The sequence below is a fragment of the Rhinolophus ferrumequinum genome, chromosome 12 (genome assembly GCF_004115265.2).
Source record: "Rhinolophus ferrumequinum isolate MPI-CBG mRhiFer1 chromosome 12, mRhiFer1_v1.p, whole genome shotgun sequence".
In the NCBI taxonomy this organism is placed as follows: domain Eukaryota; kingdom Metazoa; phylum Chordata; class Mammalia; order Chiroptera; family Rhinolophidae; genus Rhinolophus; species Rhinolophus ferrumequinum.
This window is the reverse complement of record NC_046295.1, coordinates 52,325,951-52,470,129: the sequence shown is the minus strand read 5'-3', so window position 1 is coordinate 52,470,129 and position 144,179 is coordinate 52,325,951. Positions and strand designations below refer to the sequence as shown.

The 144,179-nt window shown below is 38.9% G+C and overlaps 1 protein-coding gene across 8 annotated transcripts; it reads left to right on the top strand.

Annotated features, from left to right (window-relative positions):
* The first annotated feature begins 26,563 nt into the window (after positions 1-26,563).
* On the top strand, positions 26,564-136,788 carry RNF38 (ring finger protein 38). Of its 8 annotated transcripts, XM_033123325.1 has the most exons (13): positions 26,564-26,678; positions 75,595-75,665; positions 100,342-100,491; positions 104,832-105,025; positions 111,092-111,305; positions 118,747-118,914; positions 120,476-120,646; positions 123,356-123,517; positions 123,818-123,924; positions 125,218-125,302; positions 128,614-128,735; positions 131,844-131,943; positions 133,353-136,788. In XM_033123325.1, exons 4-13 carry the CDS (start codon positions 104,919-104,921, stop codon positions 133,413-133,415), a joined length of 1,299 nt encoding a protein of 432 aa, XP_032979216.1. In that variant the 5' UTR covers positions 26,564-26,678; positions 75,595-75,665; positions 100,342-100,491; positions 104,832-104,918; the 3' UTR covers positions 133,416-136,788. The 8 variants fall into 8 exon arrangements, with proteins under 8 accessions (XP_032979216.1, XP_032979217.1, XP_032979215.1 ...); XM_033123326.1 differs by lacking the exon at positions 100,342-100,491 and having other exon boundaries at positions 133,353-133,579; XM_033123321.1 differs by lacking the exons at positions 26,564-26,678; positions 75,595-75,665 and adding an exon at positions 92,066-92,171.
* Positions 136,789-144,179: the final 7,391 nt, after the last annotated feature.

Below are 144,179 nucleotides of genomic sequence, written 5' to 3'. Positions count from 1 at the left end.
GTTAAAAAGGGAAAGAGAGAAGGGGGGGGGGAGAGAGAGAGAGAGGGAGAGAGAGAGAGAGAGAGAGAGAGAGAGATGGAATCTGTACCTTTTCCTACCTTAGCCACAGATTTCACATAGCATCACCATGCCATATTCCACTGGTTAGGGCAGCCACAAGTTCTACCCAGACTGAAGGGGTGAGAGCATAGACTCCACCCCTCATTGGATGAGTATCAGTCACCTGCAAAAGAGCATGCGCAATGGGATAAATATATTGATCCAAAGGCATCTTTGGAAAATACAGTCTGCTATAGACTCTTTTGGATTCTTGTTACAGAAAACCCAAGACTAACGGGCTTAAATAAACAGAAATTTATTGAGTCATATATGTGAAAACTCCAGGGATCAGGCTGACTCCAGATAAGGCTTGATAAATCTTAAGCTGTGTCACCACAACCCAGTTTCTCTTTCTTCATCTCTGAGCTCAGCTTCTTCTGTGCTGGCCTGAGTCTCAGATAGATTCTCCTCTGTAGTGGCAAGATGCTGCCACAGTTCCATCCACATATTTTCTCTTGCTCAATTACTCCAGGAAAAGAGAAGTCTGTTTCTCTGATATTTCACACAAACATCCTGAAAATCTAGTTTCTTTGGCTCTAATTGTCCTGACTTGGCTCTTGTGCCCATTCCTGAACAATTCGCTGTAGTCAAGGAAATGTTATGTATGAACTGCCATAGACCTGAGTCACATATTCACCTCTGGACCTGGGACAAGGTCAGCATCACCATAGGTCACAAATCTTCTGCAACAGATTAATTCAGCCCTATCTCTGGAGTTTTCACATGTTTGACTCAATAAATTTCCTCTTTGTTGGAGTGGGTGGTTAGCTCAGTTGCTTAGAGTGCAGTGCTCTTAACAACAGGGTTGCCAGTTCGATCCCCACATGGGCCACTGTGAGCTGCACCCTCCAGAACTAGATTGAAACAACTACTTGACTTGGAGCTGATGGATCCTGGAAAAACACACTTAAAATAAATAAAAGTTTAAAAAAATTTCTCTTTGTTTAAGCCAGTTAGTCTCGAGCTTCCTGTAACTTGAAACTGAAAGAGTCTCTAGCAGATTGTATTTCTCAGAGATGGGTTCCAGAGATGGGTTTGGATCAATATATTTATCCCATTGCACATGTTCTTTTGCAATGTGACTGATACTTCTCCCACCAAGGAGTGAGGTTTACATTAGGAGTTTATATTTCTTACATCACAAAAAATCTGGAGTCATGTAGCTACTTATGTACATCCAGTGGTTCAATGATTCAGGACTGGTAGAGCTGTAATTCTCTTGATCTTTTTACTTTTTCTCACAAGATGGATGCCCCAGTTCTAGTCATCATATCTATCCAGAATTTATGTCTTCTTTGTGCCATATATCACATTGTTACTGCTTGCTGCAAAGTGATTGGGAAAGTGGGTACAGGTGTAGCAGGCAATGGAGAAGAGGGCCAGGAATGTTGTTACCTAGAGTATGTTATACAACCCACAGTCTGCCACATCAACACCTGGACCTGGAAATGGCATCTGCTTCACCTGAACCACCTAGCTGAAAATAAGAAGGGATGTCTCTTTCATAGCAAAATTAGAGTGCACTTATTATTATTTTTTTAAATGTTGTATTCCTTAATTTTTCTCTATTATAAAAGTGAGCTAACATTTTTATATTTATCTTTTTTTATTAAAGTTTATTGGGGTGACAGTTGTTAGTAAAGTTACATAGGTTTCAGGTGTACAATTCTGTAATACATCATCTATATATTGCATTGTATGTTCACCACCCAGACTCAGTTCTCCTTCCATCTCCATATATTTGATCCCTTTTACCCTCATCTACCACCCCCCTCCCTAGAGTACATAAAAGGCTAAAGAGAATGCCAGACGGCAAACATAAAAAATGACCACTACCTCAATGTTCTTTCTTTTAATTCTGCAAAAGTCTTTCCTTTCTGTGGGAAGCTCAAAAGAAGCTCTAGTGACCTCTTACTGGTAATTGCCAAATTCTGTAGAAATCTAAGGAATTTTTGTATGGAGCCTCTGTTTTGCATTTGATGCTGTTGATTATTCCATCCTTTCTGCAACTCATGACTTCATTAAAACTTTGTGTTCCCCATCTTTTGGTTGTCCTTGGACTTCTCTGGCTATATGATTTCTGTATTTGAGAGGCCCTTCTTCCTCACCCTGTCCCACTCCAGTGGACCTGATTGCAGCCAAACAACTTTCTTATTCGGTCTGCTCCCTTCTCTTTGCCATGTTTCTTTATTTCACTGTCCAGTTCAGGCATTTCCATTCTTATTATTTTTTTAAAAAGATTTTATTGGGGAAAGAGAACAGGACTTTATTGGGGAACAGTGTGTACTTCCAGGACTTTTTTTTTTTCCAAGTCAAGTTGTTGTCCTTTCAATCTTAGTTCAGCTGTGGTCCTTTCAAGTTGTGGTCCTTTCCGTCTTAGTTGTGGAGGGCGCAGCTCAGCTCCAGGTCCAGTTGCTGTTGCTAGTTGCAGGGGGCGCAGCCCACCATCCCTTGCGGGAGTTGAACCGGCAACCTTGTGGTTGAGAGGATGCGCTCCAACCAACTGAGCCATCTGGGAGCTCAGTGGCAGTTCAACTCAGGTGCCATGTTCAATTTTTAGTTGCAGGTGTGCTGCCCACCATCCTTTGCAGGACTTGAGGAATCGAACTGGCAACCTTGTGGTTGAGAGCCCACTGGCCCATGTGGGAATCGAACCAGCAGCCTTCGGAGTTAGGAGAATGGCGCTCTAACCGCCTGAGCCACTGGGCCAGCCCCTCATTCTTATTTCTATAACAAGGAAATTTAAGGTTGTTAATCTTCTTGTAAGTAGAGATTTGGCCTATTCCCAAAAGCTTTATTATGTAGTGCTCTCCCTTTGGTAAACAGCTAAATAGATTTTGTTTTCCTTGAATTTATTTTATAATATGAATAATACATATTCTCCTTTCTTTTTGTTTGCACTTGCCTGTTGTCTTTTCCTAAAGGTTGTGTTTAATGTTGCTACTCATTCATATGTTGCACACAATTGATTTAAATACACACACTTGACTTCCATCAACTACACATATGGACCCTCTTTGCTCATCATGTTTATTAGTTTAAATGCCAGTGGCTGCACACCCAGGGAAGCTTCTGGACTGCAGAATTCTGCTGAAGGTCATTTGGGCACCTCCCTCCTCCCAGAAGCCAGCGAGGGATGACTGCTCTGAGCCTGAAATTCCCACTCGTTTTTGCTGAGCTCATTACAATTGTTGGGGAGTGATGTATTCGGGAGGCAGAGGTGGAAGGGGGAAAGGCAGTATCTGGATTTCACCGATTTACATCCATTTGTGTCCCAATCTCTATATTCCTAATGTACTTTCTACATTCCTTTATTATGAGTCTTAACCCACCCTAGTCTAAATTATAAGAACTCTTTTCTGGGATATTTGACAATGAATGAAAATTTCTATAATTTCTCAGGAATCATCCTGTAAAAACTAATAATTGAGATAAGGATAAAAGAAAAGAACATTAAATATAAGTATTTACAATCACTTCTGGCTACTCTTTTTACCCTCTCACAGGAGAATAACAGAAGCTGAGAGTCAGCCAGACTACTTTTCAAGAGAAAGACTGGAATTAGGAAAGGGAGAAGAGAGAAATCGGCAGGGATTGGAGATGGGAAAAGAGGCAGGAAATGAAACGGTGCTGTCACCTGAAGAGTGTTAACATGAACTATCAACCTGAAGGGTACTCTGGGGACAGAGCTTTGTAATGAGGATTTTCATTAGATAAGGGTACGTTTTGTGATATAATTCCCCTTTTGTTTTCAAGGGCATTCGGTTAAGATTTATGTTGCTTTTCAGTGCTTTTTAAGAGTCCCATTTGTGTTTCTCTTGAATGCATCACTGACCTAATTTTGTCCTCAAAGTGACAAGATATATTCCAGTTAAGTAATAATAATTTTAATACTACTACTACGAATAGCAACTACTCTTTATTGAGTGCCTATAATAGGCCAGGTCCAGACACTTTTGTAATCTCATTCACTGCATTCAAATGTTTTCTGACTGCAAATAATTTTTGTATGATTGCTGATGCACAGACAATGGCATTTAAAATCTATTCCTGAAATCATAAACTCATTTGTCTGTGAGCATCAGGCTCTAGTGAGGTGGACTGGGATTAACAGTATAAAACTGAGGCGGACGATGGTGGGGTCAGGTGATACAAGGGAGGCATAGAGATGGGTCAACTGGAGAGTCCATGCCCCAAAGAGGCAGTTGCTACTTAGCCCCAGCCAATTTTTGCCCTGAGGAAATGTGGTTTCATTGTTACTGGACCTTCTGTAATTTTTCCCAGAGAAGTCAGACATGTCTTTCCATATATGTCTAATTTTTTTTTTTAAAGATTTTATTGGGGAAGGGGAACAGGACTTTATTGGGGAACACTGTGTACTTCCAGGCCTTTTTTCCAAGTCAAGTTGTTGTCCTTTGAATCTTAGTTGTGGAGGGTGCCGTTCAGCTTCAAGTTGTTGTCCTTTCAGTCTTAGTTGTGGAGGGTGCAGCTCAGCTCCAGGTCCAGTTGCCATTGCTAGTTGCAGGGGGCACTGCCCACCATTCCTTGCGGGACTTGAGGAACCAAACTGGCAATCTTGTGGTTGAGAGCCCACTGGCCCATGTGGGAATCGAACCGGCAGCCTTCGGAGTCAGGAGCACGGAGCTCTAACCGCCTGAGCCACCAGGCCAGCCCAACACATATGTCTAATTTTTACATTGTATTCTCTTTGGAAAAAAAATATATAAATCTTTAGGGTAACTAGCTTGTGGCCTCATTCTACTAAAATGGGCAAATGGGCCAAAGATAACAAAATAAATGTCATTTGGTCAGAACAGCTTAAGCCATTTGGTTCTTGGGTGGGTGGGGGGAAAGAGTGGGGTAGGGACAAGAACAAGGTCAGGGTTTGTTTCAGGATTTTTGTAGGAACTCGATTTCTTTATTACCCAGTTTGCACACCTTGAGATCTGTATTTCTCTAACTCAACTACTGGATTTCCCTAAAGGAAATTGGGTACTGGATGGGAATGACACAATGAAATCGAATTTAAAAGACAGGCTGTGCTCCAGCTAAGCGAGGCAACCAGATCTCTTCTGGGCTTCTCTACATTTCCAGCTGTAGTGATTTTGGGGCTGGCTTCTACTGGGGGTCCAGAGGAGAAGTCTATTTCTTACAATCCTTCCACCTATATGGTGCACTCTTACTGAGTTCTGTGTTCTAAGGCCAGAGAGAGGGGAGGGATGGAGGAAGGAATGTGAGTGGGGAAAAGAGAAGAAGGTTTAGACTCTCAGGCTCAAATAATGTAAGAGCAGGGAGGGGCCTTAGAGAGCATTCTAGTCCATTTTTTAAAAATCCTTTATTTCTTGACATTACAAAATTAAGATATACTTGTGGTACAGATTGCTATAAATAGAAAATAGACATTCCTTCCTCTCCTGCCTTCGTTTACAGATGGGGAAACATTCTCATAGAAGGAAGTGACTGTGCAATGTGATCTAGTTAGAATGCAGGGCAAGTTTTCACGGAGACAGACACTGGGATTGGACAAAATTGTTTCCCATAGAAAGGGAAGAGGCTGGAATGTTGAGGAGAAGTTTTATTCAATTATCTCTTTTTATATCTGAGAAGACACTGGGAAGAAAAACAAAAAGGCTAGAGCTGTCTTTTCAAAAATATATTGAGGGCTTATGGTAGTACTGTGCTCAGTTTCATATGCTTTTTTACTTAAGCCTTACTACCCCCCTGAGAGAGAGGTATAGTTATTCTCATATTAGAAAAGAGGAAACTGGGCATTAGAGGACTAATTAACTTGTCCACTGTCACACTGCTAGGAAAGTGGCGTGCCTGGAGCCCAGGTCTTTGACCCTCAAGTTTCAATCCCATATGTCACCTACATAAATCAAAAACAGCTGCCTCTGCCTCTGGACCCATGAAGCCCTGAACCAGGACTCATGGACATGGGGGTACATTCTGCTGTGCATTCTGCTCCCAGCTTACATCCCTTAAACACTACGCAATATGGTTTATCAAAAGAATGATGATATTTTCATTATGATAAGTCGGTACTAACTCTGCATATTCTCTTTTTCAATTTTTATTCTGAAATGAGAAAATGGGGAATGGAGATACAGTGCCTGCTGGGATATTATAAGACTCAGATAAAAGAAAAGGGAAGAGAGTCATATTGCTCAGACACAATGGCACCATATCTTGGGCAGCAGTGGAGAACCCTGGGGATCTGGGTTCTAGGGCTCTCTTCCACCATAATCTAGCTGCTTGGCTTGGGTTTTGGTTTTCTCATTTGTAGAGTAGTACAAAGAAGTGATTGGACCAAACGAATTCTGGGGTTCCTTTCAGCTCTGAAGTCTATGGTTCCGGGAATGGATAGAGGTGCCCAGTGGGGAGATGTTTTAAAATCAGTCAGAAACCTAACAAGAAAATGAGGAGGGACTCATATGAAGAGTAGAAGCCAGGCAGGCTACAGAGATCATCTAATCCAGTATCTGAAACTTTGAAAAGTGGTATCCAGTCTCTGCTGAAATGAGCCCTTGCCCCCTTGAGATAGGCCATGGCATTATTAGCCAGTTACGATGGTCAGAACTCCTTATAGTGAGTCAAGACTTGCTTTCTTAGTCCTGGCTGTGCCACAGGGACCATATAGACCTTTTCAAATACACTTCACCAATACAGTTCTTCAAATATTAGAAAACAGCCAGTATATCCCCCCAGAGTTATCTCTTTTCCAGCCTAAATGTCCTCTGAACTGCCATTCATCCCTCAAAGGACAGGCTTCAAGTCCCTTGAGCCAAGCTTATTCATTCAACCAACATATTAAACACATGACATGTGCCAGATTCTGTGGGAGTAACTGGGAATACAGAAGGTGAACAAGGCACAGTCTCAACACTCAAGGGGTTTATTATCTAATGGGGATGACAGACAAACAGAAGCTCCTAAACCATTACACCAACTCTAGCAGCAGGTGTGTAAGTCACAAAGGAGTCCAAGGCAGTCAATTTGACCCAGGAGGTCAGTAAGTCTTCTTAAAGAGGGCGAGAGTTTTTTCTCCATAGGTCCATGCATAAATCAATTTATCTTCCTTTTTATCCAAGGACTTTACCTCTTTCTGCCTTCTTTTCTTGGCATTTAACACATCCTGTTGGAGTGTTATGTTTCAGAAAAGTTTTTAAAAATATATTCATCTGCCACCTTAGAAATGTTTTTATAAGAAGAAAATCTAGCAGCTTGTGACAAGAATGACTATTTCAGCACATAAAGTCGGAGATAATTTCACCAACTCCCATTCTTACAGTCCCACCAACCTGGCTTCCTCTCTTTCATCATCCTCTTCTTCCTCCTCTCTCTTGCCTCTTTCTCTCATTCTCCCTTTCAAGGCATTTTTACATTCTCATAGTTATTCCTCACAACACAGCTTTCTGATACACTCAAAGGAGTTCAGTGACCTGGCAGAGGGCATAAGCTGGAAAGTGGCAGAGTCAGAATTTGAATCTAGCTCTTCTGATAAATATTCACATTCGATTACAGGAAAAGAGGTTACAGGGTTTCTTTTAGCTGACCCTTTGCTTATCCAAGAGTGCATATTTGAAAGTATAATAATTTCCACGACTTGTCAGGCCTAACTCTTCCACCTAGTTGCCCTCTATCCTTCCTGAATAAAATGTCCTCTCCGAACAACTTTCAACCTGTGTCTGCTAAATGTACGTATATCCAACTATTCCATCATCACTTTCACATTAAACAGGTATCTTCTCATAATGTCCTGAGAAGCTAAATCTGTCAAAGTCCTTTAGCTTATCTTGGAGGAATGCAGCAAGATACAATAAACTTCAGTAATTTGCATACCACTTATAAGATTTTTACTACATTCTTGTATTAGTTATACTATGTTCTAAAAATATTTTTTTTAATTAAAGTTTATTGGAGTGACAATGGTTAGTAAAGTTACGTAGGTTTCAGGTGTACAATTCTGTAATACTTCATCTATATATCACATTGTGTGTTTACCACCCAAAGTCAGTTCTCCTTCTATCACCATATATTTGATCCCGTTTACCCTCGACTTTCTAAAAATATTTTAATTTTAATTCATTCATCTTTTTCAACTTAAATTTTAAAGTAAACTTTTGATCACTATGTGATATCCCTATCCATAAAAATCAAAGTTTGATGTGTTTTTTGTATGTTTTCCTAAACATTAAAATAAATGCATAATTACTACTATCTTTTTTTATTGGGGAATATTGGCGAACAGTGTGTTTTTCCAGGGTCCATCAGCTCCAAGTTGCTGTCCTTCAGCTCCAAGTCCAGTCACCGTTTTCAATCTTAGTTGCAGGGGGCACAGCCCACCATCCCATGCAGGAATTGAACCGGCAACCTTGTTGTTAAGAGCTCACGCTCTAACCAACTGAGCCATCCGGCCGCTCCAATTACTAGTGTCTTTAAAGTTTGTCTTGCACTACTTGTAATAATCTCAGGAGCACATTTGTGAAACCAGAGCTGCTGCACGCAAAACGCTAAGGGCGCCATTTGCATCATGCTCACGTCGGAGCTGTTTAGGGCACAGCCTCTGTTTGTATACATTAGCACTGAGCAAACCCTGGGAACTTTAAGAAATAGTGGAAAATACAAAGAATACTTAGTGGGAGATTGTAAACCTGTGTCTGGGCCCTGGCACTGCCACTGACTTGCTGTGACCACAGGCAGGTCCTTCTACCTCTCTGGACCCTCGCTTCCAGACCTGAAAAATGAGGGGATTAGATTGGAAAATCTATACAGGCCCTTTCCATTGTTATAATCCTTGTTTTGAGGAGCTCTAGTTATTTTGGATATCATTCTGAGGCTTTCTCTAGCTTCTAATCTCAGAGGAAAGCCTTGTGTTATTGTAGTCCAGCCAGATACAATGGGTACTTACAGACTGAAAAAAAGAATTTTCTTTGCTCCTGTGCTCTGTCAGGAGATAAGGTCAGCCAAGTCGTCCAAGATGGGGTTCATGTGGGACAAGAGGGCAGCTCTGGGCAAAACTGTGGCTTGGATGTTATTGTACAAAGTATCACTATGATTATAGATCTTGCTATTTGTGAACATTTTTTGTCTTGACTAGAGAGTAAACTCTTTGAAGGCAGGGGCTGAAATCCTCATTGTGTATTAATACAGTAGGATATCTGTAAATGGGAACAGAAGGGAAAAGAGAAGAAGGAGAAGGGAGAAAAGGGAGGAAAGGGAAGGAAGGGAAAGAGATGGGCCTGGAGGGCTTAGCCTTCTATTCCTTAGAATAAGCTAAATCATTTTGATTCATTACAGGAATGACACCTAGATGTGAAGGGGGGTTGTTTCACTATTTCTGTCTTATTTTTCAAGAGTGCATTATTTCACAAAGTAGAAATGGCATGTAGGATGGGTTTCTAATCCTTTCACCACAGTTAAGACTATTTTGAGATTTCCTTTACGTTTCTTTGATCTATTATTCATAAATGTACCTATTTAAATGATATAAATGAAATACTAATTATTGTACATTTCCATTAATTAATTAATTTATTTATTCTAAAAATACTTTTGAGCCCCTGCTATGTGTCAGGAACCATGCTAGATAGTGTTGAAAATATAATAATAAATAGATATAGTTCATGACTTCAAAGTTTTCATGGGCTATTTTGGGAGACTGACAGGTAAATTAGAATAGACTCTTGACATTTGTGAATTACTATTAATTTTTCAGCTATTCAATTCATAGACTCAAAGATCCATGACATGAATTTAATTGTAATGAGAATAATTTTACTGATATTGTTGAGAGGATTAACTGAGATGGTGCATTTTTAAACATGTAGCATGAATTTGAATCAAGAGTACAGGAGACATTCACTCGGCTAGCCAAGCCAAACATAGAGTGAGCACCTGGGATGGGTCGCAAGGAGGAGAGATATGGGTAGAATATCCCATTCTCCAAATTTGGGGGAGGGAAAACATTTCCTGTAACCAATAAAAATATGGTAGACCATGAACAAAAGACATGAAATTAGCTGTCCGAATTGAAAAACATAAGTCACAATCCTAGTCCTTGTGTGGCACTATTTTTTTGAAAAATCACAAAATATTTATTAAGATTGAAAAGAAGAAGTGTGAGCAAACTGGTGTAAATCCAGTGACAATCACTCCTCCTGCCATCACTACCTGGATGACGTTCTGGTTCTCTGTCTGCATAAATATAGTTGTTCCTATCAATATTTGCACAGATTTGCATCACTTAGAACACAAATTTATAACTCGTCTTTAGCTGTCAATCGTTGTTAGCTGAGAACATTATTTGAAATTGTCAAAACTTTTTATGTTCTTTTTTCATTTTTACTCCCGGGCCTCCTTTCAGTGGCGATGTTCTGAGCAGCCTCTGGTCTCTGTTAGTTTGTCTCTCTTGTCAGCTCTTACTGTTTTCTCCTGCCATGGTCTCTTCCTTGCCTCAACAGAATTGTTTGGTGAGGTTGATCAGGTGGAATTAGTGGCTCAGAAACTGAAGAAAACAACTGTGTCTCGGTGTTTGAAGATTCAGAACCTTGGACAGCAACAAGGGTGCCCTCCCCATCTAAACACACTCACTATGCTACGTGTATGCAGCCAGTAGTGAACTGTAATCATAAATGTGCTTGTTGGGGACCTGCCACGAGACTCAATTTGATGTGTTATCCTAGCAGAATAAACAAAGTTCTGTAGGAGATCCAAGGAGAAGAGACTGAATCTTCCCAAAGAATCTGGGGAAGTTTCGTATAGAAGGGGACACCATGCTAGGACCTCAGGGAATAATAGTCATGGTATTCAGCTGTTTGAGTTAACAGGGACCTCAGTTGTCATTTTACACAATTTAAGTTTGAAGAATGTTTTGCTTAGTGTGTCAGGGTTAGGATTGGCTGCACATAACAGAAAACCTAAATAAATAACTTAAAAAACAAGGTAAAGGTTTGTTTCATGTAAAAGAAGCCCAGAGACATCAATATAGAGCTTATATGGTGACTTTCCAGTCATTGCAAACCCAAGATCCTTATGTCTTTCTCTTCCACTATCCTTAGAGGATTCCATTCCAAAGGGCAGCTCATGGCCCAAAGTGGCACCTCAAATTTTAGTCATTACATCTATATTCTAGGCAGAAATTTTTTTAAAAGGGGCCCTACTAGTACCTCAATTATCTAAGTCAGTCTCTTTTAAGGAGATGTCCTGGAAGTCCCACCCTGTAATTTCCATTCACATCTCACTGGGCATCCCTAGCTACAAGAGAGATTGAGCAACATAATATGTTAGCTGGATACATTACAGTCACATAACAAAATCAGAATTTTGTCAGTAAGAAAGAGGAGGAGAATAAATATTAGATAGGCAGCCTGTGGTCTCTGCTACACTTAATAAGCTCTGTAAGGGAACTTGTGGGTCTCTGTATGTCTTACGTTCTCTGCATTTTAGAGCCTAGCCGAGCAGATGAAAGCATGCGTGAATAAACTGCATTTTAGGAAAATTGCAGTGTCTCTGATTCCTTATGAAAGAGTCTCCTTATTGCACCTCTGTTTCCTACAACTTCCACTCACTGGTCCTCGTTCCTCTCTGAAGTCACCCTGAGCAAGTCTAGCTTTTTCTTACATGACAAACCTTAAGATCTCTGGAGACACATCTTGTGTGCTGTCCTCTTCCTCTTCCCCTAAATCTTTTCTTCTCTAGGGCCATGACCTCCATCCTCTTAGCCATTTCTCATAAGACACGACTTCTGGATTCTGCCTTTCAATTGGGTTTTATGACAGAAGTTTTGTCCTAGCCTGAAGCCAAGAATGAATGAATCCATTTGATCATGAGTAGAGCCTAATTTCAGGTGCTGTCTGGGCTCCCAACTGACTAAAATAAGGCCTTACAAATTATTTTATTAAATTCCCCTGCAGTTAATCCTCTTACAGAATAGAGGAGGGAAAAAGAGAGACATGTGAAAAATAAAATGCCATTCCAAATGTTGATATTCACAAAATATTACCTGCTTTGTGTTTTATATTAATAGCCCCTGGCACAGTGAGGTTTGTCTTTTAGTTGCAGCTGTATGCTCTGCTTTTGCGTTTCCCTTGGGAGTTGAAAATTCAGGTCCTGTACCCCTATTTCTCTTCTCAAAGACTTTGGTCTCTCTGATTGAAACACTATTCACACACCGTATCATGAGGTTCTTACTCTCTATCCTGCAGAATCAGTCGGAGCTTTTCTAGAAGACACAGCCGCCAGCCCAAGGCCTCAAATTTACCTGATCTCCCAGTTAGTAAGTAACCCACCCAAACTTGGGTCCAGCCTGTATTTCTGGACTCTCTGATTAACTCTGCCTTCACATATTTTATGAATATATACGCCACCCATGTAACCACCACACAGATCCAGGTATACAATATTTATATCTCCCTACAAGACTCCTTTGTACCTCCTTCTAGTCAAAACCCACCCTTCAACAATAGTCATCATTCTAGTTAGGTTTGCCTCATTGTGAACTTCAGATAAGTGAAGTTACCCTGTATGTACTCTTTTGTGAATGGCTTCTTTCCTTCTCCATTATGTCAGAGAGATTCATCCATGTTGGGTGTAGCAGTGTTTTTTCTTTTCCATTTCTATGTCCATTGTGGCGAGTGATTCTAATATCATTTCAGTTTGAGTCCAACGTGTGGCAAAGATTGAGACCCATGGCTCTAGAGTCAGAAAAAAAGCAGAGTTGGAATACTATCTTTAAAATTACTTGACCTGGATTTGTTCCTAAAATGTCCACCAGCAGGTGGTCTTTGGGCTCCACTAGACATATAGCCTCACTCAACGACCAAAGGCCTCACTTGGCATCAGATTAACTCACAAGGGTCCAAGATAAGAAACAGCATGCCGGCAGGACAGCATCTGGTACTTCTCATCAGCAGGAGTTCCTGCAGTAATCCAGTGATTAGTTTTCTTTGGCCCTTCAGGTGACAGCTCAGGTACAAGGAGACGAGATCACATCAGTGAATGTGGTGACAATCTTAGTTTAGAAATGCCCCATCCCAGACAGGAATCGATACCTTGTGTCTCTTAGGCATGGCTTTCATGTTCCCTAAGGGAGATGAGCCTAGTTACAAGAGTCACTGCACTTATGGAGGCCCAAAGCCATGGCTTCCCACCAAATATTTATGTATCCTGGCCCAGGTGAACTTTACAAATCAGGGGTTATTTTTACTATAAGCAATGCTGCCTAATACCATAGCTGACTTTGCAACTTTAGTAGACTTCCAGGGGGACAGAGCTATAAAATAACCCAAATTTGTCCTAAGAGAAGGAGAAAAGAAAACTCTTTATTCATACCTCCTTCAGCTGACACGCTGACCTTTATAAAGTCGTTAACCAACAAAATTAGGTTTGAAAATGTCCCTGTTCCTTGAGTCAAAAACAGTATTTGGCACATGAAGATGCTTAATACGTGTTTGTCAGTGAGCAAATTAATAATAAATAACAACATTAAAGGGATGCATTCAACAAAAACAAAACAAAACACAGGTGTTAAAAGAACTGTGTTACCTTGGGCAAGTCTTAATTTCTCTAAATCCCTGCTAGCGTTTTTGTGAAATGGGAATAATAAGTGTCCATCTCATGGGGATTGTTTTAAGGATAAATGACGTGATGTATGTAAAAGATATTAAATTACCCTGTTTCCCCGAAAATAAGACCTAGCCGAACAATTAGCTCTAATGCGTCTTTTGGAGCAACAATTAATAGAAGACGCGGTATAATATTTTATTATATTATATTACATTATATTATATTATACTATATTATATTATATAAGATTGGGTCTTATAGTAAAATAAGACTGGGTCTTGTATTAATTTTTGCTCCAAAAGATGCATTAGAGCTAATTGTCCGGCTAGGTCTTATTTTTGGGGAAACACGGTACAAATAGCTACACTAAAACTTTATTATTATAGATGAAAAGAGGAAGTCTAGAGAGAAAGAGATTTGTACCAGGTCATATGTGGTGGCAGAGCTGCCCAGGTCTTCTGACACCAGCCCAGTTCCTGTCCTCAATACCATATGGCTCTTTCATACAAGTTATCTTACCCAGTTAATGTTTAGGAAATCAGAAACCTCAAACCAATCAACGTTTTGGCCCAGGAAAGAAAACTTCCGTGAAGGTCCACTTTGCACCGTAGACTCCTCACCCATCCTTCACAGGACAGAGTTCATTAAGGCACACTTCTCTTAGTGTTAAGGGTGAAATCAAGATTTTTCTCAAGGGCACAGGAAAAAGAGAAAATTATGTTCTCAGCTTGCTGCTGATTAGCAGAGGAAGGGCAAACAGAACCTCTACGCATTCATTCTTGAAGGCTCTGGTTCCTTTTTCTTTTCCAATAGCCACTGCTCGGAGGGGGATGTGAAAAGCAATATGATCAGAATGTAATGAAAGAACAAATTTCACTGGAAGTCAAATACCATTGTTAAAAAACAGGCACCATGGGCAGAAGCCCAAAAATCAGAGGCTTTCCCCAGTGTTCTTTGAATCCATTTTTTTTTTTAAAGGTGTTAAAAAAACACCCTTAAAATAAACCTGCCATCTTGTGAGGACAGGAGGAAGGTTACCCATCTTTGTACCGCCATCTGCAGGGCTAGCTCAGATTTAGGCTTCCTTGAGCCACACTCCCCCGCCTCCAGCCTGTTCTTTACAACATGTCAGGGTGGGGTTGATTATAGTCTCTTAACTTAGCAAAATTCAGTTACAATTAAAATTTGAAGTGACCTGAGGAGAGATAGTAGTTTGCTTCACACTGCATTTTATTCTTTCAATTTCACATTCTCTAATAATTTCTAACATTGTGTTTGGCCCAGTTTTATTTATTGGTCTAAGTTACAATCAGGTCAGTTTATGAGTAGAGTCAGGGTTCAGCCTATACTAGGATTAGAGCTCAGTTTGCTACTGGATTCATGGCTCAGACAGTGGTTGGGATCACGGTTCACACTGTAGTTGTGATTGGGGCTGTGATTTACATTCAATTTTACATTATTTTTTTTAAATATTGCATGTGTAGATACACAAAGCAATGGTTACCATTTGATGATTGGCGTTTCACAACGATCCCGTAATTTTTTAAATTATATAAATCACAAGCATCATAATAACGTTTGAGATCAAAATCAAGATTTGAAAGCATATCAGTTTGTGTTGGGCTATGAGAATAGTCTGTGATTATGGAAGAGACCTGTCTGTGATTAGCATTAGGGCTCAGTCTGTGCTGGAATCAGGTCTCAGCGTATAGCAGAGATCAGATTTGTTTGGGGTGAGCACTAGGATTCAATCTGGGGCTGAGGTCAGAGAGCAGGATAGGGTTCTATTCCAGGAAAGAAATGAAGGAAACATTGGTCAAGAGTCCGAAGAGTCCATCGAGGGGCTGTTAGACCAGAGGACTGAACAGATGGGGAACAAGAGAACCAAGGAGGGGTCAAAACAAAGTTGGTGACCCCCATCAAAATGGCATACATTAAAAGGATTGACAATATCCAGTGTAGGTAAGGATGTGGAGCACCTGGAACTTTCTTATATTGCTGGTAGGAGGATAAATTGTATAACCACATTAGACAACTTTTTGGCAGTATATTTAAAGGTAAGTATATATACACCTTGTGGTTTAGTACTTCCACTCCAAGGAATGAACTGCTATACACGGTATGGATAAATCATGAAATAGTGTTAAGCCAAAGAAGCCAGACACCAAAGAGTAGATACTTTATGATTCCATTAATATGAAATTCAAAAACAGGCAAACTTTATGATAATAGGAGTCAGAATAGGAGTTATATTTAGGGGGTGGTATGGACTGGAGGGGCCATGAAGGAGCCTTCCAGAAAGATGGTATGGTCTATAATTTGAACTGGATGGTGGTTACACAGGTGAACATATACAAAAATTCACTGAGATGAACATTTCATATTTGTGCACTTTACCACAGGTAAGTTATATCTCATGAGAAAAACAAAGAAAGTAGGTGAAACAATATAGAAATGTGGGTGGCTAAAGATTGGTTAGGGAGTTAATTCCACAGTCAGGACTTTTCTGCTATGACAGTTGTGATGTTATTGCCATGGCTTATTGAGCCTGGGGAATGGGCCTGAGGGGTGTTGGGGGCGGGTGGGTGCAGCCATTGAAGCAACCACACTGGGCAATGATGTAGTATAAAAAGCCACAGACGTGGAGTCAGAGGTCCTGAGTTTGGATCTCAGCACTTTGCTTAGTGTTCATCCAGTGGGAAGCACTGGTATGTTGTGATTGGTCATGAAGTAAGTTACAAATTATTCATTGGTAATTATAAATCACGGAAGCTTTTAATAATTTTCTCTTAATTCGTTTGAATTCATAACACATGTGTTTGGTTAAAAACAAATCAAATTGTATAAAATGTATACAGTGAAAAGTTCCTTTTCCTCCCATCCTTGACTCCAAACCCCAGTGCCCCAGTCTCTCTTGAGAGGCAACCACTGTCATCAGCTTCTTAAATACACTTCCAGGGATAGCCTATGCATATTCATGAATGATTTTCTTGTAGAAAATCAGAGCAGATTCAAGGTATGCGTATAATAGCTGCTTGCATACTAAATGCTTTATTTCAAAAATGGAATGAAGTTTTCATTATCAAAATAATACATGCTTATTTAACAATTGTATACGTAAAAGTGAAATCTCCTTCCACCCATTCAACCACCTCTCACTGCTCAGTTCCAGAGTTAACCACTGGTAACTGTTTCCTATGTGGCCTTTCTGACAACTTTCCCCCTGTGTTAACATATTATACATAGAGTATTACTACAAATAGTAAATTTGCCATCTGATTATTTCATCAATAATGTATCAGAGATATCTTTTCACATCATTTACATATAGCCCTGTTACCCTTCTTAATGACTACATAGCATCAAGTACTTTTCAGTGGGAGAGAAAGGGATGAAGATATGGCAGGAATTACACAAGGCAGTGTGTCCACCTGAAGGCATCTTGTGTCATATGTGTCCTAGGAGAAAACAATGTTGAAAGCAGCTGATTTAACCCATCTGGGTCTCTGTTTCTCATCTATAAAATGGAGACAATAATGAAAGCCCTGACACCTCACAAGATCGTTGTGACGATTACATAGAGAGAAGGAAAATGGGTAACAGAATACTTTGAAAACTGGAAAGTGCCATGCATATGTGAGAGACTGTTATTCCTGGAGAGAAGGGAGGGGCAATAGTTCCAGGGTCTAAAGTCTAACAATCAACACTAATAATAATTGCTTTTCCTGCGCTTCTTAGCCAAATGAACTATGCATCTTTGCACAATAATTGTGAATATTTGTTGAGTTTTTACTTGGGCAGATATTCTTCTAAAATATATATATAATCTTCATTTAATCCCTCCACCAGCTCTATGAGATTATTTTCATTTGACATAAGGCAACTGAGACTGACACAATTGGCAAGTACAGGTCTTACTTCTAAACTGCACCAAACTCTATGCTATTCATTTTGGAGGTTTTCACCATGCTTGAGCTATGTGGTTGGCCCGTGACTTAAACAGACAGCTAGAGAGTAGGCATTGGAGAAAGAAGCAGCTCATTCCACTGGTACTGAAAAATAAAAAGCAACCAATGACAAAAAACACTTAGTCTCATAGGTAATCACAGGTACTCACTGCTGCCTGCTCCACGGCCCTGCATGACTCCCCTCTGCTAAATCAAAGCCAAGGACTAAGGCTTTCCTTAGAACTGTCAAATAACTTTTCCAGACCTTTAAACTATGGGAACTTCTAAAACCATCTTCCCCATCATTTCATATCTATCTGGGAGCCTGTCCTAGGTTAAGTTATGCCCCTAAAAAAAGATATGCTGACTGTTACCTGCTTGGAAATAGGGTCATTGCGGATGTAATTAGTTATGATGAAGCCATGCTGGAGTAGGGTGGACCCCTAAGCCAATATGACCGGTTTCCTTATAAGAAGATGGCCACATGAAGAGACAAACGGGGAGAACGCCATGTGATCACTAAGACAGAGATTGGGTTTTTGCAGCTGCAAGCCAAGGAAGGCCAAAGAATGCCAGCAAACCACCAGGAGCTATCAGGAGGTAAAGAAGGATTTCCCTACAGGTATTGGAGAGAGGGAGGCCCTGCTGACACCTTAATTTGGGACTTCTAGTCTCCAGAACTGTGAGACAATAAATTTCTGTTATTTTAAGCCACCTAGTTGGTAATACTTTGTTACTACAGTCCCAGGAAACTGACACAGAGCCTCAGCTATTTAATCAGTCACTACAGATCTTAGCCCAAGATGCATCAGGCCTTCTTTCGCCTGTCCCATTCCTGTTCTCTGAGCTGGCCCCAGTATCCTCACTGGTTTGCTGTTACAACACTCAGACAATCATACCCATGACATTCCCTCTCTTCTGCCAGGCAGCACACCAGTGGTCTGTTTACTTCCCTATATACCCTGCACTGGGTGGGTCAGATCTCCTGCCCCCTGCCTTTTCCTGGCTCAGGGCCAGCACAACCCCTCTGGGGAGACAGTAGATTGAAGCCCCCTTCTGGGTTGCCAAGGCAACAGTGCTGTCTGAGTGCCCTGGAGCCAGGCAGCTGTGGCTGCAGGGAAGGGAGGAACCAAGGGAAGGGGGGAGGCTGCGGGGGAGACTCGGAGAAAGACCCAAGGAGAGTCCTTAAAAGTGCAAACCCAGAAGGTGAAATTAAAACCGCAGCCTCACCACGACCACTATTACAAAGCAACATGCAAGACTTGAGATCGAGACTTTACTCAGGATTCTATATGGAACTCAGCACTGTGTGTCTTTGAGTCGGAATCCCATTCAAACCTGCTTTGAGGCCTTTTGACAGCAGGAGAGATCAAAAGATAACAAAATTCAGGCAAATGGGGACTGGCATTTTGCACACCAAGGGCAAGTCTCTTATAAACTGCCTTAAAATGCACAGTAAATGAAGAGAAAGAAGCTCATGATTTTTAGTTCACAATTAGCAATGCCTCCTGTGTGCAGGGAAACTTACAGGATACTGGGGTACTGGGGTGGGGGACGCTGAGGGTACAGAGAGGAACAAGATATTATAGTTACCCTCAAGCCGCTCAGAGTCCTTCTTTCAATCTTTGCCGCAGGAATGGACTTATGTAATAGCATGCTGGAATACTCTTAGGCAATTCTTCTCAGTCCATGGGGTTAGGGCTTCAGGGGGGCTTCAGGGGGGCATGGGACTCAGTCCTAATCAATCAGGTCACCATATAGCCCTGGCTTCAGAGGTGGGCACATCCTCAATCTTAGCCAATGAAAGTAGTGAGTCTTTTGCTAGGATTGCTGACAGGGATACATGTTTTCTCTTCTGTGATAGGAGCTGCCATTACCATCTTGCCACCACATGGAATGTCATATGAAGTCAGCACAGCTGAGAGATGAAGGAAGATCAGGAGCTGAAGATATCATTTGAGCCCCTGAATCAAGCCATGCCGGATCCACCCTAGACTTTAGGTTATAGGTGCCAATAAATTCTATGTGTCTTAAAGTGGCTTATATTACTCCCAATTCAAAAGGGTCAGTAAAAGATACACTAGAAACTCTTTTAACTGATTAACCAAAGCTTTCCATTTCCTATGTAAAATATACCGATTTATACCTTCATATACTGAACAGTCACAGCCAATAGGCTGTTTTCTGGTGCTTTGTCCCAAACTTGTTTATGTTTGTTGTATTTATTACTACAATCATGTTATTTAATTAAATATTAAGTAAACTGCAGAAACACAAGTGCAAAAGGGAAGTAGTTCCTGGTTCTATGAAAACTAAGTTAAATGCTTTCAAAAGACTTGATAAAAAGCAAGTATTTCAAATTGCTTTTGGGTTAGATATGGATATACACATAGTTAAAAATGAAGCAATAAAAAAATGGACGGGATTTACACTTAGCTTTGGAAGGGTCTTTAGGTTCTTTTTCCCCTCGAAAGAAAAGAATGCTAGAAAGAGTGGATGATGCATATTAGGTGAGAAGGAAACCATTAATTGTCTCTTGAGAAGCCTTATAGCTTCTACCTGGGACACCTGGAACATTTGCTCTGGGGGAAACCTGGCACTATGTAAGAAGTCTATTTATCCTGAGACTACCAGGCTGTTAGGAAGCTCAAGCTGGCCACATTGAGAGAAAGAGAGATGTTCTCCTAATACCCAGCTATTCCAGCCATCTCAGCTGAAGTACCAGACAAGCGAGTGGGAAGCCATCTTGGATATCCAGCCCAGTTGAGCTTTCACAGGACTCCAGCCACCACCTGACTGTAGTCTTACGAGAGATTCTGTGTGAGAACCACCCAACTGAGCCCAGTCTACCCACAGAACCATGAGAAATAATCATAAATTATTGATTTAAGACACTTAATATTAGCCTGGTTTATTATACCACAACAGAAAATCAGTCTTTTGTAGACAAAAAGAGAGTTCAAGGAAAGGGAGGTGGTCGCTAATGTCGAATACTATAGAGAGATCATGGAGGATGAGAAAAGGCTATTGTCTTTTGCACCCGAGAAGTCACCATTGTCCCCTAAGCATTGCAGTTTTAATAGAATGGTGGAAGCAGAAGGCAAATTGGAAGTGTTCATAGGGCAAGTGAGTGGTAGGGAAGAGATACAATGGTAGATTGGTCTTTTTTTCTTCCTTTTTAAATAATTTAACATTCAGTGATAATCCTTGCCTGAATCAATTATCTCATTGGAGATTGTAAAATGGTGATTTTCTATCAGTCCTACAGTTACTAGCTGACATTCTTCTGTAAAGAAAAGTTTCCCCTTATCAATGGGGGATGGACCTAATTTCTTCCTAAAATGGCAGGTTAAATGCTTCATTCTTTGTCTTTAATAACCAATTTCCTGACAAAGGAGTTAGTGTCATAATATTTCCATTGGTGGCAAATGAGATTTTTTTTTCTCCTTTTTTCTTTGAATATCATTATGGACTGGTGTGTGGACTCATGTATCACCTTTATTCAATGTGTTGCAATCAATAATAGGCTAAATTAGTCTTTAAAGATGCAATGGAGGACAGGCTAAGGATGTGATCAGATAATTCCTGGAAGAATACAATGGTTAAAGAAATACACACACGCACACAGTTATCCTTATCAGTAATCAAAAAATGAAAATCAAAACTATATAAAAGAGAAAATAACTATAAAACATCTAACTCTGCTACTGGATATATAACCCAAATTTGTCTCACTCAGGTCCCATAAGGGACTTGTTTGAAGACATTCACAGCAGTGTTGTTTTTGGTTGTGGGAGTTGGAGATAATTTGGGTGTCCAAAATTGAAGACATCCTTAGGCAAAATGTGGTGAATGAAGTACTACGCAGTAGTTAGAAGCAATAGACCAAATCTTAAAAATATGTTGTTGTAAAGAAGAAAAAAAAATTATATACCTTGCAATACTATTTACATAAGGAAAAAATACATGCATCTAAAACAATAATACACATTTTAAATGGATACCTACAAACAAGGTGACATACACTAAACACACCGAAATGATTTCCTGTGGTGAGAAAGGGGAATGAGATTGGAGAATGTGAATAAGAGAGAATAATAAGTAAACAAACAAACAAATAAATAAATAAAACCAATGCAAGAGGCTTTGTAAGTGGGGAATAGGATCAAGTCAATCCCATATATTTAAGTAAAAATAAATACATGATTAAATAAATTGCTACAATCTTTCTGGAAGTAAAACCTTTAAAAACATTGACCTAGCACTCCTACTTTTAGGAATCTAGCCTAAGGAAATAGAAACTCATGTTTATTTGCATTATAACAGTGAGAAAAATGGTCAGCATGTGTTCTTCTGCCCTCACTCACACCCTGCAATATACACCCCAGTTGTTTCAGGGAAACCTCAGAGGTGTTTCATAGGAATTTATGAAGTGCTTGTGAACAAGTGTAGTCATGTGACATTGGTGGTCAAATTCATCATCTGCTGCTCCAGCCCCTTCCATTTGGCATTGCTGTTTCCATGGCCTTTGTTGGGCAAGGTTACAGCTGTCATTAGGTTCCACTTCATCTGGAGTCCTTCAGTTGCTAAGGCTGCCGTGTTAATCGGTGGCATAGCCAAGACTACCTGCTCTTCTTTTGGTTTTACATACTATTAGAAGACTATCTTTGTTTTAAAATTTTTCAGGAAATAGCTGTTTCAGTATTTTTTTTATAATCTCTCTCCTTTACTCTCCATCACTCCCCGCCCACCCCGCCCCCCCACAAAAAAAAGTTGCAAACCAAACTGGAAGACAAAAACAAGTAATAGATATGCTGGGCTTGAAAGTGAAACAGGAAATGCAATTAAAAAACCTCAATGCAATACTACTCATACCTATCAGGATGGCTAACATTAAAAAAAAAAAAGAAAATAAGTTGATGAGGATGTGGAGATATTGGAAATCTTGTGCTTTGCTAGTGGGAATGTAAAATCATGCAGCCACTATGGAAAACTGTTTGGTGGTTCCTGTAAAACTTAAGCACAGAATTACCATATGATGCAGCAATTCCACTCGTAGGTGGAATTCAAAAGAATTGAAAGCAGGGACTCCGATACTTGCACATCACTGTTCACAGCAATGTTATATGTAATAGCCAAAAGGTGGGAGCAACATAAAAATCCACTGACAGATGAATGGGTAACCAAAATGTGGTATATACATGCAATGGAGTGTTAGTCAGATTTAAAAAGGAATGAAATTCGGATACATGCTACAACATGGTTAAACCTTGAAAACATTACGCTGAATGAAATAAGCCAGACACAAAAGGACAAACATTGTATGATTCCATTTGTATGAGGTACCTATAATAGGGAAATTCGTAGAGACAGAAAGTAGAATAAAGGTACTAGGGGCTGAAGGGTGGAAATAATGGGAGAGTCATTATTTAATAGGTACAGAGTTTTTGTTTGGGATGATGAAAAAGTTCTGGAAATGAATGGTGGTGATGACTGAATAACACTGTAAATGTAGTTGTACTGAATTGTACGCCCCCCAATTCATAGGTTGATGTCATAACTCTCAATGTAATAATATTTGGAGATGGAGCCTTTGGGGGATAATTAGGTTTTGAGGTCATGAAGGTAAGGTAAGTTCCTCAAGATGAGATTAGTGCCCTTATAAGAAGAGACACAAGAGAGTTTGCTGTCTTTCTCTCCCTATGCAGTGAGAAATCAGCCTTCTACAAGCCAGAAAGAGAGCTCGCACCAGAAACAGACTATGTTGGCACCTTGATCTTGGACTTTTTAGCCTCCAGAACTGTGAGAAAATAAATTTTTAAGACACCGCCCTATGGTATTTTGTTGTGGCAGCCTGAGCTAAGACAGTAGTTAATGTCACTGAATTATATGGTTGCAAATGGTAAAAATGATAAGATTATGTATATTTTACCACGACTGAAAAAAAGGAAACAAAATGTGAAATTGGAAATTCTGCTACCTTGTCCCCCTTTTGCAAATCGCTGGATGCCAGTCTCAGGACATTAGTAACTGTACAGTATTGACTCTAGTCCAACTCCCTCAGCCCTTCTGCCTTATATGGATAAGGAGCGTGATGATCAGAACTGAACTGATCTAACCAGGGTCATAGTTCTCTGTTCTTCATCCTGTATTCCCTATCTTCAGGAATGGCACCACTATCACCCAGCTGCCCTAGCCAAAAACGTTTGTCATCCTTGATTCTCTCTCATCTTGCTCAACAGCTATGTCTTGGTGGGAAAGGGGAATGAAATTGGCATTAGATATTTTGGGTTAGATATGGATAGAGAGTTAAAAATTAAGCACTAAAAACATGGGTATCTCTCTGTTCCTACCATCTCTGCCTCAGTTTGGGTCACTTTCATCCTTTGTATAATAGCTTTTTAGCCGGTTTTATTTCTTCTCTCCTTGTTCCCCCTCAGTCCATTTTGATTGAAATGGGGAACACAACAGCCCGAGTCTTCCAAAATCCAATCTGATCATGTCATTCGCTCACTAAATCCTTCAATGTCTCCCTATAGTGACTCCGGTTAAGTTCAAATGCCTCAACAAGGCATTCAAGATTCTTCAAGGTCTTCGGTCTCCTTTCAGCTCTCCCATTTGATCTCTTCTCTCCACTCATCACAAAGGCTGCACTCCAGCTCCAGTAAATTTGCGGTTTCCTAAACACATCATGGTCATCTCTTTTCCTGATCATTGTTGGAAGATGGAAATTTTCAGAGATAAAGGTCACAGAACCCACGGATGTGGTCTTTCTTTAGCACCCCTTAACTGGAGGCCCAGGGCTTGGCCTCTCTCTTGTTTCTTCCTGGCCTGCAAGGCAGCCTCCGTGGGCTCCTTTGGTCACTGGATTAAACTGAAGGTCTGCTCCTTTTCTTCTAGGGCTAGTGAGCAAGGCATCCCAGCAAAATTGGAGTAAGAGCTGAAACTGGTGTTTAGGCTTTGGGGTAGAACTAGAACGAATTTTGTTCAATGCTGCTGAGATCTATCAAAGGAGAAAAAAATGCCATAGCTTATGGGCATTCTACAGTGGGCACTGGGATCGAAGCCCCAGCTAGTAATATGATGTTACCTTCTTCCTTTGTGACCAGAAAGTCAAGGCTGGGTGTTGGGAAATACTAGGTCCCTTGGCCAATCATAATCTTAATGTCTTATCAATCCATTTTCCCCCAACCTGTTCTACCTGGTAAAGTCTTACTCATCCTTAAGTTCTTAACTTCTAAGAATGTAGCTCACCATCCTCCAAGGAGATTGCAAATTCTTTTAAGGACTGAACTATATGTTCGTCATTGTATCCCCTGTGCCTAGCATTGCTGATGTCTATGTGAGTGAAAGATCATGCACTTAAGAAGTGTCAGGGTGGAATTTGAAATGTCTGTCGCCAAAGATTCATCCACACTTCTCTCTCATGGGGCCAGCCTACCATGTAGCACTGTGCCTTGTCAACTTGTAGCTTCTCTCTCTCTGCTCAGTCCCCAGCTGGTGGCTGCATGTAGGGAAAGGCTGAGGATAATACTTTATTGAAATTATCTAGTCAGCAGTTTAGCTGCACCCTCACACACGTGGCTGTACTTAGGGGCACTCCTAACACATGGTTGAGCTTTTTTTTTTTTTTTTTTTTCTCCTCTAGGGCTTTGATATGAGAGTCAGAGAAACATGAAAAGGAAATGGGTTCAGTGACCAACATCACATCCAAGGAGAGGAGGGAGGCCAAGGGCGTCATGAATCTGCATAATTCTTTCATAGGAAAACTGTCAGCACAGCTCAAGAGCTTTTCCTCACCCCACAGCCTCTCCCTCATTTGAGACTAGGCCCAGCTGAGCTGGATGGTTTCCTGTAAGTCTTTTAACAAGGGCGTTTAAAGTAAGAAAGGGGAAGAGAAAGTTAGAGAAAGGGGCAAGGGGCCAGGGTTGAGCTAGGTTGGCCTCTGTCATAATTCAGGATGGGTCTCTAGACTCAGAGAAAGCAGGGCATTTTCATCCGTTGCATTCTGCCTCTGCTATCCTCTCTGGGTCCGCAGGGACTGATTTACCACTGAGACACAGCTAAGAGGGAAGAGAGTTTCTCTTCTAAGAGTCTGAAAGGGAAAAACTTTTGAGGAAACAGCTAAGAGACGGAGAGGAGACTGTAGCTATAGTGTCGGGGAGGGGAGAAAGAGGAAGGGGGGGAGGAGGAGAAGGAGGAGGAGGAGGAGGAGAAGGAGGAGGAGGAGGAGGAGGAGGAGGAAGAGGAGGAGGAGGAAGAGGAGGAAGCCGAGGCGGCGCAATCCATGGAATGGGAGGCCCGCGGGCGGGCGCGCGGCGAGCATCAACTACCCGGGCCGAGCCCCTGGCAAATCGCAGCGCGATCACTGGTGTTGGGGCAGCCGCTCAGCGGAGTCCTAGGCTCAGCCGGGCCTGGGTCGCGTGATGCGTGGCTGGGGAGGCCCGCGGCCACGACCCGGGGGACGGACCGGGGGCGGAGCAGCCCCGGGAGCCGGGCTCTCCCAGCTGGGGGCCTTCAGCCTCCCCACCTCCACAAGCGGTCGCAGCAAGGATGCCCCACGGCGCCGCCCGCCGGGCCTGGGAGACACAGCCGAGGAGCCCGCCGCCTATTGGCGGCGGCGGCGCGGCGTCCCCGCCCCCTCCGTGTCCCCGCCCCCTCCGCCGCCGCCGCCGCTTCCCGGCTCCGCCTCCTCCTCCTCCGGGAGCCGCCTCCGTCGCCGCCACCGTCGCTGCTGCCGCCGGTCCGGGCCCAGCCAGCGCCCGCCGCGCCGGAGTCGAGTCGCAGCCGGAGCCGCTGCCCGCGGCCCCGCCATGAGCGGAAGCGCCGCCGCCGCTGTCGCCGCCGCCGCTGCCTCAGCAGCCGCCGCCGCCGCGCACTTCCAGCCTCAGTCGTCGTCTCCCAGGCCGGGCCCCGCGGATCTCGGGCCCCCGCGCCGCCCGCGCCCCCCACCGCCGCCTCCCCGGCCCGAGCCCGCCGCCGCTGGCCGCCTCAGCCCTCCGGGCCACGGGCCTCTCCGGGCGGGCGCACACGGTGGCGGCGCCTGCGGCCGTGCACCGGGAGCAGGTATGGGGTCTAGGAGCGGGCCATGCGGGGAGGGGCGTGGGTTGGTCCCTGGGGTGAGGGGCTCAAAGGCGTGTGGTCCAGCCCGCCGGCTCTGCGGAGTGGGTGGAGCGTGGTCCGGGTCAGCTTTGTCCGGCCCCCGAGCCCCAGGGAGCCCTGCGTCCCTGCCGAACGGTGCAGCTCACAAAGCGTTTTCCCTCCCAGTGTGGGGCCCCCACCCCTGGGATGGCCAGGGCAGGACCTCTCTAGGTCTCCGCTTGGCGGAGGAGGAAACTGAGGCTTACAGAGGGAAGTGACTTGCCCAAGGTCACATAGCCGCTGAGAGTCGTAGCCTGGCTGAGACCCAGGGCGCGGGCCCTGAGCAGTGGGGTGGGGGTTGGGGGGAGGAAGAGCCCCCAGCTTCCAAGAACCGAGGGAGATTGATCCGGGAGGAGGGGGCGCTAGGCCCTGGTCCCAGGCACGCCCACCCAACGCTTTTTGGGTTTGCTTAGGAGAAAGGATCTCTTGCTGGGTGGGACGGAGGAGCAGGGGCCGTTTTGGGGGCTTGGTGGTGCCCTCGGGAGCCGCTTTGGGGAGCAGCAGGGGGAGAAACTTCAGCGAGGGTGTGTGCTCTCGGGGAAGAGGGCTCGTTGAGTGAGTGGGTCAGAGCTTCGGAAACTTCTTATCGCGGGGACCGTTTGGTCTTTGCCAGGCCACCTTCCCCACCACAGCACGGACTAAACCAATCCAGCTGGAATTAATAGGAGGGAGGCCTGCCTGCTTTTGTGGACATTCCCGTAAGGGGTCTTTTCCACGTAATGACCCGAGTTTCTCTCATGCCCCAAGCAGAAGTGCATATATGGCCCTAGTAAAGGCATTCGTGCCACCGAAGGCCGAATGAGTTTTTCCCCGGTGGTCTAGATCTGTCAAACTTGGAGAATCCCTTGAGAGAACAGCTATCCCAGGCCTGAAGGGGAGGAGAAAGCTGGGAGGATTGGGACAAGTCACCCTCTTGCCTGGCAGGTAACGCAGGGCCGTGCACTACAGCGGGATTCCCGTTTTTTTCCTTGGGGTGCTTGAGTTGGTTGTTTTTACTGTGGGATGCATGTTGGAAAGGGAAGGAGAGGACTTGGAGTTCTGGAGGAGAGGGAGAGAGAGCGCGCTACGTGTTATATATAGGCAATGAAGAGGGTCCTGTGGCGCTAGAAAATAGAAGCTGTGGAAGGGGGCCAAGGCAGACGATAGTTAGACATTGTGGGGGAAGGGAGATGAAAGGGTTGCTGAGGAGAGGGGACAGTGTATAGTCTAGAGAAAAAGATTGGGATGTTTCAAAGAGGCAGCCAAACGTGATGAATTTGAAAGGTGTTCTCTTCGAGGTGGATGATACCTTCCAAGGTCGAGTAATAGGTAATGGTCTGCAATCACTTCATTTTCTTTGAGTAAAGACAGTTGTAGTACTTTTTTATATAAATGTTTTGGCTGTTGCACTCCCCACCCCCATTCTCTCTCCTGATCGAAGGCCGCTGGCCCAGAGTGGTTAGTGTCTAGGAAGTAAGGCTTGACAAAAGAGGGAATGGAAGACTAATTAGCAAATGCATTAATTAGGGCCCTTTGTCCAAGATGATTCCCTGTTTAAGTCAGCTGTTTTTTTGCTGCCCTCCTGCACCTCAGCTTTCCAGCTGTGGTGGCGGTTGGCAGGGTGCTTTGGGAAGAACTGCCCCGATTTAGACAAGATGAATGAGATTTTGCTAAAAACCTGTGAGAAACACATATTTGACAGATACTTATAAAAGCATGAAAATTTACTTGTCAAAGACTTATAATCGGGGAAATGCAAATTGAAACAACAGTGAGATGCCATTTCCCAGCCATATCAGATTGGGAAAAATTAAATGCTGTGATAACCAAGTGTTAGTAAGGTTGTGGGGAAATCAACTTTTAATACTGCTTGTGGGAATGTGTCAGGTTGGTGCAAAAGTAATTTTGGTTTAAAAGGTTAAAAATAATTGCAAAAATCGCAATTACTTTTGCACCAACAAATATATACAGCTACCTTGGAGAGTAGTAGAGTAGTAGTATAGTGAAGTCTAGTTGAAGGAGGGCAAACACACTTACCCAAAATGTCCATTTCTAAAAAATCCTTGCACACTTGTCCAAGAAAATAAGTGCGAAAGAAGTACATGAATGCCCATTGTAGCTTAAATATCCACCAACAGGGGGACACATAAATTTTTAGATTGTCCCACACAGCTGAATATTATGGCACTGAAAAATAAACTATAGCCACGTGCATTAAAATGGTTGAATCTCATAAACATAATATGGGATGGGGGAGCAAGTAACAAAAGAATTCTTACATAATGTTTCCACTTGCATATAGTCTGACAACATGCAAAATAATATTGTTTGTGGCTGTGTACAAATGTAGTAAAAGTATAATAACATGCATGGTAACAACTAACACTAAATTCAGAGTAGTGCTTATTTCTGGGAAGAGAAGATGAGGAATGGAATTGGACAGGGGTACACAGAGCGCTTTAGATCTATAATATTGTATTACTAAAAAAAAATCTAAATCAGATAATTGCAAATTAAGATTTGCTTATCTTGAGTGTAGGGTACAGAAATATTTATTGTATTATTTTAAATATTTTTCAGATGTTTGAAATATTTCTCACATGCAACAAATGTTCTTATTTATAGAGCACAGGGTTTTTATCATGTAATACGGAAACTAGCTGCAGGCTCCAGCCCTGCACAGCCTATTAGGATGCAGGCAGGTGATCCTTTTCTCATCCTTTTTTGACCTGTAAAGCCTAGTTTTGCGATGGATGGCTTGTGTTTTGGAACTGCTGATAGGCGTGGAGGATTTCCCAGTGTTTCTAACCTGTCTAGTGGACATAGGTCAAGCAGTTTGAGCTTTGTCAAAATATAAGTGCTCCAGGACATTCTGACTTATCAGATGTAGGGGGAGCTGGCAGAAATCTGATTCTAAAAAAGTTCCCCAGTAGGTTCCGATGCCCACTACAGTTTGAGAGCCACTGCCTTAGGCTCCTTTTGATTCTGGGTTGTAACTCCCTCTAAGCTTTGCCCCAGCCTAGCCCCCAGGCTGCCTTCTGTTGCTCCTCCTGCAAGACTGGGACTAATTTGGACTCATGTGATACTTAGCTTTTTTTGCAGGGCATAAAAGAATGATATGGTTGGAAGCCACTGAATGTTAAACCCTGCATAATCCAGGTTGTCTGTTTCTCTTATTTTCACGCAGGTAGCCAAGGGGTCCACTGCCCATCACCCACCAGGGCTATTTAGTAGATTTTAAAAACTTTAATCACGTATGTCACAATAATGGGGTTTATAATTAGGATAGGAGCAAAAAAGGATCTAACAGAGAAGGAAAACTAGCAGATCTGGCAAAATTAAATCCCCAAAGGTACATGATCATGACTTTCTTAGCAGATGACAGTGATGGTTTGAGTGTTTTAGTTTATGACATGCATTTGAAGTTCAGCTATTTGAACCTGTAGTCAAAGATTAGGGGCTTTAGGAAACAACTGATTATCTCTCAAGATGGAAGTTTCCTTTCTCCCAAATTTGCTAGATTTGCTTCTCTGCCAGATCTTTTTTGCTCGTGTCCTAATATGTTTAGAAATTAATTTCTTTAACAAATGTGAATATTTCTGGTAATGAAATTTGTGAAATGCCTGTTTATCTTTGGTGAGGTTCTTCTTTCTGGAAAGTTACTTTGGAGGTGCAGTGTTGCTCCCGGTCCTTTTGCAGGGCTGCTGTGCGGGGTTGTGTAGACTGTGTCCAGCACGAGGGCACCTAGTTTAGGTGACAAGTGAAAGCGGAAATTCATTCTGTGCTACACTTACCAACATGAGCATCGTGTGTGGAGCTGTGTCCTCTCAGAGAGGGAGCACACACACCCTTTTCTAAATCGCACAAAGGTGCCTTCTGACCTAGCATACCCCTGCCGTTTTGGAACTGTTGGTCCAGCTGTAACAATTGTGCCTTCCTTACTCATCATGGGCTCTGTGAAGGGGGCTGGTTGGTGCTGGGCCTGAGGCTCCAAAAGAGTTTTCTCTACGTGAACTTTTCATGGGAAGGAACCCACTCCTGGCTTTGCATCACCGTGCTCAGTGGAACCAAAGAGTTCAGCTTAACTTTGTAAAATTTGTGTGGGGCTGGAAAAATATGTACAGAATAAACTGTTTAGAAAATACCATCATTTTATAGATAGAACGAGAGAAATCATTAAAAAGACAAGCGTCGGGTAAATGAAGGAAAGTAGCTATGGACCACATTTGCTCTTGCTTCTTAGTGCTCACTTTGAGGGGGAAATACAATTTTATTTTTCTTTTCCTATTTCCCCCTACACTAGCATTCCTGAATTTCTTAAGACCTGAGGCTTTTTAGCCAATTTTGAAAATATTTACCCATTAGTATTTTCCATTAAGTGGTTGTTTATGCTTCCTGCTGTTTCATTTTTTTCTTGGAGAGAGAGCAGAGGGGAGTGCTGAACCAAGGACAAGACTGGACTTCCTACTGCTTTTGCAAATAATAGCAGTGTGTTTTTTAGAATAGTTGTCATGGAAGAGTGCTGTTCTGCAGGCTTAAGGGAGAAGTGGTTTCTGTTGTCTTTTTTATTATTTTTAAATATGGTTGAGGGTGATGGATCGAGAGTTTCATTGTGCTTTTTCTTCTGTCTTGAAAGGATTTTTTTTTTTAAGAAAATATATGTAAATAAATAAAAAAAGGTTTAACAAAAATAGTCTCATGCCTACACAAGGAAAATAAACAGTTCTCACCTGCAGGCCTTCCCTAAAGCAGTTTCAGTTTCTTCTGTCTTGCTTAAATGGATATTAGCACAATTATAGGCACTGCTTAGAGTCGTTACTGGAGTGATGTGGGCAGGTGGTGGAGGAGAATGATGGGATTACACCAGGGTTTAGCAGGAGTTCACTGCAGGCATGATACGGAAAGCTACCACTGCTTTGTCTGCTTTTGTGATAAAATATGTGTAGAAATAAGGGAGAGATTGTGAGTTTTGATAAATATTAATACATATAATCATTTGATCCTGTTGAAAGAAGGGAAAAAAGAGAGGGAAGAAGTAGTGAGAGGAAGAAAATATATGAGAGGGTAGCAAGCAATTAAGTAGCAGATGTTTTGTAATGCTTTTGAGATCTTCCTTGAGTTGAAAGTTACCTGTCTGTATCCGTTCTGCTTCAGCACCTTTGATTTCAGTGTCCGCAGATGGTGCTCACTGGTCTTCAGTTGAACCCTGTTTTATTGTCACAGCTAGAAAGTGAGCAGTTTTGAAGACTAGACTAGAGTAGTAGGGTAGGCGAAGTAAAGCACGTATTCATTTCATAATTGCTTTTACAAATAGGAGTTGGGACTCATTATTAACAGAAAGCTTTTTTTTTCCATTTGGCTTTGAGGCTATCTTATTTAAAAATTTTTAAAATTGAATTGTCTTCCTATATAGATTTTTGTTGCTACCTGAACATATTTGAGTACCTACTGGATGCCAGGGATACCTGTCCAAACCACTGATTCACTGGGTTGATAGATTTCATTGTCAGGGCCTTCATTACCCGAGGTACTGAGAACAGTACAGAGGTGTGAGCGTCAGCTGTTTGCTTTCTCTCCCTTTTTTCGTGCTTCCTTCTGCTCCCTGGCTTTCTGCGTTTGATGATGATCTATCTACCCATCTGTCAGGACAGGCCCCATCCCCTTCTCCCCCAATGGGAGGAATACAGAGGTTTCAAAAAACCTTTTGACTGGGCAGCCACAAGTAAAATCCCTCAAACGATATTGAGCCAGACCTGAGGGCCACCATAAGTGGTTCCAGCTTCTCTTCCTTCGTTGCTGCCTGTGTTGCTACCACCCACCCTTTGCTGTGGAGCCTGGAAGGCGCCCCACTCACCCCCAATCATACAAAGAGGCTTTGTGTTCTGAGGATGTTCTAAAGGCGGGATCACTGTAATTATAATTCCCTAAGCACAACCGAGTAATAGGGGCAGGCAGGGTAAAGATGGTATCCAAGTACTCGTTGGTAGGGAGAAGTCAGGCGGGGATTAAAAATCATCTGGAGACAGTACCAAAGTGGATAATGGAGCGTTGTTGGGAATGCTGATGGGAATGCGTTGAAGTGAGTACATTTCAGGATTTTAAATTCCAATACTTCCTAGATACTTGGAGCTTTAAAAAGCACAAGACGACGCAAGTGTTTTTCTCTTTTCCTTTTTTTCAGTCTAAAATTGTACAGTTACTTCCAAAAGTACTTTAGAAGAAGGTATGTAGAAATCTGGGCCTACTTTGCTTTATGTTTGTGTTGCCAGAATGATTGATTACCCAAGAAAGCCACGTACAAAACTTGCTTATTATCCAGAGGTGCTCTTACTAATCCTTTTTTTTTTCAAGTTTCTAAAAGTAAGCACTAACTGACACTTGGGAGAAGCTGATTTCCCCCTGCCACCACCAAAAAGAAAAAATCAATTAATCAGAGATACGTTCTTAATGAACTCTCACATCAGTCATCCTATGTCATAATGTGTTTCCAAGCTCTGATGGCAATCTTTTTTAAGATTTTTTTTTTTTTTATTGGGGAAGGGGAACAGGACTTTATTGGGGAACAGTGTGTACTTCCAGGATTTTCTCCAAGTCAAGTTGTCCTTTCAATCGTAGTTGTGGAGGGTGCAGTTCAGCTCCAGGTCCAGTTGCTGTGGTTAGTTGCAGGGGCGCAGCCCCACCATCCCTTGCGGGAGTCGAACCGGCAACCTTGTGGTTGAGAGCCCACTGGCCCATGTGGGAATCCAACTGGCAGCCTTCGGCGTTAGGAGCACTGGAGCTCCAACCGCCTGAGCCACCGGGCCGGCCCTGATGGCAGTCTTTTAGTGAACACTTTTTGTCTTACTGTGTTAAAGTTAACTATTAGTATATTACTTTTACTAGTGTCTCAAACAAACTTTTTTTTTTTAAAGAATGCATCAAACAATTGACTGCAAAAGTTATCCTTAGATGTTAGGAGAGTGGACTTCAGTTGTCGTTACTCAAGATGAGAGGGTAAAGAGGTCCTTTTTGTTGTAATTAGCACTGACATCTGTGGTGAGTGAAGCAGCCAGGTAGATAGTATGTACTCTGGAAACCTGCAGCTACTGTGAGCTGGCCCTTCGTCTCATTACTTGTTGGAGTCAGGTCAGGAGTTGGACTTTTATTTTTACTGTCTAGCATGATTTTGAGATAATCTACCTTTTTATAGACAAATAAAATTGTATATATTTGAAGTGATGATTTGATACATGTATACATTGTGAAATGATTACCACAATCTGGTTAATACATCCATTACCTCACAATTACCTTTGTTTTGGTGAGAATGTTTAAGATCTGTTCTGTTAGCAAACTTCAAGTATACGATGCAGTATTATTAACTGTAGTCACATGTTGTACATTATTAGATCTTCGAAACTTACTCATCTTACAACTGAGGGCTTGTGTCCTTTGACCAACATCTCCCCATTTCCTCCACTCCCCAATCCCTGTTGTATTCTCTGTGTCTGTAAGTTTGACTTTAAAAAGAAAAACTTTTTTTTTTTTTTTAGATGCTACATATAAGTGAGATCATACAGTATTTATCTTTCTTTGTTTGGCTTATTTCACTTAGCATTATGTCCTCCAATTTCATCCATGTTGTCGCAAATGGCAGGATTTTCTTTCTCATGGCTGAATAATACTTCATTGTATGTATATAATACCACACCTTCATGCATTCATCTGTTAGACACTTAGGTTGTTTCCCTTTATTACCTATTATGAATAATACTGCAATGAACATGGGAGTGCAGATATCTTGAGAAAATCTACCTTAAATTTATCTTCACATAAGACTACTGGGCAGTCCATTACAAAGATATTACCCAGATAATCCTTTGAAAAGACTACCAATTTGACAGCTAATTTTTATGAGATTTCAAAATACACAAGGATCCATTTTATCTGCTTTTTATAAAAAGTAAGGTTGATCCCCACCCACCCCACCCAACCCCCCCTCACTGTTTTAGGCCAGTATATTGATCAGCAGTGACTTATATTTTAGCTGAATTATAAACTGTTATTTGGCTACTTCATTTGTTTCATTTATAATGCATATTTCCTTTGGGGATTTTCCTCTGACTGTTTACTTCACTGCTCTCTGGTGGCCATTAAAAGAAAAAACATTTATTGAGTGCCTACTATGTACCAGGCATAGTGAGGATTACAGATCTGATTCAGATATGCAACAGTTCAGTGATAGATTCTGACAGTGTGTTAGCAGAACAAATGCACCTTTGGGCCTGCTAACCCTTGTGTACAAGGGCAGAGAATGTCAAAATTGGCATTAATAGTCGTGATTAATAGTAATAATTAATAGATATGATTTAACCTTGATACTTAACATTGGTAAAGCACAGATCTAATCAGATCAAAAATTTAAGTGGCTGCCTTCTAAATAAGAGAAATATTAATATTATTTGGTCTGGCAGTTAAGGCCTGCACAATTGGGTCTTCATTATTCCAGTCCCTACTATTCTTTCTCTTGAATATTATTCTCCAGGGAAATAGAATGCCCTGTTCATCTGTGTATCACTTTTTCATCTCTGTTCCTTTGCTTGTTAATTCAGCTTGGAATGCCTATCCTTCAGTTTTTCCAAATCCTACTTATTTTTTTAATATCTCGATTAATAGTGGTCACTCATGTGCAAGGTTCTGTTCTGTGCGCTTTACCTGGATTAATTCATTTAATTTTCACCGCAGTCATCTGAGGTTAATGCTATTATTATTCTTAATGTGCCTATGAGGAAACTGGAGCACAGAGAGGTAAAATAACTTGCTAGAGATGATGCAGCTATTAAGAGTGTTATCTGGGATATGAACCCAAGCCGTCTTGTTCCAGAATCTGTATTTTTAGCCATCCTGCTTTACTGCATCTCACTATAGATAGCCTAAGCAAACTTAGCAGTTAGTTTTGGTGACAAAAGACTGAACATAAACAAAGGTGATCACTGTTTTAGCAACTAAGGAGAATTTTCATTCTTTAGTTTTACCTCTGCTCCTCCTGAGAAATATGCTCCCCCCTTTTTTAAAGTTCTGAATTATTGTGTTAGGATTATTTGATTTTTTTTTTTTAAGTCATTCATTTTTCACAAAAGGTGTAGGTGTACCTATTTGAAGTGGGTTCGCTTTAGATCAGCCATATTTAATTTGCTTCTTGGAAAATCTCCCATGTTCTGTGATTCTGAACATTAGGGTCTTAATTGAGTCCTTGTTTGGGCATTTAAATAGACAGAAAACTTTGGAAAAATTTGACCTACTCAGAGGAACTTCTGAATCCCACCTATTTGTGGATGTGGGTATCCCTGCCAGAAAAAAAAAATTTTTTTTTAATCTGCATAAGAATGGATGTGAGACTTCTTTTTAGCCTTAATTTCCATAGTAAACTCTGATTTGTCACAAGCTAAAGCATAAACATATCCCTTTATTCAGTGGCACAGAATATGAACATTTCAGGCACAGTTGGAGAGTTTCATGTTGGGCTGATGCTGTCTGAGGCAGTGGATTATTTGAGGAAGATAATGTAGCATAGTGGTTCCCAAATGAACCACGTCAAAATTGTTTGGAATGCGTGTTAAAAATTCTCTATCTTTAGGTGGCCTAAAGCTGGAATCATGAGATTGAGTAAATTTTCCCATAAGCAATTATACATGGTGTTTCTAATATTATTTCATCTATATTGTGGCCTTCATATAGGCATTGGTTGGGCCATCAATTAAGAAAATGTTTTATGGCAAAATGGGATTCTAAGGTCAAAACAGTATTTACAGACTTTTGGAACATGGCCTGTTTTTGACTTGAGCCTGCCAATTCAATCTTTTTCTCTTACTTTCCTTATGGGTGCCTAGAAAGGAAAAAAGAATTCTTCGCCTTTCAAATTACTAAACAATATGGAATTAATTCATAGGAGGTAGATATTCTTTATATTCAGGCAAAATAAAAGTTGATTAATTTAGATAATTGAGGAATTTTCTGCCCATTTACTGGTTTAAGTTTCTTTTAAGAATCTTAGCCTCAGAACATATCTAGAGTTGTAATATATTTTGGGGCTGTAATGGAAGACATTATTGTATGATATATATATTGATATATATCATTGCTGTATATCAAGAATATGAGTCATGAACTCTTATGATCTAATTATGTAATGTTTCTATTAAAAAGTGTGCACATATTGTTGAAAACAAATTATTACCATTTCATGATATTTTTGAGCTTTAACTTTAAAAAAGAGCTACCATTGTATGCTTAAAAAATTAACCCAAAAAACCAACAAAGGCAACAAATTAAAAGATTTGCCTTCTTAAAGTGAATTTGTGTGCAGCTCATAGAGTTAATTTCTATGTTAAGAAATTAACTAAACTAAATCAGAATTTGACACTAGAAGGTTTAGATAATACCGTACATATTTCGAGTCTAACTTTTGGTAGAACAAAATCTTTAAAAAAAAAAAGAACTGTCTCAACTGACAAATGATTTTAACATAAACAATTCTGTGAAGGTGGGGATGGAAATCAAACGAGCTTTTACCATACCAAAATCTTTTTATAGCACATTTGAGATGCAGACATATTTCCTTTCAAAATAAACTTTTGATAGAATAGTTTTATTATTATTTTTCCTGATGCTATGTAATTAAAAACCCAGGACACAAATTTATTTTAAGACTTGATTAAAACTCTTTGTTTCTATGGAAGAAAAGTTATCAAATTGAAAAGGGGCTTTAGAAATTTTGATTCTAAGATTGCTTTAAGAAAGGAGAAGCAAGTCAAATTGGGTATGAGCCTCACAGACCTGACTGTGCTACTTCCTGGGTCTGAAAAGCTCAGAGAGGGGGGCTGAGTTGCATTGGGGCGGGGCATAAGCCTGGTAGGAACTAGAAGTGAAACTGGAAGTGCCTTTAAAAAAGCAGATCATTGTATTAGGCTGAGTCAGGCTGGATTGAGCAGTGAGACTTATGGTTCTCAGGCAAAATTTGTATATCGTTCCAGGGATAGATTTCCTGAGAAAGTCAATCAGTTTGCCGTCGACTCAGGACAGACCTGAGACTCAGTGCAGGAACCTGAGAGAAGAGCAACAGGGAGAGGCGAGGCAGGTGCCTTAGGGTACAGGTTTTAAACGAACATTTCTGAGCCTTTGAGGGAGGGAGCAGGAAGTTAAAGGTGAAATTCTGGGGTCATTCTCCCCCCCACACACACACAAGCTGTGTGGAGGTGGAGACTGCACAGTGTGCAAGTGGAAGGTAGATACACTTGTAGATGTTGGTAAAGGTATCCTTGTTAGAACAGTAAAGGTACATCCAGGTATATCCCCGTGGTTTGTTTTCAAATGATGGGTTCTCACTACAATATAAAGGTTAACTAGTCATCGGTAATTTTATTATCCCTGGGGTTATAATTGAAATTCACTATTTTAAAAGAAAAATGAGAACTTAGGATATAACATTGACACCTAAAAGCAATACATTTCCAGGGTGGTTTAATGGTCTTTATGTGCAATCTGTCACGCACAAAAGGTGATCCTGTTAACATACTCTGCCTAACTAGGGCGTGCAGTTTTTCCCACAGGAGTGATAGATTTAAATTCAAAGAGATTAAAAACCACTGGTCTTTCTGCTGGCCTCCTCCCTTTGCAGCGCCAGAAACCACTCAGTTACTGTGTGCTGATGGGTGTGGGTAATATGGATTGGGGTTAAGTTTATGGCTCTGAGGTAGACCAGCCTGCTTACACTTTAATTTACTTATGCATCACCTGGAGAGCTTGTTAAAATGCAGATTTCTAGCTAGGGCCCTGGTGTGGGGGAGTGGCTCTCACAACAGTCAGTCTTGAGGGCTCCTTTAAAGGAAGATTACTGGGCCCCACCTCCTGAGCTTTTGGTTCACCTCACTAGGGTGAGGCCTGATATTTTGTATTTTAAACAAATTCCTAGGTGATGCTAATGCAGCTGAGGGTGGGGGCGGGGGGGCATATTTTGAGAACCACTGAAATACGATGTAAATGACCCTGAGGAGAATCAAGCCATCCGTCTTGGCTTCTTGAGCATTATTTTATAACTGAACTGAAAATGTTAAAAGTTTGCAGAAAGTAATAGAGTAATTAATGCTGTTCATGTTAAGCAAATAGCATCTCATAGACCAATTCTAGATATTATGAGTATGTGTGTCTCTGTCTAGAAAAAAATCAACAAACCCCACCAAAATGATGATAATAAAGATGATTACTTCTGGAGAAAAGATCCAGGATTATGAGGGTGGGATTTTCATTTTCTCTGTAAAGGTTTAATTTTTAATGAAGAGATTGTACTTCTATTTATGTAATTAATTTTATAGAAAGGTCAAAGAAATCTGGGTCAGATATCCTCCATTTACTTCTCTAGATCTATCCTCCAATCCTTTCCACCTGACTCTTGGCTCCCTGGAAAGTGCTCCCAGGTCCTCTGGCTTTGTGTTGTGTTCAGCCTTAAAGAGGAGATTGAAGGGAAGGCTGAGAATGAGGTCAGAATATTTATCCCTCCTCCTCACAGGGGAGCCAGCATTCTGGTAATCTGTCTCCTGTCTTTTTTTTGAGGGCTAGAGTGAGAGTTGTTCTGCTATTGCTAGTTCTAGTTTCTTTTCCATCCCCTGTGGTATCTGTAGACCTCACCTCCCAACTTCGTAATTATTTCCTTTATGAATAACCCTTCTTCAGATTATTCTAATTTGAGTTTACCATCTCTTCACTATTAGGACCCTGACTGATGGACTCCATTCTTATTCCTCTTTGTTATCCCAGAGGTAGTGACAGTTCTATTCTGGTATGGTGCGTCCTTCCAGACATTTTTTTTTTAAAGATTTTATTGGAGAAGGGAAACAGGACTTTATTGGGGAACAGTGTGTACTTCCAGGACTTTTCCAAATCAAATTGTTGTCCGTTCAATCTTAGTTGTGGAGGGTGCAGCTCAGCTCCAGGTCCACTTGCCATTGTTAATTGCAGGGGGCGCAGCCCAGCATCCCTTGCGGGAGTCAAACTGGCAACCTTGTGGTTGAGAGCCCACTGGCCCATGTGGGAATCGATCAAGCAGCCTTCGGTGTTAGGAGCACAGAGCTCCAACCGCCTGAGCCACCAGGCTGGCCTGACATTTTCTATACATAGAGTGGCTCTCAATTAAATGTATATATTTACATACAAGGGATCATATTATACTTCCTATTCTATAATTTTTGTTTTACACAATACTATATTGTGACCACCTTTCTACATCAGTATAATCTACCTTATTCTTAATAGTTGTGCTTGATGAGAAGGGGATTGTAATAGTGGCACTAAATCTTCTATTTTGACATTTGGATCTCTGGTATATTTCAGATTAGTGCAGTATTCCATTGTATTTGATGTGGATATACCACAATTTAACCAATTCCTTACATATTTAACATGGCATTTTAAATCATGTACCGAATTTCCATTAATACTTAGATCTGTTGCTGTACTCTTTTCTGTTCTATTGATCTGTCTCTATTCCGGCACCAACATAACACATTTTACTTATTGTAGTTCATTACAGGTAAATGCTTAGTAGGGCAAATCCTTGTATTTATTCTTATTTTGAAAAATACTTTAGGCTTTTATTACATACATTTTTCCCTTCTAGATATATTTTTTTAAAGTTTTTGTCAGGATTGCCAAAAAAAAAAAAAAAATCGCATTGATGCACTGATTGGAAATGCATTAAGTTTGTTAAGTTGGAAATAATTGATCGCTTCACACTGAGTCTTTTCAGGTACTAACATGATTTTTTTCTCCTTAATTCTCTTTTCATGTGCCGTAGTATGTGCCTTTGTGAAGTTTTTGTGGTTTAAATCATTTTTGTCGATTCCATAGCACTTTACATTCTCTTAATTTTGATAATGGCGTGTTTTTTTTTGTTTTTTTAAATTATACTTTCTAAGTTTTGCAGATGTTAGACAAAGCTGTTGACTTATATATTTATTTACAAACCTGCCTATTTTCTAAGCTCTTTTAGTCAATTTAATAAATTTTCATAGATTTCTTGGGTATTCTAATTAGACAGTTTTATTATAGGCAAATTTTGCTGATTTAGACTCCTTTTCAGTATTTTCTTCTGTTATTTTTCTTTTTATTTCATTGGCTAGACTGTAACATCTAGAAAAATGTCACACACTCGACTTTAGTGAGGCTGCCTCAGGTATGCTTCATTGTGCATTGTGGGGTTGACAGTGGGTCTGAAACCTAACAAGTTAAAGTATTTTATTAAGCGTTTTCTTAGAAAGAATAGGTTTGTCAAATGCCTTCCAACCTGGTTATCTATCCTTAGAGATTATGTTTCTTTTGACCTATTAGTGTGCCGAATTATATTAATCAATTTTCAGTATGGAATTATCCCTAAATTTCTGGAACAAACCTCAGAGCACTGTATTGATTTATTAGTATTTAGGGCTTTGGTACATATTCACAAGAGAGAAAGCCTGTAGTTTTACTTCTTTTTGGCATCCTTGATATCAGGAGTTTGGTAGTATGGAAAAACAATCTTTTGGGGAGGAGGTGCAGTAACCATTTCTATTTCGTTTTTTAGTTTATTCCATTTGGTTTTCTTTTTTCTTTTTTTGTGGGAAGGGGCAAGTAGTCAATTTTGGTGAATTAGATTTTTTTTTTTTTTAAATTATGTGTCTACTACTGTGTTTCCCCGAAAATAAGACCTAACTGGAAAATAAGCCCTAAGCATGATTTTTCAGGCGGACATCCCCTGAACATAAGCCCTAATGCGTCTTTTGGAGCAAAACTTAATATAAGACCCGCTCTTAGTTTTGGGGAAACACGGTACTACATAGTAAGCAATCCAATGATAGTTACTATAATTTTTTTTAAATGATTGTCTTTTATTCTTGGATTAATTATTTCTCTATTTTTGTATACTAATTCAGGAGTTTCTTTTCTCATCTTTATTCTTTCTGATGACGTCAAAGTTTTTAAAAAATGTATACAATTATTGTATTCTCGTTGCAAAAATACACATTGCAAAAAATTCGAACATTACGGAAATGTATACCAGAGAAAATAAAAGTCCCTTTATTTGAATTCGTAAGAGATCAGTGAGAACAGGTTGTTCTGTATACTCATATGTGTTTCTTTTTTACTATGCACATACATATATGTGTGTATAAATTTCATAAATTTATACACATACTATATATTGTTTTGAAACTTGCTTTTTTTCCCACTTTATCTCTGGATCTCTTTCCAATCAGTATTTACAGATCTAGTTATTCTTTTTTAAAACCTTCCTTTGACATATGATACATGTATAGAAGCATGCACGTCTTGTAAGCTTGCAGCTCAGTGAATCATCACAATGTGAACATACTTGTGTAACCGACAGTCAGGTCAGGAAATAGAATATCACAAGTGCCCCAAAACTGCCCATGGTGACCCTACCTCATTCTTTAAAAAAAATTTAACAGCTTTGTTGAGAAATAACTCAAATCTCATACACAATTCACGCATACAAAGTATACAGTTCAATGGTTTTTAGTATTTTGGTATATTCACAGTTGTGCAGCCATCACAACTATCTATTTCCAGAATCTTTAACCCCCCCCCCCAAAAGAAACCCTGTACCACTGGTAGTCACTCTTCATTTCCTCCCACCCAACCCTAGGCAACAATGATTTAGTTTATGTCACTATTGATTTGCCTATTCTGGACCATTTATGTAAGTAGAATCATATAATATACAGTCTTTTACAGCTGGCTCCTTTCACTTAGCCTAATGTTTCCAAGTTCATCCATGTTGTGATACACATTAGTACTTCATTCCTGTTTATGGTCAAATAATACTCATTGTATGGATATACTACATTTTATTTATCCATCTTTCAATTAATGGACATTTGTGTTGCATCCACTTTTGGACTATTATGAATAATGCTGCTATGAACATTTGTGTACTAGATTTTGCATGGACGTATATTTACATTTCTTTTAGACACATACACACACACACACACACACGTGGAATTATTGAGGAACTACCAAACTGTTTTCTAAGGTGGTTGCACCATTTCATTTTACATTTCCATCAATGTAGGAGAATCCTGATTTACATTTTCATTGATACTTGTTATTAAACGTCTTTTTTTTTCCTCTTTATTATTATCTGTCTTTTCTATTATAATCATCCTAATGGGGGTGCATCGGTAAATTTTTTTTTAATTAAAGTTTATTGGGGTGACAATTGTTAGTAAAGTTACACAGATTTCAGGTGTACAATTCTGTATTACATCATCTATAAATCCCATTGTGTGTGCACCACCCAGAGTCATTTCTCTTTCCATCACCATATATTTGATCCTGCAATTCATTGTGGTTTTGATGTGCATTTCCCTAGTGGCTAATGATATTGACCATCTTTTCGTGTGTTATCATTGGTCCATGTAGATATTTATTTATTTATTTATTTGATGTCTGATATTATTTATTTGTTACTCTTAGAAAAATCTCATTTTTGACTGGACTCCGGTAGAAGCTCGCAGAGAGGACAGCCCATGTCTCTTGGCAGTCTGTTCCTGGCGTTTTGCTTTGGCCTCCCTTCATTTTCTTGGCCAAAAGTTGACCATATTCCATGGCCTCTTCATTATTTTTCTTAATATGCCGTTTCTTCAGAGCAATACAGTGACGTTTGTATTGCAAGATGCGTGGAGTAAAAAGATACTGAGTCTTGGGTGCTTTGGTCTTATTAGGTTTCTTACCTTCTTTGTTTAGGGGATTTCTCACAACATACTGGTGGACATCATCATCTTTAGAGAGATTGAAAAGTTAGTTTGTGGGGCCGGCCTGTGGCTCAGGCGGTTGGAGCTCTGTACTCCTAACGCTGAAAGCTGCCTGCCTGTTCGATTCCCACATGGGCCAGAGGGCTCTCAACCACAAGGTTGCTGGTTCAATTCCTTGAGTCCCACAAGGGATGGTGGGCTGCGCCCCCTGCAACTAACAATGGCAACTGGACCTGGAGCTGAGCTGCGCCCGCCACAACTAAGATTGAAGGGACAACAACTTGACTTGGAAAAGTCCCGGAAGTACACACTGTTTCCCAGTAAAGTCCTGTTCCCCTTCCCCAATAAAATCTTTAAAAAAAAAAGAGAAAAGTTAGTTTGTGGATATAACAGGCATGCCCCTTACTCAGTAACAGGCGGACATAGCCATGGATCAAGACACTCTGCATCATGGGGAAACCTTTTTTGTCGTTCCCACAACCAACTGGAACCACATAACACTTCCATTCTTCACGCAGCGTGTCAGTAGGAACTTCTGTGGTCATACACTTCTCATAAAAGGTACAAAGTTTGCATTCATCGTCCGCTTCAATGAATTTCTGGCAGCTAGTGGCTGGGAAAGAGATATTCAGCTTTATCCTAAAGCAGCCGACCACCTCCAAGGCACCACGAAAAAGAGCAGTCCATGTAGATTTTAAAAGGACTTTTATTAAAGATTCTCTAATCGTCAGAGGCAGAGCTAAGGAGTATCTTTCGTGTCATTATAATTTTTAGACAAGCATTGGAGTACATCTATACTTCTCCATTTTCTTTACTTTTTTCTTCATAAGTATAATCTGTAGTTTTATTTATGTTATTTTTATATATTACATATTTTAAGAATGATTTTTTAAAATGTCATGCAGTTATGCAGCCAGATTTACAACAGTTATGTAGATTTATTTTTTATTTTAAATTGTTTTGCTGTTGCCTTCCATTCTTAGCTATATAGTAAATGTAAATCAATTCAGTGGATGAGTACTGCAGTTCCCAGGCTCCGTGTTTCCACAGGTTCTGTGTAGGAATACTTGAGTAGATGATCTATATGACTGATAAACCTGACTCAGACATTTCAAAGGTGTGATTAAGGTTTGCATTTCATTGACATAATCCGGAGCTCTGTTTGGTGTTAACTCATCAGGTGTTTCAAGGTAATATTTTTCAGTCAGTTACCCTTCCAGGGAGAACAGCCTGAGGTAGGGAGTTTGCAGAGAAAAATGATGTAGTCTGTTTCTTGGTGATTAGAGAGATGAATAGGAAAACCAGATAGACTGGAGAGCATGATTCCATTGTTTGGAAGAATCACGTAACCCTAGAGCATTGTACCTGCTTGCCTTTGTTCACATATTATAGGTACACGTCCTCATGTTTGCGTGAGTCATCAGTACCATGTTCCCTTAATGACTCCTCTTGAGTTATTACTAATAATTTTTGTGCAGTGTACTTTGCTTTACCTAAAGGATAAACAGTTCACGAATGGAAATACTCTCTGGGAGTCTACAGTGGATGGCCCACAGGATATTATTGTGAGTTTTCCAAGGCTAGTACTTAATTTCATGGAGCCCAGAAACTGGGCTTTTCTTGCATGTCTACAGGTGATCAGACTAACACTGTCTATAAAACAGAAGACTTGTATGCAAACTGAAAGTACCAGTTTAGTGATTTATAATATGAAAGGGCCATTTTAATGACTTAAATACAACAAATAAATATGAGTGTCTTCTGTGTACCAGGCCTGCTTACTGGACATAGAATAGTAACAATAACAGGTAGAACCTCTGCTCTTAGGAAGTTTCCATTCCGGTGATGTGAGACAGACAATATGACACAGACTATGTCATAAAGATGGTAAGTGCTAAGAAGATAAATAGAGTAGGGTAAGGAAAGAGAAGCAAAGAATGAAAGAAGTGGGTGCTATTTAAATCCATTGGCCAAAGAAGGCCTCTTTGGTGTGACATTTGAACTGTGAGACCTAACGGATGTGCAAGTACAGAAAGCCCCAAAGCTGAAATGTGCTGTATTCAAGGAGCAGGAGAAAATCTGCAGTGGCCAGCGAGGCGGAGTAGAGGCAGGAAGTAGGATGGTGACCTTCTAGGCCATTAGAAAGACTTTCTATTTGACTGTTGCTCTGAGATGAGATCACGGAGCAGAGGAGTGGTGATACCATGTGGCTTCCCTTCCCACAGCAGAATCACTGTGGCTGGTGCTGAGAATGGGCCGTAAGAGGGTACGGGGTGATGTAGGCAAAGCGGTTAGGAGGCTCTTTTGGTAGAGCAGGAGACGAGGCGAGAAGAAAAGGTCAGAAGCTAAGTCAGAAACAGGCTGCTTGGTGCACAGTCACCCATCAGCCCTGGTCAACTCGACCCTTCTACTTCCTGAGACTGCTGCTGTCAAGATCATCAGTGCTGGTGAGTTGCCAAACCAATGGACACTCAGGTCACATTTTACTGCATGTCTCACCAGAATTCTCCATAGAAATAACCCTCTATTGAATCCTTGTCTCTTGGTTTCTGGAATGTCATCATCCTGGTTGTCTTCTCACTTTTGTGTGTATGTTTCGTTTGTTGGCCCTTTCCTCCCCATCACTACAGGTTTCCATGGCTCAGGGCGTGGCCCTGTACCCATGTCTCTTCTGTGTTCTCTGTCTTCACTATATCATTTGTTCCCAAGGATTTTAAATATCATATGCTGAGAATTCCCAAATGTATATCTTACAGGAAGCTCATATTTTACATAATCAAAAACTAAAATTATCCAGCCAAAACTGGATAATGTCCAGTTTTTGGAAAAATGTCCCCCATTTTTTCCGTCAGATAATGATACCCGATTGCTTAATCTGGGAACCTGGAAGTCACCTTTGGCACCTTTGTTTTTTCTCACGGCCCCCGCCCCCCAAATCCTTCACCCAGTCCTTTCCAACTTAGCTCCAAAATTTATCTTGTATTCTCCCATTCCATTTCTTTCAATTGAAGTCATCTCATCTCTTCCCCAGAACTACCACTATAGCCTTTCTGCTGGTCCTCACACTTCTCTGGCTTCCCACCCATTTTCTCTGTGTAGCAGCAAGCAAGTTTTTAAAAGAATGGGTCACATGGCTGCTTAAAACCATTCATTGGCTTCCTGTGGCTCTTGAACTTAGGTCATTTTTCCTTTTCCTCTTGCAAGCTGTTTTCTCTGCATAGACTACTCGTTCTGCCCTTGTGTGCTCAGCTCTACTCAATTATTAGCTCTCAGCTTTCCTCGGAGGCGTTCCTTGGCTACCCCGTCTAAAGGAGTTTCTGACTCTGCTCTCTCATTGCACCCTGTTTTTTCCTTTGTAGCGCTTACCACAATTTACAGTTACTCATTCATGGATTTACATATGTGGCCCAGACACTTGTCCCTCTAGGTCTGGAAGGACATGAGTCTATCCTTTGCCAGAAAAGTTTGGTCTGATTGTAACTGATCACAAAGAAAGTGCATTCAGACGAGGCTGCAAATAATTTTTCACTTTGTCTTGGGTGAGTTCCCAGAAGCCCATTCTCTTTTGATCTTCCTTCTTCCTTTTCTTTATTCCTTCCCTTTCTATTTTGATAACCTTCCTTTTGCCCAAGACTCGAAAGATCTTTGACAGCATGTCTTCAAGCCTGGGTTGACTTGTTCCTGGCTTCATCCAGGAAGGTGGTTTTAGATCATCATATTCTTCAAAACTGAACATTTACAAGACATACCAAAACCTCTCTCTTATTTGGACATCTTTCCTAATATAACTGATATTATTCTCATGTACTTCTATTTGACCAAGAGTTTGGTGTTAGGAAGAACAGAGGGAATGAAGGGGGTTAGGGTCCCCCTGTCCTGCCACCCTTCCTTTTAAATTGTTTTCTTTACTAGACTCCAAGCATCATGAGGCAATAATCTGTTTCCTGTGTTCACCCTCAGGATTTACCCAGTGCTTATATAGTGCTTGGCACTTAGTAGCTGCTTAGTACATATGCACAGAATGGAATTGGAGCAAAAGCAGGTAGCACACCTGAGAATTTCACCTACGTGATAGTGGGGGCGGGGCTTAATGAAAAATCTTTCTTTCAGCAGTAAATACCTCTGGTATCCAGAATATTTGTGTGTCTAACCTCCCACCCTCACTCCACTGCCTCTCCTCTGGGCAGAGCTAGACATGACCAGAGTTTGGTTTCAGCACCTGTTTCTCATTGCTGATTGCCACCTTCATGTGCTGCTTTGTTTCTTTATATGTGCTCATGTCACTGATGAAGCTAGTTCCTTCTCCCAGTCCAGTGAGTGTTCCTGGGCCGAGGAAAAGCCCGTTTCCTACCACTGTGTTTAGATTTACTGCACACTCCAGGTCAACCTTCTTCTTGGGGTGGGAGGGGCTGGCGTGGGGCAGGCATTTGCACACACACACTGTTTTCACTCCATTTACTCCAATATGTATGTGTATATAATAACGTCGCTGGCCAATACAGGTAAAAGGTTTTTTTTTTACCTGTTTGGTTGCTTAAATTTTGGAATTTGTTAGTTTTTTCCTTTTTACGGTCAGCTACAAACTGAAAACAACCTATTTTTAATACTCTACTACCTTTTTTTGTTTGCTAGATACCTGTGTGGAGTTGTGAAGAAGGTGTGTGGGTCATTAACTCTGTGCTTGTATCAGACAATTATTCTGTGCCTATAAATGGGAGAATTGGAACGTCTTGTATGTTTCTTGGTCATTACTGTTTTTAATCTTCAGCATCATCTTGCAGGCGTTTGATAATGATTTTGAGAAACCACAAGAAAAATGTTTTTTTAATTATAGTTGTGGTCTTTAATTGGAAGCACTGACTTTGGCCCTGACTATAGTTTTCAGATATTAAGAGGCATGCTTTTAGTGAATGGATTTAATTCTCTGCCTTTTAAGAGAAAATCAGTTTTTTTTGTTTTTTTTTTGCATTAGGTTCAGAACATTCCCCTGAAGTGTTGGATAGCAGTAGCCTAAACGTACACAGGTGTAAAGCAGAACATTAGTACTGATGTTACTGGCCACTGTGGAGAATCTGTGTCCACAGATTTCCTGACTAAATAATCCTTTCCGTTTTCTTCTGGAAAACTCTAAAATCAGTTAAAATTCATTCTTAGTATTGTACATGATAGTAGAAGATGAATATGAATAAATATTTCTAAAACGCAAAAACCTCTGAAGTAAACAGTTAATAGTATTTAGTGCTGGTGGAAGGAAAGAGGGATTTCTCTGTAAGCAATATACAGTATCTAATGTTTTATGTGAATCCGTATGTGAAGGGGTACTCTCTCTCTCACACATACACACACACACTCTCACACACTCTCACATACTCAAATTCTCTTTCTCGCTGTCGTGCATCCAGGGTGTTTAATATAAAACTATTCTTTTTCCTCAGAAAACACTAAGGGGATTTGTGATCAGAGTGTATAAAGTCAAAATAACGGACTTATTCTCAAAATACTAAATACTTAAAGTACCAAAATGAGAGTAATACCGAATCCCTGATGTTTGACAGAGAGGTTTTCTTTTGGGGCAAATAAAAGAAGTTAATACCTTAACACAGGTTAGTAAATTTAACCTTAAGAAGCGGTAGTACTATCTGAGTTGAAGAAATTTCAGGGAGGATTTTTGCTAGTTCATGGATGCTGGAAGGCGCTTGACCTTGGGGACTACTGCCCCAACACCCCCCACGCCCCATCTTTTCAGTGTGTGGCCATGGAGAGCAGTCTTACTTTTTATGAAAAATCGTGATGCTCTCTGGTTAGGAGACCAAATGTGAAGAAACGTTGGTTGGAAGGTATAGTGGACTTGTGTCCCAGTCTTACGATCGGGGAACTTCTGGTGTCTCAGGATTTTACTACTATATTGAGGTTTTGCATTCCAGAGAGTTGGTGTGTGTGTGTGAAGAGAACACACGCGTGACCTTTGTTGTTATGCATGCTGCAGCCAGCAATGAGCTTTCTTGCCTCCACAGCTTGAAAACTGTTTTACTGAAAGCAGAGATTCTGATCTCCTCTCTGACACATGCATGTATGCATATACATGCAGAAGTTTGCGTTGTTTTAGTGAGTTCACAGACTTCCTAAAGTTCCCTGATAAACTTTCTTAGGATGTGTGGACTTCAGTTTGAGAACCCGTGCCTTACAGATTGACATCAACAAGGCTTATCATAAAATTTGTGCCTAAGGATTTTAAAGTTATTCTGAACAAAGACTTTTAAAGAAACCATTGAGATAAATATTAATGTCTGTGCCCATTTGCAGGCATTTAAAATCTCACGGTGTGAGCAGGGCTCTTTTGAAAGGACAGATGCATGTCATTCTCTTAAGACTCAGTAGAAAAGAGTTAAAAATTACTAGATCAATTGCCATTAAATGGTTTAAATTCAGTCAGAGAGAGTCTGTTTAAAGCAGGAGTGTCCAAACTGCGGCCCGCGGGCCGACTGCAGCCCGCAGTCCATTTTTAATTGGCCCGCAGCAAATTCAAAAAATATATTTAGTTTACTTAAATAAACCAGGTGAGGCAATACGTACTTCACCTCGAGTGAGTGGCCCGGCGTTTGTGTATTTTACCACAGATGGCCCTTGGTGAAAAACGAAAAAAGTTTGGAAACCCCTGGTTTAAAGCATGTCCTACTCTAAACTGTTACCTGTATGCTATGTGTGGTTCTGTAGGATAATTTTCTTATGTTTGCTATAAGCGCGATCGATTCCTATGAGTTCAGTGCCCCCATGTTCTGGAAGAAAGCAAGCAAAGCACCTGTGATAAAGCTAGTCCTACCTTCACACAAATTCATATAGCAAGAATCAGATTTGACGGTTTCATTGTCTTGTTCCTAGAAGGACCAGTGTCCATGAATTTAAAGAATTTGGGTAAAATTTGGTTTTATGAGCTTGTACCTTACTGTATGATAATCTGGCAGGATGTGAGTGTTGATGTAAGCAGTGCAAAAAGCATTTGGACTAGAAACCAGCCGTTCTGACTATTAATATCTTTTCTGCCACTAAATAACCCTATGATCCCGAATGGGTCACTTAATCTTCCTGGGCTACTCATCTATAAAACAGGGAAGTTGAACTCTCACTAAGGTTCTCATATCTTATAATTCTACAACACCCACCATTAAATGGGTCAGCCCAGTGCTGGAACCCAGGAGGTGGGGCATTCATTAAAATCAGAGTCCAGGAGGCTGAGAGCTGAATTGCAGGAACGGGCCAAGAGAAACCCTCAGCCTGGGAGGGGAGGCAATTTCACTTGCAAAGTCAGAGGCTAGGGTAGTTCATTGCAGACAAAAACCAAGAACCTGGCAGTCAGGAAAACAAATGTCTGTCTCTCCCTTGATTCTATAGCAGCAAGCGTCAGAGCTGGATATTGGATGTTAATGATGATTACCCTGAAAAATTTTAAATTACTTTGGGTTTCATGTTTCACAAAGCAGAGGAATGCATATTATATTTTGGAATAATATCAGTAACGATGGTTGAAATAAAAAGTTTGTTGGATCAGGTGTTATCAAGAAATTTCATCCAGGTGGAGCTCCTCCTTACTGATTCTAGGAAAATAAAAATTACTGTGCTGACTTTTCTGTAATCTGGTCAAGTGGGAATTTATGAGAGAAAAAAATGGGTTGAGGAAAATGAGGGCAATTTTAAACCTCCTTATTTGCTCCTTGCCTTCCTTCTATTGGAGATGCTTGAGAGTTGACTCCTTTGTATAGTTGTGCCTACTATTAAAGAAACAAAACCTTAATTGAGGTAAAGTATAATACTACATTTGCAGTTACTGTATGAATTCATTTCTACATACATGTGGGAGTTGAGTACTGATAAATTTGATTTTTCATATATGTAGCTAATGAGGTTTTGTTGGATACAGCACAACATTTTGTTAACTAGCATAAATATGTAATGTTGAAAATATAGTTACAGGATTTAAAACCAATATACAGAGGATGCCAAAAAAATGTACGAGTATACACATTTAAGAAAGGAAAAAACTGTATTAAAATTGTAATAATATATATCGATAACAAAAGATGGATACAAATCATGTGTATACATTTTTTGGCACCCCCGGTATGATACTTTTACTAGGCTTAAAATATTTTCTCAGATTTTAAAAAATACCCGAAGAAATACAGTATTTGCACAGTACTGATATATGGAATATAACATGTATATTTTGTTTTCTAGGGTTTAAAAATGTATGAAATCCATATTACAGTATTTTTAACTAAAAGCATGGGAGGGGGTGATATTGAAACCTACATACAGCTCTTCAGCTCTGGATGGCAGTGCTGAAAGGAACATCTAAAGCCCAGCAAATCTACCTGTCAGTTTACACGAACGTGAAACTGAGGTCCACAGACAGGAAGTGACTTACCGCAGGCATACAGAAAGTTAATGGCAGAACTGGGGCCGAACCCGTCTTAAGGCCAAGGCCAGTGATCTAGATTTGTAGGCACACTTTTCATATTTGTTATGGAAAAATTTCAAACATGTACAGATGCAGAGAGAGTAGTATAGTCAACTCCTGTGTCACATCACCTATGTGCACCAGTTACCAGACTGTGACAATTTTTATTTCCCCCATACCTACCTTGGATTATTTTGAAACAATTCCCAATCTTGGGTAGTCATGACACTCTCTTGCCACCTGGTGGCAGCATACCATAGTTTGAAAGTTATTAAGACCTTTAGAGAATTATAATTATAAAAAAATGAAGGATGGGGATGAATGGGAAGTTATTGCTTAATGGTTACAGGGTTTCTGTTTGGGATAATGAAAATGCTTTAGAAAATAGTCGTGATGGTTGCACAACATTGTGAATATAATTACTGCTATTGAATTATACACCTGAAATAGTTAAAATGGTAAGTTTTATGTCTTCTATATTTTACTCAAATAGTAAAATACACACACAAAAAAGGACAACCTCATGACAGTACATGAGGAGATGTAGTAGTATGGTTCTTGGGGAAAGAACTAATGTATTTGTCATACTCTTTTTTGGGGAGGGAGGTGGGAAGAAAGACCTAGACCAGCCTTTATATCAGTGAGCTTCTAAAATTATTTTGAACAACAAAACCATGATAAATAAAACATTAAATTGGAACTCCTTGGATGTAGCGAGGGGTCTAGAAAGCTTCTTCCATCTAGTCCAGCACCCTCCTCTACCTCTATGTTTTAAACCATGACAAATCTCTCAGCAATTACTTGATAAGCCAAAAGGCCGTTACTCATCAGCATTTAGAAGTAATTTTAGAGGAGATCCATGTATCAGTTGGGTGTTATAACCGGTTTATCATTCAGTTATGTTTCAACCTGAGATAACCATATACTCAGAATTTTTTGAGGGGTAATGTCAGCACTTTCTGGAGAACATTGCAAATTAATAAGAAAACATGCTTAATGTTCTAGATGCTCGGAGTTTCAGCGCTGGAAGGGCTCTTACATTATTTAGTTCAACATCTTTTCAAAAATGTGAAAACTGAGGTCCAGAGAGATTGGCTTGAATGATGCCACGTAGCTAGTCCGTCGGTGGTAGGGCTGGGCTCCCTGTACGATACCACCGCTACTTTATGGCAAAGATCTGTCAAAAAGAAAATGGCTCTCTGCGTATGTCTGTGGACAGGACGAGTCCTCATTCTTCTCCCTCTCTCGTGTCCTTTTACCTGGTAATTGTGAGGTTCAGTTATCAAAACCAACTTTTGGTAATGAGAAAATTAAGTCAAGTAGAGTACACAGTTCTTCTGAGAAATGTGCTTTAGGAAGGTTTTGCTATATTTCATGTTTTCAATTTGCATTTGTACTTGCATAGTACGTACTTGGATACAGTTTATCACAATGAACACAAATCCAGTCGCTGCCAGGAGATGGTTTGGGGTAGTAGATCACTGGCCTTGGCCTTAAGACCGGTTCGGCCCAGGTTCTGCCCAGGTTCTGCCATTAACTTTCTGTATGCCTGGGGCAAGTCACTTCCTGTCTGTGGACCTCAGTTTCACGTTCGTGTAAACTGACAGGTAGATTTGCTGGGCTTTACATGTTCCTTTCAGCACTGCCATCCAGGCCTGTGGAGCTGTATGTAGGCTTCCACGTCACCCCCTCCCATGCTTACAGTTAAAAAGAATTCACTGGGTAGAAGCTGCTGCTCTTGGTTGCCCGTGACAACAGTTATGCACATGAGTGAAAACAAACCCAATTATGAAGTTCACGTGAGTGAATTTTTATTTAGGTCTCTTAATATAGTTAATAAATTTTTTGAATGTTGAAACCTCAAGCTTCCTCTTCGCCTGGGTCCTAAGGTCATTAGATTTGAAAAGAAAATAGAAGAGAAAAGCAAATGGTAGTTGGCAAGACCATTTCCTTTCTGTGTTTATGTTACTTATTCAATAGTTTTTTTTGAATACTAAGTGTGCTAAGAGGGCTCAAGAATACAGAGTCTATAAAATAACCTGTATTTCCTTTGCTTCTTTGGGGGCTTATTCCTTTCCATCCTTTCCATCGTTACCTCTTGTAGCAGGTCATTTGTTACTAATCATTTACTAGCATCATATTATCAAATGTCCAGACATCTAGGGCTTGAGGAGTATAGCTGTTCACTGTTAATATGGAATCCTTCCGCGCTATCGGGATTTTAGTTAGAAATTTGTCTCCTAACTTCATAATGACCATCCTTGTCTTTCCATTCAGAAGTATTTATTTAACAGTTTCCATGTGCCCAGTGCTGTGTTGGGCTTAGTATTTCAAAACGTGTTAAGTCATGGCTTCTACTCTCCAGAAGCACTTGGTCTAGAAGGAGAAGCAAGAAGGCATTGTGTGCTGTGACATGTACCCAGAGGGCTGGGATCACCGAGAAGGCGTGCGTAAATCGTGCTGTTCAGTCACAATTTCTAGCCACACAAGAGCTTAATCAGTCTAACTAACTTCATGTGTATGGAAACTTAATAAACAGTTCATTTTTAGATTTCATTTTTAATACAAAGAAGTAAACAGTTGTTTCCACACCATTTCCTTATCCCAAGTTTTCTTTCCACAAAGCACAGGGGGGAAAAAAAGCATTACATGTAAACTATTGTATTGAATTCATATTGTCCTCAACTCTTAGAGATTGTCAGGGAAATCCTCACTGTCTATATGAGCCCTTTATATTAACTCCTTGCCCTTGACCTCCAGGGACAGAAAATACTTCCATGTGATAAAAATCAGTGTAACATTGCCAGAGTCTGTACATGAAGGGCCAGAAGTCCTGCCTGGAGGCTGTTAGTTAGGATTTTGACAGGGCTGTCCCTCAAACTCCCTGACGTGAGCAGAGCTCCAGTTGTGCATGTGGGCCACGCAGGGCAGTATGAGAGTTTGCAGTGCACCTCAAAGCTTGGTAGGCTTTCCCGCACAAGAGCCAAAACTTTGGGGGAAGAGGAAGAAGGAAGACGAGGACTAGACTAGAGCAGAATTCAAGTCCTACATGTTGTCCTGTGTGGGCTGGTTCTCCTGTTCCACCTCAAGGTGAAGTGTTTCATGCCTGGATCAGAGTTGAAAGGGGGAAGAATTTCAATACATCTTTTTCTAAGCTGTCATTTCAGGTGACATGTTGAAGCTGTGAATTGTTTTTGTAAAGGAAAATGTTCTCTGGCATTTTGTTTTTGACACTCCCTGAAATCGGCTGACACTCTGAAGTACTAAACTGGATTAAGGAGTTGTAGCCTGGCTTTCAGAGAGCCACGCTAGTTCAGGAGAGTCTTTCACCAGCTAGCTCTCTCTCCCTCACCCTCTCCAGGTCCTTCTGGTCCATGGTTTGACTCCTTTGTTTAGCATCGACTGTCTGCTTACACTGCTTCTCATCCCAACTCCATAATTTACTTGTAAGCATCTCTATACCAGTGTTGGAGGTTCCATTGTTTTGATACAGATGGCAACCAGTTGTCCAATCTCTAAGTGTCCTCAAGACCTGACAAAGGATTTTTTTTTTTAAAGATTTTATTGGGGAAGGGGAACAGGACTTTATTGGGGAGCAGTGTGTACTTCCAGGCCTTTTTTCCAAGTCAAGTTGTTGTCCTTTCAATCTTAGTTGTGGAGGGCGCAGCTCAGCTCCAGATCCAGTTGCCGTTTTCTAGTTGCAGGGGGCACAGCCCACCATCCTTTGCGGGAGTTGAACCGGCAACCTTGTGGTTGAGAGGACGCGTTCCAACCAACTGAGCCATCCGGGAGCTCAGTGGCAGCTCAGCTCAAGGTGCCATGTTCAATCTTAGTTGCAGAGGGCGCTGCCCACCATCCCTTGCGGGACTCGAGGAGTTGAACTGGCAACCTTGTGGTTGAGAGCCCACTGGCCCATGTGGGAATCGAACCGGCAGCCTTCGGAGTCAGGAGCACGGAGCTCTAACCGCCTGAGCCACCAGGCCGGCCCAGGATTTTTTTTAAAGAAATGATTTTTTTAAAACTATTAATATGGAAAAGAATGGAGCAAATGATAATTAAGTGTGTTTAATTATACAATTAATAAATAACCATTATTAAAAAGAAAAAAATTACATGAAAACATACTGTCTCAAAACTGGAGACACCCGGCCATTAAATCTACTTTGGATGTCTATTATCTATTTCCCTAACCATGTTCACTTTCTCTACCACGCTCAGATTTTCTCAGAAAGCATTTCATGATTAACTTCTTCCCACCAGAATTTTTTTCTGTTCTTTTTTTCTACGCAGTACTTGATGTTTCTTGTTGATAAGTTGTCTTAAGTGTTCGTTAAGTCATATCATTTGTGTGTACCCTCTTTGTCATTCTAGTGTGGAAGCATGTAATAACATGCTATCCATGGTAAGAAAGAAGGAGGTGGTCCACTCTTGTGGATGCTGAATCCTAGTGGGGCACCAAGTGTCCTGGGTCGCCTAGTGGATGCAGGATTTCCTGGGGCCTCTGATAATGGCTTACCCGGAGTGTATCATAAATGATCTCCAGAGATGGCTGTGAAGAGAAAGGAGAATGGTTCTAAAGCTGCAGTGTGAAATTATGCTAAGTTTTCTAGTTCATAAAGAGCACTAACAGCATTGGTGGGGGGGAGTATTCCTTTGTTTATTCAGATTTTACTCTTTTTTTTTTTGTCTTCTGAAAAGCTCAGCTATAGTTGTAGTATTTGTAAAGCCAGGGTCTGTTTGATTTTAACCAGGGGTATATAGATAATTTTGTTAGTTTCGCAAGATTTTCGCCAGGTTCCCTGAGTTCTCAGAAACGGCAGTGTACTTATGCGTTTTACTACAAAGAAGTTGTCTGCTTACTGTCCCTTCTAGGCCTTTATTCCATCAATGAATTTCTAGTGAATCAAATTCTTTGGGCACTTTTCAGTCTTGATTTTTAGTTAAACTTCCTGTTTATCACTGTTTTTGAAATTCTTCACCCTTGGCTTCAGTGAACTGTCCTGCCCTGATCATTCACTGTTCTGTTTTGTATTCCTTTTCAGGAATTGCTTTGCTCATGTCTCAAATCAGCAATGGCAAACTGGCAATCTGTGTGTCAAATCTGGTTTGCTGACATGTTTTCATTGGCCCTCAAAGTGTTTTGAAAATGTTTACAGTAGCTGCCAATAAAAAAAACCCAAAACCATGTTGAGAGTCTGAATGTATGGCTTTGGGGGCATTCAGGAAATGACCTGGCTGCACTGGGTGGCTGTCCCCTTGTGGCAGGGCCCCTCAGAACTGATCCTCTGGGACACACATGCCCGCTGCCATTGGCCTGGTGCCATCCAGTGCACTTCACTCATTTGTTCATCACCCAGACTCTGTAGGTTTGGGTTCGTAATCCGCGTCTTCTCCGGCTTCTCTGGGATCTCTTGTTTTCTCTGCGCGTGCTCCCTCTTTGCACCTCTGCCCTCATCAGTCGTGGACGCCAGATGGATGAGTCTGTTTGCTGTCTAAGGGATTCTTTTGCAGTTCAATAGTCATGCCTGCCTTTCAGTGTTTGAGTTCATTTCTTGTTTGCATTTTAATCACATTCTTTTTGTTGCTTTCTGCTCTGTAAGGTTTGATAGCTTGAAATAATTTTCCAGCAATGTATGTTAATTAAGACTTAATCTGCTTGTAGAGATTCCTAATTGTTATTTGAGACTTCTGTGTCTCAGCAACTGAATGGTTGTTGTATTGTGCGTTTAAGTGATAGAAGATTGAATTGCGTTGTTTTTACTTTTTAATGTAAGTGTGCAATAGCATTGGCCGTTTTCTCACTTTTGTACCTTTGCTTTATCACCTTTGTGTAAAAACTTGTCTTTGAGGTTTATGAGTAAACTATACTATCCTTTCACCTCTTTGTTTGTAGTCATCTAAAACTTACGGCACAGACATTTCTCTCCTCCTGCTCCCCTTCATTTCTGAGAGATTTTGTCATCTGGTTCATAGTGTTGCTATCCTCACTCTTAAGTCCAGCCACCACGGTGCCGGAGGACAAGCCACTTACTGTGCCACCCACCCTCTAGGAGCTGGAAATGTACTTGGAGATAACAAACATAGTAAGTGGAAACCGTAAAAGACCTCAATGAAAGGAACATTTTACGGCATCTATAGAAGAAGTGGCATGTGCCTATGTTTGATACATTGCTAATCAAATTACATAAGTAGCTATTTGAAGGGTGGTAACCTCTTTTAGCCTAGATTCGTGTTTCCATGTAGAGGCACATCACTCTGTGTAATTCATTCCCTTGGCCTCTCTTTGTCCCAGGAGAGGATTGACTGATCTTATTAAAGAATTTGGGCAAGGAACTTGTCAGGGCCTAGCTCTCAGTCCCTTTCCTCTTTCCGTGTCCTGGGGAGACAGCCACCTCTAGCCTGGTTCTCCAAGCTGCAAGTTTTCCAAAAACAGACCTCCATGTGGGGAGACCTATGGTGTTTCGGCTGTGACTGATTGGGTGGGTGAATTGGCTCAGCTCTGGGGTGCAGTTTTAGGAAGCCCGTTGTTGCTATGCTTTTAAGTTACACTTTAAAAATGTGGGCTTTATCTGTAATAAAGCCAACAGGTTGATCTCTATTTGACTTTTTTGCCTTATTTCTCAATTATTCCAGAAGTTGGGTGGGTAGGTAGATGGGAGGATGGGACTTCATATAATGATCCCCTAAACTCCAGTAGTAATCATTGCTGAAAAAATTCATAGGGAAGGTGATTCTTTCTAGCTTTATTGAGGTTTGAGTTGAGGTGGCAGAACTCAGCGAGGATATTAAAGGTGTGTTGACTTGAAAAAACCTAGGCAGATAAGGTGAGTTCAAAGAACAGGAAGTTGATAGCTGGCCTAGGCTTTGGTAGGATATTGAGTCTAGAAAGACTGACCAGGGCATGTTATGTAGGACTTTGAATACCTGGTTGACAAATCTGACTTTTTTATCTTGCAAGTAGTAGAAAGCAATGGCGGTTCCTGTGTAGGAGAATGACAATGTTAAAATGACGTATTAGGAAAGAGTGTTATGAATTGATGTTTTAATATAGTAAACACATAAAAGAATATGTTGTCATTAGTGTCTAAGAACAGACTAATATTTAGTGGTAACAGCCAATAGGCTACAATCTAATGTTCACTGTAAGTCAGTTTGGAAGTACGATTGATTTAATATACTCGGAAATAATTTTTTTTTCCTAATGGTATTGGCCTCCCAGTTGATTTTTTTTTTTTTTTAATTGGGGAATATTGGGGAACAGTGTGTTTGTCCAGGGCCCATCAGCTCCAAGTCATTGTCCTTCAGTCTAGTTGTGGAGGGCGCAGCTCAGCTCCGAGTCCAGTCGCCGTTTGCGATCTTAGTTGCAGGGGGCGCAGCCCACTTGAACCCACAGCCGTGTTGAGAGCTCCGCTCTAAGCAACTGACTGAACCATCCAGCCGCCCCCGGAAATAATCGTTCTTGAAGGCAGTCATTACTTACTTAAGTAGCCGTGATGTCTTTGAAAAGAAGGCTGCTTCCTGGCTAATTTACAGGGACTTGAAGTCATCCCTGAGCATGAGTGTTAACTTCCCAAAGCAAGTGTTTTTGAAGGAGATGTACAAGGTTTTTATCGAAGAATGTGTTTATGAATGTATGTGAGACATTTTGTAGTATCTGATAAAATAAAATGAGAAGAGAAAAACAGTTTTGGAATCCATCCTAGGTGATATAATTCAATACTAAGAAAGATTTGGCAGAGTACGTTAGTAACCCTGAACAGGTAAAAAGCCTGCAAAATGAAATTACATAAATTATAATTTTACTTATCAGCTTACATTCATGGAGAGGTTGTCTGTGTCGCATGCAGATGGCTGAGGCACATAGGCGCCTATCAGAAGGGGCAAAGACGATTTTGTAACCCCAGCAATACAGTACGAAATGGAGAAGGGTGCTCTTCCTACATTGAGCTTTTTCTTTCTCGTCTTTTCTCCTACCACCTTCTCCCCTCCTCACGCCGGCACTCTGCTCCCCCATCCCCCAGCCACTATCTTGGTGAAAGGAGCCATGCCCAGCTTTGCCTTGGCTGTGTTAGATTGGCTGGCAGATGGCACCCAAAATAAGTCTGCTCGTGGGTTTTCAAGACTGTCAGGCCGTGAGCTACTTCAGAAAAAATCACACAAAACTGGATATGAAGGTTAAATCAGTATCTGATAGCTAAGTGCTTTCTGTGAGTAATTTTCATTTTAATTATACCAGTAATACCTTTTTACTTGTGTTATTAGTTTTTAATCATACACATAATGCTTGTAATTATGGAAGATGCAAACAATACAAAATATATAAACATACGCCCAGTACCATTGTCCTTCTCAATGATAATTACTGTTAACAGTATGTTTCCAGATAAACTGGACCTTATTATATTTATTTATTGTTGAGCAGCTTGCTTTTTTCCACTTAACTATGTACGTTGGTAGCCTTCCCATGTCGGTAATTTACAAGAGAGCTGTATAATAAGTAGATCATAGGAAGGAGTAACAATAATTTGTTTAGCCACTTTCCTATTGAGGGATACTGATAAGATTTTCCCAGTTATAGACTATGCCAGACAATTTTTGGAGGTCTGGAAAAAGGAGGTTGATACTGGTAACTTTTTCTTTTAAAAAAATTTTTCAATTTTCAGTTGTCATTCATTATTAGTTTCAAGTGTACAGCATAGTGATTAGATATTCGTATAACTTACAAAGTGATCCCTGCAACAAGTCTGGTACCCACCTGTTACCTTGCATAGATATTACAGTATTATTGACTGTACTCCCTATGCTGTACTGTTAACTTTTTCTATTGTCACATAAGAATAAGCACTAATTAACCCCTTTTGTGCTAGCCAGTGCTAAATTCTTCACATACTTCATATAAACTTGGCAACAACCTGTGTCATAGGTGTTATACCCCTTCCCAGGGAAGGAAGAAATTGAGGCTCCATTACCTGAGGTCCCACAGCTCACTAATGGAAGAACAAGGATTAAAACCCATGCCTGCATCATCGCAAAATCTTGTTTCTTTTCCACTTCTTATTTCTAGGTCTATATTATTAGCAGGTAATTTTTTTTTTCTGCCAGTGATGTTGTTAGAGTTAGCTTGAATATAATTTTCGTGTTCTATTTAAAATGCATTCCTTGTTGAATTGTAGTCTGTAGTTGTTGATCCCCGGCCACTCCCCTCCTTTCATACATAACTCTTTTCTGCATAGATTTGAAATACAGCAATATAAAGTGGCCCCTGTGGCTCATTTTACCTGTTTCTTCTAGTTTGTGGGTTAGGGAATATTTGATATAAATGTCTGTGTAGCTGTATCGAAGGCTGAGAGAAATGTCTACTAATGATTCTTAAGCTTCTAACGGCGGTGTTGTAAAACTTTGTACTCGGGTATTGCTTTGCCTTCCCCCAGGCCTGGGCACTCTAAGGTAGTGAGAGCAGGAGAGAGGGCATCTCTACCAAGCAGGGGAAGATGCCAGGCCTCTTACCTAGCCAGCTGGGTGAGAGGGAGATGTTTTCTTCCACTTGAGAGTGGCATTGGCAACATGAGTTGCGCTCCTACCTCTAGGCCTTTTGCTCAGCTCAGTGAAAGCTCTCCTCTGCACTGAACCTCTTCCTGAATGTCCTGAAAATCTCCCAGCTTGTAAGTGTGTATTGGCATGAGGTGTGGAGGGAGGGCTCTTGAACACTTTGTTTTAGAGTAGTGAATTTTAACTTTTGGGGAATCCTGGACTACTTTGAGGATCTGTTAAAAACCATTCTCCTGGAGTGCCTTTGCACTTAGAGTCTGAAGTACACCATCTTGACAAGATGTTTTAGGATTGTTCTCCCATATTTAGGCTTTGTTTCCTTCCTAGGTAGAAAGCTGCCTGAAGGTAGGGATCACGTTTTTGCTGCTTTTGTCCTCCTTCCAGCACCTAGCTGAATCTGTCAGCTAATAGTATTGATTGGCTTGTCATTCATCAGGTGAGAAGTGAACACCGTTTTTTTACAGTATCGCCCTTAGAAAGATTTGACCTCAGGTGAAAGGATTACTTACCTAGATGGAGGATAAACATTTTACAGTCAAGGCTGTGTGAATAATTTTGGGCAAGATACCCATCACAGTAACTGACCAAGCTTAGGTAGATTTTCCTCTGAGTTGATTTTACTTATAGGTATTTATATGGGGGTTCATTTGCATCATCATAGATAACCAAGAGTTGATAAAAGAAGGTATTTTAATGGTAAGACTTGCTGGAAACAAAGCATATAGTATAAATATATATATATGATCCATCTGGTGCTGAGTGAGGAGTGGCACATAAAGTCTCACTATTCTTGCCCTGCTCCGCTGAAGTGCCAGGAGAGGGACGGAAGGGTGGCCACCTGCCGCTGCCCCCGGAGTGGCCTTGCTATGCAGCCACTCCTATCCTATTTGCTTCCTCAAATGTTTATCTGCTTAGGGGCAGCAGTAAGAGGAAAAGGGAAGGGCCTGACCTTTTGCTTCTCTGGTGGTAGAAAACTGCTTTCTCAGAACTAACAAGTCAGGAAACAAACTTCAAAGATTATTGGCCCAGGTTGCCATGGCAAGGCTGAGAGATGGATAATTATCCATATTATATTATTCTTATGTTCCCATTCTTTAGTGCTAATCTTATTATGACTGTTTCCTGCTATTGATATGCTTCTGTAAATTAGAATATTTTCCACACATAATAGAAGGAAAAAATGGATGTAAATGAATCTAATACAATCCAGAATTTATTATATGTCTACCGTTGCTATTTTAATAATGGGCAGTCATCTTTCAGAAAAGGAGCTGAGTGGTTTAGCTCTTTCCAAACTGTGTTGAGATCTCTTTTCTTTTGGATTATCTGTTTAATGTCAGCTTTCCCTTTGAGATCATTTGGCTTTCGCAGGTGCTTGACAGTGCACTTTCCCAATATTTTACTTTTCTACTCTTTAGATTTTTGGGACCTCCCCCATAAAAACAAAACAAAACACCCTGCTACCACTGAGGAGTGATACAAGCCTAATTTCAGTGGAAGACTCATCTACAAAACTTTATTACACAAGTATGAATATCCACGCAGAGGCTATCCTTAGCATTGGGCGCTGACAGCATCATGTGGGAAGCTTAACATTTAAGTGAACTGTTTTGCCATTTTAAAACAGGTGGTAGTTTTTAGGAGATAAAAATCTATGAGTCTCGGTAGTTAAGAAAACACAGAATTGCAAAGAACTAGATTATATTTGCTGCCTCGAAAACCCCATTCAATAAAGCCACGGCATCACCAGTTGTCCTCGAACATTTAAGAACCAGAACTGAGCATTAACTGTTGTTTATTTTTCAAATTCAGTTTCTCCTTCTAAATGATGGTCTGTTATCCAAGCAGCAACTATATGGACTTCACAGAATATTATAAATTATTAGAGAAATTTTATTCCACTTTTTACTTTTGTTTTGGAAAGCAAATAATTCTTAGGTACAAGTCACATCTCACTTAAAAATTATGACTTTGGTGTTTGCCTCGCATTGTCAATTTGCTAACCTCAAGTATGTTTAAGAATCTGCCTCATTTTACAACCACTGTTTTTTAGAGCAGTACTGATCTCTTTCCAAAATTTATTTTTTTCAATAGGTAATATATTCATATTGTTTAAAATTCAAAAACCATAAAAAAGCATATAGTGAGAAGACTTTCTTTGACACCTGGCCTCCAGCCCCCTAGTTCCCCCTGTACCTGGAGACCGTGTAATCAGTTTCTACACACCTGTACCACCAGCCCCACCGTTTTTTATACAGTGGTGACCCACTGTGCTGTTTCAAACATTGAGTTCTTCCCTGAGCAGTATACAGTGGAGTTCATTCTTTATCAGTACACAAAGAACTTCCTCTTTTTTTCCCCTTACAGTTGCAGAATGTTCCCTTATCGATGGACATTTAAACTCTTAAATGAAATGTTGGCTATTAACCAACTATTTATTGAACACCTGCTGTATGCCAAGCACTGTTCTTTGCACTTGGGATAACAAAGCTGGGAGAATTTCCTACCTTTATGGAGCCAATTCTAATCTTGGGGGATATGTAATAAACTGATGCATAATTTGTCCATATATCAATTTGCCTGAGTACCAGTATACTTGTAAAATGAACTCATCTTGGAATATCTGGATTAAAGGGTATGTGATTTTTCATTGGGGTAGTTAACTGCCAAATTGCTCTTCTTAGATCTACTACTAAGTGTTTGAATGCCTGTTTTTTTCATACCTTTTCCAACACAGTGTGTTATCAAATTTTTCGATCTTTACCAATCTGATAGTAAAAGATTACTATTTGTGTGTTTCATTTTTTTCCCTCCCTTCTTCCGCCTCCACCCCCTTTGCCTATTTATTTGAGTTTTTTATTTCTTATTTTTAGGTGTGTTTTTTTTTTTTGAAGGTCTTTAAATGATCTTTAAAACATTTTAATTAATTCATTCCTTCATTTCAGATCCTGGGAATGTGAGAATTTTTCTCTTATCAAGCCTTTTCATATTGTTGAATCTAATGTTATATGTAAATATCAGAGTTGTGTCTATACTGGAAATCACAGCAGTAACTTAACCATTTATCATTTAGGAAAGATGTTAGAGATTTTAAGTGCTTTAGCCCAAAGATTTGAATTTATAAGAACTAAAGTGTAAAATAAGTGTGTTGTGTTGCTATGTTTGGTTCTTATAAATAGTAGTTAGGTGATCACTCATGCCTAGCATATATGTGTACCTGACATTTTCAGTTGTGTGGCTGAAATAGTATTTGTCAGATTTTACCTTTATTCTTTGTAAAATGGGAAGTAATTAATGAACAAGAAAGTCAATACTTAGATTAATTTAAAGCTGAGGGGCAGAACACCTAGAAATCACCAATTAGATTACTTATTTTATAACACAAGGAATGAGTCACATTCAGGTCCTATTTCTGTTTGGATATACAATTTCTGCATTCTCTTTATCTCCCCTCACAAAGAATAAGGAGATGCTCTGGAAATTGACCCCCATCTGACGTCCTCATATTTCCACTCAAAAAAAGAAAAGTAAAAAGTGGAGCTATTCTCTTTACTATTATCCTCTAGCCTCTTGTTAACACTCAGGAAAATCGATCAGATGAGTCACTTCCTTCTTGCTCCTCCCATAGTCCCCAAACATATTACCTTGTCTTTATATTTTCTTATGTCTCCTCCTCTTCCTCTATCTCCTTTATTAACTACTTCCCACCATCCCCTAAAACTAAAATTCAAAACATTTTAGTTCGTGGCCATCGCTTTTCTCTGGCTATAACTTCTCAGGAGATCTTATTTGTTTCTGAAATTTCAATGACCGTCACTTTGATACAAACACAAAATGTGACATAATTATGTTGGAGGACTAGATGAGAGGGAAAGTAGAATAGGAGGGATGGGAGAGTTTAGTCCTCTGATTAAGTAGCATGGCAGAAATCCAGTAAATCATAAAATTTGATACCCAAGGAATAGTTATTATATATAAGCATATTACTTAGAAAAAATGAGGTCTATACTGGAGGAAATGCCTGGAAGATTTGAGGATACTTGCCTCTGGGAAGGTAGACTGGGGACTAGTGAGGCGGGTAGTCAAATTCTTTTTTCATCATAAACCATTTCACTCTTTCTTACTTTTTAAATGTGTATACAAGTGTTACTATTACATTTTGATGTTTTACAGAATTATTGACTGGGAAATGCATCTTTATAGAATTGATTAAAATAGAAGATAAATGAAGGGCAGAGAACTTGTCTTATTTATTTATTCCCATGTCCCCAGTGCTTAGGATAGACCTAAGCACAGTGCTTAGGATAGATTTGTTAAGTATTTAATGAATGGAGCAATTGTGGAGGTGAAATTTATGGAGTAGGAATGAGATTAGAACCTTCGGGATAGAAGTCAAATTGTTCTTTATTGAGCTGTAAGCTCCATAGAGCAAGGAGCCATGCTTGCATTTTGCTGTGTCTTGTACAGAGGTGTCTGGTACAGATTAGGTATCCAGTAAATGCTCAAGGCTCTCTTTAGATTGGACCATTCAAGAATTACATCCCTGAGTGTGAGAAGAGAGGGTACGTTCTCCAGCTTGTGTCTTGTTGCATCTATCCAGTTGTAGTACGTTCCTTGCCTCACTCCGTTGATTTCTTTGTCAGGCATAAACTCAGTTTCTCAATTGCACAAAGTCTATATATTCAGTACACTGTTTTAGTAGGGTCTTCTATGAACGAAACTTAGCATTAAGCTCTATAGAGGTTATAAAGATGAATAAGGCTCACTCTCTGACTCCAAAGAAAATGTAGTCCAGCGGGGTAAGTGGAATCTATCTGTTTTTATTATACCCAAGACATTGAGGCGTAAGCAGCTAGTGTGGGAGAAAGGAGGATGTGTAATTAAATCTAAGGGGGTGGGAGGGTAGAAGGACTGATTGAAGTGCAGAGCAGAGAAGAAAGGGCAGGAATCAGGAAGTCTTTCCCCCTTCCTCTCTTTCACTCTTACTTCCTTTCTGCCTTCCTTTGTTTCTGCATTTACTTAGTGCCTGCCATGAGCCAGGAAATGTGTTCCTTGCTAGAATATGAAAAGATAAATTAAGGAGCTGTGGTCTGGTTGGAGAGACCTGCTGGTGGGGAGTTGAGTTAGGCGCGTCTCACAGGCAAATCAGCAGCCTTGGTTTGAATACAAGTGTTAATTATAATACCATTTCTTGCATTGCTGTGTGCCAGGCACTGTGCTGTGAGCATTTTCATACATTTAATCTTAATAATAACACTCAGAACGACTATGAAGTGATGTAAGTAGATACTGTGATTCCCATTTTACAGATGAGGAAGGCATATGATTTGTTAAATGACTTGCCTAAGATCACATATTCAGTAAATGAACTGTATCTAGGTCTGACGCCAAGGTCCATTCTACTCAAAAAACTACCAGAGAAATCATTATATACTGCCGGTAGAATTGTAAAATGATGCAGCCACTTTGGAAAACACTTTGGCAGTTCCTTAAAAGGATGAATAGAGGTACCACATGATCGAGTAATTCCACCTCAAGAGAAATGAAAACAAATATTCACACAAAACTTATATTTGAATGTCATAACAGTGTTATTCATAATAGTTCTAAAGTGAAAATAACCCAAATCACCATTATTTGATGAATGTGTAAATAAAAGGTGGTTATCCATACACTGGAATCTTAGTCATAAAAAGGCATGAATTGATACATGCTGAAACATGGATGAACCTTGCAAACATTATACTAGGTGAAAGAAGTTAGTTACAAAGGCCACATATTTTGATTACATTTATCTGAAGTGTCCAGAATAGGCATATACACAAATTAGATTAGAGCCTGTCAGGGGCTTGTAGAAGGGGAAAATGCGGTAATGTCTTTGGGGTTTCTTTTTAGGGTGATGAAAATGTTCTAAAATTAATTGTGATGATGGTTGCACAACTTTGAGAATATACTGTTTAAAAATTTAATTTTACACTTTAAATGGTATGGTATGTGAATTGTATTTCACTAAAATTGTTTAAAACAAAACAAAACAACCCAAGATTCAAATTGAATTTTCTGCTCTACTTAGATCATTAAGAGCTATTTAACAGTAAAAACAGTGCAGTCTATTTTGTTATAAGTTCATTTGGAGAAATCATAAAACATGGAGAATAGGTGGGTAAATAAAGTTGGGTTTTACCAGTTAAGTGGTACTTGAATCTTTGGAGCAGAAATATGGAAATTGTTAGTTGGTTTTTAAGACTCAGAACCATCTCAGCACATTGCCTTGCAGCCATGCCGTAGGCTCTGGTATCCGGGTAGCAGATGTGAAGGCTACTTCTGCGAGTGATGTGTTAAAACCCAGAGAGATCATGTTTGAGAATTTAGCAACCTCTAGGTCACGTATTGGGAAAGGCTCTCAATGTTTTCATGTCCTGCTATAAAGTCAGGCACTTCAAAAAGACTCTTCATGCTAGAGTGAAAGGAATAGAGTCCTGAAATACCAGTAATGGGAGCAGAACCAAAAAATTAGATTTAAATGCTGAGTATCTCTCTTAGATAATAATTGCAGTGACAGTTTAAAAAATTTAAAAAAAAGAGATCCTACCTGTTGCTGTTAGTGTAGAATGAACAAAAATGTATCTGTTTAGGTTTTTGTTTTGTTTTTTAAATATCATTGATTTAGTTTAAATGCTTTTTAGTATTTACATCAATTATTCTTTTATACCTGCTTTTTTTAAGTTAACATTTCATTTTAGTAAATTTTCATCTCATCTAATTTTACCATATTCAAATTTCTCTAATTCTCTCCCAAATATCCTTTACAACTGGCTTATTTAAACTAATATACAACCTGGTATGCACATTGTATTTGATTTATTTATTTTAATTAAATTTATTGGAGTAAATTGGTTAATAACATTATATAAGATGTATCTAATTATTTTCCTTAAGTCTCTTTTAAAATCTAGCATAGTTTCTATCTTTTCTCTTTCCATTTAAAATACTAATACCACTGACTTATTGAGAACCTGAGCCAGTTATTCTGCAGAACAGCATTGGGACAAGGTGATTGCTTCCTTGTGATGCCATTTGTTCATCTATCTCTTGTATTTCCTGTAAACTGGCATTCTTATCCAGTAATTTGGTAGATTCAAGTGAAGTATTTTTTGCTTGAATGCCAAACAGGTTATGTCTGAATTTCATAGTGTGTCACATCAGAAATCATATCTGGACCATTGTTAATAATGCTAAGATTGTCCATTGGATTAAGGTGATGGGAGTATAGATTGTATGGTTAGGTTTTCCCTGCAATTTACAAATAACCTGTGTAGTGTTACTTTGGCACTTTACAAATTACCGTCAGCCATTCATTCGCCTAATGGTTTTAACCTAATTGACAACCTGTTCCTGAATCAACAGTTTTATGGGGTTTGCAAAATGATGTTTTCTAATTATGCATGTATTAGCATTTTTCTTTCATGAAGAACTAAGTAGGACTAGGGCTATCTGGTTACTCTAAAAGGTAGGATAAATGCATAATATTTCAGTTTTATTTACAAATTTTTTGAAGAAGCTGTTTTAATAGATACCTCAAGAGGTGATAGTTTGAGGTTTTATGGCCCTCCCCCTTTTTTGAGTACTATTAGGGACTCAGGGATTTTCATTGATAGCATGTGTTTTGGTCAGCTACAGTGTTTTTGTTATTTTTAATGCTTAAATTGGTAAAACTTTGCCCAGTGGGAACTGCTTCTTCTGTCTTATAGACTAGGTCGTAGAGAGCATGTGTTGCTTATTGGTGTTCCTGCTCTCCCCATTGTCAAATTTTATAGTTCAAACTCTTCACTTTTAAACCCTCAAATCTTTGTTTGAGTTGACAGGCAGCTGGCTATTGAGTCCAGGAAATTCTTAAGGGGGACCCACTTCATATTTCTAGATTAACATATTATGACAGTGCAGACTCCCACCTCAGATGTGCTCACTGAGGAATAATTCCAACAGTGCTCAAAATACCACACTTTTATGACAATTAAAGAGCAAACCACCTTTAAAGATATGTGCGCACTGCCCACCTCTCTGCAGTTCAGTTTCATAATTTAATGCCTCTTGTTTTTCACTCAGAGGGAATATGCATATGTCTCAACAATGTTTTTCTGCTGATGTTTGTATAAGAAGATTGTATACTTATGTTTCACAAACTCAATACGACATTTTTCTTTTTTTACAAAGTAGTGTTTGGAAGAGTCTCAGTTACATTTCAACTATCCTTGATAGAAATGTCATTTGGAAAGTCACACTGCATGTCAGCAAAGGGGAATGTGAGTTCTGGGTGGGCCTGGTACTAAGAGGCCATATTATTGCGCACAAAGGGTATCGTTTGGCGTTGTTTTAAATACATTACATACTAACTAGCATGATAATTTGCTATGAGTGTGTTTACTGTGTTTTCGTTTCTTTTAGGAAAGGAGAAGTGGCAGGAGATATGGTCAGAAAGGTCTGGGATAGACAGCAGCCAGGTCATGTGAGACCTTGTGAGACCAAGGTCTAAGGACTTCGGATTTTATTTTGAGTGAGAGAAGGAACCAAGGTTTTCAGAGAAGTGACATCCATCTGAATCTTTAAAAAGGTCATTGATGCTACAATGTGGAGAACAGACTAAGGAGGAGATAGGGAAAATGTACAGGGAAAGAGTGGAACTAAAAAGACCAGTTAGGAAACAGCTGCTTTGATTTAGGTAGTAGTGGTGAAGATGATGCTAAAAAGTTAAATTTCAGGCATATTTTCAAAGTGGGGCAACAGCATTTGCCAACTCATCAAATGTAGGATGTGAGTGAAAGAGAGGAGTTAAGGATGATGCCAAGGGTTTCGGCGAGAGCAGCTGCGGAATGGTTCTGCCATTTACTGAAACTGGAGGAGAGGTGTATTTGGAGGGGAAGATCAAGAACTCAGTTGTGGATATGTTATGTTTGAGATGCTGGTTAGATATCTGTGTGCTATTCAATATGTTGAGGATATGGAAATACAGATTTCCGTAGGGTGGGAGGTGGGGAGTCCCGGCTTGGAGATGCACGTTTTGGAGTCTTCAGCCATGGGACTAGTTGGGATCACAAAAGCAGTGAATGTAAACAGAGGAGAGAGGTATGAGGATTGATTCTTGGGACGTTACAACCTTCAGAAATTGGGGAGATGAGGAGTATCCAGCAAAGGGGACGGAGAAGTTTGCAGTCAGTGATGTAGGAAGTTTCCGTGAGGCCAAGTAAAGGGTTTCAAGAAGGAGAGTGGAGTCAGCTGGGGCAAATGCTGCCAATGGATGAAGAAAGAGGCGGATTCAGAATTGACTGTTGGATTTTGCAGTGCAGTGGGTCTCTCAGAACATGACAAACAGTGTCTCTGCTTTACATTACTACCTGCCCCTGTGGACCAAAAACACTAGCTGATATTACTGGCAGTTGTTCTGCAACTTCTCCCACATCCCACCACTGTTCAGCCACGGCCTCTTTGTATTCCCTAGTTAGTTTTAAACCTTGGGCTCTGTATCCTGATTTGTCCTCACTTCTGTTCTCTTCCCTCAATTTCTCACATTTTTCTGGCTCTTTCCAGGATGTCGTGCATCTCTTTCCCCTTACAATGCTTCCGATCTAGTTTGTTCCCCTGGTCCCAGCATCTTCTGCCAGCTAAAAAGTGGGTTTGTAACCAGTTTTGGAATGTATCATGGACTCCTTTGGTACTCAGATGATAGTATAGGCCCGTTTCCCGGAAGAATATTTTTAATTGCATAAAATAAAATACATGAGATGACAAAGGAAACCAGTTATACTGGAATGTAGTTATCAAAACATTAAAAACTAATTTGGGCAGCTGGATGGCTCAGTTGGTTAGAGCGCGAGCTCTGAACAACAGGGTTGCCGGTTTGATTCCCGCATGCACCAGTGAGCTGCTCCCTCCACAACTAGATTGAAGGACAATGACTTGGAGCTGATGGGCCCTGGAGAAACACACTGTTCCCCAATATTCCCCAATAAAATAAAATAAAAACCCACTAATTTATGATAAGAATATATTTGCATCTTTATTAATGTATTAAATAACACATTCTAGCAGTGGACCTGATAGCTATTGTAAATTCATAGTAGTGATAAGTGTAAATGATATTTCAGTATTCCTACAACAGCTGTACTATGTGAAAATACATGGTTTTAATTAGTGACAAAGTCACAGGTACTTTCAATACTACTATGGTTTGTTGCTTTATTCATAATAGAGTGAATTTTTACATTTCAGTTTCACGTTAATGGAAATAAACATAGTTTTATTCCCATGTAAGCCTTGCGTCCCAGGTTAAGAATCTAGAGTGAGAACTGTAATGCTGGTGTGAACAGACCACTGAACAGGTCACCAGATGGAAGAACAGGCCTTGTCTGCATGGACGCATACTGCCACTTTGGCCCCTGGTACCTGCCAGGCAACACTCATCATGGGGAGAGGATTCAGACATGAACTTATACCTTCAATAGAGCACCGGTTTACTCGTTCTTGAACAGTAATAGTAACTTTATACAATGTATTTGAAAAAACAAAATCAGAGAACTCATGGTAAACACTGTCATTTAATGTATGTTTGGCTGTTCTCTACTAGATTTTTTTCAAGTTTCAAAAATTAGCCCCGTTGTCTAGTATGGAAGGTTTCTTCTTTTGCTGCTGGGTACTTCATTCTCTGAATAGCTTATCCAAAGCTGCCTTAAGACCTGTATTTCATTCTTCAGCAGTTCAGTGTGAGCCATCTGTCTGCATTCTTTGTTTTATGGGGCAGGGACCCCTGGAGCGGGAGGCTGGTGCTTGTGTGTATTTATTCACCTCTAGGATGTTTTGCATTGTTTTCTAGCAAAGGACCCTTCCCTTAGTGGTAAAGGACTGAGTTCTGATACTCAGGGCAGATGGTCAAAGAGAAACCCTGCCCATTTTTAAATTGGATTGTATGTTTTCTTTCTGTTGAGTTTTAAGAGTTCTTTGAATACTTTTGGATACCAGTCCTTTATCAGATACGCATTTTTCAGGTATTTTTCTACCAGTCTGTAGCTTTGTCTTTTCATTCTCTTAACAGGGTCTTTCACAGAGCAGAAGCTTTAAATTTTAATGAAGTCTGTCTTTCCCATTTTTTTCTTGTATGGATTACCGTGTTTCCCCGAAAATAAGACAGCCGGACCATCAGCTCTAATGCGTCTTTTGGAGCAAAAATTAACATAAGATCCGGTCTTATATTAAATTATACTATAAGTAAAATAAGACCGGGTTTTATATTAATTTTTGCTCCAAAAGACGCATTAGATCTGATAGTCTGGCTAGGTCTTATTTTGGGGAAACATGGTATGCTTTTGCTGTTGCATAATCCATTGTCAAACCCAAGGTCACTTAGATTTCTTCCATGTTACCTAAGTTTTGTAGTTTTGCATTTTACATTGAGATCTATGATCCATTTTGAGTAAATTTTTGTGAAAACTGTAAGGGCAGTGTCTAGGTTCAGTTTTTTTGTATGTGGATGTCTTTTCATTTAATTTTAATACTCTTTCAGAAGAGGTTTTAAAGTTACTAAATAATGTATCTCAACCTTCATCTTTCTAGCTCTGTGGAGTCTTACATTTTGGCGGTGATCCCAAGTAATGTTCCCCCACCACAGTCATTAGATGGTATGATGTGAACTGTTAGCAACACAGTTTCATCTTTCTTAAACTGTGTCCAATAGGAGCACAAAAGACATGATACGTTAAATATGTGGGTTTTGCGTAAGAATGAAACTCCTCCTTGGATCACATCTACCATATTTTTGAAACAATAGTTTATGTTGTGATTTGATTTGTCAATCTTGTGTCCTAGAAGATTTTAATATTTGGGGACATTGTTATATATTCTTTTTTCCAGATCATGGGTTTGGAATAATATGTTAAATGATGTTAACTGATATCAGTACCAGAGGGAACTCTCTGATTTACATTATTATTATTCATAACTGCATGTACCTTTTTGGCAGTTGTACCTCCCCCCCCGCCACATCCTTCCCAGAATTGTCATTCAGTGGCAAAAACTTGTTCAACTTCTTAATAAGGTTGCTTCTGAAACATATAAATTGATAATAAATGTTAACAAATGTTTTTTCAGCGTCTTTTGATGGGGGTCAAACTTTAAAACATTGTTTTGTACCTTAATTCTTTGTTGATAAATTTTCTTTTATTGAATCAGGCTTTCCTTAGGTAAACATGAGTAGATTATGGTGACACACTGTATTGTATATGTTGTCACTATGCAACATATACATTGTATGCTGCAATTTTATTTAGTATTTTTATTCCTGTATTTGAGATTAATTTGTTTTCTTATTGTAATCCTTTTTGTATTTTATAATCGATGTCAGTACAAAACGAGTTGTGCGACAACTTATACTGAGTAGGTTAGGAATAGTCACTGTCACTTGGGATTATTGAATCTGTACTTTTTAAAGAAATTAACTGGTAAATCGATCTAATAAGGAATTTTTTATCCTTTGTAGTTCCTAAATAATTTTCTCTGCTATTGCCAATATACTTTTCTCATTTTCTTTTTATGAATGCATAAAAATGATATATGATAAAAATCAACCTTTAAAGAAGTTCTAACAGTTATTAAAGTGTGAAATAAAAATTTTTAGTATTAAGACAGGTGTCAAATTTAGTTGGTAGCGTTCTTTGTCAATGGCATATGAATAACTGGACATCAGAATTGATGGTATCATAAATTTACAAAATGTGGTATTTGTCAGTGTGATGTCCACAGAGCTGATGATGGTTCATATAAACATTTACCCATGCAGACTGCTAAAGCCACCATAGGTTTCACTCGTCACCATTTTATTCAGAGGTGTGTGGCGCAGAAACTATAACTTGTCAGTATTACAGTGGGAGTCCTTGCAGTAGGCCATGTAGCAGTTCATACTTTCTGGAATACTCTTCTTATAGCTCAGATTGAAAGAAACGATACCCACATTGGGTGGTGGCTAGAACTTCATCAGCATAGTTTCTAGGATCCTCCGCAGGGGACAGCCTAATTAACACGTAACCATGCTGAAAAACATGCTTTTCTACTAAGTGTCTGTTGTACTTCCAGTCCACATGCAGTTGACTAATTTCGTAATTTCTATCATAAGCAGTATTGCCAAGTAGCATAGGTGGCATGCATTCTTAATCAGGTTAACGGATTAATCCAAAGTTAAATTCTCATACATAAGGAGAAGGGGTTTTACTCATCTTTTGGTCCACAGTCATGGGTGCTGACTTTTCATTTATGGCCTCTTGTTTTAGTATCTTCTTTCATGTTGTTCTTACTCCAAGATTATTTTTAAAAGTCAACATTAAAAACAACAACACTGGTTTCATTTTTTACATTTGCATAGAACTTTGAGCCACAATTTTTCTGTATGATGTGAGATAGGAATGGAAACTTTTTTCAGATGACTAATCAGTTCCAATCACTTATCGAATAATCATTTGTTTTCCTATTAATTAAAAATATCATTGTTATAGAGCAGTGGTTATTAAGAAATAGTTCTTCAAATTAACAAATTGTTGGGTGTGTTAAGAATGTTTACACTTAAAGTAATAAAACCTTTTTATAATCTTATGACTTTGTATTGTGTTATTTATATGGTGAGAATTTATAGGGTCAATTGTTTTCTCAAAGAAAGCATGTGTAGTCTGAAAAGTAGTATACCTTTTCTTCTAAAAAGAAGTTTGCCTTATTGGGGGCTGTTGTGCTTATTTAGGTGACCTTACTTTGAAAGCTAGCCACTCAGTATAGTGGTAAGAGGTGGATTAGGGGTTTGAATAACAGCGTTCTAGTTTTAGACCTGCTATTTCACTGACTGCTACTTTACGCAAGTCAGCCTCTCTCTGTTTTGTTTTGCACGTTAAACTGCAAGAATAATAATCCCTATCCTGTCTACTTCCGAGTATTGTTGAAGATTAGATGGGATAATGGATTTAAAAGCACTTTTAATTGGAAAAGCAGTATAAATGTAAGGAATTATTGCATCTTAACTTTTCCTCCCTTTCTCTTGTAGGTAGTATTGGTGCTTCTTTTCAGTGCCAGTCCATCCATCACGACCACATTTGTCATGATGACACTGACAAGGTGAGGTCCGTGTTGATGTTTCCCCTGGTGAAATGCATGCTGCCCTCATGTGACTGGACTCACTCATATAACTCTGGGCGTAGGGCCAGGAGAGTGGGACTTGGGGGGGCACAATGTTGAGACGCAAAGGGCCTTGCTGGTTTCTGTGTCAGATTATCAGACTGTTCCAGAAAACGAGGGCCAATTCCCAGGAGGTGGGCTAGACTCTTGGTAAACCCTCCATGTCCTTACTCCCATCTCTGATCCCCTCACCATGCTGCCTCTTTTCTTGCACAACCTGAATAGATTATCTTATTATATTAACAAGAGCTCCCAAAGTTGATAACTGTCTAATCAATTTGTATGTTTCCAATTTGAAATATCTTAGATATTCCAGTTTGGTTAATTTTTATAGTTGATCGTGTTAGATTAGGTTTCTTTTCATACTTAGTTTTTTGCGGGCTCTGTTTCCAAAGCCCAGTTTACATGTTGAGAAATGAGAATGGAATCTGTCCAATTCATGCAAAAGAAACCTGCTTTGGGCCTGGTTTTGTTTCTTTGTTTTAAATCAGGTCCAAACTCTTGGTGGTTTTCTTTCATTTTGGTATTTTGCTTCTGTTCTTTTTATCTCTAAAGAAACTTGGTCTTTGGGGGTTTTCCAGTGCTCATCAGCACCCTTGATGGCCCAGCCCTTGCCGTAGATACTAATGTGGGCTTGGTGTTTGGAACATCTGGCCGCTGATGTTGGGTGGACTTAACTTTAGTATTTTCTACCATCAGTTTCTGGCGGCTTCCCTCCCATTTCCTGTGTCTTGTGTGCAGGAATGTATCACTCCCTTGGTAGTTTCCGCAGGCAGACCAATCCAAGCGATCTTTTTCTCTGCTGTTTTAATCAAGATCCTCCTCCCCTCATCCTGTTGGACCTAGATCAAGAAGTTGGTTGATCATTGGGATTTTCCAAATGGTTTTCTTTGTTCTGTGTTGTTCTCTGTCTTTGTGAGCCTTGCTCTGACAGATTTCATTCTGTTGACAGCGAGAGTGGTATGCTTTTAGCATTCCATAGTCTCTTTTATTATTATAGTAATCCAGAGGCATGGGTTTAACTTTTAACTTCTTTTAGAAGCAAGCCACTGAATGAGACTTTTGGATAATACGTGGTTTTCTCCATAAACTTTACTATATCACAGACTTTAGAAATGAGCATTTGAAAATAAGAATGATGATAGAGGGGAAGACAAAATCACTTTAGGTCAGTAATGCTGTAAACAGTTGTGTTTCCTAATTGTGAAGATATTTTGGGGTTAAATTTTCTTTCCCCTATTAAGTATAATATGCCTCTCTGCATTTGTTCATTTACAGTGGGAAAGCCAGACTGTACCCTGTTCTGTCTCCTGGTTTACAGCCTGGAGATGAGATTTCTGTCTGTCTCTGCCAGATACTTTCCATCTACTTTAAAATGGTTTTCCTCTTAATTTCTGAATCTTTGTATGATTGATTTTTGTGCTTTTTGGAGATGGGATTGTTCCTGAAATACATGGGGAGGGGGAAGAGAAGTTGAAGGGATTTTGTAACCTAGTTAGTATATCAAAGAACTTTCAGAAACTGCTCTCTTCTCTCTCCTGCCTACCATGTGTATACTTATGATGGTTTCCCAGAGGGAAATGGAGCAAATTGATTAAGATCTCTTGACTATATTTATAATTTATTCATCTGATTCAGTCAGTAAATAATATTTATTGATTGGCAGTTATGTGTCTAGGCACTTAGCGAATGCATCAATATCCAAAACAAATGAAGATTGCTGTTTTTTCCATGAGTGTACAGTCTAACTGGGGGAGGCAGACAATAAAAATAAACATAATACATAAATTATGTAGTATGTTAGAATAAGCACAGTGGATTAAAGAAAATGTAGAGCAGAAAAAGTGGGATGAGGACCACTGTGTTGGATGGTACAGATTGCTTTGAATAAGATCATCAGGCATCATTCTGGGGAGGAGAGTGGTGGGTGGAATGTTTAACAATCACATTTCTATATTTGCAACAGCTTCTGACTTATTTCTTTCTAAGAAATAAGTAACAAATGTGTATTGGTTTTGCAAAAACAAAATGAACTTGCTGCCTAATACATATTGCTTGGATGTGTTCTCTCTCTCTCTCTCTCTCAATGGAAGGGATTATAGAGCACACCTAATCCAACCCTCTTTTAAAAATAAAATTGGAAGCTGTGACCCAAGTGGGAGACACGAGTTGTTCAGCAGGAGTCACCCTACAGTGCTAGGGCTCGTGCAGATCTTCTGCCTCTGATACAAGTCCTGTAAAATAATTCCTGCGCTCTTCTGAATACATTGTCAGAACACACTGCTGCTTTGCTTACTATCCTCACTTCATTTTCAGGCATAGTCCATTTCTCAGATTTGGGACTGAAAGATGATTTTTCTTAAAAGTTGTCTCAATTTTAACTAATCCATGTGTGACTAGGAGTGGAACCAGGGGTCAGGAAGGAGAAAGTGGGCCAGTCCATTTGTTGGGCCTCCCTTCTATAGCCTTGGAAGTAGTGGTAAGTCCCCAAATTTTAAGGCTTGGCCTGTTTTCCAACTTAAGTTTCTCTGCTGACATACATCAGCTTGTATCCTATAGTACTGGAAGGAACTGAGTCCCCCTCTGAGATTTACTATTAAATACTGCAAACTCTCATATTCATCAGTTTGTATTGGGCACAGCAATTCACACAACAGCAAAAAATTAAACACACAGTAAATTGTTTTCTTAGGAACACAAGTATGCACTTAAGTCCCTTAGTTATTCCACGGTAGAGAAAAGGGGGTAGAGAAAGATCCTCTAGCTGAAGATAGGAATTAGAATTTTTAACAAATGAGCATTATTTACCCACTTAAAAAGTAGTGGGAGTGGGACTAATTCATAAAATTGTTTTATTCTTGGTATTTATGTTTAGTCGTAGTGGAAAACAACTAAGGTGTATAATTTTAAAAGAAGAAAAATAAAGGAGTATAAAACTTGATTTATTAATGAAAAAGAAAGGTTTTAAAGGAAATGAGTAAGGCTAAACAACAAAATAATATGACAAAATTAATCAGTTATAATAAATGTGAATTTCTGTTTGGCTATTAAATGATAGACTGGGTAAAAAAGCAAAATGTCACCTATATATACTTTATATAAGAGACATACCTAAAAACAAAATGACACAGAAAAGTGAAAGTAAAAGATAAGCAAAGATAGTATCAAGCATATGCAAATAGGAAGAAAGCAGGAGTGACGTTTTAAATAGAATTCAAACCAAAGGTTATTAATCTGGTAGAAGTCATGAACCATCACACTATAAATGTTTAAGCCAAAGCTCATAGAAGTACAATAAAAAATTGACAAAATCACAACTGTGGAGTGTACAGATGCCATGGAAGTAGGAATACCAGTTAAGAGGTTAGTGTGTTGACAGTAGATGTATTGATTTTCTATTCCTATGTAACAAATTACCATAAATGTAGCAGCTTACAACACACTTATTATCCATAGCTACACATTTATTATCCATAGCTTTCGCGAGTCACCAGTTGAGGCAAGGCTGAGCTGGGTTCTCTGCTCAGGGTCTCATAAGACTGCAATCAAGGTGTCTCCTGGGCCTTACTCTTTCTTATCTGGAGTTCTCAACTAGGGAAGGATCTGCTCCCTCCAAGTTCATTCAGGTTGTTGGTAGAATTCATTTCTGTGAGGCTGTATGACTGACTGAGGACCCCAGCTTCTTACTGGCTATTGACTGGAAGTCAACCACAGGTCCTAGAGGCTGTCCACAGTTCCCTGCCATGTGATCCTGTCCATGTACACTTGACAGCAGGTCTATTTGCTTCTTCTAGAGGACCCCAGCTTCTTACTGGCTATTGACTGGAAGTCAACCACAGGTCCTAGAGGCTGTCCACAGTTCCCTGCCATGTGATCCTGTCCATGTACACTTGACAGCAGGTCTATTTGCTTCTTCTAGACGAGATAGAGAATCTTTCCAATTGGCTGAAATGATTTCTTATATAATAAAACATAATCACGGGTGACATCCCATCACCTTTGCCATATTCTTTAGTTTAGAAGCAAGTCTCAGGTTTTGACTGCATCAGTGGGAGAGGGTTATACAAGGGCATGACTAATGGTCACCTTATGATTTGTCCATCACAGTAGGCAAAACAATAAGGATAATTTGAATAACATAATTAGCAAGCTGATTTAATAGTTCTTATAACATCAGAAAACATGCTTTAAAGTTTTTGCTCGTAAAAAAATTTAAATAACAGCTTTATTGAGCTATAAGTCACATATCATAAAATTAACTGCTTTAAAGTGGTTTATTTCAGTGGTTTTTAATATATACAAAGTTGAACAACTATCCCTACCATCTAATTTTAGAACATTTTTATCCCCTCAAAAACCAATACCAATTAGCAGTCACTCCCCATTATTCTCCCCCTCCACCTCCAGCTCCTGGCGATCACTGATCTGTCTCTATCGATTTGCCTATTCTGCACATTTCATATAAGTGGAGTCATACAATATGTGGCCTTTTATGTCTGGCTTTTCTCACTTAGCATGATTTCAAGGCTCATCAGTGTTGTAGCATGAATCAGTACTTCATTCCTTTTTATGGGTGAATAGTATTCCATTGTATGGATATAACACAATTTGTTTATTCACTAGTTGATAGATATTTGTTTACATATTTTGATTATTATGAACAATGCTGCTGTGAACTTTTGCGTGTATGTTTTTGTTTAGTTGGTCACAGGACAGATTTTTGTTTAACATTTTGAGGAGCTGTTCAACTGTTTTTCCAAAAGTGGCTGCACCATTTTCCATTCCAGCAAATGCCTGAGGGTTCCAGTTTCTTCACATCCTTGCCGACACTTTTTGCCTCTCTTAAATGATAGCCATTGTAGTGAGTGTAAAGTGGCATCTCATTGTGGTTTTAATTTGCATTTCTTTAATGATTAATGATGCTGAGCATCTTTTTATATGCTTTTTGTACATTCCTAAATCTTCCATGGTTAGTTAAATAAAAGTCAGTTATGGATCTTTTATTCTTGCCACTTGTCATTAAAAAAACAAACAAAAATTTTAAAAAATTAATCTCCCCATTCCCCCAATTTTATAGTTTTTAGGTTCAAAAGTGCAAAAGTGATTGCAGTTTTTGCAATTATTTTTAACCTTTTAAAACCACAATTATTTTTGCACCAACCTAATACTTGTGTCCATTATGGAAATTTGGGGAAATACATAGAAATAGACTATGTCATAAGCAACTCACCATTTTTCAATAAATTACTCTTAACATAGCATTTTTCCTTCAAGTATTTCTCTGCATGGTTAAAATAAAGCTAAAGTGTTCTAATTATCTGTGACAGTGATTACCCTAAAACTCAGTGGTGCAAAGCATATTTTTAGTATCTTTCATGGTTTTGGGGTTTCCTGTGCTTAGCTAGGTGGCTCTTGTGTGGAGTTTCTCATGCAGTTGCAGTCAAATGGTGGCTCAGGCTGGAGTCATCTTGAAGTCCTGACTTACATGTCTGAAGGTTGATGCTGGGGCTTCAACCGGGGTTAGCGACCTGAGCACCTATATGTACCCTGGGCTTCTTCACAGCATGGCGGCTTGATTCCAGGAGTGACTATCCCAAGAGGACCAGGCAGATGCTGTATGACCTTTTATGACCTAACTTTGCAGGTCGCAAAGCATTATTTCCCCTTTAGTCACAGGCCTGCCCAAATTCAAGAGGAGGAAACATCAGCCCCACTGCTGAGGAGGAATGTCAACACAGTGTTATAAGAAGAGAATGAAAGGCAGGAGAACTTACGATGGCCATCTTGGAAAATATAATCCGCACACTATATATACTTGAAACATCAGTTAAAATGGCTGTATAAGGTTCCATCCTAAGGCTCTATGGGAATTTACTTAATGTGTCTTTAATTATGAAGAGTTAGATCATTTAAAAAGAAAACTGTTATACATTATTCATTCAGCACATATTTATTAAGTGCCTACTATGTGCCGGGCACTGTTGAGTCACCAGGATACAGTGGTGAAAAGACTGACAAGGAAGATCCTGGTTTTTCTGGTGCTTATATTTTTGTGGAAGGGGCAGAAAGTGAACTGTATATAGAAACCAGTAAATGATCAGATACTCTCAAGTGCTGTGCAAGGAATTGAACAGCTGGCTCCTCTAGATTAGGTGCTAGGGAAGGCCCTTAAGAAGGTGACACTTGGGCTAAGAGCTGAATGATAAGAAGGAACAAGTTCCAGGGAGGGGAAACAGCTGTGAAAAGGCCCTAAGGCTGGGAAGATTGTGTAAACAGAAGGAAGGCTGATGTGCACCAGCGAGGTGGATGAGGGTGGAAGTGGTATGAGATGAAGTTCAAGAGGTAGGCACAGGCCAGCTCATGTAGAGCTTGGGAAGTCAGGGGAAGAACTTGAAGATTTTGTTCTGCTGGTTATGGAAACCCTTGGAAGGTTTTAAGCAAAGGAGGGACATGATCTGGCTTATGTTTTTTAAACACCCCTTTTGCTGCTGTGATGAGATTTTCTTTTATAGTTGTGGTAATAAAATACGCCTAACATAAGATTTATCATCTTAACCATTTTTAAGTGTACAGTTCAGTAGTGGTAAGTACATTCACATTGGTGTGCAGTGAATCTCCAGAACTCTCTTCATCTTTTAAAATGGAAACTCCACGTCCATTAAACAAGAACTCCTCATCCTCCTCTCCTCCCAGCCCCTGGCAACCACCATTCTACTTTCTGTCTCTCTGAATTTGAGTGCTCTGTGTACCTCATATAAGTGGGATCATACAGTGTTTGTCTTCTTGTGACTGGCGTATTCCACTTCGCATCATGTGGTCAAGGTGCATCTCCGTTGTAGCATGTATCAGGATTCCTTCTTGTTCAAGGCTGAAGAATATTCCATTGTATGTATACAGCATTTTATTTACTCGTTCATCCATGAATGGACACTTGGGTTGTTTCCACATTTTGGCTATTGTGAATAGTGCTGCTAGGAACATGGGTGTACAAATAGCTCTTTGAGACCCTGCTTTCAATTCTTTTGAGTATATACTCAGAAGTGGAATGGCTGGATCATTTTTATTTTTAACGTTTTGAGGAACTGCTATGCTGTTTTCCATAGCAGCTGCATCATTTTACATTCCCACAAAAAATGCATAGGGATTCCAGTTTTTCCACATCCTTGTCAACACTTATTTTCTGTTTTTTTTTTTTTTTTTTTTAAACAGGAGCTATCTTAATGGGTGTGAGGCAGTACCTCATTGTGGTTTTAATGTATATTTCCCTACTGATTAATGATGTTGAACATCGTTACATGTGCTTATTGTCCATTTGTATATCTTCTTTGGAGAACTGGCTATTCAAGTTCTTTACCCATTTTTAAAATCAGTTTTTATTTTTTTGTTATTCGGTTGTAGGAGTTCTTTATATTAGGATATTGATCCCTTATCAGACATATGATTTGTAAATATTTTCTCCCATTTTGTAGGTTTCCTTTTCACTCTTGATTGTGTTCTTTGCACTGAAATTTTTATTTTGAAGTAATGCAGTTTATCTATTTTTTCTTTTGTTGCCTGTCCTTTTGGTGTCATATCCAAGAAATCATTGCCAAATCCAATGTCGTGAAGCTTTTTCTCTATGTTTTTTCCTAAAAGTCCTAGTTTTAGCTCTTATGTTTAGATCTTTGACTCATTTTGGATAAATTTCAACGTATAGTATAAGGTAAGTAAGGGTCTGTCTTAGTAGTTCTGCATATGGATATCCAGTTTACCCAACTTCATTGTTGAGAAGTCTGTTCTTTTCCCATTGATTGGTATTAGCACCCTGTCAATATTGTTTGACCATATTTGTAAGGGTTTCTGGGCTCTCTGTTCTAGCCCATTGGTCTCTGTGCCTTTATGCCAGTACCACAGTGTTTTGATTACTATAGATTTGTAATAAATTTTGAATGATCTATTTCTTGAGCCTTGATTACTAGAGTAGAATTGAACAAAAGGATATGAGTATCACAAATGACTTTTTTATTATATGATTGATGAGAAATGGTGCTAAATTGTTTTAATGTGTATTTCTTTGATAACTACTAAAGTAATACAGCTTTTCATATGTTCATTTGTTCATTAGTCATTTGTATTGCTTTTTTTAAAACTGTTTTGCATATTTTCTCTTCTATGGGGATATTTCTGTGTTCCTATTCATTGTGTATCGGGACATTAATCATTCATCATATTTGCAACAACAACAAAAAATCTCAGCTTTTAATTTTTAATGAATTTTTTTCCTATACAGAAATTTAAAATTATTTTAGGAGCAAATCTATTGGTATAGTTCTTTGAAATGTATTTCATTGCTTTCATGTTTAAGAAACGTGTCTCTAGATATTTACCTACATTTACTTAAAGATTTGTTAATTTTATATATACTTTCTGAGCTATATTGTATCCCAATGTGTTTTTAAATAGGATCTCTTTTTTTTTAAGATTTTTTTTGGGAAGGGGAACAAGACTTTATTGGGGAACAGTGTGTACTTCCAGGACTTTTTTTCAAGTCAAGCTGTTGACCTTTCAATCTTAGTTGTGGAGGGTGCAGTTCAGCTTCAAGTTGTCCTTTCAGTCTTAGTTGTGGAGGGCGCAGCTCAGCTCCAGGTCCAGTTTCCGTTGCTAGTTGCAGGGGGCGCAGCCCACCATCCCTTGCTGGAGTCGAACCGGCAACCTTATGGTTGAGAGGATATGCTCCAACCAACTGAGCCATCCGAGAGCTCAGCGGCAGCTCAGCTCAAGGTGCCGTGTTCAATCTTAGTTGCAGGGGGCGCTGCCCACCATCCCTTGAGGGAGTCGAGGAATTGAACTGGCATCCTTGTAGTTGAGAGCCCACTGGCCCATGTGGGAATCGAACCGGCAGCCTTCGGAGTTAGGAGCATGGAGCTCTAACTGCCTGAACCACCAGGCCGGCCCCAAATAGGATCTCTTTTTGCTTTATTGTGAAATAGCTGAGGTGATTAGAAATACCATGAAATGGTAAATGTTTTGAGATTATTGTTAATTTGGCATTCTTTTTTTTTTTGGCCTTTGAAATATCATTAACTGCTAAATTTATTTTGTTTTTATTTATAAGACACTATTATAACAGGAATAGGCAAACAAAGGCAGGGGGGATAGATTAGCTTCCTGTGGTAGCTTAAATTTTATATTTGCTTTACAAAGAGTTGTCTTGCTTTAGGGTTTTTATTTAAGGTTGTCATTTCTGTTTTGTGGTGTTAATTGGAATTCTGCCTACGTTACACACTTCCTTCTTTAACTTAGATAAAGTCTGGAAAGGCCTGTTGAATGTGGCATCAGTAGGAGGATACAGGGTTTGTTGGGATGTGCCCATGTGTCACAGTGTCTGTGCAAAACCGCTCAGGCAGGGTTCTAAAAGTGTGTCATCAGTGGAAGCCACCAGGAGAACACTGGCCATTTCAGTGAGCTGGTCACATTTCAAGAATGCAAAATGTTAGATTTCTATAGCAGGGGGAACACCCAGAGCAAGTTATCAACTATGAGATTATATAAGATCCTCCAGGGTTCCCTAGAGGAAAGTCTGTTCCTCATCAAACATGGTGGAAGTTATAAGATGTTCATGTGGTCTGATCCACTTAGAGAATATGCTCGTGTTTCTTGCATCTCAAATATTTTAAGATCCCCTCTCATTCCCATGTCCCTTTTCAACACTGCTTTTTCATTTTTTTCCCCAAAGTGAAGGAGCTAGTTGTCTGTGCTTCTGTGTCTTAATCAGTGCTTATGCCATCAATTATTCATTTTCTTGAAGTCCTTATATAAGTATAGCCCATGTTCACTGGCTTTTCAAGTCATATTTTCCATTAGTGCCCAATTCTTAATGATTAGAGTCCCTCTCCTCCTAACTGTACTTGACCAGTGTAGCTGGCTTTCCTCCCCAACTGTTTCTGTGACTCCCTGAAAGATCGCTTTCCTAAGTGCTGCTGTTCTCACTGGTGTCATTTTGGCTCCAGTTTGGGCCAGGTTCCCTAGGCTGTTGCATTTAATAAGGCCGTAGTAAAGGCCCAGTGATTTAACAGGATGGAATTAGAAGAAAGAGAACTTAAAGCTGCACATAAAATATGGCTGCACTCAGTACCTTGGCCCAAGTTTTGTTTGTAGGGCATCTCTCTCCCTAGTCCTTGACCTACTGCTGTAGATGATGGGGCCAGCCTATCTCCCCTCAGGAAATGCCCTTAAATGCTGCTGTTTCCTCTCCAGAGTCGAGCCCCGACTATTTTCATTCACTATTGGATGGAGTAAAAATTGGTGCAACTTTTTAGGAGGCAGCTTAGCAATATTTCTCAAAATTTAAAAAGGCGCATACCCTTTGAACCAGCAATTGCACTGTTAGAAAGTTACCTTTTATGAATATATTTTCCAATGCAGGCCAACCTATATGTATGCTCAAGAATATTCATTATATCTTTATAATATCAAAACACTGAAGACAACCTAAATGTAAGACATGATTTTAAAAATAATAAATGGTTTATCCCTAATAATGAAATAATAGGCTTTGTTGAAAAGAATAACCTAGGTCTGTATGTGGTTAACTCTTTTCTTTGCCTGTGGCTGTCTAGTGGACTTGGTAAAACTATAGTATCAGAGTGTGATTTGTCCTGAGATTAATCTGTTGGAGCAATTTCGAGTGAGAGTCAAAGCAACTAGAATTGTTCCTAAGATGTGCCCTGTTCACCAGAACAGAACAAGGAACCTTTTAATTTCTGCTTCAAGGGTACCGTTAAGGCAGATCATGCCTCAGAAGTCAGCTCTTTCCCACTTACCTGCTCCTGAGATGGAATATGCTATGATGTACAGCGCATGCTTTATTTGCACTCGTGCCTCTCCATTTCTGGTTTGGTGTAAGTCTCTTTATTTTTCTGTCTTCTGACTCAGTTTATCCAAGGCCCTCAGGTTTATTCACTCGTCTCTCTTGAACTCCTTCCTGGCTGACGACTTTTCACCCTGGGTCTGCCTTAGCTTCTTCCCACCTTCACTGCCCTGAGTGCTTTCCTTCTGTCATCTCCTCTGCCCACGGTTCAGTGTCTGGCAACTCTCACCTGCACTGTGGGAACAGATATTTGACTACTCACCCATCCCAAAGCCTATATGGCTATATTATGGGAGGCTTTTGGTGGATTTGGATTTGGGTGCACCTTTGCTGCCCCTTTCTGGTCTTTAGCTATAGCTGGCAGCTGCTGGTAATTAACCTTTCCATTCTGCCAGGGGGTAATAACATGGGTGAAAGTGCTTATACTGCTTGTTTTGTATTAGATCAAGTCTTGTCTTGAGTGTAGATACTGCATAGCCTGAATAGTGCTAGGCTCCCCTGTGCACCTTCATCTTCTTAGGTCCTTTAGCTGGTTTTTGTGGAAGGAGGGGAACTTTTAGGAAGGAGGGTGAACAGAGCTAGCTTCAGGAAATTTTGAAATTTATTTTTTGTGTCCTTGTTCCCCTCTTTCACTACTCTTCTGTTTCTGTGCCCCATTTCTCCCTGGGAATTTACCTATTAAGAAAAACATTAGAAATACCATTGCCGTGAAATATTTACATGTCATTAATCGAACTATTTATTAAGCGCTTGCCATGTGCTATACCCTTTGGCCAGAATCAGTGAGACTTAGTCCATAACTTCAAGGAGTTGACTGGCTGATGAGCAAAGGAGTAAAGTTAAGTGTATATTTGCAAGGCAAGATGCTATGTTAGAACACAGAGCAGAGGCACCAACTCAGCAGTAGTGGGTGGCGTTGGACTGAGGTTACAGACAGCAGACTTGGCAGTGGCTATGCTGGCAGCACAGGCCTACTTCTGATAGGGCTAACAGCGGGAAACTGTCTCCTCATTATACAGATCACAGACTTCTAGCAGGAAGGCCATTCTTTACCCCAGCACCTTCTTTGGTGGGGCTCAAAAGTGTGGAGTTTTTTTCCCCTGATACTTACCCTCCATGTGCATGGTTCTTTGGCATCTGGACAAGTAATTCTTTATCTGCAGCTCTTCAATCTTGCCTTTCAATATATTAAAATAGAGATGCCCCTTCTTCCTTTTTGTGTATTCTCAATCAGCCAACATTCTTCCAATGTGGACGTCAGCATTACACAGACAAAAGAGAAATAGGACCTGCCCCGGAGGGGGCTTATTACTGTTTAATAGGGGGAAACAGATATTTAAGAAATATTGCAAGATGTTGAGATAGAAGTGCGTAGAAAGACAACAAAGCCTATAACCTCATAGTCACCTCTCTTGTATTAAGGCCCTTCAGATAACCATTATTTAGATATTCTTTGATGTCTAGAAATGCAAAATTGAGCACAAAACCAAATTTTATATTTACTATCTAGCAGACTATTAACTATCACTTATGTAAAATTTGTTTATGCTTATATATACAGTATACCTGAAAATATATTTCCAGCAATAATACTCTTCAAATTCACAAGATTGTGAGTTAGTTTTCTAGGAGATTGTGAGTTTCAGAGTGAGATCTTCCTTATATATGTTCACAGATTATAGTTGGTTTTCCTTTGTTAGAAATAAGGAAAAGAAAGGAAATCTAACAAATCTATAACTACTAAAGAAATTTAATTCCAAATTCAGTTGGCTAACCAGCAAATACTACCAAACATTTAAAGAAAGCCTAACACCAATCTTACAGAAACTCTTCTAAAGATTAGAAAAAGTGATTTTTTTTTTCTATTTTCACTGATTTCATTTTCTGAGGTTGGCATAATCTTTGAAACAAAACTTGACAAGGATGTTACAAAAATGTAAAATAGCAGTTAATCTTACTCCAGAACACAGATGTAAATCCTAAACAAAACACTAGCAAACCATAGCCAACAATACATAAAAGAGGTAATACATAAGACATGGTTTTATTAGGTATGTAAGTTTACTTTAACATCTAAAAACAAAAACCGATAATGTAATTCACACATGAACAGAAAAAAATTATATGATTCTCTCATAGATGCAAAAACATTTGATAAAATTAAACATCCATTAATGATAAACTTTTAACAAAGTAGAAATAAAACACCCTTAATTTGCTAAAGGGATCTACAAAAAAACCGTACTGCAAACACCATACTTACTGGTGAAATGTTGCAAGTTTTCCAGGTTTGAAATAAGACAGAAATGCGTGCTCTCACCATATCTGAAGACAGAAATGTGTGCTCTCACCATATCTGTTTAGCACTATACTAGAGGTCCTAGCCAGTCCAGTAAGACAAGACAAAGAAAAGGAAAATGTGTTGGAAAGAAAGAAATTGAACAGTTATTATTTAATGCCAACAGGACTGTATGTATAGAAAACTCAAAAGAATTAATATAAACTATTAGAATTAATAGTTATATATAAAACCTAGAATAAACCTAAGCACAAAATGTACAATACCTCTACAGAAAACTGTTAAGCATACTGAAAAAAATTAACAACTCAAGCAATATAAGGATGCGTTTGCTCATAGATTAGAGTCAATATTGTGAAGATATTAGCACCCCTTAATTTATCAAGCTGCAATGCAGCCCAATCAAAATCTCATCTGTTATTCCCACATTTTAGAATGGTAGACATTCCCAATGACCAGAGACACACTTGAAGGAACTACAGTATTTTCCTATTTGGTAAGCAATATATTAGTATACAGGTTTCCCCTGGTATCCGAAAGTAGAGCATCCCTACGAAACCTTCCGTAAGCCAAAATGGCATAAAGTGAAGAAGCAACTACCTAAGGGCACATCTTGCTAATGGATGCACAAGATAAACTGAGATAAAGCACAGATGCTCACAACGTTCAGAGCTCTGGCAGCTTGATGCTGAGATGATGCTGAGTGTAGTTCTGGGGAAGGAGCTTGGCGGCCAGTCCCGCTGGTAGGGGTACGCACTGCCCCTATAAGGCTGCTGCAAAACAAATACTGAATGCTATTTTCGCTTTTCGCCGTTTTTTCCTAAAAGTGAAAATCATCTTTGGATTTCTTTCAGTTAGCGAAAACAGGTACTACATAATGTAGGTCTTTCATAAAAGTGAAGTACAGTAAAGCAGACTTTTGAAAAGCAGAGGATACCAGTATTTTTATTTTAAAAGTGAGGGGACTTAAATGACTTGGCTATCTCAGAAAGAAGTTTTTAGTAGTCACTGACGGATTGTTTCACTTCTGTTGTGAAAACCAATTTGAAAGGGCAGGTAGTCTTTGAGTCAGAATTCTGAAGAAGTTCTTGTCACAAGCAACTATTCCTGCAAGTGCTGTGCTGTCCCCTAGCCACATATGACTATTTAAACTGATCCTGGTCAATTCATTAGTTGCACTAGACCCATTTCACGTACTCAGTAGCCACATGTAGCTTGGGGCTACCTTTTGGATGGTGCAAATGTCAAACATTTCCATCATTGCTGGAAGTTTATTGGACATCTCTCCAACAAGGCTTCCCATTTTTTTGAATGGACACCAAATAAAATTAGAGGTGGACTGGAGTTGAGCAACTGCTCTGGTATAATTGGCCCCCCTTAAAGCTTATCCTTGGGTGTTTATTAGCAGGGCACCAGATTTTCTGGTTAAGAAAATCAATTGGAAAAGAGATTACAGTACAAATTTCAAACTATCCAACCCTAGGTGTGGGAACATTGTTTACATCTTAACCATTTGAGAAGGGTGCCTCACAAAGGATTGGCTGAAGCCCAGGGGCATTCACGTAAACTTAAGAGTTAGGAACCCTGGAGGACTGTAGATTTTTGCTGCTGAGATTTAGCACTTGAGGAATCTAACTTTTATGACTAGACAACTCCCCAACTGGTAATTTCCCTTCCCTTTCTCAGTCCTCCCCACCCCTACCACCCTGCCCCACCCCTTTTTACCCTTTGATCATATAGATATCCAAGTATACAAGAGAAGCAGTTTCAGGGTAGTCTGTATTACACTGTTTCCCCAAAAATAAGACCTAGTCAGACAATCAGCTGTAATGCGTCTTTTGGAGCAAAAATTAATATAAGACCTGGTCTTATAAGATCCAAAATAAGATCGGGTCTTATTAATTTTTGCTCCAAAAGACACATTAGAGCTGATCATCCAGCTAGGTCTTATTTTCGGAGAAACACGGTATGTAAATGCTTGTGTGGCTGAGATTCTGCTGGAAGATCTGTAATGCTAAGCCAGTCCACAGCAGTAGAGAGAGAGTTGTGAGGGATTCAGAGGTTAGAAAGGGATAATGTATATTGTATGCATCTAAAGATGTGACTCTACCATGAAATGGAAAATAAAAAAATAAATATTTGGAGACTGGCAGAGCGGGCTTTGGGGGGAAGAGTCAGCTATATAACTGGGCTGCATAATGGTGCTGTGGGGCTGGGGAAGGGGGTGTGTTCATAGGTGCCTATTATGTCACTCTAGATTTTCTTTGTCCAAGAATTGTAAAAGTCTGTGATGTTTTTGCTGGAACTTCTATTCAACAGTTGCTAAGCACCTGCTGCTGTTGTGTTTCAGGCTGTAGGTTTGGACTTTGGGATTAGAGTCAAAACAGTTCCAGGGCTCAGTCTGATAAAGGGAGACAAATAATCACCATATAATGTTCTTCATACATAGAGGTTCAGAGGGTCCTAAAACATCATTTTAGTCTGATTCCCTAATTTTCTACTGGAAGCAGCTGAGGCCTAGAGTGGGAAGGAGACTAGTTTAAGTAATGCCAAAGGAACTAGAACCTGGGTTTTTTGCTGATTGGACCACTGTAAAATCTCATCATCATCCTTGAAGACATAATCTAATTCTTATCTGCTTAAAGCCCACTTCTTCCATAATGTACCCTTCACCGACCTCCTTTCCTCCGTTACCACTTACTATCTTTTCCTTGTATTTATTGTGCTTTTATGGAAGGTCTTACTTCGTTTTCTAGACCTTGAACGTGATCAGGCCACCAAGCAGGTTTCGGTCTTTGTTTCTTTCTCATTCTCATCCTCAATATGGTCTGAATAACTTTTAATTAAGCCTTACAGTCAGACAAGTTGGGTTCGAACCAGCTTGCTCCAATTGTGGGACTAATCACCTCCCTCTACCTCAATAAAAATTCCTCGGTCCACATGAATACATATTGTGAATTTGAGTGAGGTCAGTTACTGTTTGATTGCTGAGTTTTGGAGGTGGGAGGCACAGACCAACAGCAACAATTTTGGGAGAGAAGTGCAGGAACTGGGAAACGCGGCCCTTCCCGCTGTCCGGTGGTGTCTGGGCGCCAGACGTGGTCTGGGGCGGGGCTGCGTAGCGGCTCCGCGTGACGGGTTCTGTTGCCGGAACTAGTCTGTCTGAGTCGCGCTGGGACTCGGCAGCCCCGCCCCGCCCCCTGTCCGGCGGGTTGGAAACAAAGGGGGCTCGGCTAGGAGCCGAACCTAGTGGGAAAGAGGTGGAGCATCTGGCAATCTCTCGCGCTGTGTTCTTTAGGTTTGTTCGGGCGAGGGGGCGGAGCGAGCGCAACCCTGAACCAAGAAGTGGGAGGGCCGGGCCGCATGTTCGTGCATCTTGCGGCCTAGCGGGGAGGGGCGTCGCCTGCGCGCGCAGCAGAGGATAGTGCGCCGGCGCGTGGTCCGCGAGCACCGAGGTGGGGTGCGACGGGGCGGGGTCCCGCGCGCAGCGGTGCGGGGCAGTGTAGCGACCTGGCGGTTAGAGCACGGGGGCGGTGAGGATGGAGCCCCCGAGGCGTTAGCCGACTGTGTCAGCTCTGGGCTTGCAGCGGTCATTTCCTGGCGCGGCCCGTGTGATGGTGCCAGAAAGAAGGAAGCGCCGTGACAGCGCCTCGGTCGGAGCCCGGGTTCTGGGGGTGAGGAGGCCCGGGGACAAGGGATCTGGCGAGCTGGCCGTTGGCTGGGAGAGCGGTCACAATAGGAGGCGGCGGCACAGCGAGGAGCCGCGGGAGCAGCCCCGCTGGGCGGAACCTTCCCTTGCAGGTACTGGTAGCTGGGCCGTTGGTTCCCGCGCGAGGGCGGGATGGGCCGAGCTGCAGGCCGTTGGGAGCTTCCCAGGCCGCTCCCGGTGACCGAGCAGAGGTGTAGTTGTCCGGTGCTCAGTGGGGTGCGGCCCAGTCGCCCCGCCGCTCTTTGTTCCCGGGACTGCAGTGAGGAGGTGAGAGCGCAGCCAGCAGGAGCGTCGACCCGCTGCTCCTAGCAGATGGCCTTGCTCTCTGGCTCCCTCCCTTTTTGCGAGGCGCAGGTGAAGTGATGTCACCCAGGAGAACGCGGAACCAGGTCGGGAGGGTCCTGACTTCTATCCGCGCGTTTCTAGACAGGCTGCATTTTGTTCTCAGGGCATGGACGCTCTTCCTTTCTGGGCTGAAGAAGAAGCAAGGATGGTTTTCAGACGGGAGTTTTTCAAATTATTGAGGGCCAAAGAATAAAGTTTTCATTTCCATGTGTAGGACTTGTAAAGGACCTCGCCTTTTCTTTGTGCTGCAGAAATGTGTATGTTATTCAATAAAAGTTGGGTATGCTTGGGGCAACCGGTTAGTTCTGTTGGTTAGAGTGCAGTGCTGGTAACAACAAGGTTGCAGTTTGATCTCCACGTGGGCCACTGTGAGCTGCGCCCTCCACAACTAGATTGAAACAACTATTTGACTTGGAGCTGATGGGTCCTGGAAAAATACACTTAAACAAAAGTTTTTTAAAAAAGTTGGATATGCTAATTCTTCTGTCATAAATAGAAACACGAATACTTAAACATGTCATTATTTGGCATCATATGAGAATTGCCTTTTCATTTTTCTTAAAGAGGTGCACTTTAACCTAGGAAAATTTAAGTCTTTGTAACTAATACACATTCGTTTGTTACGTGAGAAGTACAGGCATTTTTAGGTCCTATTTGACCTTGATTGCAGTGACTATTAATACATTTACCATAAAATTCCTCTAAATAAGCAAGCAGCCTTGGTAACTAGGCTTTAAAAAAAAACATACAGTTTTTTATGAAATCAAAACAGTAAGGATCTGGGGACAGTTGGAATCAAACTGAAATTGTTCCTGTCTTTGGAGAACATGGTCTAATGGAAGAAATTGGACTTCTATAGAAGTAACAATACAAGACTAAATATAGGTATCAGATCAGTTACAGTGAAGCTGGGATGTACTTGAAATCAAAAGATGAAATTATTAACTGGATTTTCAAGTGAGCATTGTATCATTTCACGTACTCCTTTTTCTAGTTCTTGCTGGCTTATAAATTTATTGGCATAATATATTTCACTTTTTGAAAACCTATTAAGTCATACAGGGGTTCGATTTTAAGTTTATTTCTATAATTTTCTGTAAGACTAACTTGTAAGAGAATTGGTAGCCTTTTAGAGGCCATACTTGAATAAGTTCTGCCATAAACTAGCCATGTGGGCTTCAGGTCCTCATCTGTAACATATGAGAGTTGGATTTAAATGATCTCTCTGGTTTCTCCTCCTCTGATACTTGCTGTGATTCTAGAACGTAGTTTGTGTTTCTGTACTTGTTGAGGTTTCTATACCTATCCTGTTTTTATAGCTAAACTTTATGTTGGCAAGTATTAATCTGAGTAAATATTGGGAATTTTCTGGAGCAGCCTGATTTTTTTATGAAAGGTGAGCAGAGGATGGCATTGTCAGACATAACTGAATCTGTTAGCATCATAATGTAGAGTGTAGATCTATTGTTTATGCCTACAGCTTTGGATGAGGCTTTTAGTTACACCACCAGACTTGTTTTTATTTGTGCTCATTTATCACTTTTTTTCCAAGGCTGTGGGTGAGAAAGCATGGGTGAGAAATCTTTAGATAAAAATCTCTGAAATGATTGATTAGTATAGAAAGATTATTGGTCAAAATTATCTTTGTCTTCTACTTCCAGTTTGTTCCATCTATTTCTCGGTTTGTGCTGCCCCAGTTTTGTTTAGGCCACCACCATTTTGTAATTCATTTTGCTGGAAAGGTAGTTATTGATTAGTCCTGTGATTGTTCTGTAGTGTCTGGGTCTACTTACTAGTTTTCTGGTGGTTTTCCTGTTAATCACATATGTCAGACATTCGTTTTTACTTCTACTTCGGTTATCTCATGGCTTGCTTTATTTTTCTCTGGAGAGAACATACAGATTGTAAACACATTTGAACCCTATAATTCTAGTCGAGTTCATTCATTCAGTAAATGTTAAATTTAAATTCCTAATGTGACATTGTCTATCTGGAGGAGATCAGGCAAATATTTGAACTCTCTAGTAAATTAATGAGTGAGAAATTAGAGCAAATAGATCAAGAGGGGCCATGCACACAGTATCATCTCCCCCCCCCCCAACTCTTATCTTTTCATGTTCCTTTTTTAAGGACTTGAACATTTTCTCCTCTCTGAACAGCTTACCTCCAATCTCTTCTGTGGCTGTAGTGTTTTCATTTAGTTCTTGTTGAATTGCCTGTCACTAGACTGAATCTCTTTGAGGGCAAGGACTATTTTTTCCCATTGTATTCACAACATCTAGCACATGGTAAACATGCAATAAATATTTGAATCAATTATGCTTTTTATCTAATAAGAATTATAAAGAGTTCAGTCACACTATCTTTTCAAATACACACTCACACACTTTTTGTATTGATTTGGACTGGTCGTGGTCTCGATAGTTTCCAAATCCATGTAGTTCTTAGAGATAAGTCTTGAAGAGATGCTTTAGAGCAACGTACTAAGAGCTTCCCAGGCTAAGTAAATGATTTTAGATATACTTCCTTGAGAGAATAATCCTTGCATAGGCAAATCTGGATTGGGGAAGGGAAGGGAAGGAACAATTTGCTAAAAGAATGTGTAACTCTTATTTTTCCTAACCTTTATGCCCACCTTCTCAATACGTGTAATAGTTTCATGTGTGCCTCTCTTCCCCCTTATAATTTGTGGGACTGTGAGGTGGGGAACATGTGGAGCCTTTCAGCAACTTACACCAACCCTGGCTTTGTGCTGCTCCTAGGAAGATATGGGCCCTTAACTCAAGAATGAGAATAATAGTTTGTTTTAAAAAATGATTGCCCCAGTGCTGGACAGTAATGATCTTCCCCCAGTAGGTAGTACCAGTCCTTGAATGGTTTAACGACTGCATGGATACCATAATCTTACTTAGCAAATACTTGTTCAACGTTTAGGTTACTTCTAGTTCCCTTTTAAATTGTTGGTGTTAATGTGTTATGATGAACATAACAGGGGTGCCAAAAAAAATGTATACACATGGCTTGTATTCATGTTTTGTTATCGGTATATATTACAATTTTAATGCAGTTTTTCCTTAAAATGTGTATACATTTTTTTTGGTACCCTCTGTATTTGTACATGTGGCTTTTCCTATTATTTTGGAGTATAACCTGAGAATTTATCAGAAGAAAGATTACTGATTCACACTTTTAAATTGTTAATAAAATCTATCTGATTATTTTGCAAATGATTAATGTTTGCCATCATGGAAGCAGTGAGACTTTGGATTTTTAGATAATTTGGATTTAACCTCTTCATTTTTAGGTACCCAGACTTGGACCTAGAGGAGTAAGGGACTTGTTGGAGTCAACAAACACTAAGCACCTGACCCATCTTTTGTTTTATTTCGTTTTTCCCTTCTTCTGTTAGGCTGTTGACCAATTGGTATTACTAGCAAGTAACAGTGAACAATTTTTTTTCTGGAGAATAATGTTGCTGTTTTGGGGAAGGCTGTTTGGGCCTTTCAATAACTTATTTTGTAGAAAGTACATTAGTTAATACTGGCCTTGATGTCATACACCTGCACATACTCTGCCTCATCTTTATGAAAAAAATGTAAATGAATGAAGAAGGAAGCTGATCAGAAACGATTTTCTGGAAGCAAGTTCTGGCACAATATCTGGACCTAAGTCCTATGTTATTTTTAGCACAATAACTGATAATTACTACACTCTCCAAGACAAAGGTTAAATTCTTGGTTATATTATGGTTACCAAGGCAGGAAAAGGCCACATTAAACAAAAGATGTCCTAAAATAGTAACGTGTTGGTGCTTAAAAGGTTAAAACTGTTTTCTGTAAGTTTAGTTTTGTGAAACAGTGCTTTTCTCAGTTATACTGGGTGGATTAGTCATACAGTTATATGTAAATAAACATTAAAAATGAGAAATGTGTGAGTTGCAGATTTAATTCCGTCTCAGGGATGTTTTCTTGGCATGACTTTAAATATAAGTTGCATTTTGAGAGAAGGCTGAAGTTACCACATGTAATGCTCAACAGTTTGCCAGGTTGGAGAAAAATAGAATTGCATCAGTTTTCTCATACAGTATAACCTCAGTAATTTTCACTGAGGGAGAATTAGGAAAGTAGTGGAAATTTATGTCAGAAACAATTTAAAAGGAAACAAATTTATTTTAAAATATTTAAAATACCTTTAAATAGGCCTTGTGGAATAGTTGTTAGTTACTAATCCAACTAAATTATAAAGGAGAATGTTACTTTTTAAATTCTTAAACTACAAGGTGGTTTAGTGGGCTGAGTGTGAACCTTACAGCCAGATAGACTGGGCTTGAAATTAAGGTTCTGGTATTTACGAGATGTGTGAATTTAAGTTTACCCTGACTTGCAGTGTAAAGATTGGAGAGCCCAGTTCATTTCCTGGCATGAAGTTAGCTATTACCAGATGGAGGTTTTTAAAAACTGCTGTATTGCTTAGATTAAAATGTCTTAATTTTTTTCATAATCAAATTAATGTAGCTAAAATTCTGGAGAAAAAACCTTTTCCTTTGAGTGTGGTACAACAACTTTTTATTCTATTACATACATATACATTGTGTTAGTTTTCTGTTGTGTATAACAAATTACCACAAATTTGATAGCTTAAAACACAAATCTGTCATCTTACAGCTTCCATGGATCAGGAGTCCGGGTGTGGGATAGCTGTAGGGTTCTCTGTTCAAGGCCTTTCTTACCTGATGGCAGCTGTGATTTCATCAGAGACTTGACCTTTTCCAAGCTCGCTGGATGTTGGTATAATATGATTCTTGTGATTGTAAGACTGAGGGTCCCCCATTTTCTTGTTAGCTGTCAACTGGTGAGCACTCTCAGCTCCTAGAGAATGCCATCAGTCTCCCACGTAGCCCCTTCATATGCCTTCTCACATAGCTTCGTCTGCAGTTGACAGGAGAGGCTCTTCAGGAATGGCTTGGTTCCGCTTGAGAGTTTTCTCTGACTAAGTCAAGCTCACCCTGGATAACCCCCTTTGATTAAGTTAAAACCAACTGACTTGGAATTTTAACTACATCTGAAAATCCCTCCAATATAATTTAACATAATCTTGGGAGTAAAATTCACTGTATTTACTACAGTCCTCCCCACACACCAGGGAGGGATGGATTATAGAGGAGATGTACAGGAGATTCCCGAGATGAGAATCGTGGAGGCATCTTAGAATTCACACGTACACACACAATGATTGTATATGATTTTATCTTATCCACAGGGGCATCTGGTTTGATCAAACCTATTTATCATTTTGTCCCAGATACGTATTAACTACAGGGTTTAAATATAGCTTTTCTCCTTTGTCTTGTTTGTCCTCCCTTTTTATAGACAAATGGAGCTTCTGACCCAAGGAAATTTGGGGTAGGAGAGGAATATGCTTCAAAATTATTAACTTGAGGCCACAGGGGCCAGTTTTTTACTTATATATTACTGAAATCTTAACTTTTCAAAGGAAAAAAGACTTTAAGGAGAGGAAACCTAACCCTCTGATTCTGTTTTCCCATCTAGCTACTTGTGTAGTAGTTTGTAAGCATGCTACTAATGGCAGACTGCTTTAGTTATGATAGTTGAAGGCAGGTGGCCTTATTAAAACTCTTCAGAGGTATTTACTATGCAAATTATAAGCTTAAGATTGCAAAAGGAATATGAAACCTATGTAAAGGAACACACCGTTTTGAGAGAGAAAATTGCTTAAGTGGTAAAAGCACTCTTTAGATTGAGTGAGAAGTCAGAAATATAAATACACTTTTTCCTATGAAATTTTTTCTTAAAACTCTTAGCCTCAGGTAAATCCAAGGTTCCTGCCGTTACTCTAATTTATACCTATATTATGGCATTTAAAACGTCATCCTATAGTTGGCTACTTGACTTTTTTTTTTTAATTAGACTAAGCTTTTTGAGGGCAAGATCCATGTTTTCTCTTCTTTCCTCACATAACTCTTTGCTTATAGGAGGCAGCCAGTAAGTATTCCTTAATTCAGCAATTCCTACTTTATCATAGTGGTAAAAAGGATATTAGCATGTTCATATGTATGTTTGTAGTAGATACAAGCTTTAGTTCATATCCAGAGCATTTTGTATAGCAATACTAATGAATTGTAAAGTTACTGCCTTCAAGTGTTTTGCTTTTACTCCTAGGAAGGTCTTTTTGGAAGTAATTTTAATCTTAACAGCAAGCATGGTTATCTGTTTACCAGGCTCATTAATGGACCAGAAGCAAAAATTTATTAAAGGGGCTGAAGAAGTTTATTATAGCAGGATTATTAATTTAAACAACATGCCACTTCATGATCTGTTTCTGCCTCTCTCTGGCTACTTACTGACCAGCCACATTGAACGTTGTGCACGTTGAACTGAGTAGACCGTTGTCGCATGCCAGTTACCTCTCCATAGCACCCAGTACCTACCATTATCGTAGAAAGATCATGCCTTTTATATTGTACAGTGATTTGCTTTTGCTTCTTTTTTTTATATATATATATATAGCATACTTCTTGAAGGTAGGAAACCATGCTTATCTTTTTGGTTTAGTGTTTGTCACAGAATAGTTGAGAATGAATGAGGCAGTGAAACTCTAAAAACAGCCTGAAAGCACGTGCTCTTCAGTTATAGGGACAAGCAGATTCACAAACCTTTACCCCCAAGGGCAGTTGACTCCACAGCACTGTGGAGCAGGGGATGTTTGTCATTTAAAATGCCACAGATTAAGTATTAATATATTTACATGTGTGTTTAAAGGGATTAACCCACAATCAAGTCATGCATTTAAAACTTGCAGTCATTTACTTTGGGTTTTGTGATCTTGTCTTGTATTCCTTAGGAAGGTTGCTAGGTTTTTGTTGAATAGAGCAGAGATTTCCAGTCTTGTTTTTTATACCTGTGATCTCTTAGGAGTTTTACACAATGTTCTGAAATCTCTCATGTTCCTTTGCACAATCGCTTGGAAGGTTAACTAAAAAAATAGAAGAAGAAAAAGATACTAATCTTAATCCAGGCAGACACTTATCTTTCAGTACTTGAGATATGTATTTCTATCTCAGGTTTTCTTAACATGAAGTCTTGTCTATATCCTTTAGGATTTCAGACTTAATATCAACAGAAAAGATATCAATAGATACTATATGAGAAACATAGGAAAGCGTTTGCATTCTTGAGTAGTGCTGTTTTGCCCTTTGTAAGAGAGATCCATTGCCAGAGGCAACTTTTGCCATCCTTACATTTGTTTTATGTTTAAGGTTAATTTTTAATTTCTTTCCAGTTTCTGCTAACAAAATCAAATACCTAGAAAATCCAGACTGTCCTTCATAGGCATGATTCTCCACATTGGTGCGGCTAGCCATGAACTATCCTTTTCTTCTCCCTCTTTTTCCCAGATATCTCCCGGGGCCAATTCAGCACCTCTGCCTGGCCATCCTAACAAGGTGATTTGTGAAAGGGTGAGACTTCAGAGCCTGTTCCCTCTCCTCCCAAGTGATCAGAACACTACCGTTCAAGAGGATGCTCACTTCAAAGCTTTCTTCCAGGTTCTTATATGTTTACCCTTTCCCTACACAGGGCTGAGTCACAGGTACATTCTAGGTGGTTTCTAGGGAGGCTTGAAAAAATTCAGTATCATCATCTTCTTTTCTGTTGTATGTGGGAATAAGTATTCTTCTTAGAGGACTTCTTTAATATAACTTTTTCAGCCAGCTTTTCTAAAGAATGTTTGTCTTCTCTTGAGCTGCTGTTTATTATTTGACCAGTTAACATTCTTGTTTTTTTGATCTGTACGCTAAAAGGGTGCATTTTACTGTATGTTAATTATGATATACCTTAATATTAAATTTTTAAAAAAATTACAGGAGGCACTTTGATTCTCATTTTAAATATGGCTTTTTTTTTTAGAGAGATACAAATACTCCACTTTTGTAAGAAAACCCTGGGCAATAAATTCACAAAGCCATCACTTTTACATGAAGCATTAAAATACCAACTAAATGTACATCAGGAAACATACAAGAATATTCATGGCAGAACTGCTTAAAATACTAGTGAAAAACTGGAAACTACCCAAATGTCCATCAAAAAGAGAGGGGATAAACTACAGTATATTCATATAATGGAATACCAAAAGAAGGAAAATGAATCATCTACACAGCCACATGTATCAGTAAAGATAAATCTCAAAATGATAAAAATACACCGAGTCTGATACCATTTATATTAAATTCAGAAACTAAACAGTGTAGTATTGAGGGATACTGTATGTGGTAAGACCATACAGAAAAGCAAAGGGATACTAAACGCAAAATTCAGTCGCGTTTTACCCAAGGCACAAGTATGGGACAGCAGGTAGGTGTGATAGACGGCCATATGGGGCTTCAGAAATACTGCTGGTACTTGATTCCTATGCTGCATGGTGGGTTTTTAAAAATTATACATGTGTCTGCCTGATACTTTATAACTTGCATGTATGAAATATTTCATAATTTAAAAAATAAAAAGCTTGCAAGATTTTGGCTAGGAGTAATACGATATAAAACAAGTAAAAAAAAAGCAAAGTGCAAAAGTTTAATAAACTTGGGCAGTGAGAAAATTGATAAATAGTGGAGATGAATGACAAAAAGAGATCAAAAACAGGACGAACTTTTTATTCAAAGAAGACTGGTGTTTGGAAACATGGATCCAGAAGAATATCAACACTTTCTTTCTCTGACCATCCACTTATTTCTAGATGTTTACATTAGGATTTTCACATTCAGTCCATGATTTTGTCACAATACAAATCTTTAGTTACTTCATATCAGAGTTTACAATACTCGTTCTGTTTTGTAACTGCAGTAGTGATCTTTCATGCCTTGTCCTTGTTGATTTTAATAAAAAAACAATTCCTCATAGTGTTAGGAATACCTGTATAGTCATTGCAAAACCAAATAGCATGTTTAGCCTATGGAGTAGTAGCTGTAATCTTCTGACTACCTTATTCAACTCAAAGAATGCTGTAGGTGACAAAATGATATGGATTTGTTTTTGTCTTGGTTTTTCCTGGACTCTGATTGCCTTTTATATTTCTTAAGAGAGTCATGTGCTTAAATTTTACTAAGAACTTCCGAGTTCTCAGTCATGTTCTTGAATGCACATTATTTAGGGTATTTTTGTCAGAGACCTCTGACTTCTTGTTCTAAATTGGAATGATTACTTTTCAGACCTGCTGTACTGCCATCATCTTGGGATTTCTTTACATTGCATTTCTGGGATTTCTTCTACTCTTTATTGAATCCTGTATTTATACACAGAGGGTACCAAAAAAAATATATACACATTTTAAGAAAGGAAAAAACCGTATTAAAATTACAATACTCAATATATACTGCTAACAAAAGATGAGTACAAGTCATGTGTATACATTTTTTTTGGCACCCCCGGTATAATTCCTCAAGTGAAAGAGAAAAAGAGCACGCTCACACATTATAAAATCTACCAAGTAACTTCCTCTGAATAGATAATATGAGAAGCAGCTTTGACTCTTTATACATCTCTAGCAAAGTCTTTGTTTTTGCCCTCACACTAGATTAATAGTTTGGTTGGAGTATAAACTCTAGGTTCAATATTATTTTCCCTCAGAGCACTTTTAGCTTCTTTTGTTTTCTGTGAGAAGTCTAATAGCTCATCTAATTCTTGTTTCTTTGTAGGTTACTCCCTCTTCCTTTTGTTGGAAACTGAGGATTTTTTTGGAGTTCAGTTAGGGTGCTAAAATTGAGAAATGTAATGAAACTACGTTGCATATAGTAAAACTAACTTGAATACTTACCTGTCTTTAAGTGTCCATTGTAGTTTCCCTATTACTTTGAGTAAAAAAGTAAGACTTATTACTATGCCATAGTATTAATGAAGAGTTCACTTTCCTTCACCTATTGTCTCTCCTTTTATTCACTAATGTGAACCTATAAAACTATAAAAGCACATAGAGAAGAGATGGGAAACTTAACCATATTTCCCCGAAAATAAGACCTAACCGGAAAATAAATCCTAGCACAATTTTTCAGGATGACATCCCCTGAACATAAGCCTTAATGCATCTTTTGGAGCAAAAATTAATATAAGGCCTGGTCTTATTTTCGGGGGAACACGGTATTTGGTCCCTTTCCTTATCTCTTAAATGCATTTGTTGTAAAAATAACAGTGTTAACCCGCAATTTGAACATCACTGAAAATATGTAGAGAATTATAGCCTAAGTGTTTTTTCAGGTCTTTTTTTGTGGCTTTATAGCATTCCTCCTCCATTTTGGGCAGTGAATTTTTAGAATTCAAAGTTCCATATTTTAGCTTGCATCAAGCTTTGTAGTATAGTACATGCATATAAAAGCTAATGATTACATTTGGGTTACTAGAATTTTGTACTTTAAAAAAAAGTCCTTGTTAGTAAAAATCTGTTTTACAAACTGTGGAGATCACTTCTAGTGCTTCTGTGTAGTTTCACGTGTGAGTTTGTCAAATCTTGATCATTAAGCCATTTTGTTTTTTAAATCAGAATATCTAAATATGAGATACTATTATCAGGTTATTTTCCATTTTTAAGTTTTAGGATTATCAGAACATAACTGATTTTCTTATTAAAATAAAGGTAAAAACTATACTTTTAATAGCACCATTAAATCTAGGGAGAAATTAAGAGTGTGGTAAAGAGAGTTTGCAAAAACATTTGTGTATGGTTCTGAAAACTATTTTCTATTTTAGTTGTAATGACGAATTTGAATTATTATAATTTGCTTAAATATAGAAAGAAAATAGCATGTTTTTTGTAATACCTCTGTTAAATAGGAATGATCCAAAGTCACCTTTTAGCAGTTTGCTTCTTTCCTATCCGTTAGTCAGTTCTGTTTTATGTTATCTCTTAAAATCGAATGTTGTAGTATGTGGCCCCATATACTCTTCAGCTTATATTATAATATGGTTTTGGTGCTAGTAGCAGGTAACAATTATTTTGCAAACAGAAGTGCTGTAATACCTGAATAATTAGAACTTGCCAGGGGTAGATTGGAGATAGGAGAGATTCTCTTAGAAAACACATAGCCCTTGTCAGACTGAGTTTGTAATTTTGACACTTTTGGTGAGACTCCATTGTGGAATTGGGTTGTGTAGGGACTCCTGGAGAGTTAATAATTCAATTAAGTGGTTCATACCAATTTTATAGCTGGTAAACAATGCTGTGACCCTTGAAAATTTGAGACTATGCCTCAGCATGTAACAGGCACAAGTTTTGAATTATCCACCATTACCATGATCTACCTGCAACTCAATGTCTTTTTCCCCAAATGCTGTGACATTCTAGGTAAGAAATGATCTAGATCAGTTGACTATTTCTTTTTATCTCTTTTATATAAATTTTATTTTATCCAGGTAACTTTCATTAAAAAAAAAATAAATGTAATGGCCTTAAACAACAGGAACAAGAATGCAGAGGAGTGTGATTTAGAATCAAATCAAGGACTACTTAAATTTTACCATCTCTTAAATTGATCTCAGCTGTGAATCAATGCTTAAAAGCGTTAACTGATGGGAAAGCACAGTGGAATTTCTCAGCTGAGTTGGGATTTTAAAGAGATTTGGTCAAGTGTCATAAAATTTTTCTTTCCCTATTGTGTACTTTGTATGTTGTTGTTACCTGATAAATTTTTTGATGATTTTTAAGAAAGAGAGTTCGCTGTTCATTTGATAGTATTTACTGTGCATCTCCCTTCCACCTCTGCCCCCAGCATCGTTTTCTTTGAAGGTGTTTATTTTGGGTTGATAGCATTTTTTTCCCTCCTTTACACTTTAGGGTAAATATATCTAAACACCTATGCATAAATAGTAATGTAAGTGATTTTTGTTGCATTGGCAGAGTGAAGATAGTCCAAGTCCCAAGAGACAGCGCCTCTCTCATTCAGTCTTTGATTACACATCAGCATCACCAGCTCCCTCACCACCAATGCGACCATGGGAGATGACATCAAATAGGCAGCCCCCTTCAGTTCGACCAAGCCAACATCACTTCTCAGGGGAACGATGCAACACACCCGCACGCAACAGAAGAAGGTTAGTTGATTACAGTTTATTTCTTAAGTTTTCTTCCATTGGTAGATTTGTGAGTTTTGTTTTTTAACATCAATATTTTTTCTGTAGGCATTTTATAAACACCAACACATATGTATTCAGACACTTACACACAAAAAACATTACAAGTTGTTTAGATTCCTACACTCGATCATGAGAGTTCATTTAGCTTGTGATCGACAGATGAAGAAATTGAAAGAGGCTAAAGTGATTTACCTAAAACCAATCCATACCATTATATATGAATTCAACTTCCTTATGGTTTATGACTTTGTGGACTAGCCTACAATCCTGATTATGGAAAAATGCATTTTATAGTTCACAACAGTAAGGAAATAAGGAGATCCTGGAAATGAGCTCCCTATTGTCCACTCTATTCCTGTTCTTTCTGTATCCTTTAAGTTAATTGGGAGCTTAATTAGGTCTCTTATAAAACTGTAGAGTCTGTGGTATGAAGAGGGATTGAGGTTTAGTTCAACGCTCAGTCTTCTCTTCCATGGGACTTGGTCTTTGCCTTTACTTCCCAAGGGAATACATTTCTTCCTGAGCTGCTTCGCCTTTGATTGTTATCTGAGGTTATAGATTTCTTCCAGGGAAATAGTGCATCTTTGAGCTGAGACAACTGTTTGCATGTGCAGGTTGTTGATAATCTAAGAAATACTGATAATCTTCAGTTAGGAGGGTTTTGTAGAATGAGTGTTTGTGTCTCCTTAAAATCCCTTTCTTGAAGCCCTAGCCTCCAACGTGGCTGTATTTGGAAATGAGGCCTCTGAGGAAGTAATAAAGGTTGAAAGAAGTCATGGGAATGGGTCCCTGATCCAAGAGGATTGGTATTTTTATAAGAAGAGACACCAGAGGGCTCCCTCTCTCTGCCATGTAGGGGCACAGCGAGAAAGTGGCCATTTGCAAGCCAGAAAGAGAGACCTCTTGCCACAAACCAACCATTGCTGGCACCTTAACCTTGGACTTTTAGTCTTCAGAATTGTGAGACAATAAATTTCTGTTGTTTAAGCCTGTGCTATTTTGTTATGGTAACCTTGGGAAACTTAATACTGAAGGGATCTTAAAGCCACCATTCCTTGTTCCAAACGAGACAAAATAAACCTGTTTCTGAGCTATGTTCTATTGAGACACTAAGATTTTTACATTACCTGGTGTGTTATTTACCTAGTTGTGTTTAAGTAAAATAATGTTAAGTCAACCAGGTGAAATATTTTATAGCTTTTAAATATAAGTGTGAGGAAATATGGTTGGTTGTTTCAAGGTTATAGCTTGAGTACCTGCTGTAATCTTTCCTTTTGTTCTTTAGTGAAACATGTCATACATTAAGAAGAACATGTAAAACAAGTATACACTTAAAAGGACCACACACAAGTGTACCCAACACCTAGGTTAAAATAGAATATTGTTAATACCTCAGAAAGCCCTCCTTCTTTTTTTCTAGAGAATAAACCCTGTCCTGTGATTTGTCTTCATGCCCTTGTTACACTTTTTAATACCTTTAAATGTATTCTTCTTCAACTTTGTTTAGTAGATATTCTGTTTTTAATGTGGATAGCAGTAGTTCATTTGTTTTACTGTGATACAATCTTTTATAGTAATGTACTATAATTTTGTACCCATCTACTGTTGGGGAGAAGCATCAGGCTCTACATTCATGGTAACACAAAGGAGGGATGGAGGAGCACTTACCTAGAAAACTAGCTACAGTCTTATTCTGCCTGGCACTGTGTGTTATTCTCCTTACTCCATTCTCCCTTTCATACTTCATTATAGGCTAGCTATAAGCTTAGCTGCCCGATTTCCTTACAGAAGCAGGCTGTACAAACAGATGCAACATTCAAAAACAGTCTAGCATAATTTCAAATATAAAGATGAGCACACAACCAGGAAATCACCAAACATTTGAGGAAGACCAACAAAGTGAAAGAAGGGCACTAAACTCAATAAAACAAAGAACTTAAAGAAATAGAAGAAAACAAAATAGAATTTTAGAATAAGTGTAACACGAGAGAGATGCAAGAGATTGATTATATCAATAAAAATCAACTAGAAATCTTAGCTGGTAAAATTAAAAACTCAATACATGGGCAGAAAAAGGGTCTCCATTTCTGGAAGATCAAGTAGAGGAATTTTCCCAGAATGTAGTATAAAAGGATAAAATGGAAAATGTGGGAAAGAAAGTTTTAATATAGACACAGATCCAGCAGTTCTAAATATGTCTAGTATTATCAGATGGAGACAGAAGGAATAAATTTTTTTAAAATAGTACAAAATCATCTTCCAGAATTGAAGAAAGACTGTGTGTTCAGCAAGATCTTGGTGAAATTTCAGAACATACACCAGTGATAAATAAAAATTCACAAATATCCCAAGACAGAAAACTTTGATTTCTACCAGTTGATTAATCATTTAAGTGTAAAGCTAAAATATAAAAGCATTTCAAACAGAGACAAAGTTGACCAGTAAGATCCTCCCTGAAAGAATTATTAAATACTGTATTCTATCCAGGAAGCAGAAGAATAAATGCAAGAAATAGGATTCAAGTCCATTGTTTAAAAAAGGGAAAGAAAAACGGAAAAGATCTGAACAGGAGATGGGGACAGAGCAGAGAAGTAAAAGTGTAATGTTTCATTTTGCCCCCTACTAATGCTGAGTAAACCTAGATATTTTTAGAAAAGTGCAAGTATGTGTTTAAGGGTAATCACTAGAAGAATAGAACTAGACTGTGTAACTTCCATGTAATGAAACAGATAAACGACATGTAGCAACTTTAATCCAATAAAAGGCAGGTGAGACCAGGAGGGAATACCTTTGTGCTATTTACAAGTGGTAACAACTAAAACAAAATGACAAAGTACATGTCTATCACTGGTGTAAAATCAGCTGAAAGAAATATTTGTACATCTGTTACCACTATTTCTTATTTCTAAATGTTCTACCACAGAGGCACACTTAGCAGAGATTTAATGAGAGGCAATACAGGGAAGATAGTGACCAAAATTGTAAGGGGACGTACATGTCAGCGTGAGGACTTGGATTTTAATTTGTGTTTAGTTAGAAAGCTATTTAAATTATTTTTGAGTAGGAAAGGGAGAGCAATTGATAACAACAGAATAAAACAAATTTAAAAGGGGCCCTTAAACTTTGTGGTTGAGGTGAGTAGTGTGAGCATATGTATTCCACTTGGATTTTAAGGTGCGCATGTTTTTATATCTTAGCATTAAAGACTTAAAATTGATGGTGCAGCATAGTGTAATTAGCAGCTTTTTCCCTCTTTTTAGTGATACATAAAACAGTCCTTTAAAATATTGGTACAGGGAGTGCCCCCTTCTAGTTGCTATATGGGATGCTGCCAGATTCATGAATTGCTTAATTAAAGCCAATTAGATACTGAAAAAATATAAACTGAAATAAAACACTTGCACAGATACAAAGATATGTTAACATGAGTTAGTATATATAGATAAATTTTCTTGTTCCATTCTCTCAGAGACTAGAAACAGTGACTCCCATGTAACAGTGAGCACACCTGGTTTCTAAATAACATTCTACAGTTAAAGGATCCAGGGCTCTTTGTAGAACTGATTACTCCCAGAATTGGTGTAGGGAAAATACAAAATGAGCCTACAGCATATTGTGGTGTCAGATATTGAAGAAGTGCTCAAAAGGAGAGGGACCTGGTGGAAGGGCACAGGAGTCAAACACAGTGCTCCTACTGGACACAGTTGAAATAACTTGAACAACCGTGTAGGTTATAACCCAAGGAATAAAATAAATATCCATCAGCGCATACTGGTTATAAATAACCGAGGAAACAAATGGGCGAGGAGCAACCTCTCTTCCTTATAGAATTCCATCTAATACATGCAGAAGAAATCGGGAATAGGAAATCAGCATTAGCGTACTATTATAGTGATTGCTGAAGAGCCATTCGTGCATGCTGAAATTTTTGGCAAAACTTTCAATAGAAGCAGAATATTTGCGTGGTCTCAAAGTATCTCCCCCCAGATATTTGGTAATTACAAAGGGAAGAATGGTGGTTTTGTAGTACAGGGTGTTGGCAGATAGCACTTAGTCAAGTGATCAATGATACATAAATAACGTACCAGTGATGCATATCGGTGTCCGTACCCCTTGGTGGATGTACTGAAAGGGCATATCACCTCTGTATCCTTTCCATTACTGCATAACCTCAGGCAGATCATGAGAAAACATTAGACAAACCCAGGTTGAAGGACATTCTGCAGAGTAATTGTCTGTGTCTTCAGAGGTATCAAGGTCATGGAAAACAAGGAGGGACTGGGGAACTCACAGATCTGAGAAGATTAAGGAGACACGACAATTTGCAGTCATGGGATCTTGCATTGGATTCTGAGACAGGGAGAGGATATTGGTGGAAAAACTGGTGAAGTCTTCTTTCTGTTTAATTGATAGTATGATATGAAGGTTTGTTTATTAATTTTGATAATTTTTCTATGCTAATAGAAGATAGTAGCGTGAAGGAAAGCTGGGTGAGGGGTATGCAAAAAGTATACTGAAATTATCTCAAAACGTTAAAAAAGTGAGTTCAAGGTGGAGAGCATCTTAAATTCACTGAATATGTAGATTTTTGAAGCAAAAATGCAAAAAGAGATACACTGAAAATAAAGGTAGGGGAAGCAATTAATGAAGCAAGAACTTGGGGGATGGTATCAAGCGCATGGTGAAGAGTTAATTCACAAAGGAATGTCCCTTGTTCTCTTTAAGATCGAGCAGTTGGTAGTGAGAAGAAACAGATTTAGAGGTGCAAAGTGGGACCGTTGAAAGGTGACCCGACCTCAGTAAAGATTGCTAAGGTGGCTCTGTGCACCTGTGGTCTGGAAGGGGGCTGTTCAGCCTCTTTTGCCCAATGTAGAGTGCATTTTAATAAGGCCTGCTGCTTTTCGAATTGCGTTGGTGCTAAGCCACGGCAAAAAGCAGTGGAAATGAATTGTGGAATAGTAGGAAAGTAGAAAATGGAAGTCTACTTAAAATAACAACTTACTAAAATTTTTGTTAAACTACATAGATGATTAGTGCACGGGGAGTAAAAGTTTCCATCAATTATCAGATTCTAACTGAAAATTCTGTGTATTAATGGAATATTTATGCTGACACTACCTCTCAATCATTTCTATTCTCAGCATTTACTTAGTTACTGTTATGTTTGCAGTTGTCAATAAATTAAATGTTTAGTTACTTCATGTATTTTCTACTCATTTTTAAAAATTGTCATTTTGGGTATATAGAAACTTTGTCTTTATGTTTTAGCCAAATAGACAAACACATAATTAATGCCCATTAGGCATATGTGGAATACTGGTAATATATATGCAGATTAAATTTTGTTTTATATTGTTTATAAAATAAAGGGAGGAAAAATAATATGTTAAACCATATGAAACTGCTGATATTTGACTGTTTTTTGCCTGTAAAAAGGGCAATTTCATACAATTAAACCAGAAAAGACAATGGTTGACTACTGATTTCTAAATTCTTTCAGCACTGAATACCAATTTTGTTTTCTTTTGTTTTTTAAAAAACATATACATTCTAATGTATATGTAATGTAATACAACAAACTGATGGTTGCCAGAGGGGAAGAGAGTAGGAAGAAGAGTGAAAAAGGTGAAGGGGGGAATAAGAGGTACAGATTTCCAGTTCTAAAATCAACAAGTCATGGGGACGTAATGTACTCGTTCAGCAATAGGGAATAGTATCGTAAGAACTTTATATGGTGTCAGATGGTTATTAGACTTAACCCTGGTAGTCACTTCATTAGGTATTTAAATGTTGAGTATCTGTTGTACACCTGAATCTAGTATAGTATTATATATTAACTATATTTTAATAAAAAACATTTTATTTAAATATGTAAGCTTTTAGAGCTGATGGGGAACTATAATAGTTAATACTCAAGCTTACCTTAGCATAAACTACTGATGGATTGCAAAGAGAGACAATACAGAATCCTGATGCATCACAACAGTAAACGTTATGACCTTTTTGACATTTGCTATGTTACAGTCCTCCTGTCAGGCGCCAGAGAGGAAGAAGGGATCGTCTGTCTCGACATAATTCCATTAGTCAAGATGAAAACTATCACCATCTCCCTTATGCACAGCAGCAAGCAATAGAGGAACCTCGAGCCTTCCACCCTCCGAATGTATCTCCCCGTCTGTTACACCCTGCTGCTCATCCAACCCAGCAGAATGCAGTAATGGTTGACATACACGATCAGGTATAATAACAATGTCCAAGAAATACAGATGCTAAAAGTTGGTGACAGTTTGTTCAGGTTGTTTTTCGTTGTAAGTTACTTTTAATTTTACCTAAAGGGAAACCATTTTACATAGTACTAAGCGATTTTAGATAAGTTCATCATTCTTCATAAGGATTGAAATATAAATTCTGCCCAGAAGGTTGAACTTTGGAAAATTAGGATAATGTTATGAAAGCTCAGAATGACTTTATGTAGTAGTTGGTTTGAAATAACTGGTGTAGGATTAATAGTACATATTTAGCTGGTGGTTTGAATACATATCCTTATTTCCCTCTTCCTTCCAGTTTCTTCTGGAATAATTCAATAGGCAATTGTAAGCAAGGGTGCATCTTTGCTTACAACTTTCCATAGGTCTCCAAGGAGGTGACAGGTATAAGGCTTCCTTTCTGCCAGAAACTGAAGGATTAGCTGAGGAGAGGGCCTGCCAGTCTTTAGAGTCTGAGTGGGAAGACCAAATTTTATGATTTTTTTTTTTCCTGTGGAGTTTTCTGAGGTCAAAAGAGACACAAATGTAGACAATCTTACAAAGTTGGTGAATTTTAAGGACCAGGAAAAAAATCTTGCAAGTTTAGGGATAGGAAAAATTATAAAGGAAGAAGACAGACCAGCATCCAATTTTTCATCTGCACTGGATGATAAAAACAGTGAAACTGCTGTATACTGACAATTGAAAGAAAATATGATCTCTCCCAGGCGCCATTTTTCTGTCAGACATGTTCTCCTATTATGGTCACAAACACTTTAAAAAATTGATTTTCTAGACTGCGTTCTTTATGGTCATAAGTTTAAAAAATTTACTGAAAAAAAATGACACTGAAATATTTGAAGCAAGAGTATAATTAAAGGGGAAAATCTTCATAGCAAAATCAGTGGGACACACCTAAAGCTGTCCTCTGAGAAACTTTCATGAACCTTTATTATTTATTTTAAAAACTAAAAAATGTAAATTTCAACTAATTGCTTGAGTAATTAGGGGGGAAAAATAGCAGAATGAGCAAAAAGAAATTGAAGAATGAATTACTAGGAAAAACAACTAAAGTTAATGATAGGGAAGTCTATTTTTATGAGAAGAAGTTCAAAGAAACCCCAGTGCTTTGAAAAATTGATAAGAATGGCACACCTCTTGTGACCTTGATTAAGGAGAAAAGGACAAATGTAAAGAAGAGTAGAAATGATTAAAAAAAAAAAAAAAACCCCAACATACCCACTCATAGGGGAAACATTTAAAAAATTGTCTTCAGTTGTAAAATGAAAATAGCACTTGTTAGGGATGTTGGGAGAATTGAGAGTTAATCCATTTTGAGCACTTAAACTAGTACAAACGGTAACTGCTCAAATAAATTACTTCATTATTAACTATTATAATGAAATTATATATAACCCTAGGGAGACAAAAAGAAAATTTAAAGGAAGTTCAAAAATTGACCCAAGAATAATAGAAAATTTTGAATTACCACATAAGTGTGAAAGCTAATTAGAGATTTACCATTGAAAGGGCACAATGACCAGATGGCCTCACAGCTGTTTTTTTCTAATCTTCAAGGAATACTCATTTTTATAATACACAAGATTCCAGACTTTTTTTTTTCTTGGCAAATTTTCTAGTTATTTTATGAAGCTAGCATAATTTTAATAGCTATAAGCAAATAAAGATGGTAATCCCAAAAAACTAGGAAAAAAACTCTCAAAAACGTAGAATTTCTAAATAGATGTTTTGAAGATACAATCTAGCAGTGTATCAAAAGAATAATAACCTATGACCACATAAGATTTATTCCAAATAAGAGGATAGTTTAATATGGAAGTACTCATTTCATACATAATAGAAGGAAAAACATATATCATTATATCAAAGGATGTTGAAAAGTCAGTTAAAATTAAATAAAATACAACAAGAAGGAAATTAATTTACAATAAGTAAAACCAGCAACAAGTAGCCTAATTGGTGAGAGAGAAATCAGCAACTAGAGAGATGCTTAACTTACTCTGTGCAATATTATGTTAGCAGTTCTACCAAATGCAATAAGATAATGTAGTAATGGATATAAAAAAAATGAAGGAAATAATTGTATTTTCTCCCCCTCCTCATATAGTAAAAGAAAACAGATTGTGGTTTAAAAGAGCTTGATGTGGTGCCTAAATGCAAATTAAATGTATAGAAAATAATAACATGTCAATTAACTGATAGATAACTACAATAAGGTATATCCATGCAATAGAATATTACCCAAAAAATAATGAAGTACCGATTCTTGCTGCATCATGGATTAACCTTGAAAACATGCTAAGTAAAAGAAGCCCATCATTGAAGGCCATGATTATGTGATTCCATGTATATGAAATGTCTAGAATAAGCAAATTTATAGAAACGGAAAGTAGGAATAAAGAGTGATTGCTTATCATCACTAGAATAAATCATACCTTTATATCCTGGGATGTTACCATTACAAAGAATTAGAATTATGTCGGGAATGTGAGCAATATTTGCAAGATGTTGTTGAGCAAGAAAAGCAAAATTGAGGAAAGTGTTACGTCCCATTTTGTAAAGCATGACAAATATATGTATATACATTGAACTATATGAACACAAGAGAAAAATACGGAGAAATACATACTAGGCTTGGGAGTTGTACACTAAAGTGAAGGGAAGGAGACGGTGCTTAAGGATGGAACCAAAGAAAGAAAAGAGAAAGACTACATTTCAGAAAAGGTGAGATCTCATTTAAATAAAATTATGTGTTGGGTCTACATATTGAGAAATGAAATAATTACATATGTAAATTCAGGACAATCCAAGACGTAGAAAACCTGAACAGACCAATAGCCATGGCAGAAATTGAAGGCATAATAAAAAACCTGTGTTTAGAAATTACATCTGAATTGTCTCATCTCTAAAGAACTGATAATTCCAATTTAAAGTATTCCAGAGTATAGTAAAAGAAAGCCTCCAAGCATATTTTATGAAGCTTGCATAACCAAATAATGAAATCTCAGACAATTAAACAAAATTATCAACTAGTTTCCCTATTGAATACAGATGCAGATGTTTTAAATAATAAATCGTAGCTAGTGATGCAGTGAAAGGATCTATTGTTGAAAGAATTACTGTTAAGAGTTTATTCTGGAAATGCAGGATAAGTTCAAAATTAGGAACTCTCTCAAGATGATTAATTCCAATATAGAGCAGGGGAAAGCAAACTTCTGCTGTCTCTTTTTTGTAGAGGTTTTTTTATTTTTATTTTTATTTTTTTTATTATATTGGGGAACAGTGTGTTTTCCAGGGCCCATCAGCTCCAAGTCATTGTCCTTCAATCTAGTTGTGGAGGGCACAGCTCAGCTCCAAGTCCAGCCGCCTGTTTTCAGTCTTTAGTTGCAGGGGGCGCAGCCCACCATCCCATGCGGGAATTGAACCTGCAACCTTGTTGAGAGCTTGCGCTCTAACCAACAGCCATCTGGCCGCCTCTCTGGAAGCTTAGCGGCAGCTCGTTGTCTTCAGTCTAGTTGTGGAGGGTGCAGCTCACTGGCCCATGTGGAAATCGAACTGGCAACGTTGTTCAGAGCTCGGGTTCTAACCAACTGAGCAACCTGGCTGCTTCTGTGGAGGTTTTTTTGGAATACAGCTATGTTTTTTTATCTATAGTCTATGGCTGCTTTGTGCAGAGACTAGAATGGCCTACAAGCCTAAAATAATTACTTGCGGTTCCTTTGTGAAATAGTTGGCCAAGTGACATTCACTCTGGTATAGAGTCTCTAAGACCAAGTGGTTCTCAGAGTATGTCCTGATCATCAGCAGCAGCACCTAGAATTTTGTTAGAAATGCAAATTCTCACACTATACACTAGACTTACTGAATCAGAAACTCTGGGTGTGGGACCCAGCGATCTTTTTTAACTTGGGTGATTCTAATGCACGCTGCGATTGAGAGATCACTGGTCTACAATCCTGAAGAACAACAAAGTGGGCAAGAGTGGCTCTTCCAATTATTAGGACTTCTTATAAAGCTATAGAAATGAAGGCGTTTATGCCAGAATAATTAAATAAGCTAATGAAATATAAATCCCAGAAATAAACCAACGCATTTATGAAAACTTTATATATGATATATGACTGTAGATGAGTTGGGAGACGACAGCATTTCTTTCTAATAAATGACTCTGGGACAATTGGGTATCCAAATGAAAACATGCAACTGGATCCTTTATCTGATTCTATTAACAAAGGTCAGTCCAGGTGGATTAAAGATGAAAATATTGTTGGCAAAACTATAAGCTTTTAAGGAAGTGATATAAGAAGAGCTTCAAGACCGTAAGTAGGGAAGGCTTTCTTAAATATGACAGGAAAAGCACTAACTATACAGACAACTGTTGATAAACTTAGAGAGCTGTGTTAATTGTCAGAAATAGAGTTGAACATATATTGGTCACTCAATTTTTGGCAAAGATGCCAAAAGAATTCAAGGAGGAAAGAGAAGTTCTTTTTTAATACTGAGACGGAAACAACTGGATATCTGTGTGGATAAATTTGCACCTTCGCTCCTACTTTATGTCACACATGAAAATAGAATTGGATACTAGATCAGAATGTAAAAGGTATAAGATAAAAAATAAAGGAGATTGTATTCATAAGGTTAAGCAGAGATTTCTTCAACAGGATATGTAAAGTACTAGCCACTTAATAAAACACCAGTATACTGGATTTCACTAAAATAAAAAAATTCTGCTAATCCAAAGACAGTATTTAAAAATTGAAAGAGTAATCCACTGCCTGGAAGAAAATATTCGCAATATTTCTGAGAAAGGACTAAGATCCAGAACATAAAACGATATACATTTCCATTAAAATCAGATATAAGATAAATGCCTGTGAGCATCATTTTTCAAGGTTCTTTATCACTAAAATAAAAAGACAAGTAATAATTGCGTTGAATCTTAGCAGATATAGTTGTATACATAGGAATGATGTGAAGTTTCAAAAATGCTAGAATTAAGTTAGATAAGGTTGTTAGGTTCAAGATGTAATAAAAATTAATCACTTTTCTGATTACTGTCACTAACCGGTTTGACATGGAAAGAGAGAAACAATAACCCAATGTAACAAACATAACAAAACCTACAAACTTAGAAAAGAACTTTGAGGAATAAGTTAATAAGAATAATATATCTTTATGAAGAAAACTAATTTCTTGAAGGATATTTACATAGTATTGAACATGTAGTTGCATAATACTAGGGCTCCAATGAAAAGCCCTAGTATATAATTATGTGTCTTTTGTAAAATAACATAACCTTTAACATAATTAAATTAATACAAATCAGGATACCAGTGGGTTTTGAAACTGGATAAAATTATTTCATTTTTTTCAGACAGTTTTTGTTTTTTACATGTATTTTTAATTTTTCACTTACAGTTGACATTCATTATATTAGTTTCAGGTTACAGTATAGTTAGACATTTATATAATTTACAGTGATCCCTCAGTAAATCTAGCTCCCATGTGACACCATACAGTTATTACAGTATTATTGACTATATTCTCTGTGCTGTACTTTATATCCCTGTGACTGTTTTGTAACTGCCAGTTTGTACTTCTTAATCCTTTCACCTTTTTCACCCAGCTCCCAACCGCCCTCCCATCTAGCAGTCATCAGTTCTCTGTATTGAGTTTATTTACATAAGAATAAATGTGTGAAGATGGCAAAAAATAAAATGATAAGAAAGTATGATAGTAAGACTTTGTCTTACTAAAGATTAACTTTTCTAGTAAAACACTGTACATTAATTGAAATAGCATGAATTTGGCATGAAATAGAATACAGGTGTATGTGGGATGTTATTGAATGGAAAAAAGATGATATTTCAGTTTAGAGGCAAAAGAATGATTTAATAAATGGAACAAGTGTAATCTCAAGAAAAAATTAGAGCCCTACTTCATACTGTAAACAAACCAGCCAACAAAAAAACCCAGGTTTTTGTTGGAGTATAAATTAAACACAAAAATTAAAAAATATTAAGAAAGTTTAGGAGCATATTTGTATAACTTCATAAAAGAAACTACAAAAGCTCCACTTTTGACTACATTCAACAAATACAAGATAGTGAAAGAAATTTTTCCATTAAAGCGTTTACCAAAAGATAAAATGTAGGAAAATATTTTTGTTAAACATGACAAGCAATAGGTGCTTTTTTCTAATTAAAAAACAGAGCTATACATAAACATGACAGACAACTTATTAGAAAATGGGCAGTGAGCAAAGGATATGGATTATTTGCAGAATAATCTAAATGGTCAATAAATATATTTTAAAATGTTCGACCTCGCTAATTAGAAAAATGCAAATTTAGAGCAAGCCTGTTGATACGGTTGTTTTCATCCTTTAGGTAGATAAGCATGCTTATAACCCAAGCATATCTACCTCGAGTGAAGGTGCTGGGAAATGAGTGAAGGTGCTGGGAAATGAGCCCTGTTGTTACTGTTGGAATTGTGACTTGCTCCACTCAACCTTTTGCAGAAGTGAAAAATACATTTATCCTTTTACCCAGTAATACCTCTGAAATAAATAAAACTACTAAGTGAGGATATATGTTCAATGAAATTTATTTCAGTTGTGTATGTATGGGTAAAAGACTGACAACTTGAATGTCCATTAGTATATGAATGATAGTGAGTGTGTTAAGTGAGTGTATTGAAATATCTGGGTAGGATCAAAAAGAATAATTACCTTTAACTCACTTGAAGAGATATCTATAATGTTAACATTAATTGAAAAAAGTAAGTTGCAGGGTAATATCTCGTTTCTGTTAAGAAAACAAAAACAAACAAACATGATAATTTGAGGGTAACCAGGTAACCATGCTTACATGTTTGTATACTCATGAAAAAGATGTGGAAGGATAAGTCATTAACATTGTTTGTCTCAGAATATGGAGGAGGGGAATAAGACTCTCCAAAAGAGCAGGAAATTATTTAACTTTTTAAAATACTGCTTTACATTGTTTCACTAGTGGCAATTAAACAAAGAATTTTTTTCCTGTTGGATGTAGCCAGGTAGTAGAAGGTACAAGCTGTCCTTTTCCCAAGTTTTCGCTTTAGAAAAGTTTTATGCTTTATAAAGCATGCTAGAAGACTTAATAGAGCAATTCATTATTTTCCTGGACTTTCCAAGAAGTCTTTTTGGGGAAAGAGTTTAGTCCTGGTTCTGTGGGCATCATATATTACTTTGAAACAGTCAGCTTTTCTTTACAATGACAAAGTATTCTGATTGAAACTATTGGAGAAGTACATTGTGAAAATCTCTGTAGCTGAGAGGAGAATCAATAAATCCCCAGATTTTCATTTTTAATAGTTGCTGTTTCATCCAAACAGTTAGAGTTCTAATGTTCTGTTCTTCTTTCCTAATAGCTCCATCAGGGCACTGTCCCTGTTTCTTACACAGTAACAACAGTGGCACCGCATGGGATTCCACTCTGCACAGGCCAGCACATCCCTGCGTGCAGCACACAGCAGGTCCCAGGATGCTCTGTGGTTTTCAGTGGACAGCACCTCCCTGTCTGTAGTGTGCCTCCTCCGGTAAGTCTGTGCACCCCCTCTTCAGAATGACTAAGTGCAATATATAAGCGAACCGAAGTTAAGAGACTGCCTTCTGTAGCTTTGCACTCACTTCCAAGTAAAAAAGTCAGTTTTATTGCAGTGGAAATCTCAACAGCTTCCTTATAGCAATAGTTTAATAAAAATTTGCTTTTAAACTTGATAGATTTTAACATTAATTAAATTATACATACACTTTATGATTAAATTTTGATAAAGGTTGCCTTGGAGTATTAATATAGAATATTACACTAGTTAGTAGTAAGGTCTTAAAAACTTCAGTGATCAACAGTAATATTCTCCGGCCTGCCCGGAGGCTCAGGCGGTTGGAGCTCCAAGCTCCTAACTCCGAAGGCTGTCGGTTCCCACAAGGGCCAGTGGGCTCTCAACCACAAGGTTGCCGGTTCAACTCCTCGAGTCCCGCAAGGGATGGTGGGCTGCGCCCCCTGCAGCTAAGATTGAACACGGCACCTTGAGCTGAGCTTCCGCTGAGCTCCCGGATGGCTCAGGTTGGAGCGGATGGCTCAGGTTGGAGCGCATCGTCTCAACCACAATGTTGCCAGTTCAACTCCCACAAGGGATAGTGGGCTGCGCCCCCTGCAACTAGAAAACGGCAACTGGACCTGGAGCTGAGCTACGCCCTCCACAACTAAGACCGAAAGGACAACAACTTGACTTGGAAAAAAAACAAACAAACCAGTAATAGTCTCAGCACTTTCTGAGTTTTAACAGGTACTTTGAGTGTTTGGTGTATTTATTCCTCACTATAGGAAGGAAGCCTGTGATGAAAATGGTATACCATTTTCTAGATAATGAAATGAAAATTACTTGCTTAATGTCACAGAGACGATTAGTATGAGAGAGCAGCATTCACAACCTCTTTTTTCTGCCTCTTAAACTTAGGCTTTATCCTTTAATCTACCAATCCCCAGTCCAGCCTCCTTATTTCACAAGTAAGGTTGCTGAAATTCAGAGGATTTAAATGACTTGTCTAAGGTCAGTAATGTCTTCAAAGTTAAATACTTCACTAAATCTAAATATAGTCTGAATGTGACTTTAAAAGGAGCACATGTGCAAATTCCAACTCATTTTAATAGATGAATTTACCTAAGCTTGGTTTCTCTGTAATAAATTATAGAACCAGTGTGCTAGCTAAGTCAGTGGACTTAAAATATTGAGAGACCATTAGGCACTTAGTTGTGAGTTGGACATTTAATATAAAAATCCTAGAAATAAAATTTTTTAACAAGATTGAAAAAGAGCTTTGGAAAGTAGTATACTTGCTACATCTAAGTAAAGAGAGATTCCTCTTCTGTGCAGCACTCTCCTCCCATTTCATAGGTGTTCAACAGTCTTAAAGTAAGAGGAGGGTTTTGACTGATTTGTAAGAACTATATAAACTACAGAATAATTACTAGTTAGCGGTCCAACATTTTGGTATGACTTTCGGGACAAGGCACTAACATTTCAGTCTCACTGTGTAGTTTTTTTAACTTAATTATGTATTCTCATACTTTTAACAAAAAATAAATTTCTCTTACAGATGCTGCAAGCATGTTCAGTTCAGCACTTACCAGTACCATATGCTGCATTCCCGCCTCTTATTTCTAGTGATCCATTCCTTTTACATCCGCCTCACCTCTCTCCCCATCATCCTCCTCATTTGCCACCACCTGGCCAGTTTGTCCCTTTCCAAACACAGCAGTCACGATCGGTAGGTATCTCTATTCTTGCGTCTGATATTCACAGAATATGTAGACCTAAAAGGCAGATTAATTTAGTAGGTATAAGTTGTTACCATTTAAAAACTATAACTTAGGCATTCTTCTTGTTCTTCAAAGATTTAAGGAATCCACAAACATACGAATTAATATAGACAAATTTACCTAGAATTATCTTGGTTTATTAAATATTTTTAGTTATTTCATATGTCACTTGTCTAATTTAAAATTTGTTCCTTCATATCTGCGATCCTTCAGGAAGTGTGGAGAAAAATTTAGTTTTTCTGGTTTTTTCCTTTTATGTGTTTCTAAAATGGAAAATGAAAATATCATAAAATTTGTTTATACTTATTAGATTAATATTTATATTCATTTAGGCAAGTAAAGTAACTGACTGGTCCGCCATTAGGGTTTTTTGCTGTTTTTTGAAGGTCTGTTTTTCTACTATGTTCTCATGAAAAATAGATGAGATTGTCCTGGGACTAGAATATAGCTGAGAGTCATATTATTTTGGGGGGCTAGAGGAGGTAAGTACTGTATATGTGGAAGGAAGGGCACAGGAAGAAGGTGCAGTTGTTTTTTGGACAGGCTAAGTTGAACATCTGAACATTAAGATGAGAAGAACGTTAAGGCATTAAGAGAGAACAGGAGAGAGAACATACGGAAATGGTCTGAGAGGAAGATTTCAGCACTGTCAGATGAACTTGACACTCTATTCTAGCAGAGCTTAACCATCCTTTACTAAGGATTTATGCACCATGCTGGATCACAGGCAGAGGTGAGCTTACATGGCTGCTGTCCTGGAAGCCAATTATAACAGAAGTTTAGCTAATCCAAAAAATTCTAATTACTCCTACAAGAAAGTCTTTTATTAGAGTCAGGACAGGATTCGTGCCAGGATGTTCCCTAGCTTCCAGTGCCTGGGAATTCAAAGTTAAAACAAAATTTGGCCATTACGTAGATCCAAATTTGGAATTCTTTAAAAGGTCCGGTCATGTAGCCAAATCAGAACTTAGGTTCTCTTGTGTTGTGTTAAGAGTCAGCACTTGTGCTTTCTCTCAAACATACATAAGCTTCCAAATTAAAATGTTAGTAATTAACTATATTTGAATAATGTGTTGCTACTCATAACTGCAGAAAGTGGTCACACTAACATTAAAGAATATGTTGAAAATGTCGTCATCATAATGGCATTATTCCTAATAGCCAAAAAGTGGAAACAGTCCAAATTTCTATCAGCTGATGAATGGATAAACTAAGTGTGGTATATCTGTACAGTGGATTATTATTCAATCATAAAAAGGAGTAAAGTATTAATACACAAACTACAAGATGGATGAACCTTGAACACGTTACGCTAAGTGAAAGAAGCCAGATACAAAGACCACAATGTTATGTGGTTCTCTCTATATATATGTACATATATATATATAGATATACATGAAATGTCCAGAATAGGCAAATCTAGAGAAACAGAAAGTAGATCAGTGGTTGTCCAGGGCTTGGGGAGGACTGAGGGTAAATTGGTAGTGGACTACGAATGTTCATGGGGTTTGCAGGAGGGAAAGGGAGGTGAAAATGTTTTGGAATTAGATGGTGGTAATCGTTGCACAGCTCTTGTGAATATACTAAAATCCACTTACTTAGGGTGAATTCTATGGTATGTGAATTACATCTCAATAAAGCTATTTTCAAAAAAAGCCCATATGCTATGTGCTTTGCATAGCACTGTGCTGTTTGTACATTGTCTCAGTGTTCACAACACACTTTTCAAATAGGCTATGAACATGTCAGTTTTATAGGTGACAATATTCGGGTTCAGATTAATTAATTTATACAAAAGTCACTTAGCTGATCAGTGATAGCACTAAGAACCTGTCTAATGCCAAAGCCCATAAGCTTTCCACTACAGCATATAATGCGTGTTGGATCTTACCCATTTAGCCTTGGTTCTGATTTATAAATAAATATTCACTATGTTTGATTTCATATGTTATGGGTTAAGTGTCTGAAAATTCTGAGTAGGTCAGTGTACCATGATTAGAAAGTAATTTTAGTCACATAACTGGCTTACTATTAAGTTGGTGCAAAAGTAATTGTGGTTTAAAAACTCAAAGACACAGACAATAGTTCAGTGGTTACAGTTACCAGAGGAATAGGGGGGTGGGGGGTGGTAGAGGAGGAGGGTAAAGGGGATCAAATATATGGTGATAGAGAACTGACTCTGGGTGGTGAACACAGAATGTGATATATATAGATGATGTATTGCAGAATTGTACACCTGAAATCTACGTAACTTGACTAACCATTGTCACCCCAATAAACTTTAAATTAAAAAAGTAATTGCAGTTTAAAAGGTTAAAAATAATTGTAAAACCTGCAGATACTTTTGCACCAACCTAATGCATGACATTTTTGTCTTTTCCTTATCTTAAGAGAAGGTTCAAATAGTAAAGGAAATATATCCTTTAGTGGATAGTGGAAATGTGTAATAACATGTTTCAGAGACTTTCTTATTCAAATTCAGTTAAAGACAGGAAGATTTTACTATAGTCTATGTGTCCACAAGTAGGAATTTAAATTGATGTAAACATCAAGAAATGTATGATGACCTTAAAGATCTTGGGGGATGATTTTTGTTATTATAGCACAACCTATCTAAGCACTGGAAGTACTTTAATTTGCTTTTTCCCTCCCTTCAGCCTCTGCAAAGGATAGAAAATGAAGTGGAACTCTTAGGAGAACATCTTCCAGTGGGAGGTTTTACTTACCCTCCATCAGCGCATCCCCCAACATTACCTCCCTCAGCTCCTTTGCAGTTCTTAACACATGATCCTTTGCATCAGGAGGTGTCCTTTGGAGTAGTGAGTTTTCATTCATTGTTATTAATGTATTATTTGTGTTGAGATCTGTTTCAGTATAACTCTGCATGTTTAGAATTTTAAATGTATTGTTAAAGTCATTTGCTCGAAAAACTTGTATTTAGAAGTATACCTAAGTATGTTTTAAACTAGTTGTTGCATCTGTGTTAACATTTGAGAAATATTAAGTACCACTTGAACCATAAAGTGGTTTCTTTAAAAAAAAGAAGAGACTTTATTTGATAGATTAAAAAGTTGTAAAGGTAGAATGATCTTAAATCGTTTCAACATTTTCCCCTACAGCCTTATCCTCCATTTATGCCTCGGAGGCTCACAGGACGGAGCAGATACCGATCCCAGCAGCCAATACCACCTCCCCCTTATCACCCCAGCTTACTACCATATGTGTTGTAAGTTCTTTTCTTCCTTTAATAAGTCCTGAATTTTGACACCCTTGAGATTCCCTTTCCTTTATGAGTATCTTCTGTGTGGTATATAATTTATTGTATTATTTATTGTTTTTATTTCATGTTAAGGATGAAAGAAAGAGAAGAGCCAGGACAAGGGAGAAAGGTGGGGGTGAGGGGAATTTGTGGCTAGAAAATGGGCTTACCAAATCAAAAGGTAGAAAAGTTCAAAATGTTTGCTACTTTTACAACTAGTAGTATTATTTGCCACCTCTTGATTATCCAGCTTTTGATGCTGCTGCTTCTTTCAAAGGAAGAGGGGAAGAGAAGTTATTTTTGTGTCTTAGAAATACTGTTAGGATTAAGTTTGTAACAGAAACACCTATGGGTTAGACATGATAGATCTTTATTTCTCTCTCGTACAATGAAATCCAGAAGTAGGCACTTCAAGGATGGTTTGTTAGCCCATAACTGAGGAATGGTTTTACCATCCTCAAAATTTTATAACTTTCTCTACGTGATCTAAGATGGCTCCTCATGTACTAGCCATCACGTCCACATTCCATGTAGCAAATATGAAAATGGCTCTCTGTCTCTTAGCTGCCTCCTCTCAGGAATACTTCCTAGGAGTTGTGTGTATTGCTCCTGCCTACATTCCATTGGCCAGAATTTAATTTTGTGTCTATATAACTACCTTCTAGGAAGGGTAGAAGGTATTCTCATGTCTTTATACCACAGGGTCATGTGCCTATATCACTATTTTTATTATTATAGCTTTATTATAAGTTAAAGTCAGTTAGGATAAGTCTCCCAATTTTGTTCTAAAAATGATTTAAAGTCTTTTTTGTGAGTCTTGTAAATTTTTAAATGAGCAAATCAGTTTCTACTTAAGAAAAGCTTGCTGAGATTTTTGTAGGGATTGCATGAAATCTGTAGATACATTTTGGAAAAGAATTGACATCTTAATATTGAGTCTTCTAGTCTACACGGTATGTTTCTCTGTTCATCTTTTTAAGTTTATCCTGGCAGTATTTTTACAGTTTTTATTGTGCAGGTCTTGCATATGTTTTAAATTTATCCATAATGTTTCATGTAATTTTATGCTATTATGAATGGTATTTTTTTTAATGCCAGTTTTTAATTGTTTATTGTTAATGAAGGCATTTTTTTTTGAGGGTTGCCACTGATAAACCCTGACCATTCTTTGTCCCTGTAACACTGGCCTTGTTTTCCCCGTCCTGTTCATTGAAGTAATATAGTAATGTATCAGTGCTGTGTTGGTTATTTTCACTACAGATCAATGCTTCCAGTGCCACCTGCAGTCGGCCCAACTTTCAGCTTTGAATTGGATGTGGAAGATGGAGAAGTAGAAAATTACGAGGTTAGTAGGTGAACTTTGAATTAATTTGGGGGGAGTATTGTGTGCACAAAAAGTATTGTTCTACTCAGTCATTCATCTATTTAAACATTAGGTGACTCCATTGTACATTTCAAGATGCAAATATGTTAAAAAGTGTTCAGCATCCTTAAAGATATTTTGTCATGTACCACACAGTTACAACAAAACAGGTTTTGGTGCTGTTAGAATTACAATTCTTTTGAGAGAATGTAAATGAGAAAACAGTGAATTATGAAGGGGTATTCTCAAAAGATTTGGGGAAAGCAAAAATGCTTGAGCCAGTTCTTGAAGGATGGGAAAAGGTTTTCGTGCTATAAAATTGATGCAGGGAAGTGCTGGTTATTCTTGAGGAACTGCATACAGCCTGTGGCCAAAGTGAAAGGAAGAAAATTGAGATTTGATTGAGACGTTCAGCTGGGTATCTGTGAGTGTCCTGCTGGAAAATGGACATAATTTTGAATATTGTGGTAGGAAGAAGCAGCTAAATTTTTTGGTGTTTGTGGCATCAGATCTCTACCTTTAAGAGTCAAAACTCTGCTAATAGCATGAAGGAATAGTTGGAAGTCAAACAATAAATTATAGAACCATGCAAGTTCTGAACTCTGGGAACTGCAAATAGAGAAGAATACATCTTCATAGACATTTTAACTCTGGAATCAACAGTATTCAATCACTGAAGAGTTTATGCTGGTGTCAGGTGTGAGTGAGAGGGTTGCAAAAGAAGATGCTCTACAAAAGGGACTGCAGTAGCCCACAAAGAAGGCAGAAGATGACAGTGGGTCAAGTACATGATATGCTCTAACTTAGATGATACTGACATTTATTATTTGAGGTTAGGAATAGGAGATGCAGTTTTGGGGTTGGAAGGCAAATTTGGATTTGGATATGTTGACTGTGAGTGACTGTATGACGTTGTTTTGATACTGTCAGCTGTCTTTCTCACCCCAGCCTCACTCAGTCTCTGTTTATACAGTATGAATACAGATGCTCCTTGACTTATGATGGGGTTACATCCGGATAAACCCATCGTAAGTTGAAAATATCGTTAAGTCGAAATGCATTTAACCTACCGAACATCATAGCTTAGCCTAGCTGGTTTCTACTTAATGCATATCGCTTTTGCACTGTTGTAAAGTGGAAAAATCGTAAGTCAAACAATCGTTCAGTCGGGATTTTTCTAAATGCATGTGGAAGAGATCAGGCCAAATGCTGTATATTCTTTTATAGTTTTCAACAGGCTGTTATGTCACTTTCTTTCTTCATGTATAATCACACTGCAGTGTCCTTTGGATTCCAATCCCAGATTTCTTGAGAGAGAAAGGGGCTGTAATAACTTCCTGGTTTTGTCTGTACTTTGTGTTAGTTTTGTACAGAGCAGTAAGAAAAGGATTTTGGGTTGAATATGTTTGATCTTCTGCAAAGCTGTACTTTAATCCAATCAAGAAAGTCTTGTTTGCTTTTCTGGTTTTATGTCATAGTGTGCATACCTACAGCACTCCCTAGTCCAGGGTGCTCACCATTTTCTGAGTCTGTCCTGTACGGTCTTGCCTCAGTAATGCCCCCACCCCCATCCTTCTGCCTAAGAACTTTTCCCCTTCCTTCATATTTTGAAACATAGCCCTCAAACTACCTCTGTGGAAGGCATTTCTAGTCCATCTCTCCCCTCCTTTTGTTCTTATAAAACCGTACATACTAATCACGTCTTGCCCTCAGTTGTCTTGCCTGCTATGTCATATAAATATGTTGAGCACTTGATTATTACATTCTCCATCCACTAAGTACTTAATAAACATATTTTATTGAATGTAATTGTCAAACTTGTGTTAGTTGACCTAAGTGTCATATAGTGTATACACTAGAGGTATAAAAGATACATATCAGCTATATCATAAATTTTATATGCTAACTATAATCAGCACCAGTTAAATTTAAGAATTTACTATCCTAGCATTTAGAAGGACTTAGGGGGCATACATGTTCACTAAAGGGGAGCAATTTGTTTAGGTGACCCAATTCTCTAACTAAATCTGTACCAGAAGCAGTGTCGTGGCATCACCATATTAAAATACACAGCTATCACAAAATTATTGAGATTTTGAGAAATTCTATGCCTGTCATTGTCTGTCATCATTTCTTTGTTACTACTTCTCTTAACCCTGTGGCAGCCTATAAAGGGGGAAAGCAGCATAAAGAAAGCTAGCTGCCTGATTACAGGATAATTAGAACCATTGGAGACTGGGAGAAAGGAGGTACTGGTGTAAACTGAGGAAGCAGAATAGCTGCAGTATACTACAAGAAAAAATAAACTCTTTGGTCTTATTTATCCTGCACTATATATGTGAATTATGCTTCTGAGTACACTTTGGTATGAGGAAGTTGCTCAATATAAAAGTATTTCATCTAATAAACGAAAGAATAATAGACTTAGAATATTACCATTTTGCCATCTTTAATGGGTCTAGGTCGTGTTCCATAAGTTGCTGCTAATATAACAACTAGACATGATGAGCCTTATGATGGAAATGGTCAAATCCACCAATTTATACGAAGAACAGGGGACAAAGAAACTCATGTCAGGGTGGGGAGGTTCAGTCAACAGAATTCAGACTGGAAAATTCTATAGGCTATTGACCTGGTATCTTCAACAAAGTAAGAGTAAAAAAAGATACTTAAGACATACCAAGCAGTGGTAACGTATGAGTTTATTTGGATCCTGGTTTAACAAACTATTTTAAAAAGTGTTTTGAAAATAATTGAAACACATGTTTGACATTAAGGAATTATTAATTTTTTAGGTGTGATGATAATGTGATTATATTCTTTTAAAAAATCTTTATTTAGAGTGGTAGTTCTGAACCTGGTAACGGTATTATCCCCCAGAGGATATTTAGCAACATCTGGAAGCATTTTTACACGGGGCGGGGAACAGAGCGCTGGCCAAGCATGCTGCTAAACACCCCCAGTGCACAGAACAGCCCCCTACAACCAAATTTTATCGAGCCCAAAATATCAAAAGTGCTGTAGTTGACAGACTGTTTTAAATATACACACAACTATTTTACCAATGAAATACCATGTTTTAGTTTTGTTTGAAAATAATCTGAGGTTTAGGAGTGGACAGCAATAGATGAAATAAAATTAGCCATGAGTTGTTGAGCCCAGGTAATGAGCCTATGGAAGTTCATATTCTGTATCTCTACTTTTGTATGTATTTAAAATTTTCCACAATAAAAAAGATACTGTAATAGAAAATTTAAAGAAAGATTAAAATATGTCTCCTTTCCCATCAACAGGCCCTTTTAAACCTGGCAGAACGACTGGGAGAGGCTAAGCCTCGAGGACTGACCAAGGCAGATATTGAACAACTTCCTTCTTATCGGTTCAATCCTAACAACCACCAGTCAGAACAGACTTTGTAAGTACATTTTTCTGACATCAGTCCGTGTTAAATTTCCTTTCCTACCATTATGAAATAAAAACTTCAGTCAAAGACAACTTCATTAAGAGAACTAACCTCTATCTCATGCTGTAGGCCTGTGCTTTCCAGGTAGGTAACCACTAGTCACATAGAGCTATTGAGTTTAAATTAAAAGGTAAATATCTTAGTTGTACTAGCTAGTGATGTAGAGTAGACCATGACTGTCACTTCAGAAAGTTTTGTTAGTGCTGTTCTGGATATAGGTTGCCTATAAATTTTGTGGTTTCTAATTCAAACTATATAATATTTTATATATGATTAAAAAGTCTCATACATGTAAAATGTGAGATTTTTACCTCAAAATTCTGCTTATTATAGTATCTTTTTAAATAGCAACTCTACTAAGACATAATTCAAATTTATAATGTACAATTTTGGTGGGTTTTAGTATATTCAGAGTTTTGCAGCCATCATCACAATCAAATTTATACCATTTTCATCACCCCAAAAAGAAACTCCTTACCCATTAGAAGCCACTCCCATTTCTCCCCAACCCTTCACCCCAGCACGACCCCGCACTAATTTTCTTTTATCTCTATAGATTTGCCTATTCTGGACATTTCACATAAATGGGGTCATACAGTATATGGTCTTTTGAGTCTGGCTTCTTCCACTTTAGCTTGTTTTCGAGGTCCATCATGTCATAATTTGTATCAGTGCTTCATTCCTTTTTTATGGCCATATAATATTTGGTTGTATAGATATTATTGTTTATCCTTTCCTCAGTTGATGGACATTTGGGTTGTTTCCATGTTTTGGCTAGTATTAAATATACTGCTGTGAACGTGTATAGATTTCCCTTGCTATCCAAAAGTAGAGCGTTCCTATGGAAGCTTTCATAAGCCAAAATGGCATAAAGTGAAATAGCGATTACCATTAATTATAATGGAAAATTCCACACCCCAAAAAATAACTCACCAGTCATATCCAAAAACACATAAAACCTAAAATAGCACTAACACACAGTAAGAGCAAGAATGATATGATAAATACACAACCTGTGTAAGTGGAAATAATGTATGCACAGTGTAGTTTAACTTACAGGAATTGGAAAGGCTAAGAGGTGGTGATTATAGTTTCTTGGGCTGAGTCATCAGAGGGTGGGGAGGAGGGAGATACAGGAGACTGGGGTGTAGTATAGGAGAGAGAAGAGGATCGTCTATTAACTTGTCATTGTTGTCTGATTCCATCAGGGCAAGCAGGTTACTAACATCTACACCTTCTATGTCTGCCTGCCTCAACTTCGAGGTCCGTCATCTGCTGTGGCTGATGTGTGGAAAGCCCGAAATACAACAATATGTTTGACTGCTTATCCTCGGGTTTTTCTGTCATACAGTTCTTTGTAGGCACTCAAAACATCCTGCAAACCTGCCCTAAACCTATCAAAATTAGGTGCCCTGTCAGAATTAAAGTCATACTTTTCTGCAGTCAATGCAGCACTGTCATTCATATCAATAATCACACACAAGTGCTTTATGTTCACTGCCTGGATGACTTCACATTTGGGCCTTTAACTGTTGGTTCAGTTTCAGTTCAGATCCTTTCATCGTGCAATTTCATCTCTTCAGAACTAATACTAAGGCAGCTTTCAGGATTCTTTCTGTCTGCGTGTAAATAGCATGAATGGTGGCTGCAGGCAAGTGCAACACGCACAATGTTTGTATTTTGTTCACCCTGATCAAAACGCTTAATTACATCCAATTGTATACTAAGCATCCTTATGAGCTCTCTTAGGCTTCTCTGATACCTTAGGACACATCTTGCTAATGGTTGCACAAGATAAATTGAGATGTTCACAGACACAGTTCAAGGCTATGATGGCTTGATGCTCAGATGCTGAGTGCAGTTCTTAGGGAAGGAGCTTCATTCACCGTGCTGCTGTTGCTGCTTGGGAGGCTTGCTGCAAAACAATTGCTGGACACTCGTTATGCTTTTCTGCCTTTTTTCATAAAAGCAAAAATCCTCTTTGGATTTTATTCAGTTAGCAAAAACAAGTACTATTATAGGTCTTTTGTAAAAGCGAAGTGGTGTAGTGCAAACTTTCGAAAAGGGGGATACCTGTGCAGTTTTTCCGTGGATATGTTTTGATTTCTCTTGGGTACATAGGTGTATTGGGTCCTGTGGTAACTCTGTGTTTAACTTTTTGAGAATGTCCTGTTTTTCTAAAGTGGCTGCTGCACCATTTTACATTCCCACCAGAAGTTTGCAAACTTAATATATCCACGTCCTCGCCAATGCTTATTATTGTCTGTCCTTTGATTCTAGCCAGTCTAGCGAGGGTGAACTTTTGATTTTCCTTTCCCAGATGGCTAATGATTTTGAGCTCTTTACTGTACTTGATTGTCTATTTTCATATCTTCTTTGGAGAAATGTCTATTCCCATCCTTTTTCCATTTTTCAGTTTTTTTATTGTTGAGTTGTAGAAGTTATTTACATATTATAGATACAAGACCCCTATTGATTTTCAAAAATATTCTTCTATTCTGTGAGTTGCCTTTTCACTTTCTTGATGGTATCTTTTGAACCACAATTTAAAAAAAATTTTTTTTGATGAAATTCATTGTATCTACTTTTTCTGGTTTCTTGTGTTTTTGGTATCATCTCTAAGAAACTATTGCCTATTTTTAGATCACAAAGATTTACTCATATGTTTTCTTCTAAGAGTTTGTTTGATAGCTTTTAGCTCTCACATTTAGGCTTTTGCTCCATTTTTTAGTTAATTTTCGTATATTGTGTGAGGTAGGGGTCCAACTTCATTTTCTTGCATATGGATATCAGTCGTTCTAGCTCCATTTGTCAAATGTCATAGTATCTTCAGTATGAAAACTGGCTTGGATATTAAACCAGAGATTTTATTGATCTCAGTATAGAAAACTACTTTCACTAAATGTATTAACTTCATGGTTTTTCATCATTTATTTTGTCTTAAACTTTAAATGACATTTTGATAAGTGAGATGATAAGTGGTTTTGTAGGGCTCAGTAGTTGAAACAAAATAGAAGACCACTTGGTTTTATGGTTAAATTATCTTTTTGCTTTTTTTAGGTGTGTAGTATGCATGTGTGATTTTGAATCAAGGCAGCTACTTAGAGTTTTACCCTGTAACCACGAGTTCCATGCCAAGTGTGTCGACAAATGGCTTAAGGTAAAGTGATGGCATCTGTGAAGTGAATAACATTGAATTTTTTTTTACTGACCATAGTTTCATGTAGAGAAGTCCATGGTTGGTGGAGGGTGGGTAAGGAGGTAAAATTGAAACACAGCTTTCAGTGTGATTTACGCAAATGAAGAGAAGAAAAGGCCAGTAAAAATTAACTACGGTCATCAACATGAATGTGATTTTGTAAAACCTGAAAATTGATTATCTGTCATTGATAATCAGTATGTCCTAACTTTCTCATGGTATACAGGGGCAATGCCTGAACTTGTTAGGCCAGTTTCCTCTAAGAGTTTAGAAGGGGACCACACTCTGGAGTTCCTTTGTCAGAGATTCGCCAGAGAAATAAACTTATAGTGCTTTTATTTAATTCTGACCATTTTCTTTTTTTGTAGATGGGGGGAGGAAAGGAAGTCCAGAGGACACAAATTCTAATAGTTGTTATACCAGGGTGAAATTATTGTAGGGGCTTCTTATTTTCTATTTTTTATAATAAAATAAAAATGTGATGCAGTAATCTAAATAATCAACTTTATGTTGTGTGGGGGTTTTATTTTAGAGTATTCTAATCAGGAGCTAATACTGGGTTAGATAACTTCACAGTTTGGTAAGGAAGGTAGATAAGCCACGGTTAAGGGTACCCAGTTTAGCTCAAACTCAATCCTGAAGGCAAAGTCTTAACTTTTTAGAAAAGGAAAGCATTATATATACACAGCCCTGACATGTGAGAACAGAGAATAATCTGAAAACCACGGGTTCTGTGTGGCTGATAAAGAATGAGAGGGAGAGTGGCAAGAGAAGAGACGTTCCGAGGTGTTAAAACCAGTGACCAGGTCCCTGTGAAGTAACTGAAGTGTGACAGAATTCGGACTTGAGCCTGAAAGCAGAGTGGAAGGATATGACTGAGGTTGTGTTTCAGACAGATCACTGGCTACTGTTTGGAGAGTGGATTAGAAGTGATCATTTCAGAGACAGGGAGATGGAATAAGGATGTTCTGAGCCCGATAGAGAACGAATAGTGGCAATTACATGAAAAGAAGAGGACTGATTTGAGAGCTATCATAATAAGAAATGAGAGTATTTGATGAATGGGTTGTAGAAAGTAAGAGCACGTGATACCTGTGTTGGTGCCATTTATTGTTAAATTTGTCTGAACTGGTGATGGATAATACTGTCTATAGAGGTGAAACTGACCTATTACAAAATCATTCATAGGCTATTAAGTTTTTGAGGTTTACGGGGTATTTTTTAAAAGACAGATTAAATCGTTGCTTTGTACCTCCTTAGAGGAACAAAGAATGTAAAAATTATATGGGAGATACAAAGAGTTCCATTGCTTTTAATATGTTTCATTGTGTAAGTCACAATTCAGACAAGTTTTCTCTTTTGTGTTTTAGGCAAATCGCACTTGCCCAATTTGCCGAGCTGATGCTTCAGAAGTGCATCGGGATTCAGAATGACCAACCTAAGAGCACAAATTTAGTTTGGGTGTTCCTCATCACATGTATATACGGACTATCCATTGAACTTAATCTGTGTGGCTTCCAGCCCTCCCTTTACCAAAAGGGTCAATGGACCTTTCTTTGCACTGTGTGACTTAATCAACTATAAAAGCTTACAATTAGTCTTCATAATTATGGGATTGTTATACTAACCGTGTGATTGGAACTCCAAAGACTTTTTCTTTAGCTTAATTTCGTGTGTGCACTAACATTCCCTGGTTTTTGTGTGATCATTCCGAGTGTTGCTGCAAGATTACAGTGGACGTGATCTTTTAGCATGTGCTTTTATAAAAAGTGGTAGCTCCAGGTGATATAGCAATCTACCTTATTAGAGCCTTCAGAAACTGTGAGTGGAAATGAATGCAGCGTATGACTGTTGGTGATAAATACCTGTGTGCGTGAGAGAGTGTGCGCAGCCACTTGTGTGAGGGCATGGTAGCTAATGTGTGTATGAGATCCTATATACCAGCATGTACCAAGAATGTGTGTGTAGTTTTAATTATGCTGCAATGTATAATCTGGTGTGTTATTTAAACAGCACTAGTACTGTACACTGGTTTTTCCCCCTTGTGTTTGCTGTTGCACACTGATTGCTAAGGGTGCATCAATTATAAGCATTGAATACTCCATCCCCTTCCCTCCCAATGAATGGAATGAGAAAAGCCTTCTTCCTTTGCTTCAGGCAGCTGTCACCTCTTCGTTGGTGGTCCCAGGTGGGTCACTTTAGAAAAAAAGTGTAACAGATTCTCACTCCATGAACCTGATTTTTTTATTCTATTGTGAAAAAATTTTAAATCTCCAACTTGCTGTTTCCAAAAAGAAGGTGCAATATCATACATCATCAGTTAGCAATATTAGCATTTCAATCAATGATTTGAATGTTGATACTTTCTTGTTTTTTCCCTTTACATTTCCAGTAAGCTTCTTACAGGAAGTACTTGTGATATTTTTTTTTTTAATGTTTAGATTTGTAGTCTATTCTGAAGATATTTGAGTAATATATTTCTAAGAATACCACTGGTCCCATGAAGTCTCACCTCCTTGACTTCCAACCAGAACAAAAATCTGTTAACTAACTCAGCTTGAGAATGTGTTCTTTGTTCCGTCGGGCAACTAAATTGTTTTAAGAAAACTGTAGTTCTGTTTTTTTAATTCACCTGCCAAGCTCCAATTCTGAAAGTTGTCTAGTTTTTCTTCCCTCAGTAAATGTGCTTCTCATCAAAATCTGTATTTCCTGGATGGATCAAGTGCTGTGACAGCTCGAGTTGCTTAGACCTGGTGTGCTTTGATGTTTTATTGCCTTTCTTTTTATTTTGTTTGAATGAGAAAAATTAATATAATAAGTGTCCAGAATACTTGCAGTATAAATGAAGATTTGATTTTTGTATAAAAAATAATGCTGTAAAACAGAAATTGACCTTCATTTAGTTGATCTGAAATATTTCAATACATAGCTGTGTGGGTTTTTGTTTCATCGGTTCATTGAGCATAATGCAGATTGTTTAAAGTCATTTTTCCAGCAGTCTTTAGATTCCTGTCTCATTCTTTGTTTTTTCAACATTTTCTGCGTTTTCCTTCAGTTGACGTCATTGCTTTGTTTGCAGTAGCACAAGCTGCGTAATTCCAGTCAGGACTGTGATGACCAGCTGCCAGCCTCACTCAACTTTCAGTTGGCTTGTGTCAGTTTTCTACTCCGACAGTGTTAACTACTTTTACTGCCATGCTACTTGCCTTCCCTTTTGAAGTCTCTATAAGCTCATCACAGCTTAGAGTTCAGTAAAGTCAATTTACACAGAAGCACAATTTTGCCCTTTTCCAGACACTGTTGCCTCTATCTAGTGATACAGATAGGATTTTGCATACTTTGTTTGCCCCTATATTTGTCAGTGCATCACAAATACATCTAAACAGTGGTAAAATGCACATGTTACTTTTAAATCATTAGGATATCGCCCACCTATTTCTGATGAATAAAAAGTTTGTTAGTGACCTAAATTATTGGCATAATAATCAGCTACATTACACAAATCACGTATAGTTTAATCTTTATTTTTTTTAATTAAAAAATCATGTTTAAAAAGCCCATCTTATACATACATAGACTCTTTTATATAGCTGCAAAAAATTTATATCTGTACAGATCTAACATAACACTACTACACTCAGTATTCATTTTATTGAAGCATGCAAGTAAAGCACTTTCTAATTTATATAGATACCTAATTAACAAGGCACATTGTACTAATGACTAGGAAAAGTAGCTCTTTCTTCCCTCTCTCTGACGAATTCTTGTCATAATATCCCTTTTCCAATAAATTTTTGAGAGGCAGTTGGCAATTTAGGAGGCAGCAGGGTCTATTTTGGTAAAATCCTGAATTAATTGTTGCACTCTTGTGACTGATCTCTCTTTGGGAATGTCTTTTCTTTGCATGGGGCTCTTAGAGATGTGTGCGGACTTATTTATTAAGTGGTTAGTGCGATTAGGAGCATACATGCATGTGTTCTGAACCAGCTCGGACTAGCTACAGTGAGCAGCCTTGTGGCTAGCAAAAGAGAAAGAACAGTTGATTCGTGCCCAGCTGTTGTCACCTTGGGTGATGCACCAGATAGCAGGCAGATTTTGGTTTGTTGCCTTCTTCCTCTTCCTCCTAAAACAATACTGGCTTTACCGCCTTAACTCTGCTGTGGGGTTTTGGGTTTTTTGCATGAATTAATCATTTTTGACTTTTTTTTTAGCCACCCCCACACCACCCCCCAAAGAGAACAAAATTAAAAATAGTCAAGGCTTCCAGGTATCGAGATCTCATTAGGATTTTCTGTCCTGAATTTTTTTGAGCAAAATCTGGAAAATGTGAATGCATATTTAGATTTTACACACTCTCTCAAATGTGATTCGTTAAGATTCTTAAATTTGGGCCTCCTAAATATTTTGAATGAGATCTGCAACTCATTTATAAGAATATTTTCCACAGGTATCTTTCATTAGGAAGCTATTTTCCCCCTGTTGGTACATTGGGTTGCCTCATTTTGCTGTTTGTTTCAGATTATGAAAGCTTACAGGGGTATTTTTTTGGAATCATTTGCTGAGTCATTTCCTCAAATCATATTCCATTATATCAGTTAACATATAGTTTTAAATGTACGTATTATAAATATCTGTAACCAAATCATTTGAAGGCTTGATAAATTTTTAACAAAGTTTGTACATTTTTTATGAAAGTTACTAGTAATGCTTTACTAAGTAGTGCAATGAATTTTTATTTTTAATCCCTGTGCCCAATTTTGGAGTTGAGAGGGTTGTTGGTAATAAATGTATGATGTACACTTAAAACATTTTGTTGTGTTTCATGTTACTGTGTTAGGGAAGGGTAGCGGTTGTGTGTGTTTGGAGGGAGGGTGTTTGGGGATTCCAGCAGGAAGATAGGGTTGTTGAGCTACGAAGCTTCCAGACTTAATTTTTAGACCATAATTCATAGTTTGTTTCTGCATTTGTGTAAACATCTTAGAAACACAAAAGCAACTAGCATTATAATGTAGTATATATTTATATCATTTAAAAGGCCAAAAAGATAGCTGAGAGCCACATATTGTGGCATAAGCTTATTGAACAGTAGAAATACATACAAATGATAGATAACGTGTTTCCCCAAAAATAAGACCTAGCCAGACAATCCGCTCCAATGCATCTTTTGGAGCAAAAATTAATGTAAGACCTAAGACCGGGTATAATGTAATGTAATATAATTAATAATATCAGGTCTTATATTAATTTTTGCTCCAAAAGACGCATTAGAGCTGATTGTCCGGCTAGGTCTTATTTTTAGGGAAACACGGTAGAAGTCCTTAAATGAGATGAAAGGTGGACTCTTTCTCAGGATTTATCTTTGCCAACTTCCCCCTTTTATAAGTCTTCCATCTCATTCTTAACTATGCTTTGATTATACTAAACCTCAAGCCGACCAAATATGCCAATTAAACATCACTGGCTACGTTATTTCTTCATAGATCACAGGACCTGATTTGTACCAGAGGATAAAATTCTTGTGAATGTTTGTGGTCACATCACTACCAAGTGTTTCAGATCTCTGTGTGTTGTAGACTAATGAACTGCATAGACAGTGCTGTCTAATAGAAATATAATTAGCCACATACGTAATTTTAAAATTTTTGGTAATATTATAAAGTAAAAGGAAACTGTTGAAATATTTTTAATATATTCAACCTAACATATGTTTCAATATATGATCAGTATAAGAAATTATTGAGATCTCTTCTATTTTCTCATACCAAGTTTTTGAAATCCAGTGTATGAATTAGAGCACATTTCAGTTTGTGCTCTAAGCCTTGTGGTGGCCACCGTGTTGGCTGGGACAGGTCTAGACTGGGCCTCTGCCAGTTTATCTCGTTTCTGAAGAATTGACTGTTACTCTGGATACCCCAAGGCCATTTTGTCATTGCATGCTTTAGTAAATTACAATATTATTAGAAGTATTTTACGCTTTGTATAGTTGACTATAACTTGTTGCTATATTCAATATGCAAATAATAGTTAAAAAGCAGACTTCATTGCTGTGACCATCATATATAGCTGCCCTTGTTTGTTAGAAAATTCCCCTTTGCACCTTCAGGATTCACAGCTATTTCAATGCTTAACTTGCCAATCAGAAAATTGGACATTCTGAAAAATTGAGAGCCAGGAACTTTAAATCTGCACTGAGATGACGCGGCATGTTGCTATTGAGTTGCACACGCTCTTACCTTACTCGTGTGGCTCTGCCCCCCAGGCTGGCAGGCAGGCAACGGAGCAATAGGAAAGACTGGATTTCAAACAGTGACAGCCAGGCCTACTGAGGATCTCCTTACAGTCTGATGATGTGCTGAAGAATCAGGGATGTTTCCCACTATCGAGCGGAAGTGAATCGCTCAGAAAGAAGGAACTCACGTTCCCCTCCAACCACTTGTCCTTGATCCATACATGGAAACAAAGCATAGTGGCTGGTCAATAAAAGGATCCGTAATATCCAACTTTCTTGGTAGTTACATCTTCTAATAAGAGTTCTTTGAACGTGCCAATATACATTTCTGACGGTGCAAACTTAATCCTAGTGATATTTCTGTAGTCAGTGCAAGCAGTGTGGTATCCACATGTTGTAGTTGGTCCTTTTACTCCCCTTTAGACATGTTAATATTGACTTCAGCTAAATCAGAGGAAAATAACCTTGACTCTTAAACCAAAATAAGGCCAGCCTTGCCAAGAAAAAATGCATCACTATCTATGGCAATTCAAATTCAGAATGCCCCAGTTTGGATATCAGTAAGGAGGAAAATTGCATTTACTATTAATTCTTGAATATCCAAAAGAAACTTGGACCAACTATCTAATTAATCCAAGCTACTAGATTTTAGTTGGGAAAACAAGTCAAGAAGAAGTGAGTTCCAAGTCAATCAATTGAAGAGGAGAGATTTGAGTCTCAGCAGTGCTCATTGCCCAGACTGCTCCACAAGCTTTTCCTGAGCACCAGCTTGTGCCAGTCAGCTTCAGAATCAGCTCAGGTATTTAGTGTATTACTTTACCAGGGCTCCCAGAACTAACACAAGTTTGGTGACTTAAATTCTCATAATTCTGGAGGCCAGAAGTTCAAAGTCTGTGTTGGTTTTCTCTGGAGTCCCTAAGGGAGAATCTGTTCCACGCCTCTCTCTTGGAGTTCTTTGACTTGTAGACACATAACTCGAATCTCTCTCTGTCTACACGTGGGTCTTCTCATCTCCCCTTTGTCTGTGTGTCTTCAACTGAATGGAATTGAGTGACCTACATAGAGGTTAGTTAGGGGTACCTTAGGAAAAGCAAGTTTTGTCCCATCATTAAATCATTTGAATCTGTTCCAACCAGTGAATTCAAAACTCCAGAATATCTTACAATTATAGCATGACCAAGATAATTTTCACCTGAAAAATGTTAAACGGACTCATTCCTTTATCTTTGGTTCATTCCTGCAACCAGGTGTGCTCTCACAAATTGACTCAGAGTAACACAGCTTCAGTATACTTACAAAAACGAGTTAACTACGAAAGTTAACTGAAATGTACCATCAGGTAAGTGAGCAATTAGCAATGCTTTTTAAAGGGTGAGTAAATAGGAACAAGCCTGCAACCTGTCTCAGATGTACAATTTGATCCATGATGACTCCTTTGTTGAATCAAAATCTGGTAAATCTTGGGGGGAAAAAAAAAAACACGGTAAGTGAAAGAAGCCAGACAAAAGTCCACAAAGTGTATGAGTCCACATATGCCAAATGCCAAAAGCAAATCTATAGAGACAAAGTAGATTAGTGGTTGACTAGGGCTGAGGGTATAGGATGGCTGGTGGTGACAGCTAAGGGGTACGGGGTTTCTGAAATTGTGATGAATACACAATACTGTGAGTATATTGAAAACCATTGAATATACACTGGCTTTGAATATAGTGGGTGAATTGTATGTGAATTACATCTTAAAGCAGTTTTTAAGAAACATGACGTATACCTATCAGAATGTCTAATTAAACAGATTAACAATACCATGTATTCGTGAGAACGTGAAGCAACTGGGATTCTCATACACTGCTCATGGGAATATAAATTGGAACGACCAATTTAGAAAATGGCTTGACATTATCTACTAAAGCTAAGCGCACCCCATCGCCCTGTGATTCCTCTCCTAGCTACATACCCAACAGAAACACATGCACCAAAAGACATACAAGAATGTTCATAGCAAATATCATAGCCCCAACTGGAAACAACCCAAATTTTTATCAACTCTTGAATTGATAAATTATTGTTAAATTTTACAGCAGTATTTTATACAGTGAAGAGCAATGTGAACAACTTTCAACAAGTGTGTTGAATGAGACACTAAAGAGTACATACTGATTATTCCAATTACAGAAAATTCAAAAACAGCAAAATGGATCTATGCTATGAGGTGGCAGGAGAGTGGTGATTCTTGGCAGGGACTTGGTGCCTGAGAGGAGCAGAGGGCACGGGATACCCAAGCTCCTCACTTTCCCCACCCCCAAAACTTTTAAATTTGCTTTTTTAAAGTGTGACAGCAGCAATAATTTTTCTAGAATATTGCCTCCATGCTAATGAAAGGGAAGTATTTATGCATTATATCTACACCAGGGGGCACTGTTGTACAAAATCAAGTTCCAAATAAAAGCCTTTTAATGTACAGGTGGATCGATGTGGTTATAAATGTCCAAAATGTGTTTTAATGTTGCTTTTATTTACAGAAAACATACATGAGGAATCTGTTTCCCAGAATGCTACAAGAGCATACAACTCAGAGACGCATGCCTTCCTAAGCAATGTTTTTATTCCATACAGAGGAGGACTTCTCCCAGTTTAAATGCTTCTTGAGTATTAAACTGTTTTTCCTTCCTCTCTCCCTCCCCGCCCTCCATTCTTTTAGTTGTATCCTAAAACACAACTTTGTTTAGCTTTAAAATCAGACTCCCTCTATAGTGCTCAAGACCAGTTCTTGCATATGAACTCAACTCCCATGCTCGTTCCACATAGCGAGACGGGGGCTACTATATTTGCCAAGACCTGCCCCTACCAATCAAGTTCACCAGGGGCTTCGTAAAGGTCAAGTCGAAGGAACACTTTGCGGTCTGTCTTGCGGGACATCTCTGGTCTATAACACTGCTCATTTCTCTTCATTTCTGAAAGCTGTGTGCCTTTGGCTTTCAGGATACTCTTCTCACTCCATCTTTCTTGTTCTCTCTGAGTTTCTTCTCCTATCTCTGTTCTGGCCCTTTAATATCAGAGCTCCCTAGGACACGCTCCTCAGCCTCTGGTTTTCCCATGCTGCGTACTCTCCCTGGAGAGATCTCCCTGGAGTGACAGCATCCTCTCCTGATTCAACTTTTTGATCAGTTCTCAGGAGTCACAGATTCTTATCTCCAGTCTCAGCTTCCCAGAGCCTCTGCCTGTGTTTCCAGCTTCCTGCTGAACATTTCCTCCTGAACGTCCCCTCCTGAACATCCCATAGGCACTTGGACTCAGTATATCCAACCAAATATGAACTCATCAAAATTCCCCCGAACCTGTTTCTCTTGTATTCTCTGGTTACATTACTGGCCCCACCACACACCCAAACTCCTCAGCCACAAACAGGAAGTTGTCCTTGACTCATCCATCTTCTGTCTCCTCTACATCTAATCAATCGTTCCTTTGTCTCCCCTTCCTCCACAGCCCAAGTTCAGGTTCCATCATCTGCCTTTTCAGGATCATGCTTCCAGCTTTGCAACACCCCACACCCCATCCTCATATTCAAACGCCTCTGCAGCCTCCAAAGTAAGTCATTCAAAAAACAAATCTGACTGGCTTTCTTCATTGCCCACCTCCACCCACATCCCCAAACCCTTAAATGGCTTTCCACTGCCTACAGGACAAAGTACAATCTTACTAGCACATTCCCTCTCCAACAAAAGTGCCCCTTAGTGTGCTCCTGACTGGTTCCAGCCTCAGGCTCAAGACTCCTTTGCCTTGTATTTTATCCTCTAGCAGCATCAACCTGCTTACAGTTCCCCAGATACTGTGCTCTTTCTTTTTCTATAGATTTTCTCCCCCAGACACCTCTGCCCAGAAGGCCTCTTCCTCCACTCCTCTCTTCTCTCATGACTCAAATCAGGTATCAACTCTTCCAGGAAATCTGATCCCCGCAAGTGGGTCAGACACGCCAGCCCTCCACCAGTGACAACCTGGGCTGATGAGCCATTTCCCTTCCCCCGTGTGTTATCAGCACTTGTTCCAGTGGGCTTTCCACTGGCTTGTGAGCTTCTGACCCGCACGGGCACATTTTTACCTTCAGGACCTAGCATGGGGTCTTGCCCGTGGTAGGGAGTTCAAGACATGTTTCTTGAGTGAAGGAATGGAGAATGACTCCCTGGCTGGAATGGTTAGGTGGCTGGTGGGGACAATCAGCCAAGGAATGAATCTTGCAGGAGGAGCAGATTTTGACAAAGGGAATGAAGGAGGAGAATATGTGTGAAAGAGGAGGACGTGGCCTTGTGAGGCGCACACTGAGGCGGCTGTCCAGCAGGCAGTTCCACGACCAGATCTGGAGCTTTAGAGAGAAGCCTGGGCCATTGGGTGTTAGAAGCATTAATTGTGTCAGCTGAGACAGGCTGACTTCAGGAGGCCTCAGAAGGAAGTCTCTGCAGGGCTGGCTGGGGGCCCAACCCCACCTTCTACCAGGAACTGCAGCGTGTTGACCTGGGCCAGGTTTCACATGGCTCTGAAGAGTGGAGAATAAACAGACACTCCTTTGCTCAAATGTACCAGCGAGAGGCTGCCACAGCTGCCCACTCCCAGTTCCCAGTGAACTGCTCTTCCGGATTTGTGTATCGAATGAGTTAGGTTCAGGTCATCCTTAACCCAGGGTAAGAGCTGTGCCCCACATACCACACCCACAAGGAGACCACAGTCAGGAACAAGCCCTGGCCTGTCCACAGCACAAATACCATGAGCTCCTTGACCACCCAGGGACCAGCAGGGCCGATCATCCAGAGAGGGCCTTGCTGGTCCTCCAGGAGTTAGCTCATTATGACGCTTCTTAGGAATCCACCACCCAAGCCGACCTAGAAACAAAGACTGCTGGAGGAAATGCCCCAGAATGTCATCACACAACGATATGCCAGGAAACTGAGGTCCCAAGCAACTGTTTCAATAAGGGCGGGCAGTCTGCTTTGTGAATTGCACAATAAACAGCTGCAGGCTGCTGAGACAAAGTGCCCATGGAGAAACAACAACTAGGCGACCAGCAGAAGTCGGAGGCTGAACGCTCCTTTCTCAGCACCCCACCTGCTGAAAGTCCTTGATTGAGCACGCAGAGCTTTGCTCCCTGTTGCTGGTCTGCAAAGAAACACTGCTTCTGGGTTATCCCCTCGGCTTATATGGCCTTATTTAACTGACAGACTCCAGACTAGGGCCAGGGAGCAGCCATTTTGTATAATGTCACTTTCCCCCTGTGCCAGTGGGTGTGCCTTCTCCCAGATTTTGGAACAGAAGGAGAGAGAAAAGGACAGCGATTTAAGGGGCCGCTTTTTCTGCCTCAAGTTCTGGAGGAGCAGAGAAGGTCTGTTTGCAGGAAGAGAGAAGAATGAAGTAGAAATGCAGAGATGAAAGAAAAGAATCTCGATGACTTCAGTCCCTGGTTCTTGTCCCACCTACACCTCAGCTGTCAGGCTCCATGAGACACTGTGGGTCCTTATGACAAATTTTTCAAGTTTCAACTCAGCTAACTCAACTCCAATTCATTGAGAATCCTAATTAATACCAGGAATGTACCCTTGGGTAATTTGCTTTACCTCTTTGGGCATAATTCCTTCATCTGTCAACCGAGGATAATAAGATGCTTCACAGGATCAAAGGAACGAAATTAAATGATTTTGTGCAAGTGAAAAGTGCTTACGATAGTGCCATCCACATGGCAGGCTCTTATCTGATGCCTTTCCCATTTATTCCTTCCCTGAGAGACCAAAGGCACCTCCTAAAGGTCTGGAGAGAAGATTTTGGAATCATTCTTATACTGGTGACGGGTAGTTGAAACCCAGAATTGAATGAAAAGTCAATTCTCTCACCCCCTAACAGAGGACTAGAACATTCAGTGTCTTCTAAACATAAAGATGCAACATCTTTCTCTGGACTAGGTAGGCTCTTGGGTTTGCAGACCCAG

Bases quoted from the DNA above. Each gene is read 5' to 3' on its own strand.
- RNF38 (XM_033123325.1), top strand. From the start codon at position 104,919: ATGCGACCATGGGAGATGACATCAAATAGGCAGCCCCCTTCAGTTCGA. The intron at 123,518-123,817 runs GTGAGTTTTCAT...TTTCCCCTACAG, and splicing joins AGGAGGTGTCCTTTGGAGTA to CCTTATCCTCCATTTATGCC. The intron at 125,303-128,613 runs GTTAGTAGGTGA...TCCCATCAACAG, and splicing joins GAGAAGTAGAAAATTACGAG to GCCCTTTTAAACCTGGCAGA.